The sequence below is a fragment of the Diachasma alloeum genome, unplaced genomic scaffold, assembly GCF_001412515.2.
Source record: "Diachasma alloeum isolate Michigan unplaced genomic scaffold, Dall2.0 Dall_scaffold_00269, whole genome shotgun sequence".
NCBI lineage: Eukaryota > Metazoa > Arthropoda > Insecta > Hymenoptera > Braconidae > Diachasma > Diachasma alloeum.
The window spans coordinates 2,127,672-2,240,058 of record NW_021680408.1 but is presented as its reverse complement, the minus strand read 5'-3'; the positions used below and the strand labels follow the sequence as shown (position 1 = coordinate 2,240,058).

At 35.7% G+C, this 112,387-nt stretch overlaps 11 protein-coding genes across 18 annotated transcripts in view; 7 read left to right on the top strand and 4 right to left on the bottom strand.

Moving 5' to 3' along the window:
* Positions 1–1,661, bottom strand: part of LOC107037646 — an 8,716-nt gene extending 7,055 nt beyond the window's left edge. Inside the window, exon 1 of the mRNA XM_015256292.1 lies at positions 839–1,661. Coding sequence (XP_015111778.1) covers positions 839–1,661 — 823 coding nt within the window. The remainder of the gene's footprint in view (positions 1–838) is intronic.
* A 6,199-nt stretch (positions 1,662–7,860) lies between these two features.
* Positions 7,861–10,265, top strand: LOC107037645 (odorant receptor 13a-like). Its single transcript, XM_015256291.1, has 3 exons — positions 7,861–8,025; positions 8,805–9,516; positions 9,919–10,265. The coding sequence occupies exons 1-3, from the start codon at positions 7,861–7,863 to the stop codon at positions 10,263–10,265; spliced, it is 1,224 nt and encodes a 407-aa protein (XP_015111777.1).
* Positions 10,266–16,669: 6,404 nt separating this feature from the next.
* On the bottom strand, positions 16,670–19,681 carry LOC107037644 (facilitated trehalose transporter Tret1). The gene is made up of 2 exons (XM_015256290.1): positions 19,119–19,681; positions 16,670–16,895 (listed from the first exon to the last, which is right to left on the bottom strand). Exons 1-2 carry the CDS (start codon positions 19,679–19,681, stop codon positions 16,670–16,672), a joined length of 789 nt encoding a protein of 262 aa, XP_015111776.1.
* A 2,502-nt stretch (positions 19,682–22,183) lies between these two features.
* Positions 22,184–32,268, bottom strand: LOC107037663 (RAD50-interacting protein 1). The gene is made up of 6 exons (XM_015256321.2): positions 32,001–32,268; positions 28,834–29,246; positions 28,291–28,544; positions 25,356–26,056; positions 22,531–23,048; positions 22,184–22,445 (listed from the first exon to the last, which is right to left on the bottom strand). The coding sequence occupies exons 1-6, from the start codon at positions 32,124–32,126 to the stop codon at positions 22,253–22,255; spliced, it is 2,205 nt and encodes a 734-aa protein (XP_015111807.1). The 5' UTR covers positions 32,127–32,268; the 3' UTR covers positions 22,184–22,252.
* A 199-nt stretch (positions 32,269–32,467) lies between these two features.
* Positions 32,468–34,529, top strand: LOC107037676 (B9 domain-containing protein 2). The gene is made up of 3 exons (XM_015256336.1): positions 32,468–32,771; positions 33,938–34,198; positions 34,296–34,529. Exons 1-3 carry the CDS (start codon positions 32,684–32,686, stop codon positions 34,472–34,474), a joined length of 528 nt encoding a protein of 175 aa, XP_015111822.1. The 5' UTR covers positions 32,468–32,683; the 3' UTR covers positions 34,475–34,529.
* Positions 34,530–35,230: 701 nt separating this feature from the next.
* LOC107037675 (tectonic-3) lies at positions 35,231–37,261 on the top strand. Its single transcript, XM_015256334.2, has one exon. It carries the CDS (start codon positions 35,231–35,233, stop codon positions 37,259–37,261), a length of 2,031 nt encoding a protein of 676 aa, XP_015111820.1.
* A 1,971-nt stretch (positions 37,262–39,232) lies between these two features.
* LOC107037724 (rho guanine nucleotide exchange factor 12) lies at positions 39,233–67,762 on the top strand. 7 transcript variants are annotated; one of them, XM_015256427.1, is made up of 15 exons: positions 39,233–39,712; positions 40,730–40,960; positions 41,095–41,144; positions 41,227–41,284; positions 43,474–43,706; positions 45,257–45,481; positions 45,868–46,143; positions 47,470–48,844; positions 48,990–49,043; positions 52,062–52,185; positions 52,260–52,341; positions 52,413–52,465; positions 61,842–62,101; positions 63,504–65,371; positions 66,551–67,762. In XM_015256427.1, the coding sequence occupies exons 2-15, from the start codon at positions 40,801–40,803 to the stop codon at positions 66,845–66,847; spliced, it is 5,115 nt and encodes a 1,704-aa protein (XP_015111913.1). In that variant the 5' UTR covers positions 39,233–39,712; positions 40,730–40,800; the 3' UTR covers positions 66,848–67,762. The 7 variants fall into 7 exon arrangements, with proteins under 7 accessions (XP_015111913.1, XP_015111912.1, XP_015111911.1 ...); XM_015256426.1 differs by having other exon boundaries at positions 61,830–62,101; XM_015256425.1 differs by having other exon boundaries at positions 61,827–62,101.
* Positions 67,763–68,721: 959 nt separating this feature from the next.
* LOC107037749 (28S ribosomal protein S29, mitochondrial) lies at positions 68,722–73,804 on the top strand. The gene is made up of 6 exons (XM_015256479.2): positions 68,722–68,926; positions 69,010–69,336; positions 70,506–70,598; positions 71,799–71,935; positions 72,593–72,940; positions 73,515–73,804. The coding sequence occupies exons 1-6, from the start codon at positions 68,911–68,913 to the stop codon at positions 73,752–73,754; spliced, it is 1,161 nt and encodes a 386-aa protein (XP_015111965.1). The 5' UTR covers positions 68,722–68,910; the 3' UTR covers positions 73,755–73,804.
* Positions 73,805–74,144: 340 nt separating this feature from the next.
* On the bottom strand, positions 74,145–80,555 carry LOC107037748 (sequestosome-1). Of its 2 annotated transcripts, none has more exons than XM_015256478.1 (4): positions 80,057–80,555; positions 77,189–77,594; positions 75,044–75,650; positions 74,145–74,777 (listed from the first exon to the last, which is right to left on the bottom strand). In XM_015256478.1, the coding sequence occupies exons 1-4, from the start codon at positions 80,229–80,231 to the stop codon at positions 74,526–74,528; spliced, it is 1,440 nt and encodes a 479-aa protein (XP_015111964.1). In that variant the 5' UTR covers positions 80,232–80,555; the 3' UTR covers positions 74,145–74,525. The 2 variants fall into 2 exon arrangements, with proteins under 2 accessions (XP_015111964.1, XP_015111963.1); XM_015256477.1 differs by having other exon boundaries at positions 75,044–75,653; positions 80,057–80,554.
* A 10,027-nt stretch (positions 80,556–90,582) lies between these two features.
* LOC107037643 (glutamate receptor 1) lies at positions 90,583–102,464 on the top strand. The gene is made up of 8 exons (XM_015256289.2): positions 90,583–90,742; positions 93,634–94,133; positions 95,648–95,974; positions 96,825–96,987; positions 99,547–99,755; positions 101,296–101,385; positions 101,446–101,606; positions 102,152–102,464. Exons 1-8 carry the CDS (start codon positions 90,583–90,585, stop codon positions 102,429–102,431), a joined length of 1,890 nt encoding a protein of 629 aa, XP_015111775.2. The 3' UTR covers positions 102,432–102,464.
* A 4,379-nt stretch (positions 102,465–106,843) lies between these two features.
* The window catches only part of LOC114841189 (glutamate receptor 1-like), a 13,808-nt gene continuing 8,264 nt past the window's right edge, over positions 106,844–112,387 (top strand). The window contains exons 1-2 of the mRNA XM_029126080.1: positions 106,844–107,003; positions 107,869–108,368. Of these exons, the coding sequence (XP_028981913.1) occupies positions 106,844–107,003; positions 107,869–108,368 (660 nt within the window). The remainder of the gene's footprint in view (positions 107,004–107,868; positions 108,369–112,387) is intronic.

The following is a 112,387-nucleotide window of genomic DNA, read 5'->3' as shown; positions in this document are numbered from 1 at the left end:
TTGTTGTTGTTGTTGTTCTGCTAGTTGTTGAGCAGTCATTTCCCCAGTATTTGCAGTCGGTGAATGGCTGAGCGGCATGACTGGTTATAACGACTGTTGCGGTGACACGTGACTGGATGGGGTTATCTTCGGGCAAAACGTAATCCACAGGGATCACGTCGGGGTCACCAATTTAGACTTATTGGAAGGTTCCCCAGTGTAATTGAATCACCACAGTTAGCCATAGGAGTAATATTTATTATGATAATGTAATACTAGTAACACAAATAGACTTTGGAATGACTTGATGTCGAGTGCTATACGTGTAGCGTTAGAATAGAGGTCTTGTAGTAATGGCTTGTTTCCGTGGGCGACGTTGAGCAGCTGTCGCGGCTTGAGGTTGATCGAGGCGCTGCCTCGAGGTCGAAGTGGGGACTACCGGAGGCGGAGTCACCACAGGGTTCAAATTGACACGCCATCTCCAGAGGGAAATATGAATCTTTCATGATTCAAAACAAGTAGGTTAAATGTTCAACAAATCATGTGCAAAGCCCGGGTGTTTTCATTTTCGAGAAAATCACGAAAATATCTGAAAATTGTATGTGAAAATGCCGACTAAACGGTGTGTATATGCATGGTGCAATTCCGATAATCGTTATCCTCAGGACGGAGTAGTCTTCATACCGTTTCCAAAGCCAAAAACCAATTTGAACAAATGTATGCGATGGTTGGAGGCATGTAAATATTCGAATCTTACACTTGAGAAAATTGGAAAATATACTTATATATGTAACAAACATTTTGTGACACTTGACTTTGACGAAATGTGAAAACTTTTGGTTTTCTCCCTTGACTATACCATCAGGTGCACAACAAAATCCTGGGAGCTTTGGATTTATGATAACACCTTTCTTCCCAATTGGAATTACACTGCGGTCTCTAGTCTTTGAATATTCCATAATAGCTTCTTCCTTGCGTTCCTCACTGAGTATAGATCTTTCAGAAGGCTCAAATGGATTCCATAACTTCTGAGCAATTATGGGACCAATTTCCTTTGTTGTGAAGAAATATTTAGCTTCAGATGCAGTGATGCGTAATCGCGTTTCAGTGTATCGCTCAATAGATGATGGAGATACGTCAAGCCAGAAAAAGTTCTCTCTTTGCACTTTTAAATTATCTAAAACCATCTGAACTTGTAACTGTAGTAAATTACATCTTTCAGGGTCCAGATTATAATCTTCATATCGAATAGAAACTAAAAAATCGAGCGCAGATGATTTCTGAAAAGATTGGAGGTCTCTTATTGAATCTGCTTGTTTTTCTTTCTGATTATATTTGAATTCGACCGATGGCTTGTAATTCAAGAATCTTCTGGCATCACTCAGCTTCTTGGCCTCATGAGCCTGGCCTTCTTTGGGATATTTTGCCTCAACCACTGCCCGAGGATGGTTCCCTTTTTTCCTACCCTGATTCCAGGCCTTCAATTTCGATGTGCCTGTGACTGGTTGATACCCAAACCGTAGGGTGTAATCCTCAAGAGCTAACAACAAAGCAATTACATGTGAACAGTTTTTCGATTCTCGGGCCTTGCACTGACAGCTCGCATCAATGACACTTTCATCGTTGTTCACTGTAATGTGAACTTTGTATGGCTTGGTATTTTTATAAGAGAGATCAACCATGGCCATTAAAAAAAAATTCCATCTGCTATGCAATCTCGCATTCCCTTGACATGGCCTGAGGCAAATGAAACTCTGCCTCGATGGAGGCATTTTGAGTTTCCACAGTTGGGTTCATACTCGTCTGCCTCATCGTCTGAAATATAATTCTATCACAGAAAGAGTCAATATTGTTATTAAATCTCATCTTTAAAAGGAAAGTTCACTATGACATGAATTTAGGGAAAAAGAATGAGGTGAAAGTAATTCTTAAGGAGAACGCAAATATCCTGAAGAGAACGAATAGCGTGGAGGGACAGCTGAACAACTAGTTGTTGATTAAATATTGCAGACAGCTGTCTCAACTTTAGAGAATTCAATTTCTAAGAAATATAAATGACAGCAGGAATCAAGTTGTCCCACACACGTAACTCATAGTGATGTATAGAGACAGCCAGTTGACGAAACTCCATCACCCATTGACAGAAATGCAAAATGTAAAATAGTGAAACATCAACCGAAACTTTATGAAAATCGAATTATTCACAGTGGGAGGTCCAGAGTTCTGATAGATTCATTGAATTTTTTTTCACCGACATTTGATTCAGTTGTCAGCTACTGTATTCAGTTGGTAGACGATTGATTGAGTGCTTGATTGCATTGATCAATCGTTAACTGGTGATTGAGTAGTCATTACCACATCAATCGCAGATTGATGATTTATCGATTGCACAGACCTGTAATTCATTGATCAATCTAATCAATCGATCAATATAATCAAAGCCTCTTGGGAGTGCCTTGGCAGCAAGCACGAACACACCAATAAATGGCCAATGGTCTGACATTTCAGGTGAATAGAAAATGCTCCCAAGCAGTCCATGTTCCCTTCAAATTTTTAAGTCGATTTCTATTGAAATTTTGTGCTATCTGCATTCACAAGATGTTTATCCAACTCACTCTAAGCAAAATACACTCCTCCAACAATTCATAACAGAAATACACTTCAAGAATTTTTTTTACAAAACCGTCACTATTCCCCACTGTCACACTGATTGTGTGATACCAATACTTAATCAGATCAATTTCGTGAATTGAAGGATTATCGCAGAAATGATTTATGTACAGTAGCCCGATAAAAGGAACAGTGAAATGATGAAGGTCAATGGAAGGCCTCCCCACACCTTTTGAATTGTTGAATTATTTCAGTAATGAGTGGAATGGCGAGGAAGTGTCAGAAAATATTGTTTGGTGAGGAACTAGATTTAGGGTGGATTGGGAGGTTAGAGAATCGTCGGTGTGAAATAATTGTTGAGAGTCTTGACCTAGTATGAACGTTAATTTATTCTCGGGTTCAAACCACGCTTTGTCAAATTTCCAAAACACCTTGTCAACAAATTTACAAAACACCTTGTGAACGTGTCTAAACTCTGCGCGTTACTCGAATACAGAGTTGAACTCTAATCAAAACGGACTACATGGCCGATCGATTGATACTGACTCGCGTTGATTTACGGTGACTCTACTAGACCTGGGCGTTGACCCGGAAAAGGCCTATGATTTTCGTAATTGGCCGAGCTGATCGACCTTGGTCTTGAAGAGGTTGAGTTACGTTTCAAACAAATATTTTTTGTATAAAATTTAATTCTCTACAGAAGAGGTCCATGGATATTTTCTCTTACAAGCAATTGTTCTTGAGATAAATAGACAATTGACAAAAATTGGCAGTTCGAGTGAGTGCAGTTCATCGCTTCATCCCACAAGTGACTAAGCGTTAAAGATTATGCACACGAGTTATTGGAAAATAAAGATCACCGATAATAAATTCGAGAAGCAAAACACATGTGAATTCATATTTTCAATGGTCCATTGTTGTTAAATTGTTGAAAGATGATGAGATTTAATTACCGGAGTCATAGAGATAAGCACCAACCCTTTCATTGGCAGTTTTGACGTATCTCTGTAGTTTCTCATAGCAGAATCCACGAGGAATCGCACATGATGGGCACTGAGAGCAACCTGCATTGGGGACTGAGGGGGGGACGTTCATAAAAATATGGTCATTTGCTTGTTTCAATTTTTCTTTCTTCTCATACCACCGACCCTTATCGACGCCTACAAATATCTCGCCTGCGTGTCCACTTGAAATGCATTCCTCAACGCTGAATGAAAAGAAATAAAGACTATTCTATTCGCTTTCAAATAACTGAGAATACATAAATGTTCGCAACAGAAATTTTGATATTTTTTCTATCAAATAGTTTGTTATTCCTCCTAACGGGTTGATACCTTGCAATTAATTGTGCTTTGTTTCCATCGGCCTTGATACTACGACAAATCAACCACCTTCTTAAATCCCTTACAATATTCTGACTGACTTTTGTATGGGGTAATTTTGCTCCAGGAACATCGTCTTCTGTTAAAATTAATTTTTCCATTTTTATCGTGAATACTTTCCATAACATGTACGGGCGTTATCCATTTAAATGTGGTTATCTCGCTGACCACCGAGCGCTGCGATTTGACCCCACCCAACCAGCAGCGCCTCTGCCGGTCTCACTGGCGACTTTCAAGAAATAGGCTACGTGAAGAGGTGAAGACATGCTGAGGAAGTAATTTCATATATATATAATCATGAATATTTAAATATCAGTATCGAAGCGGTGAAATGGCTCAAGTTGACTATTTTTCAATGAATATCTCGGCATCCAAGCGAAATAGTAAAATTTTTATCAAAACCTTTTTTGTAGAGCGAATTGAGAGCCACAAAAAAGGTCTGTTTGGTGAGGAACTAGGCTTAGGGTGGATGTGGGAGAAAAATGTGAAGGGAGATGCTGGAAAATTAATGATGGCACTGATTATAAAAATATCACTATTTATTCGTTGGATCGAACCACGTCGTTAATAATTTATACACTCTTTGGTAAATTGTCACTGTTGATAGTCTTTTGATTAACCGATAATTGTCTGAAATTAATAAAAGACTGGTGATGTACTTAGTTACTAATGAGCTAGGTGAGGTTCAAAAGCTACTGTACTCGGTGAGGTGCGATGTAAGACTTCTACAGGTGATTTGACCGAGATAGACTTGTACGCTAAGATGCTAAGCCTAAACTCAATCCCGCGTATTTCGGTACACTTATGACTGATGACCCGAAGGGTCCCGGAGATTTTCGAAGTAGGCCGAGCTAGTCGACCAGAATGTTCCGGAATTTTAGTTGCGTTTCAAACAAGGTCATTACAAAAATTACGCCGTCTTCCTTAGATTCGGAGGTATTCCTCAAAATCTCAGCTAAGAGTTAAATCAACTTGAATTGTTTAATCCAAGATAAGAACACTGGATATTCACCCATAGCCATTTGATAGTTGATCTAAAAAAATGCTCTGTTTGCACCTCCTTCATCATTCAGACATTGACTGGTAGGCTTCAAAAAGAGGCAATGTACACATCTGATGTGCAAATATGAACCCAAACCACGTTTGACTTCTTTTTCAGTCCTTCACCGATAAAGGGTTCTTACACTTGGGACATTCAAGCTCCTTAGCCAACAATGTGAAGTCGACAATGCAATTTCCAACAATTATCGGTAAATTGTCATCATTCCTCTCGACCTTCAGCTTGATCACTCTTCTCCCTTGGTTGGTTTTTTCCAATTTTTTACCTGCGATTTTTTGCTATAGTGATTTTTTTGTAATAAATCTTCCTTTGTACCTCGTTCTTGACGAATCATCTGATTTTTCCATGTTGTATTATATTGATTTTATGTCGTTGGGCCCGAGAAAACCGACATAAAATACAGTATGCCACACGGCGATAAAAGCATTATCTGACGAATGTGATTATAATCCACATTCGCCAGATAATACTTTTATCGCCTGGTGGCATAGTATACTATTCTTTGTCAAACTAATTCACAGCACACCAACTAGTTAACCCCTCTAACATAACGTGTTGTTTACTTCGGTTCACTCCGCCGCGGCATATTCGCGATCGCAACGTAGATGTGGAAGCCATCAAGTGGTCTCTCCACTAATTACTCTTGGCGGGCGACCAATGAGATCACTGGATTCTCTTTGATCTCATTTGTTGAGCTCCATCATTGGTTCCCTCCGAGGGATCTCATTGGTTTCCCCCCAAGTGTAGTTAGTTTAGAGACCACTTGGTGGCTCCCACATCTACGTTGCGATCGCGAATACCGCAAATTTTTTGTCATTCCGGCCGTAAGGCAGCGTTTCACGGACGCTCCGCTTCGCTCCGCGTCCGCGAATCTCTGCCTACAGCTGTCATGACAAAATAATATATTTCGTCACTGGGCCGAAAAAAACTTTTCTGGCGAATATGAGTTTGCAGGCGGAGTCGAAGGCGAGGGCTGCAATCATATGAGCTAGAAAAGTTTTTTTTGGCCGTATGACGAACAGTATTTTTTGTTATGGCGANCGCAAATTTTTTGTCATTCCGGCCGTAAGGCAGCGTTTCACGGACGCTCCGCTTCGCTCCGCGTCCGCGAATCTCTGCCTACAGCTGTCATGACAAAATAATATATTTCGTCACTGGGCCGAAAAAAACTTTTCTGGCGAATATGAGTTTGCAGGCGGAGTCGAAGGCGAGGGCTGCAATCATATGAGCTAGAAAAGTTTTTTTTGGCCGTATGACGAACAGTATTTTTTGTTATGGCGACCGTAGGCAGAGATTCACGGACGCGGAGCGGAGCGTCCGTGAAGCGCTGCCTCACGGCCGGAATGACAAAAAATATTGTTCGTCATACGGCCTAATGACGAAATATACTATTTCTGACGAATATGATTGCAGCCCTCGCCTTCGACTCGTGCTGCAAACCTCATATTCGCCAGGAAATTTTTTTTCGGCCTGATGACGAAATATACTATTAGAGTACACTATAGGATTTCATCGGGACACAAGAATACCAACTGCGTCCGATGAAAATGCGTGGTTGTCAAATCTCTCTTGAAAATTTTTATTCATTAAAAAATTTATATAAATAATATTTTGGAATAAAAATGACTTGCGATTGATGAATCATGAATAGTACATGCAAAGGAACCTTATCGACGAGATTTCAAGACACCCATGGACTTTTCGTGATTTCATTATTTTTTTTTCTAATGATGCAGCGAAGTGTCGGAACCTTTGATATTTTCCCCCTCTCCATAGCCACAAAACACTGCGGAAGTTCCTTAAGAAAATCGAACAAACAAACTTAGGAAATTTGAGTAAATTGAAAATTTGAATAAGTTGTATAGAAAAATTGAATTCTATTGATTTTTTCTGTAGAATATATTCCAGTGAGCATTCCTAAATACCTTACTGATAAGCTGCGGAATTTTTTAACACAATCGGCCGAAAACTAATGGGATGTTCAGAATTCAATAGAATTTCCTATGGAATTCGCTTGGAGTTTCAATTAAATTTTTTTTTTAATAACAATGTTTAACAGATGATATTCTGTGAGAAACTTAATAGAAGTCGATTTTTCTATGCAATTTATTTTATTGAGATATTTTCTATAGAAATTCCTCTGCCCAAATTGAAGTAAAGAAATTCTTAGAAAATTCGCGTCGAAGAATTCTTATAGAAAGATGAAACTCGACCGATTATTTCTATTAAATAATTGCGACATTTTCTATTAAAAAAAACTAATTCTTCAATAGATTCGGCCAAAAAAAAAGGATTGCCCACAAAGATGTTGAACCTCACACATGTTCTTCTGTCAAACCTCTTCTCTCATCGATACACTCTTTCGAAATACTATGGAATTTCTATAGATTTCTAGGATTTATCCAAAATCTTTTATTAAAATTAAAAAAGATTTCTTATTTGAAAGAAAATAGTGCACTTACGTAAAAGTCTTCATCCATTATCGCAATCATGGAGTGTAAAGAAATCTCACCACGAGTGAACAGATTTCGACATTCTAGCAGAAACTGCTTCTAAGACAAACCTACACAATCCTCCCCTATACCGTCTGTGCAACATTTCCCTACGTGACACTTGTCTCGAGCGCATGATCCCCCCATGAAGTAAAACAGATAAAAAATGCATATTACTCCTCCCCCGCAGCAAAAATATTTCTCCGGAATAGCGTGCACTTCTCGCTGGAGCATGGATTATGCATGCCCACATTGTGAGTATCACAAGTTTCATTAATAAAAATATGAGTGCATAAGCTCGCCCCGTGTCGAAGTCTCCAGACAGCTGAATGTAAAGATGATCATGGAGGTGGAAGCATCGAGGGAAGCTGACCTCTGGCCCTCAGACACGACATACGCCCTCGGATATTACAAACTATTGGGGAGGGGCCTCGGAATATGGCCTCTCGAGTCTCGCGGATTCATGCCAAATGCGAAAATGTTATTTGTTATCATAATACAGGTAAATATAGTCTTCAATGACTGCATCATTCAGATCTAGGGCTATATTTCTCCCGATAAATTCTCCTTATTTTTCACGTTTTTCCTCATTGAAATTTCATTTCAATTTCGTGTCTCATATTTTTTGTCAGAATTTTTTTGCGAATTCGCTAGAAAATTCTATTGAATTTTCTTTTAGTTCTTGGCCAACTCTATTGAATGATTCCGCAGCTCATCTGCGCATGTTTATCAATAAAAATGTTCAATAGAAAATATTCTACAGAAAAATCAATGGGATACAATTTTCCACTGCAACTTATTGTATTGAGATACTTTCTATAGAAATTACGCTCTCCAATTTTGCCAATTTTTTTTTGTTTCATTTTCTAATGAAAAGTAAAAAAATGTGGAGTCAAAAAAAACTAGGAAAATCCATGTCAAAAAATTCCTATAGAAAATGTCTCCATAGAAACGGTGTATACAAAAAACAAATTCTAGCTATAGTTCTGTAAAATAGTTCCTTGTGGATATTTTCTTTGCAAAATCGCGCAGTAAAGCTGCGGAATTCTTCAACAAACTCGGCCAAGAACTAATAAAATTTTCAATAGAAGTTCAACAGAAACCCAATAGAATTTTCTATCGAATTCTAGGTTTTTCGAGGAAATTACTTCGTACGTCATGACTCAAAACAATATTAGAAGTGAAATTTCCCTCGACAAATCCATGAGGAACAATTTCTCCAGGAGAAATGCAGCCCGAACACCCATTTATTCTTTCCAGCTCCTGATCTTTTGACTCCAGCTATGGATGTCCATAAGTCTCACCAAAAAACTCCTGATCAAAGGAAACTGTGGATCCGTAACGGACAACGTCGATGCCCTGAGCCTAATATTTTGCGGATTCCTAACGGTAATGAAAGTCGCTATACCCAGAATTCACCAAAAAAACATGTTGATTGTTGTCGATTCAGCTATTAAAGACTGGTCATCAGTTGTCAGTGATAAACCCCGCAGCGTAATGAAGAAATACGCATACATAGGACGGCTTGTATTCCTCGTACAGATGTGCGGTGTATATGCTGCTGGTTTCCCCCTCATTTTTCTGAAACTGCCCTTCATCAATGCATTGTGGAACGATCCAGAGGACAATGTCACAGTTCGGGAGGTGCCTATCGGGCCGAGATGTTGGATACCTGATGATGTCTCCACATATCGATATGTTGGGGATTATATCCTTCAATCCGTGCAATTGCTCGTTGTCTGCACGGCGTACATCGGGTGTGACACTTACTTCTTCGGCATTGCGATGCATGTCTGCGGACAGTTTGAAGTGCTGCATATGAATGTTAGGCGTTTGGATGGTACTAAAGACAGCTTGTGGCGGAGACAGAAGCTCAATGACTTCGTCAGGAGACACAATCATCTTCTTCAGTTGGCGCATAATTTTGAGGAGACGTTCAATGTTATTATTCTCGCTCAAGTTGGGGTCGATACTTTGCTCGTCTGCATATCCGGTAATTTTTTTATTGTTATCATTAATTTCATGCATGAAAAAATTTAATAGAAAAACCTAGCGAATTCTCTAGACAATTCTATTGAAATGTTTAATAGAATAGATTCTATAGAACTAAACACTCGAATTCGATTTTTCTCCACATTTTTTTCTATTGAGATATTTTCTGTACAATTTGCTGCACTCAGATTTTCTAATTTTTTTTGTTTCATTTTCTTAATGAAGAGAAATGAAAAATTGAATGAAAAAAAAACTCAAGAATTCGATTCGAGGAAATTCTGTAGAAAATATCTCAATAGAATAAGTTGGAAAGAAAATCAAATTCTATTTACTTTTTCTATAGAATATGTTCCCACATTTCACTAGTATTTTTTTGTAAACTTTTCATAATTTCACTTTGTAGGAATTGCTTTACTGATGAGTTTGAGTTCCGGCGATTTGGTCATCATATCGGGCCTCATAATTAGAATCTATCTCGTCAATGTTCAACTGTTTATGTACAGCTATGTGGGTGAGAAGTTGAGTACAAATGCTGAAAATCTTTCTGTCGCTGTTTACAACTGTCCTTGGTACGATATGCCACGTAACATCGTGAAAGATATGAGATTTATCATTATGAGAACAAATTATCGTTTCAACTTGACTGCTGGAAAATTATACTCCATGAACATAGAGAACTTCAAAACCATGCTGACGAAGATCGGCTCGTGTTTTTCGGTTCTCAGATTAGTTTTCCAGGAATCTGCTTGATTCAGGATGATAGCATTCACGCTTTTTTGGGTCTGAAGCGATGATATAACGACTCGGAAGTCATTCATTAATATGCGCTGTTGAGTCTGAATAAAGAATGATCAATTTATTTTACGACGAACAATCATGAAGAGTAATAAAAAACTAAATCTTTCCACTTCATCAGGTACATTTTTTTTGTTCATGATGATTCATGTAACACCATCCAAGTGTGAAATAAATATCTGACAGATGTTTTGATCTCTTCTTTCCACGCATTTTTCTGCCTCATTTGAAAATTCGTAGTATTCTCTAGAAAACAAGTGGAACATTGCTTTCGCCACAACAGTAAATATATTTTTGCTAATGAATTAGCTGTGCACTCCTGATTTCAATTTCAATGATGATGTATTTTAAATTAAATTCAAAGATTCATTGAATTCGACATTGCCCGTACGTTGGCAGCCAACATTCCCCAACGTTAAAATTTTTTCCCTTGCCTTGAATATTAGTTTCGACATAAATTTTTCCAACAACAGATGATGCGAAAAAAATAAGTGAGCAATTGCTGTTGTATTGCACATACCACATAGTATAGTTATTTTTGCTAATAAATTAGCAATACGCTTCCGAATGGTTATTTTGCACATCATTTCCTTCTATCATTTATAATTCATTGTTTATTTTATTTTATTAAATTGAATAAGATTTCTTTTTAACTAATTTGGTCCGATTTACAACTTAGCTAAATGTTATCATCATCATTATTATTCTTATTATTCCTTTCGTCTCTACAACCGATTGTCATTTTTACAGTTCTGTCTCTCCCCTCAGCCCATCCATAAAATGTTAATAGAAAAATTTTATTGATATATACTTTTAAAAATTTGTATTATCTTTCGAACGTGATCTTGGTTGTTTTTTTTTCATTCTGACAATCTGAAATAATCTCCAATTGCTCTTCAATTTTACATATCCCTGGAGTCTCCAAAAATTATAATTGTAATACAAAAAAAAACGTTGAAAAAAGCTGAACATTTTCAAAGAGCGTTTTTGAATAATATTGGAAAATAAACCTAATAGGGAGGAAATTGCAAATTAATAATTTGATGCATCTAATGGCTGTTAGGTCATTTGTCACAGCAGTCAATGGGTGTCAGGTCGTTAGTTACTATGATAAATTATCCATTCACTATTTCCTCTCTATCGGACCTATTTCTTCATCTTTATTAAAAATGTTGTTTGAAAATGTTCAGTTATTTATCTTTTTCTATTGTAATCATAATTTTTAGAGAAATTGTGATATATTTTACGTTATGAAGATGGAAAAACAATCGAGATAACGTTCGAAAGATAATCCACCCGGGCCTTAATCCTTTTTCTTTTATTCAAATAATCAATGTAAGTACATTTTCCACAATAATGGAAAATCAACAAACTATTGAATACTAGAGAATAATTTCTGGAATTTTAGTATCCTTATCTAAAAGACACACGTCATGACGTCATTTCTCGAAATTTGTGTCACACAAATGTCGAGTCGATATCGCAAATATTTCGAAAACCTGTCGTCTCCTTCATCTATTCGCACGTCATAGAGACGCGCGGAAGCGCGCCGTCAGATGAGTAAATCGAATGCAAGAATGATTCTATCTATACCTTCTATGTATATATTGAAACTTTGACAAAATATTATTAGAAAAATGGTATTAAACATAATTGAATGAATTTGAAATATGACATTTGAAGAAACCATCAGAAAGCTCACTGTCAGTGATATTCATGCATAAAAAATTCGGAATGTTCACCAATCATCATAGAAATCAAATCAAGCAATATAGCTGTCGTAATCATCTCTTGACGTCGACTTAATGGCATTAAAACAAACATTTTAAGCTATAATTGAATTTATTTGAAGTATGATATCCAAAGCTATCCCGGGAATTCTGATTTTCCAAAACAACAGAATTTTTGCAAATTTTCAAATAAATCAAAATAACGATTATTACTATCGCCTTCATCTTCGAACTCAGTCAAAAGTACATCCAAACAAATTTTTAAGCTATCATTCAATTAATTTAGAATTTTTTTTAGAAATCGTGAAAAAAACAATTTTTGAAAAATTAAAAAAAAATTGAAAATAATAAATGATTTAAATTTTAATGAATGAAAAGATCCAATTCCATCGATTCATTAGCGAGTAATCGAAGAAAAATTTGTCTATATACGTACGCATATACATACATACGTACGGACACCGTCTAAAAATTGCATTTTCGAAGGTTTTGCATCACAATAGGTCGATATATATAACACGAAAAATCCGAAACTTAACTTTGAACAATTACAATGCTTCCAATCGAAAGCAAAAAAGCAACAGATGATGCAGTCAATCTGATGATCGGACTTGGTTAAGATGGCAATGGAAAGAATATTCATATCACAAATGGATTCATTAAAAAAATTATTCTTTCAGTTATCGTCGGAAAACGATCGGTCACATACGCACACACATACAAACGTACATCCGGACATGGTTTTAAAATAGCATATAGGAACTCCCCAATCTTTTTTATAAAAATTAGGTGAAACATTTTCTGTCACCGATGCATTCCCAAGTGATATATTTATGTTTGAAAAATACGTTTATTCACATCGTGTGTCTACCATAGTTTCACTAAAACGGGAGAATACATTACTAATTGATAAAAAAATACAAAAGCTTGTGGAAAATCAACAATTGAAGTCCATTAGTTGTAGGAAATGACGATCGTTAATCTAAAATCCGTAATTAACCACAGGAAAGAAACATCTTAGAAGCTAACAATCTTAGAAATGAGTCATGAACATGCTCTATTAAGTCCAAATAAAGAATGATGAATAGGTAGCTCATTTATTTTACGACAAATAATCATGAAGAGTAATGAAAATCTAAATCTTCACGCATCATCAGGTACTGTTTTTTATCGTTGATGATTTATGTAACGTCATCGAAGTGCGAAATAAATATTTGAGAGATATTTCGATCTCTACTCATTCACAGCTCTATAGTTTGCTTTGTAAAAAAATAGGTGAAAGGTTTTCTGTCACCGATCTGTTCCCAAGTGGTATATTTATGTTTGAAAATTCTTTTATTCACATATTCTATCTATCAAAGTTCCATTGAAACGTGAGAATGCATGACTAATTAATAGAAAATACAAAACGATGTGGAAAAAACAACAATTGAAATTAATTAGTTGCAGAAAATTACGATCTTTAATCTAAAATCTGTAATTATACAACAGGAAAGAATCATCTTGGAAGCTAACGATCTCAAAAAGTAATTAGTACATTCCTGCCTCGTCAATTATAAACGTATAAAAATCCGAAGACTATAGAATTAATTTAAGCACTATCGAATTAATGTATGTTCAATAAAAATGAGTAGGGGAGAGTGGGGCAAAATGAAACAGTCGAAAAATGAATGTTTGGCGCTATTCAAGCAAAAATAGTACATTAGAGTACAAGGGCACAAATTTCGTTTTCAACGAATGTGTAGTTTACAGGCCGAGCTGAAGGCGAGGTCTGTACACACATTCGTTGAAAACGAAATTTATTACCGAGTGCTCTATAATATTTTATGTCAAGTCGTGCAGAAGTCGAGTTGTGAGCAGGCTNCCCCCAGACTTCATCACGCACTTATCATATAAAATAGTATACGCAACACGTGCGGACAGCAGGCGGTCTCACTCGGGCGGCCGCCCCACCCTCGTGAGTAATNGCAGCGTGCGATAAACTCGACTTATTGCACGGCGCGACATAAAATTTCTTATTAACTTTTGTTCGTTAGCTTTTTTTTTAGTATTGTGAGTACTGATGAGAATAATAATTTTCCATTCAGTGGAATAGCAAATTATTCAGACGTTTTGACGGGAGATTTTGTCAATGAATTAATTGAAAAGAAAATGAAACAGCAAAATCCAGAGTCCAGAGGAACGCCTAGAGGGGGAAAAAGGAAAATGTGATACTGAATTTGAATCGAATGAAAAAAGAAAAGTGTAATCGCCCTAATGTAATTAATAATTAATTGAATTATAGATGAAATACTTCATATTACTTGAAAAGAGAACAATAGATAAAATTAATGAAAATTATTAATATTGTCGTCTCGATATAAACAATATATGAAAAACCTTCGGGAGTTTCGAATGAGGAGAGAACATAGACTCAGCGATGACGAGGTCTTAGTTTGGCTGTTGGAGAGTCACGGGACAAGCTAACTAGTGGACGTTGAGATTGAGATCTAACAGGGGAATGGGATTCATCTGTGGAGGTAGTGTTTATGCTATAGAGTGATTTTTGCGCCCGGCATGTTCTTTTCTACCGAATAGAAAATTATTTTATATGATACGTGCGTGTAACCGCATGGGTTTCAGTTAACTATAGTCAACTGGAAAGTAGCGGGTTTCAAGCGTCTACACACACTCAACTGAAACCCACTGTTCTAACAGTTGAGTGTGGGTAGGTGCTTGAAACCCACTACTTTCCAGTTGACTATAGTCAACTGAAACCCGAACTAACGCATGACGCGCATGCGCATCACCTATTAAAAGAGAATAACAAGGAAGGAAATCTAACCTCCGAATAGTGAATACATGGAATGACTGAAAAATGAAAAGGTGATTTTCGAAGCAGATAAAATGAGCCAAAATCGTATAATTCCTGATAGTGATGAAGAGTTAGGCAGTGAGGAGAATTTATTTACTGATGAGGAGGAGTTTATTGGTGATGTGACATTTGAAGAAAATGGAAATAAAATATTCTCCGATTTTTCAATTACGTTTTGTATCATATTTTTTTATAATTATAACTTTCTTTTTTTTGCGAATTCTTAATGATTTTTAAAAATTGTATTTTGTAATTATTATAATTAATTTTTTTCAATTAAAAATACTTCACAAGTTTTTTAAACTACATATTTAATGAATATAATTAATTTTTTCTTCAGAAGTTCCGCATAATTTTAAATCACACTTTTTTATAATTATTTTTTAAAATAGATGTGATCTTTTTTCTTCAGTGGGGGGGGCTTCGCCCCCCCCCCAACTCCCCCCCACTGGGGGCTTCGCCCCCCACACTCCCCCCCTCCGCCCCCAGACTTCATCACGCACTGNATAGAATTTCTATGATGATATATTTTAAATTGAATTCAATGATTCAGTGAATTTAACATTGCCTCAATGCTGCAACTAACATTACCCCAACGTTAGTAGCCAACATTGCACCAACGTTACAATTTTTTATCTTTCCCTGAATATTTATTTCAAAATAAACTTTTTCAACGTATGATGCAATCCATCGTCCGAGGGGCTGGTCACTCCTCAATCGGGTGGCTCAGTGATTACAAGAATGGGATGATTTCCGGTGATTTCTTGAATGATTTCTGTGATTTCTCAATAAGAATTGGAAGCCATGATTTCTTTTCATTTCTCGTGATTTCCATGATTTCTAATAGATTTTGATGATGTATTGATTTCAAGAAATCATCAGAATCTACTAGAAGCTCAAATAAAAAATTTGGGTTTCACTTTCAGCAATTATTTCTAATTGTTTCTGAAGTAACCTGATTTCTTTATGATTTATTCTGATTTCTCGACAATTTCCAGAAGTCATTAGAAATCACTATCGGAAATCGAAATCGCTTCATTTCCAGTGATTTCTGGTGGTTTCTTCCTTGATTTCCAATCGAGTGGTCCAGTGATTTCCTAAGTGACTAGTCCCTCGCCATCGTATACTCGAACGCTGTCAAGATGGCATTCGGAAGAATATTTTAAATCACAATTGGATTTATTTAAACAATAATTTTTTCAGTTAGCGTCGAAAATGATCGGTCACACACACATACATCCGGACACGGTCTATAAATAGCATATTCGAAATTCTGAGACCAAAATCAGTTCTCCTGGCACAAAACATTGAAAATTTTGGATTTAATGAATACAATCCTCTCTTGCTTACTCCCAAGATTGCTCAATTCATAAAAAATATTTAATGCAAAAACCTCAATTAGAGGTGAATGGAGCAAAATGGATACTTTTCACTTTTTTTTATTATTCCATTTGATTTATTTTTCAATTAAAGGCCCGGGTGGATTATTGGATCTTTCGAACGTGATCTTGGTTGTTTTTTTATTTTGATAATCTGAAATGATCTCCAATTGCTATTCAGTTTTACACAACCCTGGAGTCTCCAAAAATTATGATTGTACAATCAAAAAAACGTTGAAAAAAAACTGAACATTTTTAAAGAGCGTTTTTGAATAATATTGGAAAATAAACCCAATAGGGAGGACATTGCAAATTAATAATTTGATGCATCTAATGGGTGTTAGGTTACGAACATCAGAGAAAAGGTCAAAAGTGTCCGTTTTGCCCCATCCTCCCCTACCGTTGTAGATCAGTTCTCACCATGACCGAATATCCAGTCGTCTCTTGTGCCCCGAGAAGAACTAATGCAATGATAAATCCTTTGATCGTCCCTCGATCCCTGACGAGATCCCTGAATCCAACAGATCTACTGGTATCAACATTCTCCTTGACATACGCCTGAAGCTGTCGTAACTCGAGTTTCGCTGCTGATTCATTGTTACTTTTCAACCACATCAGGGATCTGAATGGGAGGAGAATAGAAATGACGATGGTTCGATGCTGAAATTTCCCCAGGCTTTTTGTCCGATTCTAATGAATTCCGCAGCTTTACTGTGCGTATTTTATGTCAAATTTCTAATAGAAACTATTTTATAGAAAAAATCAGTAGAATTTCATCTCTCTATACAAATTCTATTGGCATACTTTCTGTACAAATTCTTCGACATGAATTTTCTACGCTTTTTTACTCTATTTTTGTTCTCTTCATTTTTAGTAAAATTTTAAAATAAAACGAAAAAACAGAAGATTTTAGCCGAGGTATTTCTATATAGAAAATGTCTCAATAGAATCAGTTGCATAGAAAAATTGAATTCCATTGATATTTCCGATAGAATATTGTCGCGCTAAAAAAAACGCGCTAATAAGCTGCGGAATTTTTCAATTGAATCAGCATAATAAATAATAATGAACAACTCAGAAAATTTGCGCCGAGGAATTCTTATAGAAAATATCTCAATAGAGTAAAGTGTATAGTATTTTTAAGGTTTAAGCATAGTATTTTTCTTCTGTTGAATATTATCTATTCAATCATAACGCGCTGAGAAGCTGCGGAATTTTTCACTAGAATCAGGCAAAAACTAACTTGAAAGTTCAATAGAAATCTAACAGAATCCTCCAGCGAATTCCCTAATCTTTCCTCTGAAATTTACTTGATATTGTAATTGCGATGTTGATTAAGTTGTCATAGTGTGACGTTTTTTCACACAAAATATTTAATAGAAAAACCTAGCGAATTCGATGGAGAATTTTATTGGATGTTTATTGAACTTCTATTGAAAACTCTATCAGTTTTTGACAGATTCTATTGAATTCTGCAGCTCTAATGTGCTTTTTTATATCAAATTTGCAGTGGAAACTTCTATCGAAAAAATCAGCAGCATTTCATCTTTTTAAATGAATTTTTCTATCGAGACGTTTTCTATAGGAATTCCTCGACATGAATTTTCTACAGGATGTCTTATTGGATTTCCTATTGGATATCCTGTAAGATTTTCAATAGGATTTCCCAAGAAATTTAGAGTCATAACGGCCATATGAGGGTCACAGGAACATGCGGGGGTCATACGAAGGTTATAGAAGGCTCATATGGGGGTCATATGAGGATCAAATGAACTTCATATGACCTCCATGTGACCTCTATATAACCCCTATATAACCCCCATATGACACTTTTGACCCTCATTGTGACCCTCATGCCCCTAAACCTTTTTTAAAATCCTGTTGAAAATATCATATGAAATCCTATAGGATATGCTATAGGAATTCCTATCTGTAAAATTCTATAGGAAATATTCGAATTCTCCATAGGATTTCCTATAGCATATCCTATAGGATTTCCACGTTCCACATCTTTCTGACGTCGTAGGAAATGATTGGGTGGGATTTGGATAAGGTAGGAGAGAAACCAGGATTATTCTCAATATGAATAACCAGAAAATTTTTACTGAAAAAAATGGATAATCCAGGCCGGGGTTTGAAATTCGGGACCTTCCGATTACGCATCGGGTGCTTTCCCAAATGAGCTATCCGGCTCCTATTTCTTTACATCAAATTTCTGGTAAAATACAGGGATTCACATTAAACAAGGAAGTCGCGGGTAGCCGGGGAAATCCTATAGGATTTTTTCATACGTGTAATTACGACTTTGATCAGATTGTCATCACGTATGAAAAAATCGTATAGAAATTTTCTATACGCGTATAGAATTTCTATAGGATTTCTATACGAGTTTTGTATATGATATTCGGATATTTCTATACGAATATGTTTGATACAAATTATTTCTATACGATTTCTATAAGTTTAATCCTATATGACACATTGCCACATGTATAGAAACATTTCGTATGGAGTTGCGACATTTCTCTACGTTTTTCTCTGGAATGTTCAGACATCTTTCGTATGAATACAAAAATTTATGTAAAAATTTATGTATAGAAATAATTCGTATAGAAATATCCAAATATCATATACGGAAAACCTATAGAATTTCTGTACGCAATCCGTATAGAAAATTTCTGTACGATTTTTCCATACGTAATGGCGTGACAATTTTCTGTACAAATTGTTTTATAGGAAAAATCAGTAAATTTCATCTTCAATGAAATCTTTCAATAATTACGGCGTTAGTCAAATAGTCATAGTGTGACATTCCGCTAAATCATTCTCGTATTTAATTATTTACCTGGTGGCCTCGCCGATGCGATTCTTCCGGACGAGATAGATGGGGGTCTCCGGCATGAAGATGAATAATCCAAAGAAGATGACGGGAAGCGTCAACACAATCGAAGCAAATACCACATACGAAAACACAGTTCCCAGGACGTATCCCGAGACAATACCAATGTTCAAGGTAAATATCAACAAACTTCCCAATTGTCCTCTGATACTCGTCGCTGAGATCTCGGAAACGTAAATAGGAACTAGACTCCCGAACATGGCTGCACTGAATCCTATGAGTAATCGGGCTACCACAAGGTAGAGGTAATTAGTGGCAATGATTTTCAGCAGCCAGGAGATGAAGAAGGGGACGGCTATCAGACATCCGGTTATCTTTCTGCCCAGACGTTCCGACATCATTCCGCAGAATGGGAGGATCATTAACGCGCCTATTGACGTGGCACCGGTCATCCAGGAGACTTGATTATCTGTCATTGCGTGGGGGGTTACTGTTGAGGAATTGCTCTTGAGGTAGGGCACTGTCGGGGACAGCCAGCCCATCGCCACGCCGTTCATAAATGTCGTCATGTTGACTGGAAATTTTGATATTTGGGGCGTTCAGAGGGATTCGAGATTTATTTGATTTTAATTGAGCTAGTGTGATCACTCATGAATCTCTTGAAATCATGAATGAAAAAATTTTATAGAAAAACTTGGTGAATTTCCTAGAAAATTCTATTGGATTTCTATTGAACTTTCTATCAGTTTATGGTCCTATTCTTTTCATCCTAGTTTTGCTTCTACTGAAAAATTCAGCAGCTTTTCCTGCGCCTTTCTTTTTCAATAAGAAAAAGTCAATAGAATTCGATTTTTCTATAGAACTTATTCTATTGAGACATTATCTATAGAAATTCTTCGGTTAAAGCCGTCCGAGTTTTTTTAGTTTGATTTTTTCTAATAGAAAGAGGAAAAAAAGAGTGGAAAAAACAAAAAAAATTATGTCGAGTAATTCGGATAGAAAATCTCTTGCTAGAATAAGTTGTATGAAAAAATCGAATTCTATTGATCCGTTCTATAGAATAGGTTCCATTTGACGTTTTCTATGAAAAAACGCGCAGTAAAACTCCGAAATTAAAAAAAATCAGCTAAAAACTAATAGAATTTTCAATAGAAATCCAATCGAATTTTCTAGTGAATTCTCTAAAAAATTCTATTGGATTTCTATTAAATTTTCGATTAGTTCTTGGAAAGTTCTTTCGAATGTTCAATGGAAAGTATTTTATAGAAAAAATTGATAGAATTCGATTTTTCTGTACAACTTGTTCTATAGAGATATTTTCTATAGAAATTCCTCGCCTCAAGTTTTCTGAATTTTGTTTGATTTTTTAATGAAAAAAGAAGAAAAATAGAGTTGAAAAAACATAGAAAACTTGGGAAAATATCGAGGAATTCCTACAGAAAATGTATTAATACATAGGAAATGTTGTATAGAAAGATGGAATTCTACAGATTTTTCCTATAGAATATTTCTATTGGAAAATTTCCACTTGAATACACGCAGTAAACCTGCAGAATTCTTCAATGGAATCGGCAAAACACTGATAAAATTTTCATATAAAAACACTTCACTATAAGACATTGAGGAAACATTCTTCTTCCATGACATCTTCCTAAATCGTGAAGATCCGATAAATTCTCATTCAAAAACCTACCGACAACAGTTGCAATCAGCTGTCGCCATCCCCCTGGCTCCGCAAATACGCACATAATATTCAACAAAAAATGTAAACAATTCCTTTCCAGTTGTTACTGAATTAATTGACGATTGCAACGTACGTGTTACATTAAGCACCTCAATCTCGCGATGAAAAAAAAAAATGGGTTTCCTTGACTAGTGGACGAGATCACCAGAAGAGCGATATTATCCGTTCAGTTGTTATAGACAGACTGAATACAAAAAGGCCATTCTCGTAATTTTCCCACTCAACAACGTAAAGTTTTTATTTCATTCACACTGATTGAAAGTAATAAGTGCAACTGAGAGCGTAAAGCGAAGGATAATCCGAAGGATTTTGTATTGCACTAATTGCAATGATGAGAATAAAACCTACGCGATGAGAAATTCTGGAGGAAATTTTAGATGTTGATGGATACTGTTATCAGAGAGGATGAATGGGTCATCAATGGGATCAATGGGGGATCGATATTTACCTCTATCAAGTTGACCTGGCTGACGATCTGTCAATGAATCGTAAGTTTTACAGAATATGTTGCTTTAGTAAAGGACCTGAATTTCTTCAGTGAAAGCTGTCGGAATGTTGAGGGTCACGCAGATAATTATTTTAATTGATGACTATTATGAAATGGTAAACAGTCCATGTGTGATGTGGTATTACACCACATCAAATATTTATTGTGTCAAAGAATTTAGAAAGAAAAGTTGTTTTTCTTTTTTGAATAAAACATTCACTAGCGAAGCGGTAAAACGATTCAAATTGATTTAGACTATTGACCAATTTTCAATGAATATCTAGGAATCTAAAGGAGATAGTGTCATGTTTGGAGTTATTTTAAAAATTAATTTCATTTAGAAATTTATTCTTTCAATAATTTCGACTTATTCGTTGCCCACCGGACGTTGACTTGCTGTCCGTACAGCTCAAATTTTTGTTATGACCCTTTTTGTAGCACACTATCGTTCTACAGATTATTACGAAAATTTCATTACCTCCCTTGGATTCGGAGATATTTCTCGAATACTCAGCTAAGAGTTCAGTCGACTTCAAATACACCACACCAAACATTTCTCGAATCATCTTATGTCAAAAAATATAGGAACAAAAGATGTTTCTGCTGATGATGTTCAACTCCTTAGTTAATTAATTAAGTCAATGATGGATGAGAGGAATTTGGAGTGTAATAAAAACAACACTGGTCAAAAGTTGTTTTTCTTGTTCGAATGAATCCATTTATGCACCCGAAGAAGAATGTTTTGAATTTCTTTTTTTTTTCGTTCCTCATGGAAACTATTTCATTGAAAATGTTGAGACGTTACCCACCAATCTTCTCTGCATTATTCAGGTAAAAAAATTGAAATTTCAACAATTAAAACCCATTTTATTAACAAATCATCACCAAAATACATTAGGAAAATACCTACTACTGAACAGAAACGTCAGAAATGTCAGTCCTCGTAGCAAGAACCATGAGTGCATTCTCAGACGTCATTTTATAAACCCCAAGTTCAGCTAAAGCTTCCACAGATCTAGCCTCGTCATTGGTGTCCAGAGTGTCCACCAACAGCATCGCCGAGCCCAGGAGTGTATTCAGTAGAATACAAGCTTCCCTCATCCTGAAATGAATGTCCCCCATCAAAAATGTGATAAAAAAATTCATAGACAGCAAAAAGACTCCCAAAATACGATAATAGCCCTTACAGAGGAAAATACGACTCTGGTTTATTCGTATAAAGTCCAAAGAGAGGGAATAAATTCCTGGTAACATCGAATTTCAGTTGTTCAGCTCCACCCACATTGAACCTGTTAACAAGAACAATCTCTTCGAAGAGATACTGATCCAGCTGAGCTGCCAAGTTCTTCCACGCAATGTTGAAGAGTTCAAGAGCTAGAATCTGGTGGAGTTTGTGAAGTCCAGAAGCTAGTTCTTGGAACATTGGGCACCCACTGGGGGTCACTGATAGAGAGACAACTTCCTTTTTATTCTGCATGGCGAACCACTTGTCCGTTCTGTAGGGCCTGCTCTTGGCTTTCACGTCCAATACGACATATTGACATATCTCAGTCATCAGTTTATTCTCAAGTCTCGTCAGCAGTGCTACTGACTCGTCAAACACTGTTCCATCGTCTTCAGCGTATTCAGATAACTCGGTTCCTTGGTCCGTTGCTACTTCTGCTGCTTCGCATTGTTTTTTGAAGAAGTATAGTTGCAGAAAGTGCTGGAAAATATTGAAAATCCTCGGTTGTATTTAAATATAAATAGAAATACTATTCCAAATGGTTCAGTACGATGAAATACTATTTGAAATATATATTTCAAGTTGACTATTTCGGTCGATCAAATAGTATTTATTTATATATCTTTTTAAAATTCAAATAAAATAGTTATTTGATATTTCATTTCAATGAAACTAAAAATGAAATAGTAAACATTATTTTATTTCAGTATGTCGCTATTTGGTTTTACATGGAATAGTTTTTTTTCCTTCGAATATTTCCTTTTCCTATCCCTTATCACCTTCATTGATCTCTCGCGGTGGCATAATCGCAATTAATTGCGAAGGATGGGCTGAATAGACGGGTTATCCCCGTTCGTCCATATGGGTTATTTGCCGTGATTATCACTAAAGATGGGACTTTATATAGCGTTTCACATCTTGTGACATCACAGGATATTGGATAGAATTTTGGAGTAGATAGGAGGACATTACATGAAAAATTCATACTGCTCATATGATTTTAATGATTTCGTTCGTTACCTATTTGATATCTTGAAAAATTATTATTTCTAGTTATTGTTTCTGTTCTAATTTCTTCTCTAGGAAAGAAAAATTTCTAGTAATAAGAAAAAATTCAAGAAAATTCGATGAATTATTTTAAATAGTATGTTCCTTGAACGAATTATTTAAATACTTTTTTAAATTTGGCATATTTCATCAGTCGACAATTGAAATTATTTTCAAATAGTATTTGAGTCCAACTATTCAAATACTATTTTATTTGCGATGCTCAATAACTTCAAAATAGTAATTAGTCATGAATATTTACAATAGTATTTTAAAGAGTATTCTACCCAGCTCTGTCAACAAGTGATGAAAATTGAATTTTCAACTGTTGGAAATTCTTATCACGTTATAATTTCACTGAAATTTTAAGGAATTTCGTCGTTGAAAACTCAAAATTTTATGTAAAAATCAATGGGAACTGTGTATTTTAGTTCAATTATTCCATGAGAATTGATAGGAATAAGGAAAATTCAGGGGAATGTATTCTAAATTTTTAACCCTAGTCTGGTCACCAAACGCGACCCTGCGACTCTGGTCACCTCCGCGGGGATTCCCCGCCCCGTGATTTAGGCTCTTGCATTGCCGAATTCACTCTACGCTGCCCAAGCGCGTTTAGCGAGTCTCCAGCGACGTCGCGTGATGGGCAATTTCATTTAGCATGGAAAAAAAAAATTCATCTATTCGAAATAATTTGTTTTCTTTAAGAATTTCAGGAAATATGTTGTTCTAAAAACTATTATAAATTCTTTAGACACTTCGTTTGGCAAAGTTGAATTTTTAAAAAATTTTCCGGTTAACCAGTCAATTGTAATTAAAGAAAACGACGTGTAGCGGGGTTTACCTCATATGATGACCAATCTAGACTTAAATTTCATTATGTTTTCCCCCTAAAGCAACGTTAATGTCACTTTCCTGAAAATTCCTCGAAAAATGTTCAAACTTTTCAAGCTCAAGCTATCATTTAAATTACATGATAACAATGAGCGATTTTATGAAAATGCATTCACTGGTAAAAATTCTTGGGTGAAATTTCCGATGCACTTCTTTGAAGTTTTTATCACATTATAATTCCACTGAAATTCCAAAATATTCCGTCATTGAACATCCAAGGCTTCTGGGGAAAAATCAATGGAAACTGCAAATTTCACTTCAATTATTCCATAAAAACCAATAGGAATCAGAAAAATACAGGTAACTATTTTCCTTAATTTTTAATTAATGAACATTCAGTATCATTTGACACTAAATAATCATTTTTCCATTGAAAACTCAAACAAGTTGAAGAATTCCCGTCTGCCTACTGTTCAAAAATTTGGAATTCCATTTAATCGTCAATGAAATCTGAAATTTCATAACTCCCCCCCCCTTCCGCCCCCTCCCAATTGCTATTCAACTGTCGATCAAATATCAATCCCATCCTCACAGTGTATCTTTTCGTATTTTCCACCTGTAAATGTCTCTGAGCCCAATCTCTGCATTCATCTCTCTATAATAATGGTTTTGAGGGTCTAAATAAGGGTCACAAGGTTCAGAATCATAGCCATGAGGGTCTGAATAAGGATCACGAGTCAAATTAAGGCTCACAAGGGTCAGAGTAAGGATGATGGGGTCATATGGGGGTTGGCAAACGGAACGAGCAGGGGGCGTAGCTCCCCCTTGGTTCATGCATAAACAAACAAAGATAGAATAAAAATGAATCAATCAATTCTGCATTCAATAAAAAATAAATCACAAACTCACCACAGTGACTCCCCACTCCATCAGAACCCTCGAAACATAATGAATAGAGTTCAAAATCCTCGGAATGAGTGATTCCAGAGGATTCTCCCTATCATCATGAAGTAGCTGCAGTAGTCTGACCCTCCAGTCGTCAATGAGCTCCAGCTGAAGCTCCAGGAACTGAAGCCGATGTCCAGGCTGTGGCAGATGACTGTACCTATCCGAAATAGTCGTAAGTAGCGTTAGAAAGGCATCAGCAGATTCAGTGATCTTCATCTCGTCAGTCTGATCGAGGTTCACCCTTTCCCAAGCAGTACTGGATCCCAAGATCGATTCAATCTTCTCGATTGCATATTTTCTCTCCATATTGATCCACTTGACGAAGGTCTGGGCCTGAGTGAGAACGAAGACTGTTGCTGGCTGACTCTGCGGGTACAGGAGAGTCTCTCTCAACTCTCTCTCGAACCCCAGGGCCTCGTCGACTAGATGAGCGAAGAGGGCGTCGTCGTACTGGACAACAGGCAACTCAGAGTGGAGTTTTTCGACAGCTAGCTGCACCAGAGCCCTCATGAACTCGACCTTCGTGTTTATGTGGTTGAATCCAGTTGTGTCAGCCACTGGCTGGACGTTCTTCTCTATCCACCTGGCGTGGTCCTTGATCCAAGTCAGGATTTGGGTGAAAAACCACTCGGGTTTGTCTCGACGATTCGTTTGTTTACTACCTATCACGGAGCGGGAATTACAGGGTGACGTCAGCACCTTGTTTACAAATTGTGAGAATGGAACATCAGTAATTCAATGGCGTAGTAATTATGAAATTACGATGATAAATTTTTAAATAGTGAATGTTATAATTTTTCAAAGATTTACCCAATAACATCATGATTGAAAATGGCAATGGTACGACAACTATGGCGATATTTACTGCGATGATTTTAACGACATGATACGCGATAGTTGGAGCACCATTATGCGCAGTAGTTTGAGCAATGTTCATTGCAGCCATGAACCGATAATTTTATCAACATCAAAAGCGATATTAACTCATATCAAGCGCCATTGACAACTGCGTCATGGTTTTCAATCATGGTAATAGTCAATCGCAATGTTTGGCTGAAGTATTGAAAAATTCAAATGTTCACCATTTGAAAGTCTATTATCGAAATTTAGTAATTTTTGTACCATTGAATTCCCAATTTTCTATTCTATATCTGCCTGAAATTTGTAAACAAGGTGCTGACGTTACCCTGTATATTCTTTCGATTATATTTTCATGACATGTGAAAATATATGAGATATTCCATGCCAAATAAGTCAACGGTTGAACCTCACCCTCTTGGAAATCGATCTCGATTTTTTCTATGATTGGGGGGCTAGAAAAACTATCTCTCAATTTTTTCAGATTTTTTCGACAGCCCATTACGGAGATATGGTTTTTTGTTTGTTTTTTCTTTTTTTTTAATAACTCCAGTTCTATTCACCCGATTTTTATGTATGACACGTAAAAATTTTCGATTTTCTGTCATCTATAAGAAAATTTTGGGTAATTTTTTTTTTAATTCCTAGGTATTCATAATACCAAATTTAAAAAAATAAATAAAAACTTGAATTTTCAAAATTATGTCACCTTTTATTTTTCTCATCTTTTTTTCACTAACTCTTATGATCAAAACACCTATTTTGGGCCATCATGCACGTTGGGCATCGTCCTGGATCTATTTTATTTTTAATTTTGTTTTCTCAAAATTCCGCGAATTTGGTGAAAACACTCCAAAACGACTTCGGTTATGTATCAAAAAAATATTTAACATATAAGTATACATTTTAATTCACTTCATACCCTTGATAATCAAACTCAATCAATATCATTTTCGGGTATTTTGACCAAATTCGTGGAATTTCGAGAAAAAAAAAATTGAAAATAAAATAGATGTAGGACGAAACCCAATTTATATGATGGCTCAAAGTACTTGTTTTGATTACAAGTATTAGTGAAAAAAGATGAGAAAAATAAAATGTGACATAATTTTGGAAATTCGTTTTTCAACTTTTTTTTTTGAAAATTCGATATTATGAGCACTTAGGGATTCAAAAAAAAAATACTCAAAATATTCTCATAGATGATAGAAAATCGAAAATATTGATGCGTCATGAATATAAATCGGATGAATAGAACTGGAGTTATTGAAAAAAAAACGAAAAAACAAAGAAAAAATCATGCTTCCAAAATTGGCTGTCGAAAAAATGTGAAAACAATTGAAAGATAGTTTTCCCTGCCCCCCAATCGTAGAAAAAATCGAGATCAATTTCCCAGATGGTGGGATCAGTCGTTAACTAATTTGACATGGAATACTTCATATATTTTATTGAATTTATATTATACTAATTATATTTTATTAGAATAGAACAGAATAGAATATTTGTTGTAGTTTCGATACATGAAAAAAAAGAAATATCATTTTATAACAATAGGTGCATTGAAAACTGATGATTCATAGTGAGGGTGTACTCTTGATTATATCGTAAATGAATGATTGAAAGTTTCAATTGGATACGATAACAATCAATAATTAAATATGAAATATACAAATTCCTCGAATAACCAATGGAAATATTTCTCGTCAACATTTTCATAAAACTATTAATAAAAAATGTGATTGAAAATTTTCTTATAGATGGATGAATTTTTTTTATTCATGTTGGCAATTTAAGGAAATTGTGTTTTTTGTATCTAACGAATGTGAAAGTTGGATATTTTATTAGATTTTTACTTAAAAATTAATAATAACAAGCAAGTATTTTGCATTATATCGTAAATGAGTAATGAGTAGTGTCATTTGAAGATTTTTAATTTGTTAATTAACCATGATTAAAAATGAATTTTATTGCAGTATTGATGCCAAAAATAATCAGAATTTTATGCTCTTCATTAACCATTGGTATTCAACTCAATTACCTGTAAAGTGGTACACGAATCTCTGTTTCAAGGGACGAACCAGCAGGATCACAGGAAGGCAGACTGGACTGAAGTCTGCTAAGAGAGACGATTTAACCGAAGACTTTGGGGTTTCATCCGGCAATTGGAGCTGCAGGAGGTACTCCGTAAGAATTTTGAATCTTGTCATCGTTTCTGCGAGTGGGGACACCAGGCCTGAGGCATTAGTCCCACAAAATGGCCACTTCAGGGACTTCAAGACGTCCATATATTCACTGAAATAATCAATCAATTTCGTAAAACAGAGAAACGTATAAAAAGTTTAATAGAAAACCCCAACGATTTCTCTACAAAATTCTATTAAATTTCTATTGTAATTCTGTTAGAATATTCAATTTGTTTTTTGTGCCAAATTTATAGAATAATATGCAACTTCATCGTGTTATTTTGTTAAGAAATATTTAATAGAAAAAAGTTAATAGATTTTTATTTTCCTATAGAATTTTTCTAAACATGGACCTCTTTTCTTAAATTGATTCATCTCCATTCGATCCAATTATTCACCTGGAAAATTTGTCTCTCAAGGTATTATACCAGAAGTGAAGAATCTCACGCATATAACTCATCAAATTGTGACAGGATGAAGATCGCAATTGCCGAGAGACTTCAACTAAATTCGTGTATGAAGTTATCATGGACTCTTCGTCTCCAATTCCCAGTGATGTCTCCATCTCCTCACTAATGTCTTCAAGGTATTTCAGGAGCTTGAGGTAGGACAGTGTTCGTTCCAATTCGTTGATTTTATCGACTACCTTCTGCACCTCAGCAGCTTTAGTGTCGTCATCCAGAACTTGATTTATGGTTTTAGATAGTTTTGTTGCTTCCTCGATCTGCAATTCATACTGAGTTCTGATGCTCTCGACGTTCTCTACTGCTGCCTTCACTTTTGATGGGGCTTCTGTCGAGGCCATTGTCAACTGCAATCAATTCATTTATTTATTCGTTTCGGCAGATGTTCATTCATTATTAATGAATTAACATTTATTTTATTTTAGTTATTTCTTCTGAATACAAGTTTTGTACTCGTTCAAATTAAAGTTTTGGATTTTTTGTTTTACATGAATGAATTATTAACATTTTTGGACAAAGTCAAAAGTCATATTTCGCGTGTCTAATAGCAGAAGGTCGTAAACGCCAAAAAGCTACTTTCCGAGTTTCTTAAAGCGAGAAGGTCGTATCTCCACTCATTTTTTCTACACTTATTCGTGAAAATACTGGAGAAACTTATTATAATACCTACATTTTCAGATTAATGATGAGCTGCATATACGACCTTTTGCCTTTAACTTATGTCCCCAGAAATGAAAAATTCCTTAAAAGCAAAAAGTCGTAATGACAAATTTTTTAATTTTTGTTACCATCTATGACCTTTTGCCTTTAATTTCTATCCTCAGAAATCGAGACTGACCTAAAAGCAAAAGGTCGTAAAGACAAAATTTGGGATTTTTTTATTTGCAGTTCCGTGGCCAAGTTATACCTTCAATATTCCAGTCGATGTCATCTGAAGTTATCCGTATCGTTGATTATGGTCAAATAATTATATCGGCAACTTAATAACACCATTTGTGTGAACAGCGTATCTCCATTTTTAATCCAGATTCGTATATTTCGGAACATTGTGAAAACTCTCAAAATGTTTCTATTTTCTAAACATTTTTTGTGCACTAATCACCCCTTGTATACCTCTTTGAAGATACGCTTGTGTATTACGTATTCGTAACAAAAGAACGAATCTAAAAAAAAAATCTAAATTAGGGAACTGAAGCGATCTTTATTTTTAAGGGTTCATCAGGGCAGTGATCGGAAGAATCCCGTGTACTCTCGAGGGTTAAATGGGAGAGGCAGGTAAAGCACAGAGAAACAAAAGTGGATTAGCTTTAGAAACTAGTTTCTCGATTTTCGAAACTCCAATTCTTAAGCTTTATCCTTGATGGGATAAGAAAAACTAAGGATTTTGGAAATTGTTTTTAAGAACAAAAATTTTCTAAAAGCAATGCTGAATTTTTCTTAATTTTAGAAAATTTTCAGATTGAACTAAAAAATTACGACCGAGGTATTTAAAGGGCTTAAGTGCCGCATACATAGGGAGGGGTCCCCAAATATCGGGAATTTCAGATGTGAGGAGGGGGGATTTTGAAAAGACGGCAGGGGTGGTGGTTGTGCATTGAGAATTCACAACCAAAAAAATTGAATCGGTGAGTTTTTCAAAGATATCTTCGAAAGTAAGAGAGATAGCGAATTTTTACTGAAAAATTGCGGAAGGGGGGGGGCGTACATCGAGAATTCCATAAAACCTCCCTCTCCTCCAAATTTTCAGTAAAAAATCGCTATCTCCGTTAGTTTTGGAGATATTTTTAAAAAACTCACCGACTCATTGTTTCTGCGCATGGTTGTCAATTCTTAATGCACACCACCCCCCTGTCCCCATCTCGCCACCCGACAATTTGCGCAAAAATTCGCCATCTCCCTTAGTTTTGGAGATATTCTTGGAAACTCACTGACTCAATTTTTTTGGTTGTCAATTCTCAATTCACAATCCCTCCTCCCCCTCCCTGGAAAATGCCCCTGCAAGAATGAAAGAAGTTCTCTACATTTTAGAAATTTTGTTTTCTAAAATCAAGTATATTTAGTAACGGAGCTAGAAAAAAATCGTTTACAATTAATGATCGAAATGGGAATTCATTTTAAACCATTTTTTTCTAAAACTTAGAAAAAACTTCTAGATTTTAGAAAACTGAACGTTAGAAACCGCGGTTTCTAGAATTTAGAAACTTTTTTCTAAAGCCAATCCCCGTTTTCTATCTGTGTATGCTGAACCATGTTTCGAGGGAATTTGAAAGTTCTTCAGACTATGATCAACAATCTTGAATTCATGAGCGCATGATTATTCGACGGATAAAAAAATTATATTCCTCATTCTCTCAATGACTAGGAGGATATTCTAATTTCTCTAATGAGAAATGTGTAAAATTGGAGGAAACTTTTTCAAAAAGATGGAAATATCAAAGTGCAAACAAAATATAAAATTGGTCTTGGCTGAAGGCCCTCGGGCGATGGCCAGTTACAAGTTCTCGAACTTGCAACAAATTTCGTTAAAAATAAAATAAATAAAAATATAAAATTGGATATACGACCTTTTCGCTTTAGGTGAGACATTTTTCTAACTTCATCAAAAGTAAAAGGTCGTTTCTCCATTGATAACTAAACTCGAGATATTTAATTTTTAATTTTTTGGGGTCACTTTGATCGGTTTCCTAAAAGCAAAAAGTTGTATATGCTGGCGGATACGACCTTTTGCCGGGGAAAGCCATTTTTTGCATATATGACCTTTTGCTTTTAAACACACGATATGCATATTGGCATCAAGAAAAAAAATGAAATTGGATATACGACCTTCTTATTTTAGGTGAGTGTTTGTTCTTACTTCATGAATAGCAAAAAGGCGTTTCTCCGTTGACGACTCAACATAGGACATTTTATTCTTTTTGGGGTTCATTTCGTGGGTTTGCTAATAGTAAAAGGTCGTATATACTGGCAGATACGACCTTTTGCCGAGGAAGGCAATTTTTGGCACATATGACCTTTTGATTTTAGACACGCGATTTAGTTCTATGGATTTTCATTCATCGATGTTAATTCTTTGTTTTGCTTTTTTAAAAATTAATTCTCACCGATTGTTCAATCCCTCGTTTTTCAGCTTCAAGTTTCTCATGAAATTCCTCAATGTTCTCGAGATTCTTCAACTCAGCTCCGAACACTTCGTTGAATTGATCAATAACTTTCTGCCTAATATCCATTTCTAGAGAGTATATCAATCTCTTAATTACTAAATTACTTCAATCTCCTATATAAATAGGGAAATAATCACACATCTGTCCTAATTCTTTTTCTCCGAAACTGCAATAACCTAAAATCACATGGTGCTTGCCTCTTCTAGAGTGAGAGGATATAACCACATTGAACAGAAGAAGAAGAACCTAAAATCATTGACATGTTTACACGTTTGACAGCTGAGTTTGGTAAAGTAGAAATCTAAATGACCAACAACAGTTCTGGCGTTTCCTATTGGTCGTTGCAGCTGTTGTCATGGCAACGTGAGTCGGAAAAGCGTAACCAATGGACTTGACATGACATCAATTGTTTACTGTGCATTTTACGTTGATGAATTAATTGTTGAGTGTCTGAGGTGAATAATATAATGAAAGATAATTTTGATGGATCTTTCAAGTTAATTATCATGAATTAACGTCTGGGGTAGACATGTGTCTCTCAGGAATGTAAAACGTTTCAACAGTTTATTTCCTATGGTGATGATAATTTATGGATAGTAAAGGGGTGAAGATGTTGCAAGACTATGGCAGAACTTCATGTCTTCGGTGAGCTTGCATATGCTGAGAATTTTAAACAAGCTACATTGTTCTGCAAGTGGAGCTTTCATGCAGGTAATAATTAGGGCTAAAGAGGCGAAGAAAAACATTATTCAAACTTATGACCTCAAATTGAGACTTTTGAAAGTCTCTTTTGAAATGTTGAAATGTTTCAAATTAAAACTTTCAAGTGTAAATTTGAGACCTTGAATGTTTCAAATTAAGCACGAACTAAAAAATTTAATAGGAAAATCTAGTGAATTCGCGCGACAATTCAATTGGATTTTTATAGAATTTTCTTTTATAGTTTTTGGCTGATTCTATTGAAATGATCAGTAGAAAATATTCTACAGAAAAAGTTAATTCCACTCGATTTTCCTATCCTTCTGGAATTTTCCAAGCTTTTTTTCATTGTATTTCTCTTTTCTTATCATTAAGAAAATCAAACAAAAAAAAACAGAAAATTTGAACCGAGGAAATTCTATTGGAAATATCTCAATAGAATAAGTTGTATAGAAAAATCGAATTCTATTGACTTGTTCTACAGAAAATTTTCTATAGAAATTCAATAGAATTGTCTAGCGAATGCGCTACGTTTTTCTATAAAAATTTTTCACAGGTGAGGCCTTTCAAAATCTTATTTTGAGGCCTTTAAAGAGGCAATGGAACTTACCATCGGAGTAGAAACTAGATTGCAAGTCTATTCGTCGTCAGACGATTATTCAACAAAATCAAAATTTTTACACTATAGTTACCAAGATCATTGGTTATGTAAGCATTTGAGATTTGCTAAATAGTCGTCTGACGACGAAAAAACTTGGAATCCAATTTCTACTCCGATGGTAAATTCCATTGCCTCTTAAAATCCTAAAATAATGTATTACTCTTTATTCAGCAGACTATTTTTGTCTGGAATTCAACGATTTTTTCTTTAATTTCAAAGGTATTTTTCCGAAGTTTAGAATAAAATTTAATTCATTCAAATCGTACGATTTTTACAAGAATTATTTTTGTTTCGAAATGGTTACTTTTACCTCAATTCTCCCTGAATAGAAGCAAGGGGTGCGACACCCATGAAATCCTGGCAGAAATCCTATTATTTTTTTTCAGGAATCTCATTTGGAATTTACACAAATATTTTGATTTGATTTAAATGCCCTTTAGTTATGTCCTGAGATACACAAAACTTTTAAATATCTGCCACAAAAATAATCCGTGATGATGATACATTGGTGTTCCAGGTAACGGCTGGAAACTGATAAATGGAAACCCCGAGGGTCAGACTCAAGAATGCCAGAACCTCTATACAGGAAAGCCAACCTGGAGTCATCCTATTGATCTCCATTACTCAACCCAGTCAATCCAGGGGGCACCGAAGCTCCTGATCCAAGTGTTCTGTCGAGATAACTATGGACGCATTTTATTCATCGCTTACGGGATCTGCCCTGTGCCCTTAACTCCTGGCTTTCACGAGGTCAAGTGCCACACGTGGAAACCCATCGGTAAAGAACCCAATCCTCTTTCACAATAAAAAAAAATCAATTCTTTATTTTCCCACTCATGATTTTATTCATGAACTCATTTGATTTTTGAATTCAGGTAACTGGCAGGATCGCTTGAGAGATCGTTTCCTGGGAATGAGCCTGCAACTGAAAACTCCAAATCTCTTGACTAATGGAACTGATAGATTTGAACTACTGACTGAGAGCATGGGGACCGTGCACCTAGAGTTCCACATTTTGACGCAGAATTTCAATAAATTCGGCTGTTTTCTCTGAATAGAAACCCTAATAATCAATAAACAGTTGAAAAAAAACATCTTAAACTGGACGAGAAATAGTGTATGCTCAGCAAGACAAATTTGTCATGTATGTGGTTCTCTAAGTATCGCTGGGAAAATTGATCATTGTTAAAAACATTAGTGATCAATCAGTGGTCAATATCGAGAGCCTGGACACTGTGATTTCATGAAAAAAGTGAAATTATATTCACTAACTAACACTGGTAGAGGAAAACCATTCTAAACTGATGAAAGTGCAGTCGACACCTGCTTGGATCTGCCTCTACCTACTCTGAATCAAAACCCCAATCACCAATAAACGATTGAAAAAAACATTAAACTCAAGTGTTCGTTCTACAAGACAAATTTATCGTGTATGCGGTTTTCTAATTATCGCTGGAAAAATTCATCATTGTGAAAAACAGTGTTTAATTTGCAGTCAATATCGAGAACCTAGACCCTATTGTTTCATAAAAAAATATTCTAAATTGACGAAAATGCAGTCGACACCTGCTTGGATCTGCCCTCTCTTACTTTCCTCAAGTTTTATTGATTCCTCTGGCTAAAACCCCAATGATCAATAAACTATTGAAAAAAAACATTAAACTGCACGAAAAACAAAGTGCACATTCTACAAGACAAATTTGTCGTGTATGCGGTTCTCTAATTATCGTTGCAAAAATTCATCATCGTGGGAAATATAAATGTTCACGAACTTACACTGGTAGACGAAAACCATTCTAAACTGACAAAAATGCAGTCGACACCAGCTTATATCTGCCTCCTCCTACTCCCCACGACTTTCATCATCTCCACAGTTCAACAAGCCCCAACCATCGACACAATATGTGACAACGAGGGAACGTGCATAAACTCCTCATCAATCCTCCACGTCAACACATCGGACAGCGACTACGACGAGGAGGAGTTTGTCAAGAACTTCCTCAACATATCGACCCTGAAGCCAACCCCACGTGCGCCTGACCCCCCAGTGGAGACTGACCTAAAGCCAAACTCAATCGAACTGAATCCTGCAGGGAACGCCTGCCCCTGCGATCTTCTGCCCTCTACCTGCGACATAAACTGCTGCTGTGACCTCGACTGTAAGGAGTACCAGCTCTCAGTCTTCTCCCACTGCTACGACTACAACCAAGCAACAAAACTGTATGACAGTCGTTACTGCTACAGAACAGACTTCATAAAGAAGAATAGAACTGATTTTATTCTCGATCGACTGGCAGACAATTTATTCTGCATATCCCACGACAATCTTCCCCCTTTCTATACTTCCATCACAACAATTGAAGTGCAGAATCGTAGGAATTTCGAGGAGGTACTGAAAGCCCATGAGGAAGACGAGTCGACACCGTTGTCCTTCCAATGGCAGGAGGAGGAGACCCAGGAGCTGGAGAAATTCAAGGCCAATGCGCCTTATGTCCACGGAGATTTACTGAGAACATATGACAATAAATCGATGCGAACTGTCGACGTTCCAAGTACTGGATTCACTGGGCAATGTTCGTCTCGAAAGAGTTTGAAGTACTTGGAGGACTTCCAGTCCGTCTGTCTTCAGACTCAACTCTCCAATTCTAATAAATTCTTGTTCAGTGAAACTTTCACGAACATCTCGTTGATTTCCAACTCTTTATTCATGAAGAATGTCACGATAAGGGACTCTGAGTGCTCCAGAAACGTCTGCATCCCCATTGATTCCAGATTTTGTGGGAATTCAGGGGTTTGTAATGGAACTGTTTCACCGAAGGGTCTCTGTGATGGTGGAGTCTGCAGTAATGTTGTAAGACGTGTTACGTATGTCATTCATCACAATGGGACGAGTGGAATTCAGAGGGCGAGAGTGTTCGTAGAGGTGGGGAACACCTCCAGGAGTTTTCATCAGTACTTTCAGGTGAAATATGAGTGGATTAATGAGTTTGATAGGAAGGGAGGAGTTGTGGCGAGGAGTGGGAATCCAGGGTACCTTATTGGGAAGCCGATAATCATCGGAACGTTGGTAACATCGAACATCACGAAGACTAATGTTCTGAATGAAATTGTAATTAATACGACGAGTAGTGTATTGAAGATTCCACTGGGAGGAAAGGATGGGAAATGCTACAAGAACGAAGAGGAGAAGTTGATCGTTGGATTTGGGGAGGATATCAAGTCCAAGTGCTCAGTATCACTGACGACGAATGATTTCTCGTCGAAATCTTGTGTCAAACTCCAGGAGAAAATACTGGAAAGACTGTTTGGAGACACTTTAGTGAATGTTTCCCAAATTGAGCAGTACAAAATTCATGTCTCGAAGGCTAGCAATACCTCGAGTAATGTCACCCATTGGACGCAGGTTCTCCTGAACAAAATCCCTCGGAATAACGCGAATACAGAGGTCTTTGGGGATGAGACCATTTGCGTGGGGGTGATTAAATCGGTGAGGATTGATGTGTTGTATTCGGTTCTACCGAAGATAGATGACAAGGACCATTATAAGATTATAGGGGTGGGGATCACTCTGGGGGAGGCGAGTCAGGCTCACTGGGATAAGTGCAGTGGTGATGATTGTGTTGAGAGATTGGAGGCTGAGGTTGTTAGTTATGTGGTGTTCCATGATATCTCGAACCCTTCGATGTACTATTACGCTGGTGGACCAAATCTGGATATTAGTTTGCCTTATGATTTCTTCTATCCTTTCCTCAGTGGTAGTACTTATAGCAGAGCGGGGGGGAATCGATTTAATGGATTATATTACTTCAGCTTTTGTTCAATTTTATATGCGATGATTTGATGAACGTCAGGTCGGCTTCAGGGGCTTTAGAAGATTTAAAATTGCGCTAAGAAGGTCTGAGGGTATTTAACTGTATAAAATTTATACAATATCACTAAAACAATTTGGGTTTCCATAAAAAAAACTTTTTCATAAACTTTGTAAAAACCTCGATTTAATCTCTCCATTCAACCCTTTTGCAGTAAACGAATTTAAAAAACCAAGTGGGAAATTGCGTTCGTCACAATATTGTTAATATATTTTTGCTTATAAATTAGCAATTTGCTTCTGAAAGGAATTTATATGACGATACTTTGTAAATTGAATTCAATGATTCATTGAATTCAACATTTCTCCAACGTTGGCAGCCGACATTGCCCCAACATTGGTAGCCAACATTGTTCCAACGTTGGTCGGCAACATTGCTCCAGCGTTGGCAGCCAACATGACTCCAACGTTAAATTTTTTTACCTTTCCTTGAATATTGGTTTCAAAATCAATTTTTTCACCAATAGATCCATTGATTTCAACATTGCCCCAACGCTGGGAGCCAGCACTGCCCCAATGTTGGCGGCCAACATTGTCCAACGTTAATGGCCAACATTACCTTAACGTTGGCGACACTGCTTCAACGTTAATTTCGTTTCCCTTCCTTTGAATATTGGTTTCAAAACAATGTTTTTCAACGACAGATAATGCAATCAATCTCATGCTCGAGCTCGGTCGTAATAGCATTTGGAAGATTTTTTTTTTTTTATTTATTTTTTTTATATACCCGGTGGCTTGGTGCAGTGGGTAAGTTCGTTACCTCACATGCGAAAGGTTCCGAGTTCAAATCCCGGCCGGATAGAATGGTGCGATCTAACCATTTAAAGTCTTGATCATCATCGCAGTATACCCTAACGGAGTCGAAGCGATGTAAAATAACGAAAAAAAAACAAAGGACGAATATTTTAAATCACATTTGGATTCGTTTAAGGCCCGGGTGGATTATCTTTCGAACGTTGTCTCGATTGTTTTTCCATCCCCATAATGTAAAATATATCACAATTCCCATTGGATTTTACATCACGCAGGAGTCCCTAAAAATTATGGTTGTACAATAAAAAAAAATAGAAAAAAAACTGAACGTTTTCAAAGAGCATTTTTAATAAAGATTGAGAAATAAGTCCGATAGGAAATAGTGAATGGATAATTTATCATGGTAACTAACGATCTGATAGCCATTGACTACTGTGACAAATGATGACCGGACAGCCATTAGATGCATCAAATTATTAATTTGCAATTTCCTCTCTATTGGATTTATTTCTCAATATTATTCAAAACGCTCTTTGAAAATGTTCTGCTTTTATTCAACATTTTTTTGATTGTACAATCATAATTTTTGGAGACTCCGGGGCTATGTAAAACTGAATAGCATTTGGAGATCATTTCAGATTATAAAAATAAAAAGAACAATCAAGATCACGTTCGAAAGATAAACCAGCCAGGCCTTAAATATAGTATACTCGCCTTCGGCTCGTGCTATAAACTTCCCACGAGCCAAAAAATACTTTTCCCACGAGTATCGAACGACATTTTTCATTACAATGTGTGGAAAAGGGACGTTTTAGGCACGCGAAGCGTGTCTAAAAAGTTACTTTTTCGCACAGCGTGATGAAAATTAGTTTTTCAGTTATCGTCGAAAAACGATCGGTCACAAACCCATAGACACACACACATACATATATACATCCTGGCATGCTGTAAAAATATCATATTCGAACTCCTTCGGTCAAAATTAGTTATCCTGACCCAAAAAACCTAAAATTTCGGATTTAACGAATACAATTCTTCCATTTGTAAACAAAAAACCTCCAAACTAATTTCAAATCAACCAGCTCCCTCTGACGTTCCCGGCCCTCGGATCGGTAAAGCCCAGTCTGCGTACAGACTCCAAAACCTAAGTTGCGCGGACAGTCGTGTGCGAAAGGGAGGAGATCCCACCGGGGAAACAAGATGGCTGTCACTAGTTACTGAAATATTTATTCCTCTCCCCACGAAAATTCAATAAAACAAAACAACCCAATTATCATCAGGTGTTTGAGCAAACGTTGGAAACCTGCAGTGCCTATCCTATCAAGTGTTCTCGACTCCTCTAACAATCGAGGCCCCCCATTCCCACCTCAGTGGTAAAACAAACGGGATCAAACACCCAGTCGCTGGATTAAGAAAAAAAAACACCTATTTTTTGTATTTTCTTTATTATGGATTATGATAGCGCGTCACCGCCGTGCAGTGTGAAAGTGGCCAGTGGTGAAAAATAATGCACTCGAATTGACCGTCTACATGTGGTGTTTTGATGCAGCTACTCCCCTATTTTGTGTACATAAAATGATAAGTGTATACTCTGACAAAGCTGTAGTAGTATAGCCCCACAAGTGCGAGATAACCCGGACTCCTGGGGGATCCCAAACGTCTAGATGAGAGGTGAGTGCCCAAACAAAAATACCAAATGAATGAATGATAAAAACGTTGATAAGACGATTAAAATCACGGGTCAGATCATATGTCCATCTCGATTGTACCGTGCATCATATCAATCCCATCGCTTGACCTCGGAAGTACTCATTAGTACGATAAAACCAATCCTAAGAAGTCTGCCGACGGCCACCAAGGTGAAGCCAACTGTCAAATGTCTCTCGGGCTTTATCACCACATGTATTGCGTCCGTTCGCGCACGAATGGTGGAGCTATTAGGAGGCGGAGGTGTCAAATTGACTCGCGTAAACCAGAGAATTAGTTCCATTCAATTAGACGAGTGATTAAATGTGATGATAACATTTTCGGGGTGACGTGAGAATACGGGGTTTGTTTGGGAGACGATATCTTAGGAGTGAACGATTCGATTTGGACGGGTCACGTATCGTTTTGAAGCCTGAAAAAATGACTCGAGAATTAAAAAAAAATACGGAAATTCCACTCTGCTGTTCTCGAGTTATCGCTGGTTGAAACCGTCGGTTTTATCGGTTTTATCAAATCCTTCAAAAATAATGTTTTCGTTATTCGAAGATATCTCGGAACCAAATGATTCGATTCGGAAGCCTCACGTCTCATTTTGAAGCTTAAAGAAATACCTCAGGAATGAAAAAAAGTAGGGAAATTTCACTCTGCCGTTCTCGAGTTATCGCTGGTTGAAACCGTCGGTTTTATCCCATTGAATTTAAACCCTTCAAAACTGATATTTTCGTTTATCGAAAATATGTCGGGACCAACTAATTTGATTCGGAGGCGTCACGTCTCATTTTGAAGCTTGAAGAAATACCTCGAGAATGAAAAAAAAATGGGAAAATTTCACTCTGCCGTTCCCGAGTTATCGCTAATTAAAGGCCATCTCTGTGAATTCAAAACTTCTCCAAATCACGAAGAATAAAATAAATAAAAATCGATGCACCGAATATCGGCGGGATAATCTAACGCTATAATCCATAATAATCCTGTGAATAGGGTCCATGAATAATCAGTCGATGTCGAGGTGAAAAAGGGCGATAAAGGTGTGGCGGGATTAAAGAAGAGGGATGAATGGAACGACAACACCGTTGCGCCGGGCCGTCGGTGCTGGTAAAGTTGGACAGGAACCACTGCCCGTTGCAACTCTAGTTGTCTACAAAGATGATGCTGGTTACGGAATGAAAGTATCTGGCGATAATCCTGTCTACGTCCAGTCAGTTAAAGAGGGTAAATCATCATTAATTATCCTTGTCAATGTGTTATCGTTGTTTTGCTGATTTAAAAGGCTTCAGTTGGTATTTCAATAACGATGAGGATGTATTAGATATGTGATAGATAGTGATTGTTAACGGAACTTGTAGGTGGTGCTGCTGCTAGGGCTGGTCTCGTTGCCGGCGATAGAATACTCAAGGTGGGTGTCATTCCCTCTTTCATTTCGCTTATTTGTTTATTCTTTTTTTTTCGTGGTATTTTAATGTTTCGCAATTTGATAGGTGAATGGAGTCAACGTTATGCAGTCAGTGCACACGGACGTCGTCGAGTTGATAAAGTGTGAGTATTTTATATTCTTGTTGAAGTTTTATTGTGAAGTTGAAGCTGGTGGAATTGGGGGAAGTGGAAGATTCGAGTTGAGGGATTTTTTGGGGACACCTCTGGGCTCGAGTGGATTAAATTCGATAAATTACTGTTCAGTGAATTCAATTTATTCTGCTAGTTTCGGCTTCATCTTTCTAATTTAACGTCGATCGAGAGTGTTGAATGCTGCTTATGTGCATTGTACGGTAATAAATATTATCAGCTGTGACTACTATGATGTAAACACGTGTTTATAGCGGTGACGAGCATCCTCGGTCATTTCGTTTATGTTTTTATTGAGGAAATATGTGGAGTGGTATGTGCTGCTTCGTATTGTTTGTTTCAAGTTTGGATAACATTTTGTGGCTCGATGTTTTGCGGGTTTTGGCGTTATGAGAGGTACGTGGAGATCAGGAGAATATTGTTAATTGAGGATTAAGGATGTTCATCCATTTTTCAAATATATGATTTTTTTCGTTCTTTTAGTTTGAGGAAAATTTTGTAATTTTTTAGACTGATAGGAGAACATGAGTAGCGAAGCGGTAAAATAGTTCAAGTCGATTTAGCTATCTTGAGGAATATATCCGAATCTAAGGGAGGTTTTTGTAATCACCTTTTTTGTAGAGCGAATTGGGCGCTGCAAAAAGGGTTATAATAAAAAATTTCCTATCTGTCGTAGATTTCGAGATATTCATTGAACACTGAAATCGACTTAAACCGTTTTACCGCTTTCCGACTGATGGAAAATATTATCTGATAATTAAGGAGATTTTGTAGTTTTGACGGAATCAAAGATTGATCCATTCAACTACTGGAAGACAAAAAAAATGAAAATAAAAACATCTTTAATATGTGGGTCAATTGTCATTTTTAACTTTTTTGAAATCAACATACGGATTGTGGATTTTATCGTTACAATCGTTACGTGGAGTTTAGTGGAATCTTATTACTCGGGGATTAAGGATGTTTACCAATTTTTCAAACATATAATTTTTTCGTTTTTTTATTTCAAGGAAAGTCTTGTAAATTTGTACACTGATAACACAACATATGAAACCAACATTTCCGATCATTAAGGAAAATTAGTTGCAATAGATTTGACGAAATGAAATAAACCAATTTCTTCTTATACATGGGCTTTTATTAGATTAATCTCCGCATTAATAATTCACCTATTGGAAGACTCTACAAATAAAAGTAAAGACATCCTTAATATAGGTCAATTTTCGATTTAAAAAAATCATACTCAGGGATTAAGGATGTTTCTCCATTTTTCAAAAATGGAAATTTTGGTTTTTTCAGTCCGAGAAAAATGCTGTAATTTTTTAGTCCAACAAGAGAACATGTACAACCAACATTTCTGATAATTAAGAAAAATTAGTTGCAGTAGCTTGGACGATATGAAATAAACCAATTTCTTCTTGTACATAAGTTCTTATTCAATTTAGCTCCGGATTGATAATTCACCTATTAGAAGTCTCAAAAATAAAAATAACAACATCTTTAATATGGGTCAAATGTCGATTTAAAAAACGCATACTCAGGAATTAAGGATGTTTATCCATTCTTCAAAAATAGAAATTTGAGTTTTTTCAGTTCGAGGACAATTCTGTAATTTTTTAGACTAACAAGAGAACATATAAATCCAACATTTCTCATAATCAAGGGAAATTAGTGGCAGTAGCTGATAAAATGAGAAAAAAAAACAGTTTCTTCTAGTCCATGGCCTATTATAGGATTTATCTTCGGATTGATAATTCACATATTGGAAGACTCAAAAAATAAAAATCAAAGCATCCTTAATATATATTGAAATCAATTATCGATTTCAATTTTTTGGAAATGGAAATACCTGAAGAGATGTTACATCTAGCGATTGGCAATGAGTTCACCTCGGAAGAGCTCACACACAATGTCAACACGTGTAAACGCCTCAATACGTCATTCATATTAATATACACCTGGGTTTTCTCAGCACAACGAGATGTTTTTTTTTTCCTGTATTTCGAGTCTTTGATGGAGACAGTTCAGTCGATGACGATCACTCCGAGATTCCACACTCGCAGATATTAATCGAGAAGATGTAACTGATGATAATCCGTTGATAGTGACAATACCTATTGGTTATGTAAGTTCTGATTGTTATTTGGAAATTTTTTGCGCAGCATCGACGCAGGTGGTTTTGACGGTGCAGCCAGACCCAGTTCTTGCGACATTGGCGAATCATCCAGTGAGGTCCACTGGGATACACGAAGGACAGCAGAGGCCAACCAGCTTGACACCCTCTGGATCAATGGTGTCACCATCGCAATCAGCCACTTCGTTACATCGTGCAGCCACTGCTCCCGCTGGTGGTGCACCTTGTTCCACTCGTATCACTGGACCTCAGCCTGTTGATGTAAGTGTTGATGTGGAAAAAATCGAATTCAGTAGCGAAGCGGTAAAACGGTTCAAATCAACTTAACCCGTAGTTGACTTAGCTCAGTTTTCGAGGAATATCTCCGAATTTAAGGGAGATAACGGACTTTTCATAATGACCTTTTTTGTAGAGCGGATTGAGTACTACAAAAAAGGCCATGTCATAAATTTTGCCATCTCCCTTAGATTTCGAGATATTTATTGAAAACTGGCCAGTAGTCAAAATCAACTTTTTGAAAATATTTATAGGTCTGAATGACTAGGATTATTACTATATTTTAAAAAGGCATGGACATTCATCATTACTTTTTGTAATATTACAAAAAATAATGAAGAAGTTATGTGGAAGTGGAAATGGATGCTGCAGGTTTAAATTTTGATGGTTGAGGGAGGGTTCACTGAATAAAAATTGGGAGGATTTTAACTTTTGCATTGTCAACTTATATATTGTTAGAGAAAATTGAAATTTCGTGAACAGTTTATTTAATTCAATTCGGGAGAAAAATAATCATAAAATTCAGAATTTCCTTAAAATTCAGAAGAAAATTCTATGAAATTCCAAATTTTTTAGCAGCAGCAGCATGAGAATTTCCCAAATCACTTATATTTTCGATTAATTCAATATTCCAAAATATATTGATCTGAATTTTTATTATTTCTATTATGGGAGGGTAGCGTAAAATGGACACTTAACTTTTTTTGAAATATTCATGACGTGTTGAATTGTTCATGAAATGGAATAGTTTTATTTTTCAATTGGAAAACAATGATTCCTCTTTGTGATGAGCTTAGACTGAGCTGAATTGATAAATCTGTTTCTGAGTTATGAATATCTTTAAAAAAGTTTAAAGTGTCGATTTTACCCCACGCTCCCCTCAATCTCATGAAATAATTCAACTGGCATTTATAGTTTCCGTAAATTTTTCCATTTAATTTTCCACGATTTTAATTTTGATGGAGAAAATCACTCAATACAAAATTGGAGGATTTACCAAAATTTTCTCGCAGTGCATGGTTAGAAACATACTGAAATTTCATAGGCAATTCAATTTATTCGATTTGGGAGAAATATAATTATGAAATTTTTAATTTCACTGAAATTCCCAGAAGGATTCAATGAAATTCTCGATTTTTTAGAGGAGTACGAGAATTCCCTTACTTGAATTTCCAATTAATTCCGCATTCAAATAATTCATTTTATATCACTCTATTCTACATCTCTCTGAAGCAAATGTTTTATGCATGTCTGTTTTTTAAAACTCATTAATTATTCATTGTGAATTATACATGGATTAACTCGAAAATATTTGGCAAAGATCACTTGCAGCATCTTCTCCTCATACTCTCGTTATAAAATTATTTAAATTCTCTGATAGATTTACAAAATCTCGATATTACAATAAAATTGCTCGAAATCTTACAAAACTTCTAGAAAGTTTGTAAAATTTTCACAAAGTCATTTGAAATAATCAATTCCCAATCAATTTCCAATAGCAATAAAAAATCCCAATTCATTTTATATCACTCTAGCATGAGAAAAAGAGGCAAATGGATGCTCAAAGGGTTAACACCTTCCAACTGATGCTGGAGAAAGAGCAGAGCTACGTCGACAAGCTTCGAAGTGACTTGGCAAAGGCTGGAGTGAGTTCTGGAAATACCTCGAGCATTGTTAACCTGCAATCAGAGTTGGCTGGGGCTGAACGAAGAGTTCGAAAGCTGCAGGAGGAATTGGCAGCAATGACACCCAGCGATCAGGTGATTCACAACTCTCCAATCCCTGAAGTATTCAGTGATATTTGGGCCGAGTAAACAGCTTCCTAGTGTTTAATCTAGATATTAATCCTGTACATTATTCTCAAACGTAGAAAAGTGATTGGTCATCCCATAAATTTGTACACTTTAACTTGATCCGAAAGCTTCGATCCATCCCAATTAAAAATTCCTTTATTAAATTCAGTAAAAGCCTGAAAAAAATAAATTTCACTCGAATATCTGAAGTGAAACAGTCTCATCCTCTTTGACTACTGAATTCAATGACAGTTGACCCCATTTATTCGTCGATTTAGTATTTATTTCGTATGATTTTTCATTAATTTTCGTTCAAATTTTTTTTTGTTAACCTGCTTTTTGTTGTCTTACAGCCTTGCTCGTTGGTAACAAATGCTTCGTCTCCCCCTGGGCACTATCCAGGCACAATGGGTGGTGGTGGTGTCACTGGACAAACCAGTGATGTACCACCACCATTGCCATCACGTAAATCCCTGCCTGTCCAGAGTCTTTCCCCACCTCCATTACCTCCACGACCTCCACCCACCTCAAATACACATAATATTATACAGTCCGGACAGTTAGAGACGGAGCGACATCTGCTGACTCATTTAACGGCCCCAACCATCAGTCACGGCATCCCTAACTCTGTAAGTAGTGATCAGGTGAAAATTTAACACCAGAATACCGAGGAGACACACTATGATCCCAATTACCTTAGCTGAATTAACTTGTGGGGGACGAAAGCATTCTATTGGTTTATCCTTTGATGTTTGTATCTTGAGTTTTGCTTTTGTTATTTGTACATATTTTCGCATTATCATTCCCATTATCCTTTTTATTTATGGGGAGAGATGGTGAGAACGGATGGAAGGGAATCATTTTAAATTAGGGGTAATCACTCAGGTTTATTGTTATAGATTATATCGTCGTAATAATTACATATCTTCATATCTGTTTTATAAATTCGCTCATTATTTGTGGTAATTATGTATGAAATAATTGAAAAATTGTTTAAATTGTTCAGTATCTTTCCGAAATCTTGAGATTTCAATAGGATTGCTTGAATTCTTAGAAAATTTTCCAGAAAGCTTTTCAAATTTCCATGTAGTCTCTTTGAATTTTCAACAGTTTCCACTGAATCTTTTCCTTCTAAAAAATTATATTTGCAAATTTGTAAACTAGAAATTCAGTTCCTGGGGTACCAAAATTTATAATATTCAATTGTGATTGAATTTTGCATTTAAAAATCAAATAAGCGATTCTTGGAGTAACTTTCACTGCTTCAGTAATCAGTAATCGTAAAAAAATTGAAAAGTATTTGAACAATCAGTAATCATGTCAAATAAATTGGAAATGCTGATTAATACCGATCTCTTATCTCTACTTCTTATTCTAGTTGAGAAGTTCTTAGAAGTGTCTGATATATTCCCAGAATCGTATAAAATTTCTCAAAAAGTTTTTGAAATTTCTCTGAATTCCTAGCAATTTGAAAAATCTGTTTTGAAAGAAAATTATAGTCTTCTAAAATTTGTAATTTAGAAATCGAACCCAATTTTCATTGTATGATAGTTCTCCTGGAATTTCAAGGAATTTAATTATTGAAAATTCCAAATTTTATGGAAAAATGCGTGGAAACTATAAATTTCTGTTCAATAATTCCATAAAAATTATTTGAAATAATGACAATTCAAGTAAATTATATTTCCCACTGCTCAAAGGTGCCTGTAATATCATACAATTTTTCTCAGAATTTTAATGAATTTTCAATTATTTCTTAATAATGCACTGAGAGAAAACCCTGTTAAAAATATAAAAAACATAAAAAATGAAAAAAAAATACAAATCTCCCAATTTCCACTGAGTGATGACCCCTTTCCTCCATAAAAATAAAAAACTAGCATAAATTCCCCCTTCCCAACGTTCCCCTAAAAAAGCCATTCACAAAGCCCTGACCAACCCCAAATTCTCTCTAGTTCTCCCAGGAGGCCCACCTGAGCTCCCCAACAGCCCTGAGCAAGCACCAGCGAACAAAGTCGTCGCCAGAGCAGCTGGGCACCTCGATATCCTCCTCAGAAGCAAGCAGAAGATTGATAGCCTCCGAATCGATGAGTGACCTCTCCCCCTACCGTCACACTCGTCACAGTGGTATCGACCTGGACGATCCAATCCACATAACGCCCCCAGGCACCCCACCCCCGCCCTACCCCCAGCCCCCTCAGAATGCCGACCTCCTATCGTCGACCCTGAACGACAGCATCATAAACGAGAGTTTCCCAACAGCCTCGCCTCCTCGTCAAGCCAGCACAGAGACCCCAGGACTTCCCACAATCCAACAACCCATAATGTCGATGGAGGACGACGACATGAGTGACCAGGAGGTGGGCCAGCTGGAGGATCACGGCCCCTTCAAGTCCCTGTCCCGCCTGTGGGAGCACCACGCTCACCTCTCGGTCTTCATAAACTACGTACTATCGAACAGCGATCCCTCAGGTCTGCTGTTCTACCTAGTGACAGATCTCTACAAAGAGGGAAACGCTAAAGAAATGAAGAAATGGGCTTACGAAATTCACTCGAGTTTCCTGGTGCCAGGTGCCCCCCTTCGTCTCAACAATGTAGACGAGAACATTGCTCGTGAAATTGACGATGTCCTACTGAAAGAGTCGGACAAAGAGGAAATACTTCGTAAAATATTCTGGAAGGCCAGGGCCAAGGCCAAGGAGGAGTTGAACGAACAGTTGGCTGATTTTCAACAGAAACGTACAGCTGGATTGGGCATGCTATTTGGACCAAGTGACATACAGCTGGATGAGAGTGAGTCTGATAAATCCAAAGAGGCTAAAATCATCGAGACTTTTCTTCTACCCAAAATGGAGGGATATCTCGAGGATATCGAGAAGGACCAAGGGGATCTACGTCAATTCACCACTGCAGCTGGACTTGCAACAATATTGACGAAAATATTTCAAGTTAGATGTGTTTCACTTGATCGTGTACCAACATTTGTGGCTAAGGACAAGTCGAATATCAAGGCGAGATTACTTACAGCTAAAAATCGAAAGATGACGGTTAGAGGACATCATTTTGCTGCACATCAGTATTTTACAGTTACGTATTGCAATCATTGCCAGTTAATTATTGGGGGCATTGGCCCGCAGGGCTATCAGTGCACTGATTGTTCGTTGAGTGTTCATCGTCCCTGTGTTAGGGTGGTGGAGGAGAATTGTCCGGGACCAGTGGTTAGGAAGGAGAGGGCTAATGATGCTCTCAGTAAACTCATGGAGAGAATTTACAGACCTGAACGGAAACCTCCGTCGTCCCATCATTATCATCAGAATCAGCTACATTTGGGTAAGTCATTTTGGGATTATTCATAGGGAACAGAATTAGAAACTATGTTTTCGGGAAATGGCATGAAAGGTGAACAAATTATATGTTTGGAAAATATGTTGGTGGAATTTTAATCGAAGCTTTTGCTGCGATTTTTTTGCTTCAGTTGAACGCGCTAAGAGAGCGGAGGAGGAAGGCGCACTGATAGATGGTGAAAATGGTGAGTTTTATTTTTTTGCAAGAAGAGAATTAGATTGATGATGGGATTTATTCATTTCCTGGAACAGATATCGATTTCTAAAGGGAAACTGAGATCTCTTCAATAGGGAACTTGCATGAAGCTCAATTCTTTCTAATTTCCCTATTCACACATTCCTCATAACATATAGAAAGCTAAACGACGAAAATTAAGGAGAAATATTGCCTACGTGTCTTATGATAATTAATTGAAAATCAATTGTCATTGATTTCATTGAATCATTGAGAGTGGGGAGTTGTCATCCTATATTGGCCGAGGCGCACTTGAAGATTGGGTTAAGTTGGTCCGAGCCATTCTGTGATTGGTCCAACACTCGACCGCCTGTGTGACGTCGTTAGTATTTTCAAAGCGTTTGAAATCTTCAACTTTTAACAATCAATTATTAATTATTGAGCAATATTTCGAACTTTTGGGAATGAAAAATGAATTATTCAGATTCCAAACTTGAGATTAGGAAATGGAAAAAAATACATGCAAGCTGCCTATTTGAAATTCAATTATTGAAGATTCATTAATTAATTATCGATCGATTCAAAATTATATTTTATCATTAAAATTCTGATTTTCCTGAGTGAATGCGAAATCCTCCAAAGGAAACATGAGACGTGTCTAATTTTTTAAAGTTGAAATGAAGTTCAGCTTTAAAACCAGAATAATTAATCAATTTGATCGAATTTATTATCTTGATTATTAAAACACGTTTCATCAGCCAATAGAGAAAATCTTATTATCTAGAAAAATCCATTCAGCTGTCACCCTAAAGCTGCTTCCATTCACAAAATAATTCAACGAATTACTTGATTAATTCTAACTTAATTTTTTTTAAATCCAATTTTTTCTCATTAAATTCATTCGTCTCTTACAAAGCTCAATTATACGTACAGGATGAGTGACAAAAAGCCAGTATTAGCGCATTTCCCAGACACCTATTATTATTAAGAATTAATAAAATGGATCAATTAATTAATTAGTTATTGATCATTTCCAAATTACATTTCGTCATTAAAAATCCATTTTTTTCCCTTAAATAGAAAATCGCCTAAAAGTAAACATGAGAAATCTCTAATTTGTGGAACTTAAAACTAATATTCAGGTTGAAGACAAAAATAATTATTCAATTTAATCAATTTTATTATCTTAATCATTAAAACACATTTCATGAGTGGACAGGGAAAACCGTATCCAGGAAAATAACTTCAGTTGTCATTCTAAACTTGCTTCCATTCACAAAATAACTAAACCAATTAATTAATCAATTTAAAATGAATACAAAAAATTAAAATTGCAATTTTCCCCCATTAAATACCATCGTCTCCAACAAATCCCAAACATCCATTATTATTAAAAATGAATCAAATCGAACAATTAATAATCCCCTAAAGATAGTTAGTTAGAGGAGAGTGAGGCAAAATGAAACAGTCGAATAACAGCCGTTAGACATATATTAAACAAAAAAAAATTTTTTTTATCAACTTATGTTTATTAATTCTTTTTTATTATTGGGAGTACTGATGAGAATCGTAATTTTCTATTCAGTAGAATGGAAAATTATTGAGAAGTTTTGACGGGAGAAGATTTTGTCAATGGATTAATTGAAAAGAAAATGAAACAGCAAAATCCAATGGCCAGAGAAAGGCCCAGGGGGAGACCCAGAGGGGGAAAAAGGAAAATATGATTTTGAATTTTAATCGAATGAAAACAGAAAAATATAATAGCCCTAATCTAATCAGTTGACTTATAGATGAAATATTTCGTATTACTTGAAAAGGGAGCTGTGGATAAAATTAGTAAAAATTATTAATATTGTCGTCTCAATATAAGAAATATGAAAAACCTTCGGGAGTTTCGAATGAGGAGAGAACATAGACTCAGCGATGACGAGGTTTTAGTTTGGCAGCTGGAGAGTCAGGGGACAAGCCGGCTAGTTGACGTTGAGATCGAGATCTAACAGGGGAGTGGGATTCATCTGTAGAGGTAGTCGCTGTGCTATATAGGGGTTTCGAATATCAGTGATTTTTTTCACACCGCATGTTCTCTTCTGCCGAATAGAAAATTATTATTCTCATCAGTATTTCCAACAAAAAAAAAATTCATGAACAAAAGTTAATAAAAGAAAAAGTTGATAAAATTTTTTTATCAACTACAACAATTTTTTTATCCCCTACTAATCAACTCCAAATTACGTTTTATCATTGAAATTCTATTTTCCTCTGTTGCATATTAAATCCCCTGAAACCAAACATGAGAAATAATGAATTTAAAATTAATAAAAAAAAATAGAATTTCAATTTTTCCCTATTAAATTCCTTCCTCTCCAACAAAACTCAATTATGCCTACGGGATGAGTGACAAAAAGCCAGTATTAGCGCTCGCCCCAGACACCCATTACCCCTCGAAAATGAAAAAAAAAGGCTCCACAACCCAGACAAGCATACATTTCAAGCGCAACGGGGCCAATGTGAATGGCGTTCTGGAACAACATCGGAAATACATTTTCAAGAGTATTTTTGGTTTCCTACCGTAATGGGGACTCTGCCGGGAATTGGAGATATTTTTTTAAACTCTCCCCCTCCCCCTGCCCCCTCGAGTCACATCCCGGGATGTTAAACGATGTACGTCAAAAATGTTATTTGGGGGAAGGGGCAACTGTTGGATCTATACTTGGAGCAGTGTTCTGTGAGATGCCTTGGCTTCCACAGACCACCTTTACTTCAATGATAGAACTTGCTATGGAATATTTGGATACTTGCCAATATGTCAATTTACGTACATATCATAGTGGTTTCATAGACTTGGTTTGTCAATATTTTTTCAAACTCCGTTAATATTAATTTTGTTTTTTGAGGAATCAAGGAAAAATTTAGAGAAATTAATGTAACGATGTTCGTTAATTTGTCACAGTCGCGATGTTTCGTTCAGGCACTGGAAAAATTACAAAAACATTTCGTTAATAGTCTCCTATTTATTGTCGTTTTCAAGGGGAACATCGGGGTGTAGCGAGTGGCAATACACGCAGCAGTGCGGAGAGAGGACGACTCTTTGGATTCAACGATCATCCTGATAACATGGATGATCCTTTCCCGAGAGAAGATATTTCAGAAATGTAAGGGATTTATTATTCTGGTAAAAGCCGATCGTATTGTCTTTTTCATGTAATGAATGAATTTTTGACTACAGGGTGCAGCAGAATATCTCCAGCAAGCCAAAGACATCGAACATAAACAGATCGGAGAGTTATAAAGAACGTATTCACAACAAGGTAAATTGAAAACTAGACGTTATCGTAAATTACGTTTTAATGTTGGAGGATAATATTTGGGTTTATTTCAGCGGCAACTGAGGGAGAAGCGAAAGACGAGTGATCCTAATCTGTCGAAAACCAAGTAAGTTTATGAACCGGTTCATTTTTATTATCCGTGGTGAAATAAGAAAACGAGCCGTTCAGATTATTTTATCAATTTTCTCGGGTTAAATAGTTGAATATGAAAAATCAAGAAATAAGATCGAAATAAAAAAAATATGAGAGTGAAGCGGTAAAACGGTTTAAGTCAATTTAGGCCTCAGCTGAGTTTTGGAGGAATGTCTCCGAATCTCAGGGTGATAACGAAAAACTTTGCTATCTCCGTTAGATCGCCAGATATTCATTGAAGACTGGTCAATAGTCCAGATCTACTTGAAACGTTTTACCCCTTGGCCATCGATATGTGTGCGATAATAATTGAGAAAAAATCATGCAAAAAAATTGAATTAACTCTAAATAATGTGAGATTTTTTAATCAATGGGAAATGGAAAATTTTGGGAAAACACTTTCTAAAGATCTTTCTTCAGTTTCTTCAATTTCAAGATAATGAAAAAATTAACGTCTGAACCGTTCCTTTTTCTTATCTGTAGTGAAATGATAAAACGAGCTATTTCGATTATTTCATCAATTTTGTCTGGGTGCAATAATGGGATATAAAAAATTAAGGAGCAATATCAAAATTAAAAAATATGTGTTCGATAATAATTGAGAAAAAAATCATGCAAAAAAATCAAATTAACTCAAAGCACTAGGAGTTCTATTTTATAATAACAATTCTCGTATTACCGTATATTTTTCGATTTTTACGGATACTGTTCCTTCCCATTTTTACTTTCAACCATCGTTTATTTCCGAGGCGTTCCCTCGTGACCACCACTCCACTTAGTAACCACGCTCAGCGCTGCTTACCTTCTTAAAGCTAGATAAGCCTGCCCACCAAGGCAGTACGCTAGCCCCTCCGGGCCTAAATAATTTTATTTTCATTATCAGTAGTGAAATAATACAATGACTCATTAGCATGATTTCATCAAATCTTTTTTTAGTTGAATAATGACATAAAAAATCAAGAGGTAATATCGAAATAACGAAAATGTGGGTTCGATAATAATTGCGAAAAAATGCAAAAATCAAATAACCTCTAAATAATGTGAGTTTTTTTAATCAAAGCGAAATGGAAAATTTTTGGAAGAAACTTTATGAAAAGGTCTTTACAAAAATTTCGTTAATTCAAGATATAGTAAAAACTGAAGTCTGAACAATTCCATTTTGATTATCAGTAGTGAAATAATAGAATAAACTATTTTGATTATTTCATCAAATTTTTAAAAATTGAATAAACAAAGTAAATATTTAAAAGTTGAATAAGAAAATATGAAAAATCAAGAAGGCGAAAAATATCGAAATAGGAACATATTTATTCGATAATTGAAAAAAAAAAAACATGAAAAAAAAATTCAACTATAAAAAATGTGAGTTTTATTACTCAAAAGGGGACTGAAAAATTTCGAGAAGAAACTCCATAAAAAAAAATCTTCACAAAAATTTCTTCAATTATAAATCGATGTTATACCATTTCCCGAAAGAATTCATTTTAGTAAACAAATATTCTTTTGGCAAGTGGCATTAACTTGTGTGTATGCACGTGCGCACACAGGTTTCTAAATGCTGTATTCCTGGATTCTGTCTCTGTGAGGGATTTTCGCTGGGAAGCTAGCACTCAGTGTGACGTTGAGCTCTATGTTTCGCGCACGTAGGCGATTTTTATCGTTCGGAGAATGAGAAATGAATGAGTGGATGAAGCGAATAAAGCCTTTGCGGCCTGAGGGGAAAAAATAAAAAAATAAAATTGTAACCGGGGTTTGTCAGTCGAAAATTCCTGTTCTGTTGGTTTCTCATCTTCGGAATATTCTAATAATATTGTTCTGTTCTACTCTATCAGTCCGACGTCAGTCTAGGTCTCTGCTGCGTGGCCTCGTATGACCAAAATAAATACTATTCGTTGCAAAAACTCATTACACATATTACGGGGTGGGGAAAGTGGGGAGTGAGTGCAGGCGGACGTGCATTTTGTTATTTTTTTAAATCCACCGCTCTGCAATGGACATTTATGTATTTATTGTGTATCGACACCCAAGAGCATAAAGCCAGTTACAGGGTCAAATCATTACAAACAAGTGGGAAATTGCAATTTGTTTTGATATAGGACAGCAATTTCTTCTAATAAACGGTTGACGAAACAGGATATTTCTTTTCCTTGTAAAGTATGATTCTTCCTCTTTGTAATTAGTCCAGACTGGGCGCAACTGATAAATTTATTTCTGATTTATAAATATTTTCGTAAAAGTCGAAAGTGTCCGTTTTGCCCCACCTGGCCCTATAGCTTTTTCTAATAAATTAGCGATATGCTTTCGAATAGCCATTTTGCACATGATTTTCTTCTATCATGTCATTTATTGTTTCATATTATTTTGTTGAATTCAATTATATTTTTTGTTTAATCAATTATGTTAGATTTCTTGGAAAATTCTTGGATAAATCAAATGAAATAATGATGATATTTTTTTTCAATAACTCGGGTTCTATTCAGCTGATTTTTATTTCTAACGGCTCATTTTCTACAATTTATAAGAAGATTTCGGGTGATTTTTTTTACCCCTAGGTGCTTATAATAACGAATTTTCAAAAAACATGGGAAAACCTTGAATTTTCAAAATTATGTAACCTTTAATTTCTCTCATCTTTTTTTCAGTAACTCTTATAATCGAAACAAGTATTTTGAACCGTCGTGCCTGTTGGGTTTCGTCCTGGATCTATTTTATTTTTAATGTTTTCTTCTCGAAATTCCGCGAATTTCGTCAAAACACTCCAAAACGACTTGGATTATGTATCACAAAATTATGCAACATATAAGTATACACTTGAATTCACTTCATAGTTTTTATAATCAAAGTCAATCAACACCATTTTGGGGTATTTTGAACAAATTCGTGGAATTTTGAGAAGAGGAAAATGAAAATAAAATAGATCTAAGACGAAACCTAACTTGTATGACAGCTCAAAATCCATGTTTTGATTACAAGAGTTACTGAGAAAAAGACGAGAAAAATAAAACGTGACATGATTTTGAAAGTTCAAGTTTTTCAACTTTTTTTTTGCAAATTCGCTATTACATATGAGCACCTAAGCGTTGAAAAAAAAACTACTCAAAATATTCTTATAAATGGTAAAATATCGAAAATTTTGACATGTCATGAATCAAAATCGGATGACTAGAACTAGAGTTATTGAAAACAAAATTTTAAAAAACAAAGAAAAAATCATATCTGCAAAATGAGCTCTTGAAAAAATCTGAAAAAAATTGAGAAATAGTTTTTCTAGTCCTCCAATCGTATAAAAAATCAAGATCAATTTCTAAGAGAGTGAGCGTCAACCGTTGACTCATTTGAGATGGAATACCTTATATTATCTTGAAACTTCGACAAAATGATATTAGAAAATTTTTTGGATAATAATTAAATGAATTTGAAACATCATATTTAAAGAAACCGTCGGTAAATTCACTTTTAGTGAATTTTTTAAAAAATGGACATTTGCAAAAATCATCATAAAAATCTTTTAAGCTATAATTGAATTAATTTAAAGCATGATATCCAAAGATATCTCCGAAATTATTATTTTTAAAAAATACATTTTTTTTTTAATTTCGAAGGGACAACGAAACAATTTTTTTAAAGCGTTGTTCAATGAGTTCAAACCTTTTTTTTTAGTTATCGTAGGACAACCAATTTTTGAAAATACTTGAAATTTCTAAAAATTAATGTATGAATTAAGGATGTACTAAATCCTTTCGGCCAAAATTCACGTTTTTTTTCATTTTTCTGGCAAATTATTGATCGGATTAGCGCGAAATAATATACCGTTTTTGCGTTTTATCATTATTGACTGACTGACGAAATTTCATGGTAGTGCAATTATTTTCCTGCATTTTTTTCGCAAGTTTTGTGAATTTTGAAAAAGTTTTAGAAATAATGCAGGAAAATAATGCACGATTATAAAATTTCGTGAGTCATTAAGTAATGATAAAACGCAAAAACGTTATATTTTTTCACGTCAGTCCGATCAACAATTTACTAGAAAAATTAAAAAAAGGGGAATTTTGGCGAAGAGGGTGTAATACATCCTTAAATTGCAATTAATTGATGGATAAGGCTCAACAGAGCCTACATTTGAAAAAAAATTGAATTCCATCGAAAAACTTGGTCACATGGGATTTAAAAATTACACTTTCGAACATTTTGAATCACAATGGATTGATATAAAACAAAAAATCTAAAACTTAAATGTGAACGATTACAAAGCTCTCATTCGGAAGCAAAGAAAGCCCAAAAACTCAAAAGTCGACAGGATTCTATGAAAAAAAAATTATTCTTTATTTGTTCATTGATTTCTATAAATTAGTATTCGTTCATTTGTACTCAAGGTGTAATTTCAAACTGCAATTTTCACGAATCTATCTTATCGGACAACGTCACTTTCATTGACCGGCTATAAATTCTATCTTTGACATGCCACTCCCCGCAGCCGAGTTCCTGTATAATGACCATGAGACAACATACTTTTATGAGGGGGATGGTGTATTAAATACTAATTAAATACCGAGGGACCCACCTTTCCAATTTTTTCCATTCGTCTGGTCTAATTGCACGGAATTTTTTCTCTATCTGGAATTGCATTGTTGAGAATTTTTTACTGAAATTTCTGGAAATTGGAACTTTGGAAAACAATTGGAAATTTTTATCACATTGTTCCACTGAATTATCAAGAAATTTCGTCATTGTAAATTGCAGTTCAATCATTCTATGAAAATTGATAGACATTTGGAAAATTCAGGCAAATATATTCTTGAATTTTCGATCAATTGGAAAAATTGGCAATTTCATTAAATTTTGAGTGAAAACTGAAATGGCTAGAAAATTAATGAAAGGATATGTGATGAGAAAACGTTTCAACCGGTGTTTCAGTATTTTTTCAAAATTATGTAATTGTAATAATTATACTTCTACATATTTGTTGCTTCCCTGTTTTTTGATATATTCAGTGTTCATATAACCATACATTTAAAATCGATGTCTCGCCATTTATATTTATCCGCAAATATCCCAAATTAAGATGAAAATTGAATAAGAAATTTTTTTAATTTTCTGGTATTTCGAAATGTTAAAATTTCATTGCAATAGCTTGAAATCGTGAAAAAATATCACATTCTTTGAAATTTGATGACATTCCTATCTAGAGAGAAGTTACGTTCATTCGATCCTTCAAATGCATTTCAAAATATATTCAAAATTACCACGAGACTTGATTAAGAAATTTTTTCAATTCCCCAACGAATACAATTTCATACTTTCAATCTAATTCCCCAACATTCCGAGATTATTTAATCTTAATACAATAGCTTACAATCATTGAAAAAGTACAAGTTTGAAACGCCATGAAATCCCAATCTAGAGAGAAGTTATCATAATCATAAATGTCTCGAATTCCCTCTAAAAAAAAATAGTATTGACCCAGATATCAGCCAGTTTCTTTCCATAACCGCCACATCTCTCCCCTGCCTTCTCATTTCCCGAAAGACATTATAATTCCCCTTAAGTTTGTCTCCCCGATGTTTTATTTCCGAAGCGATCGATACTCTTCAAATCAATACTTTTATAGTTTCAACCTCGCATCCCCCGAGTCTCCACCACCGCCTCAATTTCATATCTAGACGTAGTGCGACACATGCATCGGGAGCGAGTGCTTGTCCTCCTGAAAAGAAAACATGTGTAATAACTTGAACATGTAATACAACAGTGCTAGTGGAACATATGGCCGCCCACGTGCAAGTGCTGAGGGTGCCAGGGATTCTGGGGGGGTTTGTACCTCTGACAGACTCGATTAAAGTGATTCTGGAGGAGTGCCGAGCCTCAATACAACTGCACAAGCAATGATTATCAGTCTTACAATTACCTGAACCCCACCAATTCAATTTTCATAAATTATTGGTGAAATGTCCGTCTTTCCCCTTTAATTTGAATTGATATCATATTTTTTTAGTTGAAACTGTGACCTTGTGTTTTGAATGGGGTCATGAGTATTTAAATCATCCGAAAGGTGGAATTGATGAAAGTCGAAACTGCACAAGTAATGTCTATCAGCCTTAAAATTATCTAAACCCCACGAATTCAATTCTAATAATTTGAATAGAATACTTTATTTCTTCGATGCTACTGTTACAGTTTTACATCTGCAATTCTAATAAATTATTCGTGAAACGTGTGTCTTTCCCCCGTGAAAAAAAAAATAGGGAGAATATTTTTTTTTTCATTTGAGACTGTGACCTTATGTTTTGAATGAGGTCATGAGTTTTTAAATCATCCGAAGGGTGGAACTGATGAAAGCCGGATAATGTCAATGGAACCTTAGAGTGAATGTCAGTGATAACAACGTTCGACGAAAAAAAGGTTTCAGTGGATTTGTCATTAAGGGGTGATAAATTCAAAGCGTGCTTTCGGAATAAAGTTGGGAAAAAATGCGACAGCGCGCGTCTAGGCGCACGCGGGCTAAGCCCGATGCCGAGAAAATCAGCAATATCCCTGACATTATTGGGTATAAAAATGTTTCGGCGCCTTTGGAACGCACACGCAGTGATATTACCGATAAATCGTTGAGTAATGAGGATGATAACAGTGGGAAAACACAGTTGAAATTGGCGATTAAGAGGCGTACGCAATCAGAAAGGTACATAAGATTGAAAATTGTAGAGAATCACATAGAGATTTCGAAGCATTTTGACGCTAACTTCTTGATTTTTTTTTTAAATAAAATGTTTTATGTTTTTCAATTAAATATTTTTATAAATATAATAATCTGGCTCCATTATCTGCCGAGCGTTATCTAGATTGCTTTTTTTGTTTGGTTTTTATCTCGAAATTTCAACTTGATGCTCCGTCATTCAAACCCCCGAAAATTATGAATTTGAATTTTAAAAAAAGTAAAAAAAAATTCTGAACATTTTGAAAGAGCGTTCTTAATTAACACAACGTTGACGGCGCAAAAGTTACGAATGCCGTTGGTCGCGTTGTAAGCGCCGCGCCGCACCAGCATAAATCGAAATAATGATAAATTTGAAAGATCTAGGAAAAATCTAAAAAAAATCAAGAGTCATCTAGATCGCATACTTGAAGAAGTCCCGTGTTGATCGTATACTTGAAGAAGTCCACATTTTTCATGTTCAGTGTTACCCTTAATTATATATTCAAGCACAAAGTTGCCATGTTTTTCTGAAAATTCACTTTATACACGGATCACGACCCGGCGTTTCAGGATAAAAATGTGAAAATCCAACTACTTATGATATTTTTGGCGGATATTTTCAGTGATAGGGCTTCAAGTCACCTCAAAATGAGATGTCAAATTTTTTCAAATTTTTCTGAGCCTTTACTGCAGTGTAATTTAAGGGGAGACTACTATGAGTTTTAAAAGTCGTGGGTTATTGGAGTGAGACTTTTCATACGTTGAAGACCTATTATATAAATCTGAAAACGAATAATTAGTGCAAAAAAAATTTTTTTTAATTCTTCGTTTGCCCGAAAACGTTTAAAATACTAAAAAAACAGTCCAGGGCCTCCAATTTTTGAGCTACAAAAGATTTTTTTTCTTCAAAATTTTCGGAAAAATGTGTGGAACAACGATTACGAGCCAGTTTTTTGAAATTCGACTCCTACACAGCCGATTTCGGTTTTTTTCATGTAAAAAAATTCACTATTTGTGCAAAAAAAAACNTTAAAATACTAAAAAAACAGTCCAGGGCCTCCAATTTTTGAGCTACAAAAGATTTTTTTTCTTCAAAATTTTCGGAAAAATGTGTGGAACAACGATTACGAGCCAGTTTTTTGAAATTCGACTCCTACACAGCCGATTTCGGTTTTTTTCATGTAAAAAAATTCACTATTTTTGCAAAAAAAAAACAAAAAAGCAAATTTAGCCATGTAAGAGGCGAATTAAAAAAAAATAGCTCGTAATTGTTATTCCACATATTTTTCCAAAAATAAAAATAAATCCTTCCCAGCTCAAAAATTGGAGGCCCTGGACTGTTTTTTACATTTTAAGCATTTTCGGGCAAACGAACAACAAAAAAATTTTTTTTTGCACTAATTATTCGTTTTCAGATGTACATAGTCGATCTTCAACGTATGAAACGTCTCACTCCAATAACCCACGACTTTTAAAACTCATAGTATTACACCTTTTTCACCAAAATTCACGTTTTTTGAATTTTTCTGGTAAATTGTTGATCGGATTGATGTGAAAAAATATACCGTTTTTGCGTTTTATTATTACTTAATGACTCACGAAATTTCATGATCGTGCAATCATTTTCCTCCGGTTTTTCTAAAATTCAGAATTTTCGGGTGTCCCTGAGTGACGGGGCATCGAGTTGAAATTTCGAGATAGAAATCGAACAAAAAATCAACTGAGATAACGTTCGGCAGATAATGGAGCCGGGTCTTGAATGAATTTTTCAAACATTTTCTATAAATGTTTGTATTTCATTTTTTTCCATTAAAAAATCACATGCAACAACCAAATTAACTTCATTTCCATTAGATTCGAAAATATTGATGAAAAAAGGATCCTTAAGTTCGGTTTTTTTATTACTTCACTACTGAATTGATAAACGAAACATTCTAAAATAATTCTTTTTTTTTTTTAATTTCTAAAATAATTCTTTTCCATTATTCACTCATTTATTCATGCTATCGTTGATATAATTTTTTAATTTGCTGACGATCAAAAATTATAAATTTTGCAACGCTAAGTTCTTGATTTTTTATGTTTTTTTTATTCAAACAAACAATTCACCATTTTCTATTGAATCTGTGAATTTCATTATTTTTTCAATGAAAAAAAAACATATGCAACAATCAAATTAATTTGACTTCCATTAGATTGGAAAATATTAATGAAAAAAATCCTCAAGTTTTCTTTCTTCTCTACTAAATTCATAAACGAAAAACTCTAAATTAATTGTTTTCCATTATTCAATTATTTATTCATGTTATCGTTGGTATAATTTTGTCATTGCTCGACATGAAAAATCTGAATTCTTTTTACGCTAACTTCTTGATTTTTTGTTTTTTTTTCCTTATTGAAATAAAAACCATTCAATATTTTCTATTGAATATTTGAATTTAATTTTTTTTTTCAATGAAAAAAATTACAGGCAACAACAAAATCAATTTCATTTTCATCGGATTCGATAATATTAATTGAAAAAAGATCTTCAAGTCTCGTTTTATCGTTTCTTTACGGAATTCATAAACAAAAAATTTCTAAATTAATTGTTTTGTATTATTCAATCCTCTGTTCATGACACAACTAAAATTTTAACGATTGACAGTAGGACTGGTTTCAGTGATTGCGAGGCATCAGGGGCATTTCCAGGAAATTCAGCGGGCAGCTCCTCGAACAGCAGTTTATCAACGAGGAGTCTGGACAGTCCGAGCACGAGTCTGGAGCAGGTGCACTCAACAGCACCAGGCAACAATAACACATCATCGTGGGACAGTGACGTGGATGTTGAGCCAGATCCACCTGACTGGAGCCAGGGGGTGTCTGAGGAAGTACTCGCACGTCTCAGTAATTCCGAGAAGAAGAGACAAGAAGTTATCAATGGTGTGTAATTAAATCTTTCCATTTCTATACTTTTATTTTTCAAGTTTTATGTACTCCGTTTTTCTTCTCTTTTCATTCAAATTTGGGTCGAGAAATTTCTATTGAAAATTTCTCAGAATAAATTGAACAGAAGAATTAAATTCTATAGTTTTTTTTCTGTAGAATATTATCCATAGATCAGTTGCGGAATTCTCCGATAGCAAATTCGAGTCAAGTAAATTATATAGAAAATCTCTCGTGAAAATAACTTCAATAGAAGAATCAAACTCTACAGATTTTTTTTCAATTTTCTATTTAGGTTATTTTCCACAGGAATTCATCAACATGAATTTGGTGAATTTGAAGTTTTTATAACTCCGTTTTTCTTCTCTGTTCACTAAAACAATCGAACAAAAAAACTTGGAACACTCGAGTCAAAGAATTTCTATAGAAAACCTCTTAAAGGAATAAATTAAATAGAACGATCAAATTCTATAGATTTTTTTTTGATAAAATATTATCCATAGATGAGCTGCGGAATTTTTCAATAAAATTCACCAAAAAGTAACAGAAAATTCAATAGAAATCCAACAGAATTGTCTAGGTTTTTCTATTAAGACATGTTTTATAGAAATGTATGAACATTTTCAAATTTTTTCAACTTCATTTTTCTTTTCTTTTCATTGACACAATCGAGCAAGAAAACTTAGAACACTTGAGTCAAAGAATTTTTATAGAGAATCTCTCACCAAAATAAGTTGAATAGAAGAATCAAATTTTATACATTTTTTTCTATAGAATATTATCCATACATCAGTTGCGAGATTTTTCAATAGAATCGGCTAAAAACTAATAGAAAATTGAATGAAAATCCAATACAATTCTCTAGATTTTTCAATTGAGACATTTTCTATAGGAATTCATTAACATGAATTTTTCATGTTTTTTTAACCCATTTTTTATTCTCTTTTAACTGAAACAGGCCAACTACAGATTTTCTATATAAAATGTCTCCTAAGAATAAGTAGAATAGAAAAATCAAATTCTATAAATTTTTTTCCTATAGAATTTTCCCCACTGAAAATTTATATTGAACAAAAACGCGCATATAAGCTGTGCAATTTTTCAATAAAATCGATCAAAAACTAATAGAAAATTCAATAGAAATCCAATAAAATTTTCCAGCGAGTTCGCGACTATTTCGACATTTTCTACAGAAATTCCGCGCTATGATTTTTCCAGTTTTGTTTTCCTCCATTTTGTTTCTCTTCTCACTGAAAAAAACCACCCAAAAAAACTTGAAGAATATAATTCTATTGATTTCTTGTAGAGAATAAACATTTTCAATGAAAATCCACTTAAAACCCCAATAAATCTCCCTCAAAAATTACCAAAAAATCCTGAATTCTCCGTGAAATTTCAGAGCTATTCCACACGGAGAGATCGCACGTACGTGCCTTGAAAGTCCTCTCTTACGTCTTCCACAAGCCCCTCCTAGAGCACCAGGTCCTCCCAGTGGACCAGATAGACCTCCTCTTCTCAAATCTCGATGAAATGGTGACAATTCATTCCCGCTTCAACCAAGCAATGAAACGCAAGAAGAAGGAGAATCCTTGCGTTGGTGACGTTGGTGACCTGATCCTGGACATGTTCGACGGTGAGAATGGCGAGGCCTTTGAGCAAGCAGCCTCCACCTATTGCGCAAAGCAACAAGTAGCCCTGGACAATTTGCGTGATCGTCGACGCAAGGATCAGAAGTTGAACTCATTCCTGAGTGAAATTGAATCAAATCCCATGTGTCGTCGTCTTCAGCTCAAGGATCACATTGTCACAGGAATGCTGCGACTGACAAAGTACCCATTGCTCTTTGAAAATCTAGCTAAATACACACCAGAGAGCAGTGAGAGAGAGCGTGCAGCTGTGCTACGGGGACTCGAGAGGAGCAAAGAGATCCTGAGTCTAGTTAATCAAGCTGTGAGAGAAGCTGAAGACTGCCAACGCCTGACAGAGATCCTCCGGATGATCGACAGATCGGCCTTCGACAAATTTGATCATCCAACGGTGCAGGAGTTCAAAAATCTCGACATAACAAAGAGAACACTGATACACGAGGGTCCCCTCCAGTGGCGCATCGTCAACCGACCAAAGCCAGTTGACCTGCACGTTGTCCTCCTGGACGACACAATCCTCCTCCTCCACAGGCAGGACGAGAAGTACCTCCTGAAGTTTATGAACACAAATCAAGTGAACTCTGTTCTCAGTCCAATTGTCAAGGTCTCCACTGTTCTGGTTCGCAACAATGCTGTTGATAAAAACTCCCTCTACCTGGTGAACACCTCCCAGAAGGGGGCGCAGATCTACGACCTGGTGGCAGCATCATCCGCTGAATGTAAATTATGGTGCAAGCACATATCAGAGGCTGCTGATGCCTACAATAAGGCCAGGAGTCGTGAGGGGAGGAGACCGTCATCACCTCAGGCTTCGATGAACAACAGCAGTGAGGAGACACCTGAGGGTAATCCAGACAAACAGGACAACGAGAATGATAATCATTTGGATAAGGATAAGGGTGGTGACAAGGGCAATGAGAGTGAACAATATTTATTGGGTGATAATCGAGATTCTAGTTCTAGTGTAAATAATTTGGGGGATGGAGGAAAGGAGTCTGGGGGTTCTGAGGACTCTGGAAAAGCTGCTGGGGCCTCAACACCTGGAGATGCCTCGGGGGGTCAGGATAATGCTGGAAATAACTCTTCTGAATCGACTAATGCTGGGATTGGGGAGACTATGAGACTTGTTACGTGCACTCAGTGCTCGCTCATTGATCCCACTGAGGTGCATGCTGAGGTGAGACCCATTCATGTGGCAGAGCCTGTGCTGACCCCCATCGAGAGACTCAGGAGGAAGGATCAGGTCATTAGGGAGGCACTCGTTGAGAAGCAGTCGCTTGTAGCTGATATTCTGAATATTCCTAAGGAGGATTTTGAGCATGTGGCTGATATGGCGGACATGGCGTCTGAGCACACAGCACTGGAGAAGGAGCCTGCTGAGGTGATTCTGGTGGCTATCAATCAGGCCAATCAGCTGATCAGTCTCATTAATATGGCACTGGTGGTCACTGAGTCGGAGGCTGTGCTTGCGGCTAAGGGCTCGAGTGGGGCTGCTCTGGGGTGTGGGGCTGCTGGCTGTCCAGTGCCCAGAAGTGGGGGGGATGGTCTTCAACCGAGTGTTCCTGTTGCTGCTCTGCAACCTGTTTGTCATTCTCTTAATCTGCAATTGTCTCAGCTATTGGTGAGTGGAGATAATGGATATTTTGTGAGGGAGTTTGGGGAATTCTTAAGGGAGTATGTAATTATCGGTTTAAGAATAATATAAGAAGATTTAAATACGATTACGCATTGACACGCTATTGAAACAATTCAAGTCGATTTAGCTCTTAGCTGAGTTTTCGAGGAATATCTCCGAATCTAAGGGAGATTACGAAATTTTTGTAATTATCTTTTTTGTAGAGTGAATTGAGGGCTACAAAAAAGGTCATGACCAAAATTTTGCTATCTACTTTAGTCTTCGAGATATTCATTGAAAACTGGCCAATAGCCAAAATCGACTTGAACCGTTTTGAGCCGTGAAATTCTCAATTACTCATCTACTCATTTAATATAATGTTCAACTCTCACATTCGTTAAGGATATCCAAGTATTTTTTAAAATTTGGTGCAGACCACACTATAGATTCAACCATTTTCAATCATCAAATTTGTCAATTAAATTGCACGAGAAACATTTTTTAAAAATCACGAATATTCAGAGTCATTCAAATTACATTTTCCACAGAATTATTATTTTTTAAACATTCGTTGTCTATAAATAAATAATTGAAATTATTTAAACTTTGTGAATATGAATAAATTTGTTACGATTTCGAACAAATGATTTTTATGGTGGCAAATTTATTATTTTTAAATTATTTATATAAAATGCTCGTAATTTTCAAAAATTGCAATTTTTTTATTATTTCACCAATCTTCCTCCAACAGCAAACTTTCTAATTTTTTTTCAGGTTTTAAAATGTTTTCTAATGGTTCAATATCGAGATTCAAATTTAGACCTGCAAAGTTGAAATAATAAAATCATTGTAAAATATCCGGAAAATTAGGGCCAAACGGGGCTTAAACGCAAGCTCTGATGTTCGACTGCAAAAGTAGAAAAGCATTTCATCACTGTATAAAAAATAGCCAAAGTGGATATCCTTAAATACGAAAATGCTAAATTTTCTCAAATTTCCAACATGAATAAAAAATTGACTGATTTATAAAAAAAAATCCATCCCAATTTTTCATTAATAGTTTAATGAACACATTGACCATCAATAATTTCTCAGATGCTGACGCCAAATGTTTGAAATTCTCACTAATCATGACCTTACATTTTAGTGAAAACAATCCGTCTAAACCAATGGCTTAATTTCCAGGAAATTGTTAAAGAGAGAGAAGGCGAACGAGAACGACTGCGAAAGGAGTTGCGTAGAAGTAGAGAACGTCTTCATGCATTTGACGTTGATGCTCAAAAACGTGAGCCACCTCAATCAGATACAAATACTAGCCAAACATCCACCGAATCACCTCCATGCTCTTCGTCAGCAGAGGGTGGACCTGAGGATTCCATCAAGGATGAGTTTGTGGATGCCTGCGAGGAGAGCCTCCAGACTAAATCAGATGAAACTAAAGACACTGTCAAGACACAAGTGATGGGTGACTGCGTAGGTTGATGACTGAATTATTTTTCAGTCACATATTTAATTAATCAAATATATCTTGGTGCATTTTACTAGGGCGTTGAAACGTGGCTGCTCGCATCGAAAACAAATAATAAATCAGATAATCAAACGAGGAAGAAACATTGGCCATTGCCAGCTGTTCCATAAGCTTAACGTTGTTCAATATTTCGCTTTACGCTGAAAACAATTTTTCGATGAGAATTTAATTTTTTAATAATGCCTTTACTCAGCGATTTCATGTACATAGAATTCGATATATTTTTTTCGGTAATTTTTTTTGTTCCAATTTATGACACAGTATCACATCATGAATGATGAACAATTTATATTAATATATTTTCTTTTGTACTAACTGCGTAATACGTAGGTTTTTAATACGACAGAATGAATTGAAAAAAACAGTTTTTTCGATGTTTTATTGACATTTGAAATGATGTGATGCAGCTGAGAAAATTATATTAAGTATAAAAATGAATTTTGTACAGGATAATAATTGAATCATGGAGTCATACAATTTGAGATGAAACATTTTTTACACTTGTAATTTTTCTTTTTTTTTAATTGAGGGGAGGGTGAAGGAGAAAGGAGGATTTTTTGAAGGATTAAGCAATGTTTGACATTAAATTTCATGAGATTATCTCTACCCTCTGTTTCTGATCAGAGGCCCCAATACCCTTCCCCCATTTGGGAATCTCGTATACAACAGGTATAATTGGTAACGTAATTGCAATGGGAAAAAAACTAATGAGATAACGATTGGCGACGGGGGAGTCATCAACGTATATTGAATCTCTGTCTTCATTAATTTACAATTTATTATACGAAATTAGTAATGAGATACCATTATTATTATATATACACTGTACATGTATAAAATATTTAATAACATTATTATTTACAATTGTATACAAATGATGAGTTGAAAAGTTATTTAACCCAATCGTTAAATTATTTTTGTTTTATTTTTCTCAGTGACATAGATTTCTGGTGTTATAAATATGATGGGATTCATTGGGATTGAGAAAAAAGATGTGTGGAGTGAAAAATTATTTTCTATGAATTAATCATGAAAGATGCTTTCTAATCTCTTTGTATTATAAGAACCCAAATCAACTTCTGGAGAAAAAACTTTGGCACTCGAAATTAAAACTCCACAATTAAGGGTTACGAGGCTCGGGTCAAGGGTCACAGTGGTCAGATTAAAAATCACAAGAGTCAGATTAAGGATTACGAGGGTCGGGTTAAGGGTCACAGTGGTCAGATTAAGGGTCTCGAGGGTCAGAATAACGGTCACGAGGGTCGGATTAAGGGCCATATGAGTCAGATTAAAGGTCATATAATTCAGATTAAAGGTCACGAGGATGAGATTAAGGGTCACCAGGGTCGGATTAAGGATCACAAGAGTCAGATTAAGGGTCACGAGGATCAGCTTAAGGGTCACCAGGGTCGGATTAAGGATCATATGGATTAGATTAAGGATCACAAGAGTCAGATTAAGGGTCACGAGGGCCAGAATAAGGATTATGGGGGTGGCGAGCGGAGGTAGCAAGGAGCGTAGCCTCCTAGTAGTTAAAAAAAATCAAAAGAATATCAGTGTTTAAAAATGGTAATTTTGTAATTATTTCATGAATTTTTCTGAGAAATCAGTTTAAAATTCCCCCGAAATTTTTTATATTAGTTCAAAAAATAAAAAAAATAGAAAATTTGAATGCAAACATCTAAAATAATAAGTGACTGACAATTCCCAATTGTTTATATTTCGAGGAGATTATTTCTCGTTCATTTGGTCAACTTCCATCACGTGATTAATTTTCTGTCTTTGGATTGGTCAATCATTCTGAGACATCTCCCCCAACTTTTCACCACTAAATAACCAATAAATTCCCTAGAATCCTCATGTTTAAGTTTTCCAGCTTCCTAACCTCCTCACTCACCGAAAATCCTCCCTTTCAATAAAAAATAATGCTTCTCTACATTTATTAAACATTGATCTCCATATTTCCCGATGAACTATAACTTTACCCACTAAACGAGTGGATTAATAGTCAGTGGCAATGGTTCTCTTTGTTCGTAAGTACCTTTGAATGCTCGTTGTTAACCATCGATTGTTGGACCAAAATATCATCGTCATTTTCGTTGATTATTGCTCTTAGAATTATTGAGAAGAATACCGTGCAACGTTGCAAGACGCTTCGCCACAGTGACAGAGACGAAACGAGTGAATGACGAGCCCATTCAGACCTTTCGAACAAATGAGAGTGACCCATCGAATCATGGGAGAGAGCACCTCAACAGATTCTACACAATGCCCCCCTCAGTGGTGCAAACAGTATTCCTGCACGGAGGACTCCCCAAGTCATTTCATAATCAGACTACAACCTTCCTGGAGACGTGTCTGCTCGTAAGGGAACCAGTGCTGGAAGTCATCTCCTGTTTGAAATTGACGGATTACTCGAGACCGGTCAACAGATACGTTTTATGTAATATTTCAAAATCACTTTTTTAAGGACAACGTTTCCAATTCCATATTGTATTTTGACATTTCCAATTTAGGTAGTGTGAATACCCCCCTCCATTTGCTTGATATCAGAATTCAAAAATTTCCGTAATTTTTTTCTTAATTACACATATGAAAAAATTCAATAGAAAACTTTAACGAATTCGCTAGAAAATTCTATTGTAATTCTCAGGAAATTCTGTAGGGATTCTAGCAAAATTCTAAAGAATTCTCGTTAAAATTCTATTTGTTTTTTGTCCAGATTCTATTAGATATTTGATAGGAAGACGTCAATAGATTTCGATTTTTCTGTTAAAATTTTGTTTTTTAGATTTTTTCTATTAAAACTATTGGGCATGGATTTTCCAAGTTTTTTCCGTTATATTTTGTTTTGTTTCGCATTGCAGGATCCGAGTGAAAAAAACTTAGAAAATTCATGCCCAAGTATTCTTATGGAAAAAATTCCAAGAGACTATTCATATAGAAAAATCGAAATCTATTGACTTTTTCCTATCGAATATTTCATAGAATCAGCGCAAAAAACAAATAGAATTTTAACGAGAATTTCCTAGAATTTTAATAGAATCCCAACAGAATTTCTAGAGAATTCCAATAAAGTTTGGTAGCGAATTCGTTAAGTTTTTCTATTGAATGTTTTCATGCGTGTATTGTTGATGTATAGATTATTGTGGAATGATATAAAGCGACAGAACCTAAAATTCACCAGAAGATCGATCTGGGTTAAGATGAGTCAATTACTCTCCTCCACAACACAAAATTGCTAATTTGTGAAAGCAAGCGCTCTTCGTTTTTTTTATCGTTATTTTACTGATAAACCATGGAATTTAATGTATAAATTATTGAAGTACATCTGGAGAAATGTATTGTCACACATTACCCAAATTTAATAGAAAAATCTACCTTCTCTGATAAATTTTTTTAATTTTCTATAGGAACTCTAAGAATATAAGAATTCTCTTTAAGTCTTGTTAGAGTTCTACTAAAAAAAGTCTGTTTTTTACGCCAATTCTTGAGGTGATTATGCAATTGAACTGTCAAATCCAAGCGATTTTGATTTTTCTATTGATTTTTTTCACACATGTCATATCATTTTTTGACATTCTCAATTTTATATTGATTTTTTCAATTCAGATGGAGAGAATGGGGCTGGCAAATCACTGTCATTGGCACATATACTACATTATGGATTATCTTCGAGGAAAATTCTTGTTCACGTTCCTTGGGGTACGTTGATATTGAAATAGGCCTGATTATTTAAAAAGGGGCTTATTAAAATGAATAGGACGATAGAAAGTTGATGAAATTAATTCAGTAAAACAAGAAAGAAGAATGAAGATAAAACAAAAGTAACACTAACTTCAGAGAAGGTGTTCAAGTGAAAAGATTGATTGATTGAAGTTTATTATTAACTATACATTATGTTGTACGAAGTCACCATGACATAAGTCATAAAGCAGGAAACAGAAAAACACAAAAAGTAAGCATGGAATTGCTATAATGCGCGCTGATACTAATGCAAAAAACGTCGGAAAAGAGTGAAAATCATAACGCGATTACATAAAGTATACAGCAAGAAGTGAAAATAGTTATGAATGAAAAATAATTGAAAAGCGAATGAAAGAAAGAAGGAAACTAATGCATGCATGATGGCATGAATTCTAAAGGGAAAATGGACATTCATAACAATATAAAACCTTCCATTATTTATTTATTTTTAACGTGATTTGCTGGAAGGGGTTTGCGACTGGCCATCGCCCGAAGGCCTTCAGCCTGGTATTTACAGAGATATTTAGTTGAATGTTATGATAATGTACAGTGTACAATAGAGATCAAAACACAAAAAGAGGTAAATAGGGATTTCTTGTACGTTGGAAAGTATGGGATGCGAGAGAAACAATTTGAAGGGTTGATGAGAATGAAGAAAGACGTAGAGAATTATTGTTGTTTATGCGAATGGCTTTAACCCCTCACGTACGGGCTCGGTATGTCATATCGGCCCATGTAAAAACGCACAGCTCTTTTCAAAATTGAATATTTCCGAAACTATGGCAGATAATACAATCGGACTAATACCATTGGGAAGGTGAATACTGTAGCTTCAATTATATATTTTATTTATAATTTTTCATTCATCAGAAAATATGGGATGCGAAGAGTATTGAGCGTGTGGTAGACTTGGTATCAGAAAGGCCCCGTATGTGAGGGGTTAAGATTTCTAGGAGGGATTTACTTATTTATTACGTTTTGATAGATATATTTTTTTGCAAGAGAGATTCAGTTAGTATTAGTATTATCGAATGCAACCATTTCTACCATTGAATCTAATTTTTTCTTCAGCATAAAAAAATTTTATGTGGTAAAGAAACCAATTAATTATCAAATCAGAATTTGTTTTCATCCTCAGCAGCATTGTATTGTTTATAGTGAGAGATTGGTACAAAAAACCGAAAGAAGTAGCAGCATCCACCACCAAAGAGGGTTTCTACGATCTGCCTATTGACGCAGCAGCCTGGTTGATTCGCTTCAAACACCAAAATCTCAGTCTCCTACAGGAGCTCGATGTAATTATCTTATTCTTTAAATCACCTGAAATAAGTAGATTTTTCATATTTTTCCCATAAACCTCTAGAGGTTTATTTTGCATTTTTAGTTCATGAAAGAATTTACGACTAAAATAGAAATTGTTTTTTTTTCTGTTTAAATTTTTGAAAATCAGTTTTTAAAAAGGTGGAATCCTCGTTTTGGATTATTTAAACTGTCGTTACTGCTCCGTACTTTATATTTCGCGTCACAAATTAGAATTCATCTCTCTTCCTTTTTGTATATCTTCAATTCATATCTTTTACGGTATTTACAAATTATTTTTATGTATTTATGATGAGTTTCATCTGTGAATTTTAGTTGAGATTAGCAAAGATTTACGAGTGGAGTCTGCGTGAGCCGGCCCACATCTGGAGATATCTTTTTGCAACTAAATAATTTACGACTAAAAAAGAAATGATTTTTTTTTTCAATTGAAATTTTTTTTATCATTATTTAAAATGATGGAATCCTCATTTTGGATTATTTAAACTCTCGCTACTGCTTCACACTTCATATTTTGCTTCACAAATTACAAATCACCTCTTTTACTCATTTTATATCTTCAATTCATATTCTTTAAGGTATTTACAAATTATTTTTATGTATTTATCATCAGTTTCATCTGTGAATTTCAGTTGAGATTAACAAAAACCTACGAATGGAGTGTGCGTGAGCACACTCCCAGTGGAACCCCCATCCTGGAACTAATAGACCTTGGAATAGCTCGCATAAAATACGCCTGCGACATAATCGAAGTTCTCTCCGATGAATTGAAAATTTCATCGATCGCTGGAAAATGTAAAGTTCTCGTCGTGATTGATGGATTCAATGCACTCCTGGGACGAGACACGGAGATTCGGGTTGAGAATCGAAGATTAGTGTATCCAGACAAAGTAACTCTGACTAAAACATTCTTGAATATTGCCAAGAGCGATTGGTGCAATGGAGCTGTCGTGCTAACTGTCGATCAAATCGCTGTTCAGGTGAGTTTATTTCTCTCTATATTATAAAAATCCAAATTGACTTCTGGTGAAAAAAAATTTGGTACTCGAAATTAAGACTCCACAATTAAGGGTCACAAGGGTCAAAATAATGGTCATGAGGGTCAGAATAGGGGTCACGGGGTTCAGAATCAGGGTCATGAGGGTCAAAATAGGGGTCACGAGGTTTAGAATCAGGGTCGTGAGGGTCAGAATAATGGTCACAAGGGTCACAATAAGAGTCACGAGAGACTGATTAAGGGACACAGGGATCAGATTGAAGGTTATAAGGGTCAGAACGATCATGGGGGTCATATGGGGGTTGGCAAGCGATTAAGGAACCCTAACCCATTCAAAAATTGGGAAGACATCTTCAAAGGCTATATTCATTGATAAAATAATTTATTATTAGAATGAGAATGCAAAAGCTCTATTTATTTAATTTCAACAGCCTGTTTTATAATTTTTGCTCTGAGGTATTTTTTTTTTCAATTGTTATTTATTCATTTTGCAATTTTCTTTTCAATTTGTCTACTTGGTTGTTTACATGGAATTACTCGTTCATATTATATTACAGAACGAGGCACAGCAATCGATTTACCCCCGTTATCTCCTGGGAAAAGAGGGTTTCGAGCTGTTAGATCCATTTTTACCAGTTCACGTGCAGAATTATACAGCTGATGAATTTGAAGCAGTGATGGAGTACTATAAAAATCGTAAATGGGTGAGCGACATCACTCCCGCTGGCCAACGAGAACTGGAATTACTTTCCAACAGAAATCCTTTCAAATTGATGCGATTAACTGCTGCTTTGTAATACTAAATGTTGAAAGAGTAATAATAATGTGAATTTATAAAGTGGGAAAATTCATTGCTTCAAACATTTATTTTATTCATTTATATTTATCACATTTAGAATATTATTAGCATTGTTCATTGTATTTATAACATTCATTTTAATCGTCATATTTTTGCGGGACTTCGCAAATTTAAAGAGAAAAAGAATCATGAATTGAAAAAGAAGTAATAATGTGAATTTATAAAAGGAAAAAATCAAACATTAATTTTTTTCATTGACAGAATATGTAAATGTCATTATGAAATTATCATATTCTTTAAAAGTTCACAAATTAAAGGAAAAAATGAATTATGAATTCAACGAGAAGTAATAATAATTTAAATTTACAAAGTGAAAAAAATCAAAAAGTCTGTTTAAAATTCAATTGCATGAAACATTTATGTTCTTTATTTTCAACATTCATTCAACATTACTCTTCTTTATTTTGATTTTCAACCTTAATTTTCTTTATTTCAATTTCATGATTAAATTACGACATTCTTCAGAACTTCGCAAATCAAAATATGCTTAAACAATGAACTCAAAATGAATTGGAATGAAGTCATCTCAAAAAAGTAATAATAAGATGAATTTATAAAGTGGAAAATAATCCATAATTCTGCAAAAATTAAATGCATGCAACATTTATTTCACTTGTTTATTTATTCATTTAAAATCCCAAAACCAAAGAAACTTCAAAGCTCGAGATAAATTGTATTACTGGTAGAACATAGAGTGATTAAGAGTCATTTAATTGCGCTGGACTGGCTGGAGAGCGTCGAGGGCTTTGGGGATGTCTCCCATCATCGAAACGAGGAGATTAGTGAGCCAACCCCCCTCATTGGAGAAACCCATCTGCATCATAGTTTCAACAGAATTCTGGATCGTTGGGTTTGGATGATAGATTATTTTCGATGGTTTCTCCTCGGGTTGGAGAAGCTTTGGGTAAATCGGCTGGGTTGCTGCTTTCTCCTCGACAACAGGTGCTGATGGTGGTGTCACCTAGCAAATCAAAAGATAAAATAAAATAATAAATGAGAAAATAAATCAGAATAAACGAAGGAGAAATTATAATATTGAAAAATAGAATATGAATTTCATGACAATTTCACTAACTCTATTTTTAAGAATTAAATTGACTCATGACTGCTTCATATAAAAGAAAACAGAAAAAAAGTGAAATAGAATAGAACAGAAATAACACAAAAAACTGATAAAAATAAGATAAAATGGAACAGAATTAAAGAAGAATTCTAATAAATCCTTACAGTCTTCGGAATAGCACCATTAGCTGGTGGGATGATAGTCCACCCCTCGACCTCAGGTTTTTCCCCACTGGAAGCTCCCTCACTAGACATCGACCTTGCAGGAGAAGGTGACTTCTCCTTAAGAGTATTCTCTTTCTCCCCAGGATTTTCCTTGTTAACATCACAATCTGAAGCGGTTGAAGCAGCACTCGACTCAGGAGCAGGAGCACTCGACTCAGGAGCACTCGAAGTTGTTGGAGCAGTAGTAGAGCTCTTATTCTCCACATTGTCATTAACCTTCACCTGGAAATTCATGTTGACGCCAAGCGGATCGAGGAACTGGGAGAGATTCTCGCCAATCATCTTTAGCAACTCGACATGAGAATCAGATGTCTTGGCTTCTTTCTTCTCCTCAGTGGCTTGTTCTGGCTTCTCCTTCATGGGGCACTCCCCAGGCAGATTCGCGTAGTCATTCAGGTAAACAGCGAAGGTGTCCAGCCAGGATTGTCCCTCATTCCCACTGCACTGACGTCTGCCATGGCGTTTTGAATGGAACTTGCTGTCCTTTCCAGGCTTCTCGTCCTTGTTCTCTTTGCTGAAGGGACATCTGGGGACATCCTCAGCTTCCCTGCTGATGGGAATGCAAAATTATTCTCATTTTTTACATTCGCCAAGTCAGTAAAATTGCAGTAAAATTTTCATTTAGTATAGCCATAAGGGAATGCCTGAGTTTAAGATTTCAATGGTCTTAAAATAACACGTATGAAAAATTTCATAGAAAAACCTAGTCAATTCGATAGACAATTGTATTAAATTTCTAGTAAACTTTTTATTAGTTTTTGACTGATTCTATTGAAGTGTTCAAGAGAAAATATTCTATAGAAAAAGTCAATAGAATTCAATGTTTCTATACAATTTATTTTATTGAACTATTTTCTAGAGAATGTTCTCGGCGCAAATTTTGGAAGTTTCTTTGTTTGATTTTCTTGATGAAAGGAAAATGAATGAAACAAACTTGGAAAATTTGAGCCGAGGAAGTTGTATAGAAAATACTTCAATAGAATCGGCCCAAAACTAATAGACAGTTCAATAGAAATCCAATATAATTGTCTAGCTAATTCGCCAAGTTTTTCTACTAAATTTCTTCGTGTGTGAAGATTTTCAAGTCTTAATTTGAAGCTTGAAATTCTTACATTGAGTTTTGAAAGTCTCAAGTTGAGACTTTCAAACTGTCAAGCTGATACTTTTGATTGCCTCAAGTTAAAGTAGTATAACCACAACTTAAATTTTGAAGATGAAAATCTGAAATAAATTCTAAACGGAAGTTGATATGAATAAAAACATTCTGGTTAAGTTCGTGCTCAATTGACAATCTGGTATTATTGATAATAATTAATTCAGAAGTGGGAAAGTAACACACAGTCTTATGAGAAGATGAATTTTTCGAGATTAGAGAGAAGGTTAAAATGTAGAAAAAATCTTAAAAAATCCTGTGACATGAAATTGTCTCATTTTTACTTCCCAATTGGAGTTTTGTAATCGCTCAAATTTAAGTTTCCGATTCTTTGTGTTAGGATAACTATATTTGGTCTGAGAACCATACCAAATTTTAACTTGTTATCTCCTTTTTTCTCAAGTTATCGTGCGTACGAGATTTTTCATGAAAATGGAAAAACGGCAATATCTCCGAACTGTCTATTAAAGAGACAATATATATTGTAATTGACCTGCATCGAGATGAGTATTTTGAAAAAAAAATTGAAATCGGTGCAGTAGTTTTTGAGATTTTGAGGAAAAACGAAATTTAAACAAGTTGTTATATCTCAGAAACTACTGGACCGATCAGGCTGAAACAGCGCGCCAAAGTTGAGCTCAATGATAGCTACAATGATCCAAAATTTCAGATTTTTATCTACAAATTTCACCGTATTTATGTTGAATTTTCTAAAAATTAATCACCAAAAACCCAAGATGTCGGATAGATACATACAGCCATGAGCCTAAAAACATCATTTTTTCACGTTTCATAACACTCTAGACCATTTGCAATCAAAATTAGAAAATCGAAAAATCGGTCAAAAACAAGGCTTCCATTCGGAAGGAAAAATGCAATTGTCGACTTGTTTTTTTCAGAAATTGACAGATCATTTTCAATTGCATCCTTACCTGCAGTACAAAATATTGTTGTGGACTGCTTTACGAACGAAACGATTCATATGGTGAGCCAGACGCTTGCTATAATGGGGTTTCCATTGAACGGGAACACTCAGACGCAGCATGCAGTGCTCCTCGTGCACCCCCTTGGCCTCGCACCTCGAGCAGAGATCATAGTCAGCGCACTGGAGACACTTGTAACGCAATCCCTGAACTGTTTTGTCACACCCATCGCAAATTATTCCGGCGTGGAGTGCCAATTCCTTGGGGGAGGCATCCGGCTGCTGGTGATCCTCAGACTTTTCGTATTCGGAGTGGAGGGTCAGGTAGAGCTTGCGAACGTTCGCTGAGGCTGTCTCGTTCAGGGCTATCTGCAGCTCCTCGTCACTCGAAATTATGACGTTATCACCATCCTCATCTGGGAATGTAAAAACATTTTCGATTATGTTTTCTCGGAAATGGGGGATTTGTGAATTAACTGATAATTACAATTGGATATTCTTCATTTCGATAACAATTAATAATGAAATATGAAACATTTCAATTTCAGGAATAATAGATAATATTGATCGTCCATGTTGTCATTGAACTAATGATGAAACATTGTGATTGAATTTTTTTATAGGGGATAGTGGGGCAAAATGAAACAGTCGAAAAACGACTGTTTGACGCAATTAAAGCAAAAAACAATTTTTATCAACTTTTGTTTATTAACTTTTTTTTATTGTTCGGTGTACTGATGAGAATAATAATTTTCCATTCAGTAGAATGGAAAATTATTGAGAAATTTTGATGGGAAAAGATTTTGTCGATGGATTAATTGAAACGAAAATGAAACAGCAAAATCCAAAGTCCAGAGGAAGACCCAGGAGAGGACCCAGAGGGTGGAAATAGAAAATGTGATGTCGAATTTCAATCGAATAAAAAAAGAAGTGTAATCGGCCTAATCTAGTCAATTGAATTAGAGACGGAATATTTCATATTACTGGAAAAGAGAACTGTGGATAAAATTAGTGAAAATAATTAATATTGTCGTCTCGATATAAGAAATATATGAAAAACCTTCGGGAATTTCGAATGAAGAGAGAACATAGACTCAGCGATGACGAAGTCATAGTTTGGCTGCTGGAGAGTCAGGGGACCAACTGACTAGTGGACGTTGAGATCGAGATCTAACAGGGGAGTGGGAGTTATCTGTGGGGGTAGACGATACACTATAGTTCAAATATCTGTGATTTTTTCGCACCGCATGTTCTTTTCTATCGAATAGAAAATTATTATTCTCATCAGTACTCCCAATAGTAAAAAAAGTTAGTCAACAAAAGTTGATGAAAAAAAACTTTTTCATGACATTGTGAATGAGACATTGAGAATTGCAATTATTTTATTAGTGTATCCATGTAACTGATAATTATAATGGAATATTCTTCATTACGCTAAGAATCAGAAATGAAATATGAGATATTTCAATTTCTCGAATAGTGGATAATATGAAGCGTCAACATTTTCATTAAATTATTAACAAAAAATTGTGATTGACATTTTAAACAAGCAGGGGACAGCGAGCATATGACAGCGCGCCATGTGACAGTGAGAATGTCACTAAGTGATGTTTTATTTTTTTTCGCCATCAGTACATTGATGGCAGGTTTCCGAATGGTCTGAAGTATTACAAAAGTTTTTAGCTTCACTAACACTGACTAGCAGCAAAAATTTCACATGGTTACTGCCACCTCCATGGGTGCTATCAAAATTCCAATGTTTCGAATACTTCGTATGAGCAGGTACATATGTTCTGTCCAAATTTCAAATTGATATCTCGATTTTTGCACAACCTAGAGTGTTTACAAAGTTTTCTTTAATGAACAAATGGAAAAACGGGAATATTTCGAAAACTTTGTATGAACTGATGTTTTCATTAATTTCGACAGAAGGCATCAAAACAAATGTTTTGAAAAAGAAAGTGAAACTACTCGATGCGATTGAACCCACCTTCAATACGAAACATTGTTATCATGAGAGGAAGATTCTGTCCAAATTTCAAGTGGATATCTCGATTTTTGCACAAAATAGTGTTTGCAGAGTTTTTTAAATGAAAAAACGCAAAAACGGGAATATCTCGAAAACTTTGTATGAACTGGTATATACGTTTTGATTGATTCAGATAGAAGGCATCGAAACGAATATTTTGAAAACAAAAAAATCAAAATCGGTCCTCTAGTTTTGAAGTTATATGCGGAAAACGATTTAAAAACGAATTGCTTTTTCTCCAAAACTATTAGATCGATCGGGCTGAACTTTTGCACAGAGTTAGTCCTCATTAAGATCTATAATCTGACAAAATTCTCGATTTTTGGAATTACTTTAGCCACTTAATTACCCAATTTTCTAAAAAATTCACCGGGAAGGTGGCGGTGGACGTGCTCACACACAAACATGCTCGGCAAACTTCGTATTTTTACGTTTCAGACCATTCTGCATCATTTCCAATGAAAATTAGAGAATGTGAAAATCGAAGGATTGCAATGCTTCCATGCAGAAGCAAAAATCATCAAACCCCCATGTATGAAAAAATTTCATAGAGAAACCTAGCAAATGCGCTAGAAATGATATAACACGAAAAATCCAAAACTTTAATTAGAACGATTACAATGCTTTCATTCGGAACCAATTCCTTTGAATTGCATCATATCTGCGAGTTATTGCCAATCACATCGTCACAAGCAGACGAAATTGCAACTATTCTGCAAGGAATTGCGTCACTTTCCAGGAGTGACGTAAAAATAAAGAAAACATCTCCCCTGTAAACAAATAATTCGCGACGCAATTTCCCCGTCGTAACGAAACCCACCGACAATCAAAAATCAACAGAGACCGTACCTTTCCAGGAGATGGTGAAATGCCTGCCCCTGACACTCGGGAAAATGCTCTGCAATTTCTCCCTCAGGTACAGAAAATTCGTGACAACGTCTGGATCAACTCCAAAACGTCGAACCTCCTCTTGTCCCTCATCGTCAGACGTCAGGTAGACCTTGAAACTCACGGTTCCAGCCATTTTCTCCGCCCCCAGCGACTTTTATCAATTATTTCTGGATGAAACTGCAGCAGTTGAACGAGTTGAACTCGTCTCCGTCCACAAAATGCCAACACAAATGCACGACTGCGATGTGTCAAAATCTTCTCTTTGTCTTCTGTTTTTATCACTGACTGATATGTGTCAAAATCTGTTGCGTCAATGCTGGTCAATCACTCGTCGCTTGTCTTTATAGAAGGGCATTTGGTGGAAGGGGTTGAGGAAAGTACGAGAATTGGTGACTAAGCGATGATACCAGATATGATACAATCCCGTGACTTGACAAACCCGATGGTCAGAGAATTTCACGCGCAGCCGCACGGCGCTGCTGCTACGTATGCCTTAAATAGATTTGAATTTTCATAATGTATTTTGGGTAATTTAGGACGGTGGATCGGGTGGAAGGCTTCGGATGCAGTGTTTACAGACACGGAAAATATTAGAGGAAGAAATAATTACATAAATGGATAATCTTATAAGTGATTTATAGACTCTGATGAATGGAGAGAATCGCGCGTTTTGACGCCATATTTAGAATGAAATGCGTATTTGAAGGGAGTCGCGTCATTATTCATTATGTGTTGAAAAATAGAATCTTCAATTTTGAGATAAAAAATTCGAATTTTGTGAAAGGTCGAGACAGTTTTGGATTTGATTTTTTATACCGACAAAAAAAAACTCTGACGGTTAAAATTGCAAGAATAGGAGAAATTCCAGAAACTTCCACGTACGGTCGGACTAGGAATTATAAATGTGTCGTGGTTTCATGGAAAATATGACGTTGTTCTGATGATTACCAAAATTTTGATTTTTTTTACGTCAATGAAATTTACGTATTGCGCTGCTTACTAGTAAGCTACATACGTACGCCTTGAATAGATTTGAATTTCTATAATGTATTTTGTGTAATTTAGGAGGGTGGATCGGGTGGAAGGCTTTGGATGCAATGATTACAGATATGGGGAATATCAGAGGAAAAATAATGTCATAAATGGATAATGTCATAAGTGATTTATAGACTCTTTGATGAATGGAGAGATGCGGCACGCGCTTTGACGCCATATTTAGAATGAAATGCCGATTTGAAGGGAGTCGCGTCATTGTGTTGAAAGATAGGGTAAACGCAACAGTCTTCGAACTCGTCCAGTGATTGAACTAATTTATATCGTCGCATTAAAATCAAAGGAGCGTAAGTGCCAAAAAACCCATTTTAAAAGTGAAAGGGGCGTATGTTCCGAATTCCTGTTTTTTCGGATTTTCATGGAATTTCTGACCAAAAATCGGAAAAAAAATCTAGGAAAACGGCGTAATTGCTATATTTCAACGGGAAAGGGGCGTATCTCCACACTTACGCCTGTTTCATTTCATTCAAAAAATGACACTTACGCCCTTTTTACATTATGTGTTGTGTACTTCGGATGACACATTTCATGTTGAAATAAAACGAAAAGGGCGTAAGTCCCACATACGCCTCTCTCTCATTATATCTTAGGTCTACTCGCGATAATGAGTTTTATATTGTTATATCAACATAAAACGCTTTAACTATTTTCTTCTTCCTTTATGGTCTCATTTTCTTCCGAAGTGTTCAAAGCACTCACGACTCGAAATTTCATACGNGCAAAAAATCAAAGGGAAATAATTTGAACATTCATGATGAGAGGGAGGGAGGGGAGGTTAATGTAGAATCAAATATTATTTATTATTAGGGCTGTAGTGCATGTGATTCCGTTTATACTTGATGAATCAATAGGAACGAACAGTAACAAATGAAGGGACATATATATTGGAGTTACGCCCCTCTGTGATTATTGCTTCAAAAACAAAGGGACGTATGTGCCTGAGTTACGCCCCTTTGGAATTATTCATTCTCAATATGAGCTAGAAAAGAAACAAAAAGTATAAAAAGAAAGAGGCGTATGTGCTGGAGATACGCCCCTTCAGTACTTGCTAGTCGGACTTACGTCCATTTGCCACTTCAGAAATTTGTCCACAAAAAACCTTTCATAAGTTGAGAAAACTCCATTTCGAAGGAAAAAAAAACATACGCCCCTTTGGTATTAAGAGAAAAAAAATCTCAGAGAAATGGCACTTACGCCCCTTTGATTTTAATGCGACGATATATTTATCGTAGAACAAATGCTTAATGCAGTGAAATGGGACTTTTGGCTTTTCTAAAAATCAATATGAATCCTATTTACTAAAGATGAAAGAAACGTGAAGTTGTTTTATATCGAAATGTCTCGAAACTGCCTGACCGCTAATCCTCAATTCTGGTTGGTCAATGAGTCACGTGAAGTAGGCGCTGAAAAAAATCCCTGGTATTTTCAAATTCTTCAAATGGCAAAAATTTGTTCTGCGTTATATTTTTCATTTTTTCATGTGTGAAGTTGATCTTTATATCAAAACATATCTAAATTGCCTAATTGTTGATCATGAGACAAAAAAACATAGTATTTCTAAATTTTTTTAACTCACAAATTATTCTTCACGTCCCAAATTATAATTTTTTCATATTTATCACACGCCAAAATGATCAATTCTTGCTTCTCAGATTTTCACACATAAATTCTAAACTCTATAAAATTCACGAAAATTCTTCGGTTTCCCAAATAACTCGAAAAAAATCTTTGAAGAGCTACGGTTATCTGGAAAACTGTGGACTTTTCCGAAGAATTCAAGAACTTTTTTCAGTTTTCTGGGAAATCAATTTATAACCCTCCCTTCATTTTTCAACCCTTACAGATTTTAATCAGATTATTTTAAAACGTAAAAAAAGGAATTAATCGAAGATTAAAAATTATTCATTGATGTTTCACTCTTCCTTCTCTTAATTCTCTTTAAGTCATTATCAATATTTATAAAACATCTATGAGTATATGAAGTTTAATAAATTCGATTTCTTCATTTTCACAACAAATAGATAAGCGCGCGCGAAAGCGCGCGCAAATGTCTAGTAATGAATGATGTTCATGAATTCAATGAGATATGGTGAAAATTTCCCGTATTATCGAATCTTGGTCTTTCGATCATTGGTATTTGACGACTCTTATTCGTTTGAACACTGGCCAATTGACCCTAGAATCTCAAATTTTTCAAGTAAAAAATTAGAATTTTGCGGATGGTCGAGGGAATTTTGGATTCGATTTTTTATATGAAAAAAATTCCCTGACGGTAAAAATTTCTAAAATAGAAAAAATTCTAGAAGTTTCATCGAAAATATGACGTTTTTGTAATGATTAACAAAATTTTCATTTTCTTGAATAATTACATTTTCGAAAGGAAACGATAGTAAAGTTGTAAAAATAACTGACTCTTCATCAACGAATCAAATAGTTTAATCTGTAGAATTTTACAACAATGTTTTTTCTGTGTTTAATCCACTGTTTAATAAATATTTAAAATAAGACTTGAAAAAAAGAAATGTGAGAATTCTAAATTTGAAATTTTAGAAAAGTTGCAGAAATTCTAAATTTTAAACCAATTTTTCACCAAAAAATACATTCGAAATGGTTAATACAGAGAATTATTATTATTATTATCATTATTATTAGTTTTAGTTTTTTTTATTATTATGAAAATAACCATGAAGTATCTTGCATCATCAATTGACGATGTTTCACAGTTGAATCGACCCAAGAATGACTAGGAGAATTGACAAAATCTACTGGATGGTTCTGGCAGCTTCGCCTGGAATGATTGTGCAATCGGAAAGCATAAGCTGATGAATGTGTACCTATTACGTCCGTGTAACACTCACAACTACCAGTGACGTGTGATAAATGTACAGTTGTGGCATTAACGGCATAATGCAAAATCGATGATTTCCGTTGGGGCGATGAGAGCTCCGTTGATTACAATATGTTCGTGCAATTATAATAAATGGGGGTAGAAATGTTGGAAAAAGAGGGAAGATCTAAAAATACTCGAGGCAATTAGCACTACACTGACAGAAAAAAAAAATTTTATCAAGAGAATTTTATTTGAATCATTTATCATTTGGTTGTTAATTTTCAAATAAACATGATTTCATAGTACATACCAGTTATCTCTTCTCGAGATACATTTGATTGGGAGAAATCGAACTTCTCTAGAATTGAAGGTCCTTTTATTTGTCGTAATAATGAGAGTATTTGATTTTTTTCTAACCAAAAGTTTGCTAACTCCGGAAATTCGTTGGTTTACACAAAAATCAAAATTATTCTCATGACTAAATACGTTGTTATCTCAATCAACACGATCATATGTTGTTCCAAGTCGATTATAATTGAAGTGAGCATTTCGTATGTCGAATCAGGGTGAATATGTTGCGCGAAAAAAGCTTTGAGATTGTAGGAAGGTGTCGTTGAGTTGAAAAAAGTTCATATTTCTAGACTAAAAAAAATCACATGAGTTTACAATAACAGAATTACAGATTACGGCTATTTAATACAAACTTGGATATCAGAAATTTCGTTCAATGTGATGTACGGAAAGCTCAATTTAAACATCGGCTTCATTCGAGAAAACAACATTCAACTCATTCCTCAATGTAATCACCTCCTAGGTACGAATTTTTTATCAATTCACGACAGTGAAAAATTTCTTGACTGGAGATTAAATTAGGTTAAAAAAAAATAGAACTTTTCCATTTGTGTGTTGAATACATGTGACTTGACGCCAAGGACTGTTTTATTTGCTTCAAGGAAATGTATCAAGAAGAAATAATTGATATTCACCGTAAGATTTGATTTATTTGAAATTGTTTCAAGTAGATAATACACTGTTAGAAAATTACTCTTGAAATTTCGAGTAAAAAATCTTGAAATTTTTAACAACGAATAATTTACATGGGATTTCTATTGATCTTGTTATTGATAAATCACTCAATGTTCTTGAATATTTAATGGAATTTGATTTCTCAGGTTTATACGACAATAAAAATGACTGAAAATCATGAAAAATCAGGCAACTTTTTTTCTGAATTTTCCATCTATTGCTTAATTTTCGCGATAGGTTTGAAAATCCAAATTGTGATTGAAAATTCAATGATCATTCATAATGAAAAACTTAATTTTATTGAATTTCCAAGATGAATCCGCAATTCCATGAGTAATTTAGTCTAAAATTGAATTCAAGTCCAGAATATTGAAAATTCAAATGCATCTGTTACTTAAATTGAAAAAAAATTCTAACAGTGTACTTGTTCCAAGAAAGAAATATCTCAATAAAAATAATTTTTTTTATCAGTGTAGCATTGGCAGTGGGTTAATCTTGTGCCAGTGTTATCGATAGGGAGGAGAATAGAGTAGAATACTTGATGCTACTTTTACAGTTTTACATCTATATAAGCCATACTCTCATTCATAGCACTCCAGTAGATTATATCTCATTTCATAATAGTAACAATAATAATAATTTTAATATCACTGGTTTGCAAAGGCCGCAAGGTGAAGTTATAAGAACTCTGCATGACGATTCACGTATTTGTTACTTGTTCGATCTACACTGAGAAAAAAAAATATTTTGTTGCCAAATATCCATTTAGTTAAGAGAAGTATTTATTTTTTTAAGACTGTATTTCTCCAGTCGAGTTATTCCTAGGCAATCCTCATTAGGCTTCACCCAGGGATGGCCATCAATCTTCCGATTCTTCAATATTGAAAGGATTTCCGACTTACATTACTCAAGGTTTAAATATGCTAATCGAAATTAAAAAAGAGTAAAATAATTGATAATCTAAATTTCCAATTGATGATGAATTAAATATTCAAAAATATGGAACTATGAATTTTCTATTAAGTAGATAATACTAAATTTCTTATAAGGGATTTCCGATTATCCAAATAATTATCAATCGTCCTAACTCAATTACTGATTAAAGAATAATTCAAAATTTGACTATTTAAATTAATGATTACTTCAATAATTAAAATTTAAAAGTAGTGATGCCGCAAGACGCGAGAGACGAGAAGATGCAGTTTATCGTCTCGTCTCGCGGCATCCCTGTTTAAAAGTAATATTAACTAATTGAGTGCTTAATAATTTATGGATATGGCTATCCCTGGTTTCAACTATGACAATTATATTGTTCTAGAAGTTCTAGAAGAATGATCATTAGCTATGACTTTAAGTAAACTCCCTCAATAATTATGAACATTAAAAAATGAATCGAACTTCTCTCTAGAAAATAAGAATCCAAAAAATACCATAGTTACACTGTTGAAAAGCTCATAGGCGATTTATTTATTGTCGTCCCGTTTTCATTATACAGAATGTAAATCATTTAGAGGTAGTGGAGGGGGAAGTTCTGTCGTGTATAGATACGCGGTGCTCTCGGCTCAGTCGGTCAAACCTGATGTTTTGCTCAGTCGGTCAAAACTTTCCTTGGCCGATATGCTACCGCGTATCTCGATTTAGGAAAAATGAATAATCATTAAAGGAGTTCATTCAAGATCATGTAAAACATAGACATTCTCTAGAGTAACATGACTGTCATAATTGAAATCTAATCAGGCTCGCCTGGGAATAACTTGATGGGCGAAATACGATTTTGAAAAAATAAATGCTTCTCTCAAATAAAGGAATATTTGGCAAAAATAATTTTTTTCATCACGCTGTGCGAAAAAGTAACTTTTTAGGCACGCTTCGCGTGCCTAAAATGTCCCTTTTCCGCACATTGTGATGAAAAATATCGTTCGATACTCGTGGGAAAAGTGTTTTTGGCTCGTGGGAGGTTTATAGCACGAGCCGAAGGCGACACTTTTCCGCACTCGTAACGAAATATACTATTTCTCAGGGTGATATATTTGAGTTAAATTATAATCATTTTAGTTAGATTCAGTCAACAGATTGTTAACGATTGTTAACAGATTGTTTAGTCACCTCCCCGTGAATTAGCCGCCGTCTTACTTAGGCTCCGGCGTTGCCGAATTCACTCTATACTGCCCGGGCGCGTTAAGCGAGTTTCCGGCAACGTCTGGTAACGGGTGAATTCATTTAAAATGGGAAAAATGATTCATTTGATGGAAACGATTTGCTTTTTTTAATGAATTCTGTTGTTTTAACCCTAGACTGGTCACCATGCGAGGGAATTGCCGCAACACGTCGTTTTATTCACCTTGCCATTGACTGGTTGACGGAAAAATTTGAGAAAAATTGAATTCGTCAATTGAAGTATCTGAAAAATTCTAGTATTTTTTAAAAAATATTGTAACCTTAATTCTGGGAGAAAAAAAATTATTTCCAACAGGTGAACAATTTTTTCCCGTGTTAAATGAAATTGCCTGTTGCGCGACGTTGCTGGGAACTCGCTAAACGCGCCCGGGAAGTGTAGAGTGGATTCGGCAACGCTGGAGCCTAAATAACACGGCGGTACTCTCCCGCGAAGGCGACTAAAGTCGCTTTTTCCCGTCAGGTGACCAGACTAGGCTTAAAAACTACTATATTTTCTTTTGTCATTCCGGCCGTAAGACAGCGCTTTACGGACGTTACGCGTGACCATTTCTCCCATGAATATTTTATGAGAGAATTCTGGTGAATATGAGAATATTTCTCATATTCACCAGAAAAGTTTTTTCAGGCCTTATGTCGAAATTCACTATTAGACACTTCAATTGAAAAAGTCTAATTTTTTTCAATTTTTCCGGCTAGCCAGTCAATGGCCATTAGAATAGAATAGAATAGAAACAATTTTTTATTTCCCTGAGATAGGAAACATCTCCTAGGGGAAGACCAAAATAGAACATAATTATTACAAATAGATCTATTAGACAAATAAATCTTATGAGTTAGTAACAATTATAACTTTGTTTTCTTCATTACAGTCTCGTAGCTCTCTCTGTCTCTCTATCTTAGCTAGCCCTAGAAGGAAATATTTATGGGAAATACTGACTCATCGATTTCATTGGGGATAACGGAATGAATGAAAATATGCGGAATACGAATATCTGTTATTAAATCTGTGTATTTACATCCAATATTTGTTCTATGATTCGTGAATTATAGGGCGCGGAGGAGATATGAAGAAACAGGAATAAATTCTTATCGAGGTGACACGTACTATTAAATCTTTTACGAGTTTTTGAAATAGAAATGCCTCGGCTCAAATTTTCCAAGTTTTTTTGTTTGATTTTCGTAATGAGAAGAGAGGAAAAACAGAGCAGAACAAACTAAGAAAATTTATGTCCAGGAATTTCTATTGAAAATGTCTCAATAGAAAAAGTTGTATAGAAAGATGAAATTTTATTGATTTTTTCTATAAAATAGTTTTGATTGCACATTTCCTACAAAAAGCGCAGTATAGCTACGAAATTTTTCAATAGAATCGGCCAAAAACTACTGGAATTTTCAATTCAATTAAATTTTTTCTTATGTGGAGATATGTTTGCTCTGAAAATTTGTATCTCACAATTTCATACGAAAACATAGCGAATTGTATAGAAAATTCTATTGAATTTTCTATTAGTTTTTAGCCGCTTCTATTGGAAAATTAGGCAGCTCACCTGCGCATTTTTTTTAAACAGAAATGTTCAATGAAAAATATTCTACTGAAAAAATCGGTAGGATTCTATATTCTCTATAGAAATGCCTCGGTTCAAATTTTCCAAGATTGATTTTTTTAACCCTCGATCACTCGCGCTCGGCCGCCAGCCTTCATCCATTGGGACCGCTATTTACCGATGGTGGCATCGTGATCGCCCTCATAACATATGGACGACCGATGGTTTACCCGTTCAAACTTGTTCAAACCCTCTCATTATAGCTGACAGTAGTAGTTCCTCTTCGACTCATTCATTTCTGTATTGTTTTTTTTTGTTGTACTCGAAGTTCCGATGTTGTCATATTTTAGAAAAACTTGAGGATTTGTAAAGTAATTAATTGAAGTACCAACGATAAACCATCGGACGGCCATTTTTCTTAGTGCAGGCGATACCCACCAGACATCGCAGCGATTTATAGCGTCTCCAATCGCACGGTTAGCGCAGTGCCGCTGGTTAAACTGAGCGCGCTGTTGCCAACTTGGCGCTTACCGCTATGCGCGCATTCCAAGTGTGGCAGTGAATGTAGCACCACTGTCGCTCGAGGGGTTCACTGGGACGCTCTCGCGACCGGGCGGTGCGGCCCCGCTTTTCTATGCGTTCGACGTTTCTTTCCTTTTTTTAGCTAAGCAAATTTCCCGAGAAAAAAAACAGATAGCGCCAATGCCTAATAAAAGGACTGAACTTGGAAGTCTAATTTTTTCGTAATTTTCAAGCGTCGAGAAACACGCTAAAATAAAAAAAAGCGAAAACGGACGATGCCGCCCTCATTGAGCGACTGATAGAGGATTAATGGAAAGAGATAAAAAATAGAATAAAGAAACCTTGGAAAATTTATGTCGAAAAATTTCTACAGAAAATGTCTCAATAGAAAAATTTGTATAGAAAGATAAAATTCCGATTTTTCCTATAGAATAGTTTCTATTAGAAATTTTCCATGAACAAAAATGCATAATTCTTCAAAACAATCATAAAAAAACTAGTCGAATTGTCAATAGAATTTTCTATAGAATCCGCCAGATTTTTCCACGATTTTTTGCGTGCATTTAAATATGTTGGGCACGAGAATGCGTACAACAAAATTATTTTCCAATATGTAGCGCAAATCTACTGGACTTCTATTGAAAAATCTACTATTTTATCAAAAAACTCCGCAGCTTTTCCTTGCGTTTCTTCAATACAAATGGTCATTAAAAAATATTTTATAGGAAAAGAAAATTTATATGCGCCATTTCATCCCATAATTTATTAATTTTGACGGATAAAGGGCGTACGTTATCGAGAAAATCTCCTCAGGCTGAACACGTGGAATTCGATCGTCATGCATAATGCACGACTAGACACAGCTGGAAGCGCAAATAAAAAAGTTGCTAGCTCCCGTCTTAACACGAATCTGGAGTAGTTTTTGATGATACCTCAACGCAGATGCATGAATTTGTTGGAGTCATATATGAAGACATGTGAAAAAGTGGCTTTGAATGGTTTCAGGGTAGGAATGAAGATCTCATTAATTCTCTATTTCCATTCCAATTGATTCAGCGACATTCGCGAGACTGATGTGTCAAACTCGCTGGTAACAACGAACGGAAGAAAAATATTGTCTCAAATGTTCATTTCTTCGATACTTGACTGATAGACGGAGTGCAAAGTAAATGATGCGAAGATATGTAGCCTCTCAAGGGCGCCAACGTGACCTTGATAATACAGCAAAAAAAGTAAATAGAGACAAGGGCATACATCATACATTTGGGGATTTCTTCGAGCCATTGTGGTAATCCACATTGGACGATCAACATCTCAGACTTCGTTGAAAGATGAAAGTCTGCATGACGTTGATGTTGTTTTTCGGTGCTGCATCTCTCATGGATTCGAGCAATGGACTTGACACGATTGACTATGGATCTTTGATAAAGAATATCTATGATACGTATGGTACTGCGGGAATAATCATAGCATCCAGCGTGAATTATCAATGTGAGTAGCAAGTGGACCTAGATCATTATTTATTTTCATATTAATGATTAATACTCCGTTGGTTGCACTTTTTCCATTTTCTTAACCCTCGATCACTCGCTCAATAAGCGCGGCACCGCCCGTTTTCGTTTTTTTATATTGTAGCGTATTTCTCGACGCTTAAAAATTCTAAAAAAATTAGAGTTCCTAGTTCAACCCTTTTATTAAACTTTAGCGTTGTCTGTTTTTTTTCTCGGGAAATTTGTTTAGCTAAAAAAAAAAAAACATCTAGCGGACAGAAAAGCGGCGCCGCGCCGGCCGGTGCAAGTGAGTCTGTCGACCGCTCGAGCGACAGTGTTGCTACATTCACCGTCATACTTCAATTGCACGCATAGCGCCAAGCGCCGAGATGGCAACAGCGCGCTCGGCTTGACCTAGCGGCGCTGCACTCACTGTGTGACGAATGAAGGCTGGCGGTCGAGCGCGAGTGATGGACGGTTAAATGGCACTGCATCAAAGCCTCAGAAACATTTAAAAAATTCTCACATCTCATTTTGAAGTTTCTGGAGGCCCTATCAATGAAAATGTCCGCCAAGAATATTATAAGTAGTTAGATTTCCGAATTTTGATTCCGTAACTCTGGGTAGTGTACCGCGTAAAAGGCGAATATTCAGAAAAACATGGCAACTTTGAGGTTGAATATATAATTAGGGGAGCATTGAACATAAAAAATTTCAAGGGAGTTCTTCAAGTATACGATCTAGATTACTCTTGATTTTTTTCAGATTTTTCCTAGATCATTCAAATTTATCATTATGTCGATTTATGCTGGTGTGGCGCAGCGCTTACCGCGCGATATTTTTCGTCATTAGACCGAAGAACAAATTTCTGGCGAATATGAGTTTGTAGCCCGAGCCAAAGGCGAGTCATATGAGCTAGAAATCAATATTCCAGTAAAATTGATTTTCAGTCAATCAATCATATTGATAGGCTAGTTGGGTTTGATTAATTTATATTGAAAAAAAAATTAATTACAATTTTTCATTAATAGTTTAATGAAAATATTGAAGATTAATTAATTATCTACATGCATGAAAATATAAATAATTTTGTAAGTTTTCTTCATCCTATTTTTCTTTCCTTTTAATTAAGAACTTCCATAGAAAATATTTCAATGGAATCGGCGAAAAACTAATAGAAAGTGCAATAGAAATCGAATACAATTGTCTAGCTAATTCGTTAGATTTTTCTATGAAATTTTTTCATCCGTGTATTATTTGGAAAATTAAAATATTTTACATTTCATTATTGATTGTCATCGTAATGAAGAATATCCAGTTGTAATTATCGATTGATTAACAAATTGAAAATGTTCAAATAGGATTATTCATTGATACTCCATTGAAATAATTAAAATTTAATAATTTAATTTGGACTTCAATACAAAATTAATAGGGAACTCGCATGGAACTCAGTTTTCCCTAATTTCTACATTCACCCATTCTACATAACCCGTAGATAGATAAACGAAAAAGAATATTGAGAAATATTACCTAGACATTTTATAATTAATAATTGAAAATAAGACGTTTTTTAAACCTATTAAAACCTAATGCTGGATAGCGCTCTTGTGACGTCATTAGTGATTTCAAAGCGTTTGAAATCTTCAACTTTCGACACTTAATTATTAATTAACGAGTAATATTTCTAGTATTTATAAATGAAAAATTGATCATTCAAGGCTGGCACTTAATTTATGTATATTAAATTGAATCCATGTTTTTTCAACTAGACGATTTTTCACTTACTAATATTTCAGCTAATAACATTTCGATTACTAAGATTTGAATCAATATACCACGAAGAAATGACATTCTTAGAAAATTTATCCCGAAATTTCTTCAGACATCAATGATCAAACGAAATATCTGTTTGGTTACAAATTAATATAGAGATCATGATCAGACTTAAAGGAATAGTCAATCGCAAAGACGTATTGGATGATATTGAAAGCTACCCGCGAGGAATTGCTCATTGCATCTCAATATAAAATGAAAAACAGCCTTAGAAAAAGATCGTTGAAAAATATCTTTCGAAAGAAAATCCATAAAAGAAATAAAAATCAGTCTTTCTCGTTTTCACTGAATTTTTTTTATTTATATTTCCTTCCTACAACCATTACGATTTTACAGACTTCGCATTCGTCTGCCTTACCTCTCCCACTGCTGTGCCCATCCGTCACACTGACTAGATAGCACAGTAGTTCTCCACATTCGCGCCTGGCGGCAGCAGTTCCACACGAGTAGGAATTTCAGCCCTGGATAGCGCTATTGGTCGAATGTGTGGAGAGATGGGAGTTGGGTTGGCTCGAGCCAGGGTAGCCAGATAGGGCTATTTGGGATGCATTTTGGCGGGCGAATTTTTGTTCCGGGCTATAACCCGCCAAGTAGGCTATATGCTGGCGGCATGATTTAAAAAAAAATATAATATACTGTAGAACTGGGGAAAGAGTTCCTCTCGGAATTGTAGCCCACGAGGGTCACAAGGGAATGGTTAGATTACACGAGAGTCAAACAACAAACAACTCACACGGGGATAGTCAAATTTCACGATAGTCAAACGTCACGAGGGTTACCAAATGGCTTACCAAAAGGGCCTCATCAAATTTTTAATTTTGCAGGGACGCAAATGAATTATCATTTGCGTCCCTGCAAAATAGCGCTATTGGAAAGCGCCAAACGCGCTAAGCGCGTTTAGCGCTTGACAGCGCTATACGGGTTTCAAAGCGTTTGAAATCTTCATCTTTCGACACTCATTTATTAATTAAAGAACAATATTCCTAGTGTTTATAAATAAAAAATGGACCATTAAAAAATTGAAAAAGAAAAATTCATGCAAGTTCACTATTGCAGCATTTTCAAGACTGACGGTCTGGCAGAGGGTGACGAGAATGTTGTCCGAAAAAAAGATAGCAACGGGTCTCGTCAACTTCGAACAATTCAAAGATAGACTGGAGTTTTACACCAGTCGAACTGTTCGACCACTCGTTGTCATCCTGTTCGGTAAAATGGAAGCAATCAACCGTTTTTCACGACTCGCAGTAGCCATAGACATGAGCTATCCCGTATGGGTCTTTCTGTTCACTGCCGAGACCAATTCGGATGTCTGTAAATTCTGTCATGCGCCGCATCAAAATCTGTTGAACCTCAGATTCAACTCGGAGGCCCTCATCTTGTGCTGCAACTCGTTGATTATCGACGAGTGGTGGTCGAAAACGGAAAACCACACGAATACACGAGAACTCGGGAAGTGGAACGATGAGAGAAACGAAATCGAGTGGTTCACTGAGAATGCACTTTACAGTCGTCGATCTTCGGTTGAAGGTCGGAAGTTTCGGGTTGCTATTGTTAAGGTGAACTGGAGAATTAATTTAAAAGTGGAAGACAATTTTCAAAAATGAATAATAAACAATATGACCTCACACAAGCCCATAAATCCCTGCACGGCCTTCATAACAACCTATGAAAACTTAATTTCTGACGCTCATCCTGATCCTTACCCTACCCTTTACTTTCCCCTTTCCTGGCATTAATTCGGACCTTTTCAGAACCTTCGAGAAGCTCGTTTTGACCTTTCAATATCCTCATTTTAACCCTTCCAGACCCTTGTTTTGACCTTTTAGATCCTTATTTTATGATTCCAGACTCTTATTTTGATCCTGCCAGACCGCCCTTATTTTAACCTTTCAAACTTTTATTTTCACCCTTCGAGAAGCTCATTTTGACCTTTGACTATGCTTATTTGATACCTTACAGGCCCTTATTTTGAACTCTTGAGAAGATTATTTTGACCTTTCAGACCCTTATTTGGACCCTTCCAGGGTCTTCAAACCCTTATTTTAACATTTTAACTTTCCAATATCGTTATTGAACCCCTTCCGGGCTCTTATTTTGACCTCTTGAGATTATTTTGACCTCTTGAGATTATTTTGACCTTTCAATATCCTTATTTTAACCCTTCGAGAAGGTCATTTTGACCCTTCAATACCCTTATTTTAACCCTTCGAAACCGTCATTTTGACCGTTCAGACCCTTATATCAGTAGTGAAGTGGTGAACGGAGATAAGTCGACTTATCTCCCAGTTGAGTTTTTAAACAATATTTCCGAATCTAAGGGAGATAGCGAAATTTTCATAATTACATTTGTTGTAGCACTCAATCGGCTCCACAAAAAAGGTTATAAGAAAAATTTTGCCATCTTCCTTAGATTCCGAGATATTGATTGAAAACTGGTCAATAGTCAAAATTGACTTATCTCCTTTTACCGCTTCACTACTGATATGGACACTCCTAGGCCCTTCAAACCCTTATTTAGACCATTTGAGAAGGTCACTTTGACGTTCCAATATCGTTATTCAAACCCTTCCAGACCCTTATTTTGATCTGTTCAGAAAATTATTAGATAGATTATTAGATAGAAAAATTTTTGCCACGACCTTTGTTATAACTCTCAATTGGCCCCACAAAAAATTCCCTATCCCCCTCAAATAAAAATTTTCCTATCTCTCTTAGATTCCCAGATATTAATCAAAAACTGGCCAAAAGTCAAAATCGACTTAACCCGCTTTACCGCTTCGCTATTGACTTTAACCCTTCGAGGTCTTTTTGACTCTTCAATATCATTGCTTTAACCTCTCCAGACCCTTATTTTGACCTTTCAAACCCTTATTTGGACCCTTCCACGCCCTTCAAACTCTTATTTTGATCTTTCCTACCCATGCTTGACCTTTCCTGACCCTCATGAACCCTTAAAATTTTTGCGTCAGCTGAAGTTACGATTTAATCACATTTTTGAGAAACATTCACTGAAAATTTCAGCGTTATTTACTATTAGTCCAAAATGTTTGAGACTTTACGCATGCTCCAGGGATCCGGTTATATCTGGCAAAAAAACGCGGAGGTTTTTGGATTCCTAGGAGGCCTTCTGAAAGAGCTCTCTCGATCTATGAATTTCACGATATCATCTATAATCACGACCATCGGCTACGGAAGTTGGAACCCCGAAACGTCAAAGTGGAGTGGCGTGATCGGATCCCTCCGGCGAAATGAGGCAGACATGGCGATTTCGGAGTTCAGCATGACCCATAAACGATTAGACATGGTTGACTTCACAATTCCCATTGCAGTTGGCTACGCCCGGATATACATTCAGAAGCCTAATGGTGCCCACGTCAAGTGGAATGCCTATTTCAAGGTGTTGATTGGTTCCTCTCGTTCTCCACGCACGGAGATATTTCATAGAAAAAGCTAGTAAATTCGATAGAAAATTGTATTGCGTTAAAGAAGCGTATTTATATAGCGTTCCACATCTTTGCAACGTCATTGGAAATAATTGGATGGGATTTGAATGAGGTAGAAGGGGAACCGGGATTATGAATAACCAGAGAATTTTTAATGAAAAAAATCCAAAAAAACAAATGTTCTATTAGTTTTTGGCCAATTCCATTGAAGGATTGCGGGGCTTTAGAGAATGTCCAATAGAAATTATTTTCTGGAAAAACTGTAGAATTCCATCTTTTATATTGAGATATTTTCCATAGGAATTTCTCGATGTGAATTTTCTAATTTTTGCTTCCGAATGGAAGCATTGTTTCCATTTTATTTTTCTTATTTTTTCGTCACAAAAAATCAAACGAAAAAACTTGAAAAATTTGAACCGAAGAATTTCTATAGGAATTCCTCGACATGAATTTTCCTTTTTCACTCTATTCTCCATTCTTTTCATGTAAAAAAGTGAGACAAAAAAGGTGTAAAATTTGAGCCGAGGAATTTTTATTGAAAATATGTGAATTGAATAGGTTCTATAGGAAAGTGGAATTCTATTGATTTTTTTTTTACAGAATATTTTGCACTGAATATTTCTATTAACAACAAGAACGCGCAGATAAGCTGCGAAATTCTTCAATAGCATCGGCGAAAAATAATGAAAAGTTCAGTGGAAATCGAATAGAATTTTCTAACGAATTCACACTAGGTTCTTCTATTAAATTTTTTCGCACGTGTCTTAATTGATGTTCCTTTCACTCATTCTCTCTTGCTCGCAGGCGTTTGCAACGGATGTTTGGGTCGTTATCATTGGGCTCCTCGTCACCATGCCTCTATTTCTGACCCTCATCAAGTACAAGAGAAGGAAATTCAGCCTTTTTCCACTAGTCGTTGAACATTATTCTTATGTCTGGGGTATTTACTGTCAACAAGCTTTAGCAGGTACTAAGGACCATTCAAATATTACACCACACGTTTTTTGGACTTTTTGGACAGTTCTATGAAAAATTTCATAGATTTTCATTGAACTTCTGATAAAAATTCTATTGGTTTTTGGACGATTCAATTGAAGAATTCCATAACTTTACCGTGCGTTTTTTTTTCATTGAAAATGTTCAATAGAAACTTATAGAAAGAATCAGTAGGATTTCATCTTTTTATTTAATTTTTCCATTGAATTTTGTCCACTTTATTTTTATTATTTTCGTTCCTTGAAAACAAAATTAAACGATGAAACTTGAAAAATTTGGACCGATGAATTTCTGTAGAATATTTTCCATTGAACATTTCTAAATTTTAAGAATTTACTCTCAAAATTTCAGTAAAAAATGCAACAAGTCCAGTGAAAACTCAAAAATTTCCACAAGAACATTGTAATTTGCTCTATAGTCCGTACGGTGTACCTGATCCTGTGCCAATCTAAGAGTCCCCGCGTTTTGATGTATGAAATTTATTTTTTTTGGGTCGCTGATTCCGAATTTGTGAGTCTCTTTTCCGCAAAATCCGGCGTTCTATTTATTATTAACAATTCAATTTTTTAAACGATCATATCACGGAAACAGTTACAGAATGGGAAAAAATGTTTCAAACAAAAGATGTTTCACATGTCAAGACACACATTTTTTGTTCTATAACTTTTTTCCCTAACTATGATAGCCAAAGAGTTATCGGGGGTGGGAGCGAAGCGGGTGGCGCATTAGCACTTGCGCAATGCGTCGGGGTGCTCCGATGCGTTTATCGACAAAATCAATGGAGATAGAAAAAGATGATTCGAATGAAAAATGCTCGCCATCAAATTTTACACATCTTTAGTTGTTTGAAATTTTTTCATTCTCCTATCCATTAATAAGATGTTAACACTTTTATGCTCTATGATGGAGCAAATTACCAACAATGTTATTATTTATGACAGCTTCGCGCATAAGCGATTCGAGATACGAGAAAAAAATTCCCACGAAAATTGTTTCCCCCTAAAAAATAGATAGATTAGTTTAGTGTCTTTTTGACATATATCTCCATTTCTGACAGAGATATAGCCCGTTAAATGAGAGCGCGAGGGGTCCACGCGCTTACTAGTTCGTATACATACTATTTCGCTAGAACTGATCCGGCATCAGTTTCGGAGTCCCCGAGTATTGATGTGTACAACTTATATTTTTTGAGTCGCTGATCCCGAATTTCTCCGTTATTTTTTTAGAAAATTCGTCGCTCCATTAGTTGTTGCCAATTTAATTATTTAAACAATCATATCACGGAAACGGTTGCAGATAGGGAAAATAGTTTCAAAAAAACGATGTTTGGCATGTAAAAATATACATTTTTATTTCATAACTTTTTTCCCTAACTACGATAGAGTGATTGATTGATCTGTCAGAAATAGAAGTATGCCAAAAAGACAAAAAAATAATCTATCTATTTTTTAAGGAGGAACAATTTTCATGCGAATTTTTTTCTCGTATCTCGATCCGCTTATGTGCGAATCTGTCATAAACAATAATATTGTAGGCAATTTGCTCCAAGATAGAGATAAAAGTGTTAATATCTTATTAATGGATAGGAGTATGAAAAAATGTCAAATAACTAAAGATGTGTAAAATTTGATGGCGAGCAGTTTTCATTTGAATTATTTTTTTCTCTCTCCATTGATTTTGTCGATAAACGCATCGGAGCGCGCCGACGCCTTGCGCAAGTGTTAACGTGCCACCCGCTTCGCTCCCACCCCCGATAACTTTTTGTCTATCATAGTTAGGGAAAAAAGTTATATAATAAAAAATGTAGGTCTTGACATGTTAAACATCTTTAGTTTGAAACTTTGTTCTCGTTCTGTAACTGTTCCCGTGATATGATCGTTTAAAAAATTAAATTGTTAATAACAAATGGAACGCCGGGTTTTTTGGAAAAAAGACTCACAAATTCGGAATCAGCGACCCAAAAATATAAATTTCATACATCAAAATGCGGGGACTCTTAAATTGACACAGGGTCAGGTACAGCGAACGGACTACTAGAGATATTGCTTTTTCGTGTCACGGGACCTGAAAAACCCCATTTTCGTGGCACTGTGCGCCACGAAATTGGCGTTTTGCAGGTCCCTCGACACGAAATAGTATATTTCTAACCTAGGGAGGGAAAATAAAGGATCCTCAGCCGCCAGTGCAACTACCAGCCGAGCCGAAGGCGAGGTTGGTAAGCACGTGGCTGAGGGTCCTTTATTTTACTTCACGTGGTTAGAACGCGATTTTCCGTCTCGGTGTAGGCGCAAAGTCAGAGTTAAGAAATCTAACTTTGCGCCCGCCGGGACGGAAATTAATATATACACCTCGCCATGGAAAACAGATCACCGTCCCCCACGTGCAAGATTGCCTTCCGAGCCGAAGGCGAGGATGGCAAGCACGTGGGGGAGGGTGATATGTTTTCCAAGACTCGGGCATGTAATGTACTATTCCTTCCACTTTGGAGTATTTTTCAACACATTTACCTCTTCTTATATCCTTTACGCAGAATTTCCAGCTGAAACTCCCCTCAGAATCGTATATCTATCAATATTCATATCCTCATTGGTGGTATCAGCCGCATATGCGGCGTCCTTGATTAGCTTCCTCGCTGTTTCATCATCGTATTTACCCTTCAATACAGTGGAGCAATTCGCCGCGGATGGGACCTACAAGCTCGTCGTATTGAAAGATAGTTCGGATTACGATACGCTGAGGGTAACTGATACTATTTCTCACTAAACATTGCACTGTCATGTTTCAAGGTAATTTCAGTTGAGGTTTTTTACTATTTTTTTTACCGTTGAAGGCTTTTATTACGAGTTGCACGGAAGGAGAAGAAATTCTTTCAAAGAAGTTCTTTAAATATTCTAAAAAAGAAAAATACAAAACCTAAAAAAATTGCATGAATGAAAATATAGTATATTGTGTTACTAGTGCGGAAAGATCCACTTTTTAATTACACTGTCCGTAAAAAGTCGTTTACGGAGATTGTGAAGAAAAAATATGTTCGTTACTCGGTGGAAAACAACTCTACTGACTCCTGTGATTGCATCCCTCGGCTTCGACTCGGTCTGCAATGCTCACACTCGTCAGAATAGTATATTTCGATACGAGTGAGACCGAATTTTCACGAGTGGAAAGTGATGAAGAGGGCTGGAAATCACACGCGTTAAACATTCCCGTCTTACATGTGTCGAACAATACTTTTTGACAATGATGTTACGTTCAACGAGTGGCCGAACTGTGCCTTTTTTGTTTACAAGTAAACGAAAAGAGACTTTTCGACACGAGGTGAATGTAGCAACAGTGTCAAAATAGCTATTTTCTTCAGAAGGGCGAAAAAAACTTTTCTGACGAGTGTCAGGGTTACAGACAGAGGGGAAGCCGAGGAATGCAATCGCAGGAGGCAGAAAAGTTTTCTTAGGCCGTATGTGGAATGATATTTTATGTCATTAGGTCTGAAAAAAGCGCGATTCTAACATCGCTTCACTCGGTTAGATCGCGATTTTCGGCCTCAACGACATAAAATATCGTATGTCACATGGCGATAAAAGCATTATTTGGCGAATGTGGCTTTATAATCCGAGCCGAAAGCGAGTGGCGGGTGTGTCAGGCGTGTTATCGCCTGATGACATAATATACTATTTTGCCATTTCGGCCGTAAGACAGCCCTTTACGAACGCTACGTGTTCGTAAATTGCTGCCTACGCCCGTTATGACAAAAAATATAATTCGATATAACGAAACATATTATTTCTTCACAATGTCCGTAAACGGCGTTTGACGAATATGAAGTGTCCGTAAAACGACGTTTTACGGACAGAGTGATGAAAAAGTTTTTTTCAGCTTTGAGATGAAAATAACTATTTCGCACGCACATGTAACACATCCTATTTTCTGCCGAGTTCACAATTCGGACCGCTAGTGGGAGTAAAGTGATTGTTTTTGTAGACGTTCTATACACGAAGCGCGTAATGAAGGTGTACGGAAAACAACCGTTTTACGCACACTAAACCGATTCGAAAAGTGCACTTTTCAGGCAGGTATCACAAAAAATTCTTTGAAAATCATTTTCCTAAAGATTTTTCAAGTTTTTTAGGATTCAAGAGATTTGAGTTTTTTTTTTTCAAATTTTTTCAAGTCGTGAAATTCTTTTGTCGAATTTTATTTCTAATTGTCACATTGGTAAAGACATACATGATGCATGGATATAATATTCGAATAATCATCAATTCACTTCGTTACCATCCTACAGACTTCGAACGAGACAATCGCAAACAAATTGATGTCACTCATGAAGCCATACTACCAACTCCCTCAAACTCTTGAAGAAGGATTTCAGCAGGTGAATTGACCCAAGGGACTCTCTTTATTCAGGATTAATTCTTGGAATTGCGATGTTTAGGTGTGCAATGGAAGAGTTGCATTCATCACGAATGAAGCTATGAAGGATGCCGTGCTAGCGCCCATGCCATGCGAAATAGCTTCCATCAAAACAGGAAGAATCGAAACCTTGGGAATGATTATGCCACTGCGCAGTGAATATACAGCTCTAGTTAATTTCCAGTAAGTTAAATTCTTGTGGAAAAAATGATCCTCTATTGAAAAATAGGTAAAATATTTTCAGGCAGCAATCTATCTCGCCAACTTATGCTAGACTTGTAAATATGTCAAGTTTATATTAGCTTGAAAATTTTTATTCTTAAAATCTAGTTCTATTTCAACTTTTAAAGGCAATTTTATTCATAGATAAACATATAGATAAAATTTGAAAAAATGAATAAATAAATAAATAAATGAATAAATAATAGATAAAATAGATATGCATTTATAATTTTTATAATAACCAATTTTCATCTTTTATCTTGGTCTCTTCTCTTCCAATATTATGTTTAGTTTGCGTTTTGCTGTCCCTATGGATGTGAATTTCTATTGAAGTATTTGTATGAATTAATACCATGTATTATAATGTGTAGTGGTTAAATAAATGCATAAATAACATAATAATTTTTTAAATTATTTAAATAAAAAATATAGAAAGTAAATAAAAGAGTGAATAAATCAACAATAATAATGATTATAATAAATGATACTTCATTTTTTCTTTCAAGTATTCAGCGATTCAAGGACAACGGAATCCTCGAGCGACTCAAACAAGAGTACTTCAGACAAGAGGATTCACCCGAACTCTCTCATCCACCCGTGGATCAATGGGAAATAGCACCGATTCTGTGTGTTTTAACTGGTGGATTCTTCATAGCTCTGGTTATCTTCCTGATGGAGCACATTTTCCATTATCTCAGGAATAAATTTAGAAATTACAAGATAAAAAAATTCAGTTGCAGAAAAGACAGACATGTTCATTTCGCTCGGGAAGCTGTGATTCCGTGATATGAAAATGTCGCTGGATTTTAATGAATTAATTGATGAATTGATTAAATAATGAACTAATAGATAAAATAATTTGTTGTAAAAGGATGCAATGAAATGAAGGAATAAACAGTGAGATTATCTAGCGTGTTGACATTTATTCCGTTGAGTTCTTGGTTTGTGTTCATATTGATGTTCACCTAATGATGAAATTTTAATATTGAATATCGTAGGAAAAATTAGATCAATTAGATGTTGTTCTTTGGAGGAATTATATCTTGACGAATTGTATCATTAAACGAATAGTTTTCCGACTAAAAGTACCATACTGTTTACTTTTTGATGTATCACTTTTGCTTCCGAATGGAAGCATTGAAATCGTTCTGTTTTTATATTCTCTAATTTTGCTTAGAAATGATGTAAAATGGTCTGAAACGTAAAAATACGAAGTTTGATCATATCGTGTGCATGTGTGGGTGTCCACCTGCTGGTCAACTTTTAGACAATTGAAGAATTAAAGGACTAAAATAATTCCAAAACAAGCAGGCGACCGACCCTATTCGACAGAAGACTTGTGACACCACACTGTTATGTCAAAAGTCTTCATTTTTCTGCTACCAATTACATTGGTTATAAGCTTCCGAAGGGAAGAAGTGCATCGTCTATTTTTTATTTTTATTATTTCAACCGTAGTATATAAAATCATTTCGTCCTCTTAAAAATTTCATATGTAAAATTATGTGGTTTTACTCCGATTCAATTATTTCTCTCGATTTCATTCGTATTTTCCAAAACAGACTGATCTGTGCTGATGAATACACGTCCCATTCGAATTCAAAAAAATCATTCTCATTCCAGATGGTATTCCATAGTGCAACTTTTCTTCTTTCATATGGAATAGGAGGTCATCGAGACAAGTATTTAAAAAAAAAAAAAATTTTAATCCCTCGAGAAGTAAAGGAGTTATTGGCCAAAATGGGTTTCCACAAAAAATTGAATATCTCGCGAACCGCTCGGTCGATTTTGCCCATTCAAAATACCATTCGTCTATGTCATGAAAGCTACGAACATACCAAATTTCAAGTCAACAACAACCTTTTTTATCGAGTTATCGCGCGCACAACGTTTTTCGCAAAAAAACAGATTAACGGCAATATCTCTAGACTCAACAGCGATTGTTCGATATATTATGGGTGCTTCAGATGGAGGTCATTGGGACGAGTATTTCAAAAAAAAAAAAAATTTAATCCCTCGAATAGTTAAGGAGATATTTGCCAAAATGGATTTCTACAAAAAATTGAATATCTCGCGAACCGCTCGGTCGATTTTGCCCATTCAAAATACCATCCATCTATGTCATAAAAGCTACAAGCATACCAAATTTCAAATCGATATTAACATTTTTTATCGAGTTATCGCGCGCACAACGTTTTTCACAAAAAAACCGATTAACGGCAATATTCCTAGACTCAGCAGTGATTGGTCTATGTGTTATGAACGATTCAGGTAGAGATCATCGAGACGAATATTTTGAAAAAAAAAAGTTGAAATCGGTGCATTTATTGAGGAGATATAGCTGAAAAACGAAATTTAAACAATTGGCAATATCTCAGGAACTACTGGACCGATTGAGCCCAAATGGAGCCACAAAGTGGGGCTTATTCATAGCTATCATCAGTAAAAATTTCAAGTTTTTATCTGCGAATTTCACCGTATTTATGTTAAAATTTCTAAAAATAAACCCCCAAAACAGCCATTCTGCACATACATACGTACAGACGCAACCTCAAAAACATCATTTTTTCACGTTTCATGACATTCTAGATCATTTGCAATGAAAATTAGAAAATCGAAAAATCGACCAAAAATAATGCTTCCCTTCGGAAGCAATAATGCTTCCCTTCGGAAGCAAAAATCTGAAATTTTGTCTCATTACAAGTGTTAATGAAAACTACCTCTGTGCTCAATTTCAGTCCAATCGATCCAGCCGCTTTTAAGAAATCGCCATTTGTTTCTAAATCGTTTTTCGCAAATATCTCAACAACTACTCAATCCATTTCAATTTCTCTTTTTTTCTAAATATTCGTCTCGATGTCTTCTATCTCTATCAATCAAAATATGCATACCCGTTTGTATAAAGTGTCCGAGATATTACCATTTATTGGTTTTTCGCACAAAATCCTTCTTAGTACTCTCACTTTTGCAAAAATCGATATATTAATTCGAAATTTGGCATGAAGTTTCCTCTTTGCACTAGAATGTTTCGTATTGAGAATGGGCTAAATCGGATGGTAATATTAGGAGATGTCCAAGTTTGTATCTATAGTATTTTTCCGGGCTGCTGCGATGGGGTTTTTTACTCGTGTGGGGTTGGTGTCCGAGTCGAAGGCGAGGACTGGCCAACCACACGAGTAAAAAAACCCCATCGCAGCAGCCCGGGACAAGATTTTATTGCAGTGATTTTCAAGTTTTCGAGTCTGGGAAGTATGCAATACCAATTCCCAGACGACAAATCGTGAGAAGCAGTACAGAAAAATTTATTTTCTTGAATATTTCAAAAACTACTCAACCGATTTCAATTTTTTTTTCAAAATATACGTCTTGATGTCTTCCATCTTAATCAATCAAAATCTGCATACCTGTCCATGCAGAGTTGCCGAGATATTTCTATTTTTTGGTTGTTTTTTAAATTAATGTAATTACGGAAAGTAATTTAGGAGTCTCGGAAGGGACGACTTTGGTCAAGTTTTCTCCTAACTTGGGTTTTCCTCAGACCTTTAGCAAATGGGATGCAGAAGGTTGAAAAGATTTTAGACGGGGGGCGAGAAAGGCACAACTTGAAAAAATGCGGAGAAATATCTGAGAGTAAAAAAAAATTATTATGCTGAAATCATTCGGAAGCATACAACTTCTCACTTCTGAAAAACCCGTCGCACTTGTATCGAGATATACTATATTAATCAACAATGCTAGGGGGATAATAATGCGGGTCGTCTGTCCTGGCTTTACAATAGTATAATTCGATACGTGTGCTACTCTTCCAAGGGTCAAGGAACCCTATTTTTTCCACGAGCGTCAAACTCAGGTTTTCATCGCAATGTGCGGAGCGTATTTAAAATTTCACTTCACGCACAAGGAATGAAAAGTAAATTGTAAAGTTTTCCATTGAAGATTCTCGTCTGAGGTACATAGGCAAAATAGGTATGTTCCCGAATTAGAGATACCCTCTAGTGATAGGCATATCAATCAATCATAATTACCATTAAATTGTGAAGTTGTCAATTTTTAACATAAATCTTAAAATTTTAAATATTAAATTAACCATCAATTTGTACATTTAAATATCGCAATATTCTATCAACCAATAATTTAGGTAGGCAAATTGACGATTATTTGGATAATCGCAAATCAAGAACCTAAATTTATAATTAGCTTGTTAACTAAAAAATTACATTTCAATATTATCAAATATTTTATTCACCATTAATCGGAAAATTTAGTTAATAAATTTTATATTTTAAACTTGTTAAATATAGTTAAACTTTGAACAATATAAGAAGATAATCCCTTTTTAATATTGTCAAAATCTAATATTATTGCCCATCCCTGATCCGAAATCATATAAAACGAAAAAATCGAACAATTCTAAGGAAAATGCAGAAAAAAATTAAAACAATATCTATGTCATTCTCGCACTACTGTGAATAGAGGGAAGTGCAAACGAATTTCCATTTGCTGTTCCTTGGGAGCACCAGCACCTCTTTGTTCACTGTTGTGTAAAAATGAGTCGCATGCTATCAGTGGAAATCATTCAATTTGTACGTAACGCATGGTCTAGCCCGATCGAAAGAGTAATATATGCATGTCAAGGCGTGACAGAATGCAGATCTTGCGATATTGGGTGCGAATCTGCACTAGTTTGCAACCCTTCCTCGGTGTAACACGCACGAAATATTTCATAAAAAAACCTAGCGAATTTGCTAGAGAATTCTATTGGATTTCTATTAGTTTTTGGTCGATTCTATTGAAAAATTGCACAGCTTATCTGCGTGTTTTTTTTCAATAGAGATATGCAATGGAAAATATTCGTTAGAAAAAATCAATAGAGTTCGATTTTTCTATTGAGTGGAAATAGAGTGGTAAAAATATAAAATTCATGTCGAAGGTTTTCTACAGAAAATGTCTCAAAAGAAAAAGTTACATAGGAAGATAACATTCTACTGACTTTTTTTATAAAATAGCTTCTATTGAATATTGTCTATTAAAAAATCCACACTACACCTGCAGAATCTTTAGATACAATCGGTCCAAGGCTAACAGAACCTTCAATAGAACTTCAGTAGAATTTTCTATCGAATTCGTTATGCTTTTCTATGAAAATTTTTCGTGCGTGAAATTAGCATCTCCCTCGTAATCGAGTTCTACACTTGAACATGAAGTTGTTCATCTCATTGGAACTGTATCTCACTGGTATTTACGTGTTTTTTGTTGCTGGAAATGACACAGTTGTTTATTACACATCTTTATTCGAGAGCGTTCATGATACATATGGCACTGCCGGAATTATCATAGCATCGAGTACTAATTATCAATGTGAGTAATTGAAGAACTGGACGGAGAGAATTTTTTTTATTGGAATTTGAAATTTATTGAAATTTTCACCAGAATTATTGCATTTTTTACCAGACTTTTTGTAAAAGTTCAGACAATAAATCGGTTCCCGGATTTTTTCCCCGTGAAAAATGCCCCGAGAAAAATTCCCGAAAAATTTTTCCCCCGAAAAAATGTTGCTCAGAAAAGTTCCCATGTCCCCTAGAAAAATAAAGGTAAAATTTTTCTGGAAAATATGAAATCAGACACATTCGCAATATCCATTATTTTATTGAAGTCGACAATTTCTGAACATCATGAATAATTTACATACACCTTTTGGTCAAAATAGGATGAAATTCTTCAAATAGAACATCTACAATCGCACAAGATAACTAACAAGCTAAAATTATTAATCTTCAATATAATCAGCAACATACGAAAAATTGAATCTGAATTGAAAATGTACATATCAACATTGGTCGGTAAACAATGAATTGACTAAACAATTGCGAATAAAAAAAAAGATTTTTGTCATTAGTTTTTTCATTTTTGTTCTTCTAAGAGAAAAAAAAAGAAATTCACATGAAAAAAATTCGTAAGAAAAATTAATCTCAATGAGAACAATTCGCAGAGAGAGGATTGACGGGGGAAAAAGTTCCAAGGGAAAAATTCGCCGGGGAAAAAAATTCCGGGAATTTTTCAAAGCTAGGGGAAAAAACTCCAGCCACCCAATAAAACAATGAATAAATAAATAAATAAATAATATCATTTTAGGAGCAATTGTTCATGAAAAAATTTCTTTACATCCAAACACAATAGAGAAATTACTGTATTTCACACATATTCATATCGAAATTTACTATAGCACCCGCAAGACTAACAACTTGGCATGAAACATGCACAATTCTGTCGGATAAAGGAATACCAACGGCCTTCGTGAGTTTCGCGAACTTCAAAGTGAGATTAAAGTTTTACACCAGACGAACTGTCCGTCCATTGGCTGTGGTTCTCATGAGGAAAATAGAAGATGTGCACATCTTCGAGGGAATTGCCAAGAAATTGGACATGAGTTACCCTGTCTGGCTGCTAATATTCACGAAAGACGCGGATGAGAGCGTCTGTGAATTCTGTCGTCACCCGCATAGGAACTTGTTCAATCTGAGGTTCAATTCAGAAATACTTATTTCCTGCTGCGACTCGAATGTCATCCGGGAATGGTGGTCGAAGGCGAGGAATTTTACGCATGCGACGAAAATTGGTGAGTGGATTGGTGAGGATCGAGGGATTCGGTGGGCCACCAATCAGTCTCTCTACAGTCGTCGACATTTCTTTGTTCAGCCGACCGTTCGGGTCTCCATCGTCAGGGTAAAAGTCATGAAATGTAGATTTTAACAAATTTTTAGTCAGGAGTAAACATTCATGAATGAACAAAGTCTTTGAAATGATGGACAATGTCACAAAGTCTTTTTCATCATGGTGTGAATTTCCACCACATTGTGATGAAAAATATTGTTCGTAACTCGTGAAAAAATGTTTTAAATGCTCGTGGGATTATATCACTCGCCTTCGGCTCGTGATATAAACCTCCCACTCGCCAAAAAACACTTTTTTGCACTCGTTACGAAATATACTATTTCATCATGCTGTGACGAAAAGTGAACTTTTCGGCACGCTCCGCGTGCCTAAAAGTCCACTTTCCGGCACATTGTGATGAAATAGTATATTTTGATACTAGTGCGGAAAAATGTTTTTTGGCTCGTGGGAAGTTTATAGTACAAGCCGAAGACGAGTGATACAATCCCACGAGCCAAATAGCTATTTTCGTCACAAGAGCGAAAAAAACTTTTCTGACGAGTGTGAGGGTTGCAGACCGAGACGAAGCCGAGGAACGCTATCACACCCGAGTAGAAATTTTAGTATTTAGCAGGTCAGGCCCTGGTCTGCTGTGCCGTAGAAAAGATTCGGCCCTGTTACGGTTACCAAATCAGGGCCTGATAGGAAATGTAACGCAAAACATGATCAGGACCTGATTTCTAAACCTGATAAAGGCCGTGGCAGGCGGCCTGGTTTCGCCCTTACCTGGCATAGACTGCTACAAATTAATGAATTGCTAACTGAATTATTAAATTGGGCCAAAAATGAATAATAAATGAATAAATAGTGCCCATTCCTGCCTATTCCCAGAATGGGCGGGTCGAGAAAAAAAAAGAAAAAAAAATCACCCAGAGCAGCTCCCGAGTAGAAATTGCTTCAGGCCCATCTGAAGCATGATCAGAACTTGATCAGGTTTTGGTAAGGTTCGACTGATCCGGTGATTCCTGATGAGAAGCTGACCAAGTTCTGATCCAGCAGATCGGATCCGAAAAACTGCAGGCGGGTTCGGATCAAGTTCTGATTAGGTAGACATGATCAGATGATGCCTGATCAGAACCTGACCAAGTTCTGATCCAGCAGATCGGATCCGAAAATCTACAGGCGGGTTCAGATGAAGTTCTGATCAGGTAGACATGATCAGATGATACCTGATGAGAACCTGACCAAGTTTTGATCCAGTAGATCGCATCCGAAAAACTGCAGGATGATTCAGATCAAGTTCTGATCAGGTAGGCACGATCTCATCCTCAGGTCGACTTNCAGGATGATTCAGATCAAGTTCTGATCAGGTAGGCACGATCTCACCCTCAGGTCGACTTCCTGACCCCAATTTGATCAAATTCGGATTTGATGTCTTTGATCGGCATTTGAACGGGGTCAATTGAAGAGAAAATGATCAGATTCAGATCCGGTCCACCTGACATTAATTTTAATAAGTTTTTCGGATAATTTAATTAACTATTATTATACTATTCCAATTAAGTTTTATCAACCATTATCAATAATTATTTTCAATCTTTAAAAAGGATCATTATACTATAATTACAAAAAATTGAAGTAATTTAATTTAATGAATTTAATTTAATTAATCAATTTAAGTAACAGGCAGCCCTTCCCAAATATACAGAAGGGAGGGATCATGATGTCGTAAATACGTATTAGAGGAGTATCAAACTTACACGCAAATGATCTTGAAAAAAAAATCACGAAATGTCTATTTATTTATTAGAATTATTGTTATTATCATTATTATTATTCATTAATGAAATAAATAAAAATTTAATTGAACATATTTTATCTCTGAGAATACACGCGCACATCCGGGAGATCAGGAATAATCGTAAATTCAACGAATACCCCAATACAAATCATATAGGCAATGTACAGTTTACTCAATAGTAATAGCGTGATAGCGTAGTGGTTAGGACATAATGTAATAACCAGTTCTTACTGACCATTTACTGGTGCATAACAGAAACATACGACCCCAGAGTCCTTAGAAATCTATTTGCAATTATCATTTAATCACTTAGTGCTAGTCACAATATCTCCTTGTCTTCCTACGAACAGTGCAACAGCATTTATGTCGTTGGGCCCTCGCTTCGCTCGGTTAGAATCGCGGTTTTCTTGGGCCCAACGACATAAAATACTGTATGCCACACGGCGATAAAAGCATTATCTGGCGAATGTGATTATAATCCTCGCCTTCCGCTCGGATTATAATCCACATTCGCCAGATAATATTTTTATCGCCTGGTGGCATAATATACTATTATATAGGAACTAACTTTAACTTTAAGAATTATCATTTGTTTTTCCAAACACGGTACGCTCAAAAGGCCCTGACTGGGGCATGATCAGGCATGCCTGCTTAAAGTTTGGAATTTATTGGTAAGGTGAACATGCAATGGTCCCCTTCAGGCCCTGGTCTGGCATGCCGTAATCAGGTATACCGTATCGATGCCGAAAGGCCTGCCTGACGAAATTTCTACTCGGGCACTAGTCGGAAAAGTTGTTTTCGACCGATTGACGAATATAATTTGTTGTCACAATGTCTGTAAACAGCTTTTACGCCACTCATACCTGAAACCGGCTGGATTACACACTCGACGCTTCGCGTCTCGTGTCTAATTCAGCCGGTTTCAGGCTTCGTGACATAAAATTTTGTTCAGTACTTGTTGGGAAATTACGCCTTTAACGTGTGTGGTTACATCACTCGCCTTCGGCTCATGCTGTAAACCCCACACACGTTAAAGACGATATTGCCCCACATGTGCTGAAATATACTATTGACGGACACGAAGTGTCCGTAAAACGACGTTTTACAGACAGTGTGATGAAAAAACACTTTTCTCATGAGTATCGAACAACAGTTTTCATCACCATGTGCGGAAAACAGACGTTTTAGGCACGCTTCGTGTGCCTAAAAAGTTACTTTTTTGCACAGCGTAATAAATAGTACATTACATGCCCGAGCCTTGGAAAACAGATCACCGTCCCCCACATGCAAGATTGCCTTCCGAGCCGAAGGCGAGGATGGCAAGCACGTGGGGGAGGGTGATATGTTTTCCATGGCGAGGTGTGTATATTAATTTTCGTGTCGAGGGACCTGAAAAAAACCTATTCGTTTACGAGTAAACGAAAAGGCCCTTTTCGGCACGAGGTGAACGTAGCAGCTGTGTCAAAAAAGTGTTTCTTAACCCTCCCAAGGGTCAAAGAACAATTTTCCCACGAGTGTCGAACTCTATTTTTCATTGCAATGTGTGAAAAGTGGTATTTTGCGAAGCAAGCCTAAAATTTCACTTTGCGCACAAGTCATGGAATATACTATTTCGGACTTTTTGGATCACAATGAGTTGATATAACAAAAAAATCAAAAACTCAAATTAAAATCAGTAGTGAAGTGGTCAAACGGTTTAAGTCGATTTTGGTTATTGGCCAGTTTTCAATGAATATCACGAAATCTAAGGGAGATAGCAAAATTTTTCTTATAAGCTTTTTAGTAGCACTCAATTTGCTCTACAAAAAAGGTTTGAAACGCAACTAAAATTCCAGAACATTCTGGTCGACTAGCGCGGCCTACTTCGAAAATCTCCGGGACCCTTCGGGTCATCAGTCATAAGTGACCGAAACACGCGCGAATCAGTTTAGGCTTAGCCTCTCACGGTATAAGTCTATCTCGAGCAAATCACCTGTGGAAGAGGTATAGTATTAGTACAGTTGCGATCAGTACATCAACTCAGTTCATTTATTCAGTTTTATAAATTCAGTCTAGAGTCAATCAACGCAGTTAAATAATTATCAGTATAAATTCAGTAAATCAATTAATAACTTTCTAGAGACATTCAACCGTGTATAAAGTGTACATATTTTCAGACTTTGGTGGCTGTTGGCCACCAATAAATTGTGACTTTAGAAAACTCAGTATTTTTTCTTTCACGGCTCATCCTACTTTAACTGTCCTCTAACACTTCCCACAATCCACCCAATTTACAGATCCTCTCCTCAAA

Excerpts from the sequence above, each read along its gene's own strand:
- LOC107037676 (XM_015256336.1), top strand. The coding sequence starts at position 32,684 with ATGGCAGAACTTCATGTCTTCGGTGAGCTTGCATATGCTGAGAATTTT. Across the intron at positions 32,772-33,937 it reads CAAGTGGAGCTTTCATGCAG|GTAACGGCTGGAAACTGATA; the intron begins GTAATAATTAGG and ends TTGGTGTTCCAG. Across the intron at positions 34,199-34,295 it reads CCACACGTGGAAACCCATCG|GTAACTGGCAGGATCGCTTG; the intron begins GTAAAGAACCCA and ends TTTTGAATTCAG.
- LOC107037748 (XM_015256477.1), bottom strand. The coding sequence starts at position 80,231 with ATGGCTGGAACCGTGAGTTTCAAGGTCTACCTGACGTCTGACGATGAG. Across the intron at positions 75,654-77,188 it reads AACAATATTTTGTACTGCAG|CAGGGAAGCTGAGGATGTCC; the intron begins GTAAGGATGCAA and ends CATTCCCATCAG. Across the intron at positions 74,778-75,043 it reads ATGGTGCTATTCCGAAGACT|GTGACACCACCATCAGCACC; the intron begins GTAAGGATTTAT and ends TTGATTTGCTAG.
- LOC107037644 (XM_015256290.1), bottom strand. The coding sequence starts at position 19,681 with ATGACGACATTTATGAACGGCGTGGCGATGGGCTGGCTGTCCCCGACA. Across the intron at positions 16,896-19,118 it reads CGCATCGGCGAGGCCACCAG|ATCCCTGATGTGGTTGAAAA; the intron begins GTAAATAATTAA and ends CCTCCCATTCAG.
- LOC107037663 (XM_015256321.2), bottom strand. The coding sequence starts at position 32,126 with ATGGATATTAGGCAGAAAGTTATTGATCAATTCAACGAAGTGTTCGGA. Across the intron at positions 29,247-32,000 it reads AACGAGGGATTGAACAATCG|TTGACAATGGCCTCGACAGA; the intron begins GTGAGAATTAAT and ends AATTGATTGCAG. Across the intron at positions 22,446-22,530 it reads CCAGAGTCGTATTTTCCTCT|GATGAGGGAAGCTTGTATTC; the intron begins GTAAGGGCTATT and ends CATTCATTTCAG.
- LOC107037675 (XM_015256334.2), top strand. The coding sequence starts at position 35,231 with ATGCAGTCGACACCAGCTTATATCTGCCTCCTCCTACTCCCCACGACT.
- LOC107037645 (XM_015256291.1), top strand. The coding sequence starts at position 7,861 with ATGATCATGGAGGTGGAAGCATCGAGGGAAGCTGACCTCTGGCCCTCA. Across the intron at positions 8,026-8,804 it reads TATTTGTTATCATAATACAG|CTATGGATGTCCATAAGTCT; the intron begins GTAAATATAGTC and ends TTTTGACTCCAG. Across the intron at positions 9,517-9,918 it reads TTTGCTCGTCTGCATATCCG|GAATTGCTTTACTGATGAGT; the intron begins GTAATTTTTTTA and ends TTCACTTTGTAG.
- LOC107037749 (XM_015256479.2), top strand. Across the intron at positions 69,337-70,505 it reads GGTCAACAGATACGTTTTAT|ATGGAGAGAATGGGGCTGGC; the intron begins GTAATATTTCAA and ends TTTTCAATTCAG. Across the intron at positions 71,936-72,592 it reads GTCTCCTACAGGAGCTCGAT|TTGAGATTAACAAAAACCTA; the intron begins GTAATTATCTTA and ends TGTGAATTTCAG.
- LOC107037643 (XM_015256289.2), top strand. The coding sequence starts at position 90,583 with ATGAAAGTCTGCATGACGTTGATGTTGTTTTTCGGTGCTGCATCTCTC. Across the intron at positions 95,975-96,824 it reads AGTGGAATGCCTATTTCAAG|GCGTTTGCAACGGATGTTTG; the intron begins GTGTTGATTGGT and ends TCTTGCTCGCAG. Across the intron at positions 101,607-102,151 it reads ACAGCTCTAGTTAATTTCCA|TATTCAGCGATTCAAGGACA; the intron begins GTAAGTTAAATT and ends TTTTCTTTCAAG.
- LOC107037724 (XM_015256425.1), top strand. The coding sequence starts at position 40,801 with ATGAATGGAACGACAACACCGTTGCGCCGGGCCGTCGGTGCTGGTAAA. Across the intron at positions 40,961-41,094 it reads CGTCCAGTCAGTTAAAGAGG|GTGGTGCTGCTGCTAGGGCT; the intron begins GTAAATCATCAT and ends CGGAACTTGTAG. Across the intron at positions 41,285-43,473 it reads CGTCGTCGAGTTGATAAAGT|CATCGACGCAGGTGGTTTTG; the intron begins GTGAGTATTTTA and ends TTTTTTGCGCAG.